At 45.1% G+C, this 142,855-nt stretch overlaps 4 protein-coding genes, 1 long non-coding RNA gene and 1 pseudogene across 7 annotated transcripts in view; 3 read left to right on the top strand and 3 right to left on the bottom strand.

Annotated features, from left to right (window-relative positions):
• TMEM230 (transmembrane protein 230) overlaps window positions 1–3,870 on the bottom strand; it is a 10,649-nt gene extending 6,779 nt beyond the window's left edge. Inside the window, exons 1-3 of one of the 2 annotated variants that reach the window (XM_030310032.1) lie at window positions 3,753–3,870; window positions 1,481–1,601; window positions 22–144 (exon numbers count right to left, since the gene is read on the bottom strand). In XM_030310032.1, coding sequence (XP_030165892.1) covers window positions 22–144; window positions 1,481–1,579 — 222 coding nt within the window. In that variant the 5' untranslated portion in view covers window positions 1,580–1,601; window positions 3,753–3,870. Of the gene's footprint in view, window positions 1–21; window positions 145–1,029; window positions 1,109–1,480; window positions 1,602–3,752 lie in introns of those variants that run through there. The other variant, XM_030310033.1, reaches the window with a different exon arrangement.
• Window positions 3,871–4,411: 541 nt separating this feature from the next.
• Window positions 4,412–11,020, bottom strand: PCNA (proliferating cell nuclear antigen). Its single transcript, XM_030310035.1, has 6 exons — window positions 10,604–11,020; window positions 9,671–9,768; window positions 9,452–9,519; window positions 8,229–8,423; window positions 5,785–5,908; window positions 4,412–5,686 (listed from the first exon to the last, which is right to left on the bottom strand). Exons 1-6 carry the CDS (start codon window positions 10,822–10,824, stop codon window positions 5,607–5,609), a joined length of 786 nt encoding a protein of 261 aa, XP_030165895.1. The 5' UTR covers window positions 10,825–11,020; the 3' UTR covers window positions 4,412–5,606.
• A 9,779-nt stretch (window positions 11,021–20,799) lies between these two features.
• Window positions 20,800–77,652, top strand: CDS2 (CDP-diacylglycerol synthase 2). Its single transcript, XM_030310034.2, has 13 exons — window positions 20,800–20,947; window positions 60,505–60,641; window positions 62,516–62,612; window positions 63,840–63,937; window positions 64,948–65,087; window positions 67,118–67,176; window positions 67,830–67,912; window positions 70,388–70,475; window positions 70,996–71,064; window positions 71,996–72,148; window positions 73,882–74,001; window positions 74,724–74,827; window positions 75,088–77,652. The coding sequence occupies exons 1-13, from the start codon at window positions 20,891–20,893 to the stop codon at window positions 75,218–75,220; spliced, it is 1,338 nt and encodes a 445-aa protein (XP_030165894.1). The 5' UTR covers window positions 20,800–20,890; the 3' UTR covers window positions 75,221–77,652.
• On the top strand, window positions 33,782–37,712 carry LOC115510314 (annotated as a pseudogene).
• A 20,142-nt stretch (window positions 77,653–97,794) lies between the features above and the next one.
• Window positions 97,795–109,517, top strand: LOC115510315. 2 transcript variants are annotated; one of them, XR_003967668.1, is made up of 4 exons: window positions 97,795–98,885; window positions 100,969–101,157; window positions 102,106–102,294; window positions 108,684–109,517. It is a non-coding gene; the product is annotated as an uncharacterized LOC115510315 (long non-coding RNA). The 2 variants fall into 2 exon arrangements; XR_003967667.1 differs by having other exon boundaries at window positions 109,236–109,517.
• A 23,474-nt stretch (window positions 109,518–132,991) lies between these two features.
• The window catches only part of PROKR2 (prokineticin receptor 2), a 10,596-nt gene continuing 732 nt past the window's right edge, over window positions 132,992–142,855 (bottom strand). Inside the window, exon 2 of the mRNA XM_032592741.1 lies at window positions 132,992–135,972. Coding sequence (XP_032448632.1) covers window positions 135,276–135,972 — 697 coding nt within the window. The 3' untranslated portion in view covers window positions 132,992–135,275. The remainder of the gene's footprint in view (window positions 135,973–142,855) is intronic.

Raw genomic sequence — 142,855 nt, forward strand, 5'->3', positions numbered from 1 at the left:
CCCACAAATGCTTCTGCTTACCCCTTTGCTGATATAGCCTGCCAACAGGAGGGAGCCTATGATAATGAGAAAAGCGCCAATCAAAAACAGCACCGTAGCAAGTGCAATGGCCTTATATGGGATCTTAGGAGGGCTCTTCTTAAACTGGAAGAGAAACAAAAAAAGGCAGAGCGTTATGAAAACACCAGGACTCAGACACTTTAAAACAGGGATGATAATAAGAACCAATCTGGATGCTTTGTGTGCCTTGAAGGAAGTCCTACTACTCAGTACAGCTCTGGGACAGAAAGGAAAGGGACAAGCAGGAGGTGAAGCTCTTCTTATTGCTCTAACAGTCACTCAAAGGAATCCCGGCAAAACGTTACTCTTTCTACTTCTAATCTCATTCCACATACCATTCACTGTACCATAAGAAAATATTTTCTTACAAAAACAAAAGACACTTCATGGTCATTCACTGATTAGACATAGGTTTATTAGATGCCTGGCACATGGAAGGCTGTACTAATCTACAGGGATTCGAGAGTGAACATCATGCTCTGGAGAAGTAAAAAAAAAAAAAAAAAAAAAAGTAATGTCTGGCATTCAAAGTTAAGTCAGCATATAGTCAAAAGGTTTTAAAAATAGCTTTTTCTCAAGCATTACTTGCCTGCCCCATGAAGTAACCTGACTTGTATTTAGTAAGTTTGATTCAAAGTTAAGATCAGAGACAAGCTTTCTAAGGTGTGCCTCATCTGACCTAACTGGCTGGAAGCTTCCCAGATGTATACTTTAAAACAAAACAAAACAAAACAAAATCTCTCTCCTTCAAGTGTGGGTCCAAAGAATGCCAAGAATAATTGATTTTTTTATATTTAAAGGGATGGGTTCCTGCTACTTCCTCCTTGGCCCTGGTCCCACCTAAGGTATTCTGAGGGGAAGTGGACAAAAGAAGATGTTACACCATTAAGTATTTTATAAACAACGATCAGGGTAGGATACAAACTTAATAAATATTCTGTTTTACTTACTGTTTGCCACAAAAAATACCTTTAATAAATTGGATCTCATGACATCAGGAAAGAAGGAAGATTCCCACAATCTGCTGGCTTTAGCAGTGAGTTTCTCCCTTAAAAGATGAACTGGCTTTGACTAAAGTGTAAATGAACCAATGACACAGTCCTTAGAAAAATTCTACTTAACAAAACATAATCTGAGTATTTTCCAGATACACCAGATAAAATTTGCAACTACTGGGCTCTGGTGTCATGTGTCACAACTAAAAATTCTTAGAAATGAACAATATTTATATTGGTTTGAAACTGCTCTACCAAGGTCCTTCCTTCTGCAAACTATAGCTGAAAGGATCTCAGGGCTTAGTTTCTTTCTTGCTGCTCCTTCTAATCCCCAGGGGCTTAGCAAAACCTCCACCTGCAAGGCCTTCCTGCTAACTCAACAGAAACAGAGCCAGCTGGTCTGATCAACTCCCTTCTGCATTTACCTGAAGGTCAATGTAGCCATCGTCTGTGCTGGAGAGCCTTGAGTATTTCACTTTACTACTGGGGATTCCAGTAGCCAGGTTGGTACGAGTCGGCATCATAACACACTGACACAGCTACAGTCTGAAAACAAAGAAAACTGTTATTGTCTGCAAATGACAACACTGTGTTACGTATACTGGATATACTGGCGTTTGGGGCTGTGATGTCACACAAAGCAACTGGCAATTTCTGCTCCACTGCACTTAAAATCTGATATTCCTTTGACAAAGTGAAAACATTCTCATTATGCATCTACTTTGGTTTGTCCTGGTGGAATGAGAGCCAAGACATTTACCAAGAAGCAGACTTCATGTTTACCTTGTCACCAATGTCCCCCTGACTCCTAATTTTTCCAAATTCACAGAGAGTAGGTGGAAGAGTGGTGACTTAAATCTAAATCTGACACCAAAGTCCACATTTTCAGTCATTCTGCTATTGTACTGCCTGGCCCTGTCCCTGCTTCAGGAAAAAGCAAGAGGAGCATATATTCTAGGGATACTCCTATTTGCCAGGAAGGGAGAGAGGGTGGAATGTGGAATATGGAATACACTCATTAGCATTTTGCTGATTCCCCCTGATGGGTATCATTCTTTTTTTTTTTTTTTAAGTTTATTTATTTTGAGAAGGGGGAGACAGTACATGTACAAGTGAGGGAGGGGCAGAGAGAGAGAGGGAGAGAGAGAGAGACTCCCAAGCAGGCTCCGCATTGTCCGCACAGAGCCGACTTTGGGGCTGAACTTACAAACCATGAGATCATGACCTGAGCTGAAGTTCACGTTTAACCCAATGGGCCACCCAGGAGCCCCAGATATTATTCTTTTAATGCAAAGATCTGTAGAGCTTCTTGTAAATGTGGCTATCAGCACTATGGGTTCTGGTTATCAGCACTGTACCAGTGCCTTCTGATTTGCCTGTCTTTCTGCCCCACCCCTAGCACTAAAAGTAGTGATTTCATTTTCCAAATTACTTCTCTAGCTCCCTTAAACAAACAAAAACTTGTTTTTTCCAAAATATTCAAAACCAACTTCAGTAATGAAATGACTATTTTGTCACTAGTTTAAGAGATAGCAGATAAGATTAAAAACAATGACACTTTAATTGGAAAACGTCTGTAATTTGTGCACTTTTCCTCCATAAAATCAAATTTATATGAATAAAACAAGTAAATCTATTTTGACTGTGAAGCTATTTCTAAAGGGGAAATGTATCTGTAAAAAGAGAAAGCGAAGTATTTCACAATAAGGGCAACAACAACAAAAAACCCCCAGAAACCATAAAGACTTTGCATTCCTCTGGTATGACACTTTGCAAATAACCATCATCATTATAATAATATCAATTAATAATTACCCAGTGTTGGTTAGGTGCCAAGTACTATTCTAAGTGCTTTCTATATACTTAATCCCAAATATTGATGATCTGTTTTAAGAGGTCCACAGTCAACCTAAAACAACCAGCATTATGATGGAATTGGTGGCGCTAACTGCAAATGTCACTTTTTAACAATTACATACCAGTGCAGAAATCAAGTACTGAATCAAGTATGCTAATTTATATGCTTTTCTAAAATGAGCTCACAAAGTTTCAAGTGTTGCGATCGCGATTACACGATAACCTAAACTTAATTCTATGAAATTTAAAGTCCAAACTACGGGTTTGGGGGTGGGGGTTGAGGGCATTTAATCACCTCTGATTTGTATTGTCTTCTTGAAAAAAGTTTATGTACTCTGCCAATACCTATTCATACACCTGCATCGAAACATAAATGAGAGCAGGAAGCGAGGAAGAGGGACACGAATGCTCACTGATGCAAAGGGTAACAGGAAGGAAAGACGTAACCCGAGGCTTTCAAAGTACCAGTCCAAGTTCCCAACAGGCTCTTTTTAACGGGCTGCACCGAGACCCCCAACCTCCGTCAGCATCCGAAGGCTGCGAGACTTGAAAAGCACCAGCAAAGCCCTTTGCGCAGTGCCTGGCACTGCGCACATCCACACACGCTACCTTCCTGCCCGTCTCCAGACCTAGGCGGGAGGAGAACTAAAAGCCGACGCGAATTTAGACGGTGAACACACAAAACCGGTTTCTAGAAAGAGGCCGGCCGTGGCCGCGGCGGGCGAACGCTGCACACCCAGGGCGCGAAGCTAGGTTTCGGCGGGGAGCGCAGTCTCGGCCCCACCGAGCGCCTGAGGGGGGGGCGCTTTCTGCTCCCGTCCCGCCGCACGCACGCCTTACCGGAGCGTCGCGCCAGGCCGCCCGCGCGCCGACAGCTCGCTCACGGTTGGCAGCGGAGGCGCCCGAGGCCTCATGGCACGCCTCACCCAACGGCCACCCGCCCCTCCCGTCCAGCTCGGCGGCGGAAGTGGCGCGACGAGAGGCGGCGCGCCGGAAGTGGCGTCACCGAGAGCGACGCCTTCTCATCCCAAGCTCGGGAACGTCCCGCGTTAGCTCTACGCTAGTGGGGGTGTGCCGCAGGCGGAACTCTCCGGCGGCAAGTACCTCTCTGTGGGTTAGCGGCAGTCGCTGCGGCCTGGGCTTGCTGCTGGCCACCTCCACAGGGTTGTGCGGGTGCCTAGGGTGACCGGCCGCCTGGGTCAGTCAGACCCGGGTAAGCAGGCTACGTGTTTCTTTCCGTGATCCCTCGGGCGGTGGTGGTGGCGCCCCCGGCAGACGAAAGCCGAGCCGGTGAGGCACCGGATAACCGGAACTGTTTGGTCTCCTATCCACTGCCCAGGGCTGCGGGTCTTCCTTCAGGGCGCGTAGCGGTCTTGCTAGTCAGTGCCCCAACACTACTCGAGTGCCCCCACATTCTTGTGCTTCAATTTCCCTCTCCTCGCCTATCAGGTCTTGCCCAGGTAAGAAGCCCGCCGACAAGGGACATTTTGCAGCACATGAAGCTTTTCAAAGGTCAGATTTATTAAAGTATAATTTACATACAATAAAGTACAATTGGAGGAGTTTGACAAGTGCATAGGCTTGGAATCATCACCACATTCTAGATAAGTTAGTTACATCACTCCCAACTCCCATCAGGCCCCTTTTCCGTCTTCTGCCCCACCCCCCAGGCACACAGAATGTAATGAACAGTAACCTACTGGATTGTGAGTTCTTCCAGGTATTACACCAAAGAAATCAGTCATTTAAACCACCAAGCCCAAAATACGCCGGGAAAAAGGACTTTAGTGAAACAATTCTCAATATGTAGAATGCCAGTTTGTGGCCTTGTGGCACCATTAGTAGGTACATTTCAACAGTCTGTTTCGCAAGTGCTGGGATTAAGTCCCCAAAAAGACTACTTATATTAGAAAAATTATTTTTGCACAAACACACTCCTTGGGGCTTAACTCATATCTACTAAATCTTTCAAGATTCTTTCAAAAGGCTCCATAGGCTAATGAAACACTGCCCTATAGCACTGCTAGTCTTCTAAAGCACACACGGCTTTGGGTTCATAAAGCTTCTGAAAGTGTTAGTTTTGCTAACAAAATTGGCAAAATAACTAAATATATAGGATTTGGTCTATACTTCTGTTCATTTCTTGAGTTAAAGGTAGAAGAATACCAAAGTAATTTTGACAAATAAATCCTCTCCCCCCAAATATCTTGTCAGCTACTGTACTTGGAATACTTTTATTGCTGTATCAATGTATTATTTATCAGGCTCCCCTGGACTGAAAAAATAAACACATTTCTAGAAAACAGTAGCTTGAAGTGAATTCCCTAGGATACCTGCAACAGTCATGGTCCAAATGAAGGCACTGTCTTGTGATGTTTGAAATTCAAATAACGTTTATTTAAATTGAAAAAATTAAAACTGCATTTATAGTCAAAACCCTTTTGTTATGAAAATCATGGGTATTTCTAGGTTAAGGCAGAGATATTTCTAGGTTAACAAGACCAGATTTGACTTTGGACTTTATTCTTTAAACAAATTGTAAAGAATGGAGGAAAAAATAGGTTATTTACATAAAATATCTACATATGTACTGAGAGGTACAGATTTGGTGACAGAAGAGACTTAAGTACATGTTGGCATCTCAGAAGCAGTTCTCGAAGAGCTTAATTTTATTTTCTTGGATTTTAAGAATGCCTAAGATCCTTCTTCATCCTCGATCTTGGGAGCCAAATAGTACTTTAAATGTCCCATATCTGCAATTTTATACTCTACAACTGAAAGAAGACAGGAACATAGTTAATTATTGGGAAGGACTACATATACTACCTACAAAACAAGGTACCTTGTTTAACCTACAAAAAACTTATCTTACCAAGGGGTACATCTGCAGACATACTGAGTGTTACTGTAGGAGACAGTGGAGTGGCTTTTGTAAAGAAGTTCAGGTATCTCAGTGCAAAAGTTAGCTGAACAGGCTCATTCATCTCTATGGTAACCTAAGAGAAAACAAAAGATTAATCCTATTGAAAAACATCAAGAAAAATTGCACACATGTTTAGAATATACATTTAAAAACAAACCAAAACCAAAACTTTAAAAAAAAAAATTTTTTTAACGTTTATTTATTTTTGAGACAGAGAGAGAGAAAGCATGAACAGGGGAGGGTCAGAAAAAGAGGGAGACACAGAATCTGAAACAGGCTCCAGGCTCTGAGCTGTCAGCACAGAGCCCGATGCAGGGCTCGAACCCGCGGACAGTGAGATCATGACCTGAGCCAAAGTCCGGTGCCCAACCAACTGAGCCACCCAGGCACCCCCAAAACTTTTTTTTTTAATGTTTATTTATTTTTGAGAGAGAGAGTGAGAATGAGCAGGGGAGGGGCAGAGAGAGAGGGAGACAGAATCAGAAGCAGGCTCCAGGCTCTAAGCTGTCAGCACAGAGCCCGACTCGGGGCTTGAACTCACAACCCAAGAGATCATGACCTGAGCCAAAGTCGGATGCTCAACCGACTGAGCCACCCAGGTGCCCCCAAAACCAAAACTTTTATTGGTTACTTTGGAGAGTGGTATGAAACTAATTTTGAAGACTGATAAATAAAGCAAAAGAATCAAGTATTTAGTCTGCCTTTCTCATATTAACTGTACCTCAGGTAATCCAATTATGTGTTAAGAGAAAGCTGCTCTTCATGGGAATATTTCTAATAAATGAAGAATGGAATGTGTTAATACATTACAACCCTAATGACAAGGATTCTAAACAATTATTATGGTTGCTAAAACAATGTATCTAGACACCTCATGCCTACTAGAGGGAGGCACACCACCATCTATAAAGTATTCTTACTCCCAAACACTGAATATCAAGCCTCTAGAGCTGGAACTACCAGTTTATAGGAAATACAGGTTAGAGAAGCATATTAATTGACATAAGGGATACAATGGGCAAAATCCAGAGTTTGGGGAAACTCAATGACAAAGGACTTGCTTCAACAAATTGTAACGGGGGGGGGGGTGGGGTGGGGTGGGGGGTGCGCAGAGACTGAATGGAGAACCGATAGATTAAAATAAATTTGAGGGCCTATCAACCAAACTATAATGTGTACAGCCTATTAAAATCTTGATTCAAACAAACTTCAAGTGGTCGACTCTTGATTTCAGCTTGATCTCACAGTTCAAGAGATAGAGCTGATGTACTGAACATGGATGGATCCTGCTTGGGATTCCCCCCCCCCGCCCTTCCCCCACACCACACACTCTCTGGCATGCTTGCACTCTCAAAACAAATATAAACACACACACACACAAACCCTGAAATAATCAAGGAAATAGGAAACACTGAAAAATTCCTTAATATCAAAGAATGTCATAAAGTGTTTATGCTTTAGATATAAAAAATATTTATAGAAGAACTAATGTTTGAGATTAAAACAAAAAAAATCCAGATTGGCAGGGGAGTTATTAATTCAGAATTAGCCCCTGGACTTTTGTTAGTAATAGTTTTAAGTCTTCATTTAAACTTGAGTTTTACCTTCATTTAAACTGAAGGTTGACTACTCATGCAAGGGACTAGAAAATAGTATCTAATATTTACTATAAACTTACATTGTCAGACACTGTGTTAACCACTTTGAATACGTTACCATATTTAATCCTAATAATCCTACGGAGATTTCTAGAACCTTCGATGGTCCTTTCATTTACAGAGTTAACTGATGCTTTGGTTCAAAGGCTAGCAAGTTTTTTTTAGTAAATTACAAAATATTAGTTTATAAATACTCTAAGGATCTTAAAAAAGCACCCAATTTATAGGAAAACCTTAATTTAAGGATATTTAGTAATTAGAGTGTTATTGCTAAATGGGGGGAGTTCTCTAGGCCCCCTATTGGGCCTTCCATGCAAAAAGTTAATATAAAGATCACATAAAGAGCTCCTAAAAGGTAGATTTTTACCTCCAAGTAGATACTTCTGTTGATTTACAATTACCTTGTTATAGACTGAATGTTTGTGTGCCCCCCCCCTCATTCATGTTAAAACCAAATCACCAATGTGTTGGAACTTGGAGGTGGGGCCTTTGGGAGGTGCTTTGTGCTAGTACCCTTATATAAAAGAGGCCAGCTCCTCTGACCCTTCCGTGAACCAAGAAGCAGGTCCTCACCAGACACTGAATCTGCCAGTTTCCCAGCCTCCAGAACTGTGAGAAATCAATTTCAGTTGTTTATAAGCCACTGTCAATGTATTTGCTATAGCAGCCCAAACCGACTAATGTTAAGCAGGGTTATAATTCTCTTCAAAGTATTTTGTTTACTTAAAAACTTACAGCTTCCTCCTCTTTATCGACATTACTTGTTTGTGACAACTTAATATTTCCATTTCCTAGTTCTCCACTTGCAGAAAACTTCACTCCATCTTTTGCACAGGAAATTACAACAGCATCTCCAATATGACTGAGATCTCGGCATATACGTGCAAATTCACCAGAAGGCATCTTTACTACACAGCTATACTCTTGTTCCTATTAAAAAAAAAAAAACAAAAAACAAACTTAAAGGTCAGTTGCTGGAAATTAAAGATTTGGCATCCTCACTTTCTGAAGACTCAGCATGTAGACAAGAATTCAGAATTTAAGATTTCCTGATTACTTTGAAATATCACTCATTGTGTGATTTCTTAACACACTCTAACACTCAAAAAAATAAATGCAGATATAAAACAAGTATATAGTAAGAATAATCATAAGAAAACTAAAATTAGAGTTTAGACCTGTAATAATAAATGCGCTATCCAGGGAAAAGAGCCTCCCCTAATCACCCTCCAAGGCTAAATCAAGAGGGCATTAGCCCATGACATATAAACAATGATGGATGTTGTAAGCAGGCCCAACTACTTTCCAAAACAAGACAAAAAATATTAAGCATTTTAAACATCCCAACATCTCTTCTCTCTTTTGATTTTGATAAACCTAACCTTAATGAATTTGTTAGTATAGCCTTAAAGTATACTCTTTAAAATAGGGGGGTGGTGCAGGGGCACCTGGATCACCCAGTTGGTAACCGTCTGTCTTCAGCTCAGGTCATAATCTTGTGGTTCCTGAGCTTGAGCCCCACATCAAGCTCACTGCAGTCAGCCAGTCAGCGCAGAACCCACTTCGGTTCCTCTACCCAACCCCGCCCCTCCCCTGCTTTCTCTCTCAAAAAATAAATATTTAAAAAAAAGTCTTTAAAAAAAGGGGGACGGGTGCCTGGGTGGCTCAGTTGGTTAGGTGTCCAACTTTGGCTCATGGGGTTCTTTCTCTTTCTCAAATTAAATAAACTTAAAAAAAAAAAGCATGGAGGTTAATGCAAATATTCATTTAGCGGGAATGAAATGATCCATTTTAGAGTACTGTAGTTTAATGAAATTACAAATGACTAAATACTAAAAACCCCACTTTGGAACATTTATCAGCAGACATATAGTTGTTGGGAACTGGGCTTTAAATTGTATTAACATATATAACTATCATGACTTGTGTACAGTACACTCAGAAAATTTCATACTCACTGGAATTCCAAGTTGTTCAACATCTAAATCCATTAACTTCATTTCATAGTCTGAAACCTTTTCTTGGTCTACCAAAAGAAAGCAGATTGAAGAAAAGCATGTAAGTTTATAGCAGTGATGTAAAGTTTTACAAACATTACCTTAAATTTCTCACAACTTTGAGAAATACTTAACACTGCATTTAAATTTCCTCTAACTTTGTAGAAGAGTATGACTTACTTGGAGCTTCGAATACAAGTGCCAGGGTGTCTGCATTATCTTCCGCCCTTAGTGTAATGATATCTTCATTGCCAGCACATTTTAGTATTTTGGACATGCTAGAGCACAGAAGACACAGGATTTAAAACTGACACCACGTTCTCAAGATCGTTAATTTCTGACGCAATTAAAACAAAGAGTTGCCATTTATACCCATTAGGCCGTCCAGCCATTTTGGAGTGCAATTTGGCAGTATTTATACTTTAACAAGCACACACCCTACCAGTAGCAATTTCAATTCTGGATATAAACAAAAGAGCAGTATTTTATGAACTGCAAATCCTTTTGGTAGGTGAAGCAAATCATTGGGTCGTTACGATCATTAAAAATCTAAGATACCCATTAAAACACACTGCATGTAGTCCGGGTATTTCTCATAAGCCTTAAGATTTAAACATGGTTATGTACTAGACAGGTAGCGACCAAAAAGTTGCAAGCCACTGCCCTGGAGAAATTTTAAGTCCAGAAACTTAGGGTGCTCACTGAAACTTTGTAAGAATAAAAGACCGGAACCAACCGACTGTCCCTAGGTAGAGTGACAGAACTAGGGCACGCTCTAAGTCAATCAAGCCATAGATTTCTCATCCAAGGCCGCCAGGACCAAATGGCCAAAGAACTGTGCAAGTCTCTTCCTGCCACCGCGGAGAAGCCGTCATTTTCCCGCCACCACCCGCTTTGTGACTTTGGCGCGGAAAGAGCCGGTTCGCGCTGCTGCCAGCGCGGGCTTTCCGAACCGCGCGCTCTGCTAGATCCCGCCCCTCGGTGTCGCAGGCCAATGAGATGGCGCAGATGGTCCATGTGGGCCAATGAAGGTCCGACTCACGCAGGCGCTCCCGCCAAGAGCAGGAGATGGGGGTGCACCAGAGCCCGGCTCTCGGCAACCCCAGGGCTCACCTGGTGAGGTTCACACCCATGGCCAAGTTGCGATCGCAGCGGTATGTGTCGAAGCCCTCGGAACGCAGGGTGAGCTGCACCAGGGAGACATGGGAGGAGTCCATGCTCTGCAGGTTTACGCCGCTCGAGCTTATGTCCCAGCAGGCCTCGTTGATGAGATCCTTAAGTGCCTCCAGCACCTTCTTCAGGATGGAGCCCTGGACCAGGCGCGCCTCGAACATGGTGGCAGAGTCGCAACGACGCGGCTACAGGCGAAAATAAGGAGGAAGTTGTAGCCTGCTTGGGCGTCACAGGGTAAGAGCGAGCCTGCAAACGCACAAGCGAAAGCCCGAGACCCAGGAAGATAACAACCAGCCTGCTGCGCCAGCAACCGTTTAATACAGCCGCGTCTGCGAGCGCGCGCTCTCCGCCTCGGCGCCCGTATGGACACGTCACCACGCTGCTCCGCCCACTGCCCGGGCGGAGAGACTCCAGGGCCAATAGTGCCCCAAGTCTGCAGGTAGCCCGCCCTCCCCGAACACCCATTGGAGGATTGGGTGCGGGGTCGGGGCAGGAGCGCGGCTCCTCCACCTCCTCTAGAACCACTTGCGTTTTTTGCTCTGTTCTGGAAACCCGGAGGCTTGGCTAGTGTAGGCCTCTGTGAAGGCCAGGCCCCATTCGGGGGTGGGGGGTGGGCTTTGAGTTAGTTTTATGTTGCCTCCTCAACCTCCCGCTTCAGGAGTAGAAAGAATTTAGCCGCGAAAGTGAAAGCAAGACGCAAATCCAGCCTACCAGGAGTAAAGGGCGCCTTGCAGCCTGAGGAATTACAGTTGTTTTAAATGTGCATTTTATTTTTGCTATTATCGAGGTGATGTGCTCCTAAAAGTCAGTAAAGAGGTATACAGTTATGACTACAAAATCATCTCGCTCCCCCCGCCCCGTACACACACGCACACCAAGCTCGTGTCATTTACTGTATACAACTTTTATAAGCTTTTTTTTCTCTACAAATACACATTTTTAAAAAACAAAAGTGGATTCATACAGGAAACTTCTGCAATGTACTTGGTAAGATATATTTAATTTTATGCCACGAACATCTTTATATCAGCATTTCTTAAAAAGATGGCATAATATCCTATGCATGTAACCTAATTTACCAATTTCTTGTAATTACAAACACCTTTGAGCATTTAGCTGATTTTTATGAGATCGACTCCTTGAAGTAGCATACACATTAAAGTTTTGATAAATGTTACTAAATTGACCACTGAAAGACTGCAGTTTACCTTCCAACCAAGACTGTGAGCATCCTCATTTCTCCATATTTTCCTAACAGTGGGTATTAGCAATCTTGTTTTAAAGTCTGTGCTCATTTTTGTGAAAATTCCAATTTCCAAATTAAAAATTTGCTATAGATTGGACATCTTTCATATATATTTCTTGACCATTGTTTCTATTAAACTCTTTTTCCTGGGGCACCTGGGTGGCTCAGTGGGTTAAGCGTCTGACTTTAGCTCAGGTCCTAATGTCAGAGTTTGTGGGTTTGAGCCCTACCTGGGCTCGCGTGCTGAGCGCTCAGAGCCTGGGCCTGGAGCTGTTGCAGATTCTGCCTCTCCCTCTCTCTCCCTCCCCTCCCCTGCTTGTTTTCTCTCTCTCTTTCAAAAATAAATAAATATTTTAAAAAAAAAGTTCTTTTTCCTATTGATTACAGGGACCACTTTATATATTAATCATTTCCCCATTTCATATATTCTCCCCCATTTTGTCATGTTTCTTTTGCTTTGCTTATAGCATTTCTCTTTAGTTGTGTTTGCTATCTTATCTTGGTCTGTAGAATGTTTTTCTACTACATATCTTGATGTGGATTTAGTTTTATTTATGCTGTCCAGGGAGTTTTGTGTCCTGAATCAGAAGATTTATGTATTGCATCATATCTAGAATATTCTCAACTCTTAGGGCTTCACATATTGCCTTTCCCTACACTATTCTCTCCCTCTGGCAATTCTATTGGATGAATCTATTTCGTGGAAAGTAAGATACCTCGAAGTATAATGCACCATTATTTTGTGTAGCACAAGAAAAAAATATAAAATGTTAAATGGTCACACAATACTTTATCATTTAGAATTTCTATTTTGCAATTGTTGAAAGAAATTTTAGTTTCTTTAAAATATTTGTGTTGTATATTACTCCGTGCATACATAAAAATACAAAATAAAGACATTCTTAGTATTTCTCCACATTTAGTTTCTCACAGTTGCTAATACTGCTGTTTTTCCAGATGCTAGCATACTCTGTTATCACAGGTGGTGATGATGCAGCATTCTCAAGAGTGCTACTCTCTGGTCTCTGGAATCTCTTCCAAGTCTCTGCCACCTGTTTGTAAATTAAAGAAAAAATGTTTTAAAGTTTTTAATATATATATATATTTAAAAATTTTTTTAATGTTTATTTTTGAGAGAGACAGAGACAGAATGCAAGTGGGTTAGGGGCAGAGAGAGGAAGACACAGAATCTGAAGCAGGCCTCAGGCTCCGAGCTGTCAGCACAGAGCCGGACGTGGGGCTGGAACTCACCAGCTGTGAGATCATGACCTGAGCCAAAGTCAGTGCTCAACCGACTGAGCCACCCAGGTGCCTCAATGTATATATATTTTAATGTTTCTTTATTTTTGAGAGAGCACGCACGTAGGTGAGCATGCGTGGGAAAGGGGCAGAGAGAGAGAGGGTGACAGAGGATTCCAGGCAGGCTCTGTGCTGATAGCAGAGAGCTTGATGTGGGGCTCAAACTCAAGAACCACAAGATCATGACCTGAGCCAAAGTCAGATGCTTAACCAACTGAGCCACTCAGGCACCCCATAAAAATGTTTAAGTCAATTTATTTAAAGTAAAACAAATAAGGAAACAGTTCACCCATTTCTCCCACCCCCACCCTCGACCTCTAGCAACCACCAATCTGTTCTCTATTTGTGAGCTTGGTTTTGTTTTTGTTTTAGGTTCCATGCAGAGATCATATGGTATTTGTCTTTCTCTGTCTGACTTATTCACTTAGCATAAAAGCCCTCAAGATCCAACCATACTGTTGCAAACGGCAAGATTCCATTCTTTTCTATGGGTGAATAATATTCCATTGTGTAAATACACATATATATGTATCATAATTTCTATATAAATTCATCAATGAATACTTAGGTTGTCTCCATCTTTTCAAGTTAATATTTTCATTTTCTTTGGATTAATATCCAGAAGTGGACTTGCTAGATTATATGGTAGTTCTATTTATATTTTTTATTATTTTTTAATATTTATATTTTGAGAGAGAGACACAGAGAGACAGAGACATAGTGCGAGCAGGGGAGGGGCAGGAAGAGAGGGAGACAGGATCTGAACCAGGCTCCAGGCTCTGAGCTGTCAATGGAGCTTGAACCTACGAGCCATGAGATCATGACCTGTGCCAAAGTCAGACACTTAACCGACTAAGCCACCCAGGTACCCCTGGCAATTCTATTTTTAATATTTTGAGGAACGTCCATACTGTTTTCCATTGTGGCTGCACCAATTTACATTCTCTCCAACAATGTGCAAGGGTTCCTTTTATTCATATCCTTGCCAATACTTGTTATTTTTTCTCTTTTTGATAATAGGTGTGAGATGATATCTCACTGTAGTTTTGATTTGCATTTCCCTGATGGTTAATGATGTTGAGCATCTTTTCATATGCCTGTTGGCCATCTGTATGTCTTCTTTGGGAAAATGTCTATTCAGATTTTCTGCCCAATTTTTAAATTGGATTGTTTTTGCTATTGAGTTGTGTAAGATAGTCCCTTATCTGTTACATGATTTGCAAGTATTTTCTCCCATTCAGTAGGTTGCCTTTTCATTTTTTTGATGGTTTCGCATTTGTAAATTTTGATACTGGCACCTTCTTGCTTTATGTATGATCAACTATTCTTTTGCATATATTTTAATATCAAAACGTAATAGTTTCATTCATTTGTATTTTCCTTTCTTATTCTGTTTGCAAAATGGGGAATTCTTTGCAAAATGGGGAATGTGTTCCCTCCAGGAACTCGGCTACTCTGTTTCTTTGCCTTTTGCTTACATAATAACATTTTGGTTTAATGCCAGATCTAAGTGTAATGGATTTGAAGGCATTTTAAATGGCAATTAAATTCCACCCATGTCTCACCCACAGTGCAGGTGATCAGTTGAAATGAAGACCTATGAATGACTATGATCTGTGGTCAGAGAAGGCCCTCCAAGGTAGTAGAATTTTACACAAAATCTAGCTGTTTGGAGAGTGGAAGAAAGAGTATATTCGGCTGGGGCGCCTGGGTGGCTAAGCGACTTCAGCTCAGGTCATAATCTTGGGGTTTGTGGGTTTGAGGCCCCCGTTGGGCTCTGTGCTGACAGCTCAGAACCTGGAGCTTGCTTCAGATTCTGTGTCTCCCTCTCTCTCTGCCCTTCCCCCACTCACACACACACACACTCTCTCTCTCTCTAAAAATAAACAAACATAAAAAAAAAAAAAAAGCATTCTAGGCTGAAAGAATAGTATGTTGAAAAAGGACAGCATACTTAGAAGATGTTCACATAATAGTTTGTTTTAGAATTCAAAGATTTTTTTTTTATGGGCAATTTCCCCCAGTTTTATTGAGATATAATTGACATATAATAGAACTCAAAGATTGATATGTCTAGAACACATTGAGAAAAGGGGAGTGTGGTACAAGATGAAGCTGCAAAGGGAAGCAGAAATGGGAGCTTGGAGACTTTGCAAGTGCAAGGGAAAATTATCAGAAGGTCATTGACAAGATCTAATTTGTTTTTAGAGGATCACTTCAACATCTGGTAAAGATGTTATTCCAATCAGCAAGAGAAACAATGTATTGATTATCAAACTCATTAAATGTCTAGGAAATAATAAAGCTATAGACTCTTCCTAATAACTCTTCACCAAAATAGATTCCAAAATAAATAAAGAATTAAAATTCAAATGAATGGAGGTGCCTGTCTGGTGAGTTGGTACAGCATGTGACTTCTGACCTCAGGGTTGTAAAGTTTGAGCCCCACATTGGGTGTAGAGATTACTTAAAAATAAAATAAAAAAAAAAAAAAAAAAAAAAAAAAAAAAATTCAAATAAATGTAAACCCAAAAAGATGTGTAGAAGTCTTCCGGTGATTATTTATGAGATCCTGCTATGGGTTTCTAAATATAAAAGGAAAAACCTCATAAAACATAAGAAATGGCTACATAAATTTAAAAACAATTTTTTTTAATGTTTATTTATTTTTGAGACACAGAGAGACAGAGCATGAGTGGGAGTGGGGCAGAGAGAGAGAGGGAGACACAAAATCTGAAGCAGGCCCCAGGCTCCGAGCTGTCAGCACAGAGCCCGATGCGGGACTCGAACTCATGGATCATGAGATCATGACCTGAGCCGAAGTCAGATGCTTAACCAACTGAGCCCCCCATGTGCCCCCCTTTTTAAAAAAAAATTTTAATGTTTTTAATGTTTTTTTAAAATGTTTTAAAATGTTTTTTTAAAACATAAGTTTTAAAACTTCAGTATGTGTGAGAGCACTGTGTTGGTTAGTACATTTTAAGTTTCCACGCAGAGAACCTAATTCAAACTTTCCACTTTTCAAGAGAAAAGGTGACTTTATCAATCTAAACAAAAGCCGAAGTAGGTAGTATCCAGTGTCCAAGGCTCAGTCTTAGTAAGTGTATGGAAAAAATGGTTACCCACATTAATAAACAAAGAAAAGTAAATTAAAGGGAGACAGAATTATAACCTACCAATTAATGAAAATTGTGTTAATATTTGTTGATAGGAAGAAATCAAGGAAGTGGGCACTTTCATGCGTTGAAAATAGGAGTATAAATGGTTTACTTTTTCTCGTAGGAATTAGGTAATGTGTACAGAAAGCCTTCAAATTTTATTTATTCTTTGACACACAAATTCAAACTCCAGGATTTTTTCCTGAAGAAGTAATGGGGGTACTTACCAAGATGAAGCATGTTTATTTCTTGTAGAATTATTAAAAATTCCTTTGAGGGGCGCCTGGGTGGCTCAGTAGGTTGAACATCAGACGTGGGCTCAGGTCATGATATCACATTGATGAGTTTGAGCCCCACATCTGGCTTTGCGCTATGGGGAGCCTGCTTCCAATTCTGTCTCCCTCTCTCTCTGCCCGTCCCCTGCTCACTCTCGCTCAAAAATAAACAAACATTAAAAACAAATTATAAAAAAAAAAAATTCCTCTGAAAGTGGAAATAACCTTGAGGTCTAACAAAATACGGTTAAGTAACAAAATGCTGTTATGGTAAATCTGTAAGAATACTAAACGGTCTTTGAAATACCATTCTCAAAGGGCATATAATGATAAAGAGAAAAGTCAGATTATGAAATGGTATAAATAGTAGTATTCCAATTTTCTAAAATTGTTATATCGAGGTATAAGTGCACAGAAAATAGAATGAAAATGCAATAATGTAAATGATAACAATAATTATGTGTGGCTGGTGATACCATAAATGATTGTAATGTTTTCCATTATATTTTTCTGCATTTTCCATTTTATTTTTCTGCATTCTTCATCAGATATGTATTGTTGATCAGAAAATGTTAATTAATGTTGGGAGAGAAAAATGCTGTAAACTATTTTATATAATTTCTGGCAAATTTCTTTACAAGGTGGTATCATGTATGAGTGATTCTCGATTCTAGCTGCCCATTAGAGACACCTGGGGAGCTTAACAACAACAAAAAAGCCTATTTCCTCTAGGCTCCATCTCAGAGATTCTTATTTAGTTGGTCCAGGGTGGGCCCTCCATTAGTATCTTTTAGAAGCTCTCCAGGTAATTCTAATAAATAATGAGGCCTGAGTAGTACTGTCTCTCACCATGTGTGATCAATAGATGAATATTTGCTTACAGCTTAAAGCACCTCCATGCAGACTATTGGTTTGAAAAAAATCAGACCTACAATTTGCCGAGAGGAAACTGACATTATAAGTTTAAACGGACTGTCTAATGATTGACTAAGTTTGTGGGAGGGCAGGATTTGCATTTTTGAAGCTTTAAGAAGTTTGATAATTCTGCAGAGTGCACTCGTAATTCCATTTTGCATGTTGCCTCATTAAACTGAGTAAGGTTTCCCTGAAAACACTTGTCAGGCTAAGAACTAGAAAGGCGATATGGAGGGCAAGATAAAAAGCAGATAAAGCTGTATTTGTTTATTGACAATTTTTAAAAGAAGTTATGTTTAAAGAATTATTAATTCTTCCGATGTAATAGAAGAAAATTCTTCAGGTAACTGAAGAATTATCTTGCTGTACCAATGTAGTTTTCAAATATCAGAAAGGGGGGAGGTGTTTTTATTGTAGAATAATAATTATAGCAATAGCTGTCCACTTACACTGAGTTCACAGTCAGTCTGAATATTCCGGGGGGTTTAAGACTCTCTTGTTAGTTACCTCAACTGATCTAAGTAACATCTAAAAATAATGGAACTAATGCAGGAATGCAATGAAAAAAAATCACTGTAAACAAGATATGCTACAAGCCCAGAAGAAATGACCCTAGGGAAAGAGCTATTATGAGGATTAGAAAAGAAAAATCAGGAATAGAGGAGGAGGTGTAAGGTAATGTAAAGGAACAAAATCTTTCTTCAGGCTGGAGATAAGGGGAGATTTTAAAAAATTTCTTTCTACAGTTGAGAGAGAACTAGACCCTAAAGCTTGCCTAAAGGCCTATTAGTATGGCTTTCAGAGGTCTGAGTACCTGTTCCCTGTTCTCTACAGCACTGATTTCAGTAATGTACTTGGTCTAAGCTCAGTTAGCCTGGCAGGGCTTAGAGGAATGGCTGAGAAGTTTGTTCAGGCCAAATTGTAGGGGCTTATCTACCCTAGTAATCATACTGTCCATTCTGAAACTCTGATTTGTATGCACAGCTCTCCAGCCTCCTTTATATTAGTCTGGGTTTGAAAGGCAACAGCTGAGCTGGAAGGACTGCTGTGATGCTTACTTCTCAGTTGTGACCTTTCACAATTATGTAAGTACCCTAACAGTAATGATCTGGATACAAACACCTTCTGTCTCAGAGGATGACCTTGTTGGCTCTCTGTGTTGACATCCTTCTACATCCTTTAGATAATAAACCTTGGTTAGTTTACTCAATACGTGTCTGGTCTTTAGATGAAGAAGTAACCGCTGACATTGGTCAAAATGGTGGTCACACAGTCCTCAACAGATTAAAAGAGCTTTAAAATTACCATTAGTATGTTATTTACTTTTATAATAAAATACAAAATACAAAGGCAAAGGTTTTTTTTTTTTAATGTTTTTATTTATTTATTTTGAGACAGAGAGAGACAGAGTATGAGCAGGGGAGGGGCAGAGAGAGAGGGAGACACAGAATCCGAAACAGGCTCCAGGCTCTGAGCTGTCAGCACAGAGCCCAACGCGGGGTTCGAATCCACGGACCGTGAGATCATGATCTGAGCTGAAGTCGGACAATCATGACCTGAGCTGAAGTCAGATGCTTAACCGACTGAGCCACCCAGGCGCCCCAAGCAAAGCTTTCTATAAATAAAGTATGGCTTAAAAGGAGTGATCTGTTTCTCCCCCCCCCCCCAAAAAAAAAAAACCCACCAAGTATTTGTGCAACATTGTTGGTAGAAAACAAAGCACACCTAGGAGCGCCTGGGTGGCTCAGTGGGTTAAGCGACCAACTTCAGTTCAGGTCATGATCTCGTGGTTGGTGAGCTCGAGCCCCGAGTTGGGTCCTGTGCTGACAGCTCAGAGCCTAGAGCCTGCTTCGGATTCTGTGTCTCTCTCTGCCTCTCCCCTGCTCACGCTGTCTCTCAAAAATAAATATTTAAAAAAAAAAAAAAAAAAAGCACACCCGGATTCAGTATTCCTCCATGCCTATTTTACTGTCACTCTCAAGCACTGTTAACAGGAGCTTGGGAATATACTTATACAAATCAAGGAAACAAGCCTTTCTCAGAATTCTGACTACTTCATCCAAAACTAAGGTCAAAATTGCTAATACGAAATTGCAACTCCTACGTGTGCAAGTTTCTCTCGCTAAATTACAGTATATTTATGGGAAGGCATCCCATTTCATACTTGTTTTACATCACTTACAAAGCAGAGAATAGGAACCGCTGAAAGAAATGTTTGAACCACACAGGTATGAATGAATTTAGGAAGGCAGGCAGTATGTACAATGGTTATCGTGGACTTTGGTAACAAATAGATCTATGTTCTAATTCCTAGTGGGCACTTTCTAGCTGTTGAGACCTTGGTTAAATCATTTTTCTTTAGGATAACTTTTAAATCCATTCAAGTACCAAGGATGTGTCAGGTACTTCGGGGATCCACTGTGAACGAAGAAGGCAGCATTCCCGTCCAAGAAAAGGTCTTTCAACAGTCCAGAAGACAGAAATTTGAAAAGCCGTGTAAGAACTCTGTAAAACGAAAATCATATCCACTTCCAAGCAGATTAAGTGAGATAGATAAGGCGATTACTTAGTTCAGTGCCTAGCATAATTAACACTCAATAAGTACTAGAGACAGCTTGGAGAGGCAAAGCCGACTTAAGTTTGGGTTTCACTTCCTTATCACGTGAGTCTCTCCTACACAGGTGGGCTCCGCAGGCCTTTCCACTCAGGGCCTAACAAGTATCTGCTTATACGTGTGAGGGACGCGCCCCGGTTACAGAGGACGCGAAGCTAAGATCTGCAAAACACCACCCAGACAAGAACCTCAAGGCTCCCACCTCTACCCCCGGCTACCAGTTTTACCTTTAGGATCCTGGGCGCCAGCGCCAGCCGACCAAGGTCAGGCCCGAGCTGCCATTGGCTAGTCTCCTTCGGAAACATACGCCTTTTCCCGCCTCCTCACGTTGATAGTCCAATGCACGCCTCTCCGCTCCTCTCCGGTCCTCTCGGCCCCGCCCCTACCGCCCCGCCTCCCTGGCGGATTCGCGCCATTGGTGGGTCTCTGGGGCCGTGATGGCGGCTGTGCGCGTGCGCGCTCGCTCCAGGGCCGCCCTCTCGAGAGGAGCTAGCAGGCGGGTGGTGGAGCAAGCTGACCGTGCTTCGCCTGGGTGAAAGGGCGGCGGCAGCACTGGGCGGGGCAGAGTTCCACCGCGGGCGGCAGGGCTGCGGTGGGTCCTGCAAGCGGCTCAGGCGGGGCGGGGCCGGCCCAGCGGAGTCCGCGCGCGCCCGCACTGAGCTGCCCGCTCCGGCGGCTGCGCTGCTCGCCTGCTGCGGCGTCGCGCCGGGGTCTCCAAGCATGACCGAGTTGAGGCAGAGAGCGGTCCGCGAACCGGACGCACCGCCAGAGGACAAGGTAGCGGCGGCGTCGGAGTGGGCGCGGATGGGCAGCGGCGTCCCCCGCAGGTTCGCGGGGCGGGGGGGCGCGCTGGGGGTCGTCTGGTTCTCCGACCCTTTGTCGTGGCCCACTGCGGTCCCGGGCCTGGGTAGCGCCCAGGGTCTTTGGGGGGGGGGGGGCCCGGCGGAGCGCGCATCAGGGGGCGGAAGGTCCGGGCCCCGGGATCTGGTTGGGGGGTGGCATCTCCCGGGCGCAGGAGGGAGCGCGCGGGAGGTTGCGCGCGGCCACCTGCCTCGCAGGGTTGGTTGGGGTCCCCTTCCAGTCTCTCACCTCCCCGAGGCCTTCCTGGTGTGGAGACGTCAAGACCCCGTAAAGCCTTCTTTGGCAGGAGACTCCCCTGAGTTCGTCTGAGGCTCTCTGCTCTCCTTTAAAATGTTATTTGGGCAGGGAGGCGGCTATCAAGACAAGGCCATGGGCTTTGCTTCTTAGGAGATTTAAATCCTTTCTTGAAAGTTGAATCCCGTGGCTTTCAATTAAGCAGAGAAGTCTCTTGACTCACGTCGTCAGCAGGTGATGGAAGGTATACTCCCCGTATATCTTCCTTCCTTCGAGAGTGGGCATTGATGGGTTAGAGCAGGAAGGTAAAAAAAGAGGCCATCTTGGTGGGGATGCAGCTGGTTGGGGGGTGAGGGATGAGGGGAGTCGACACCTCCTACTGAAGTGCAAGATTTGTGTAGGGGAGCTGAGGAAGGTGGAGAGTGGTTTGTTCTGTGGAGGTGGAATGACAGCCTAAGGATTGGGACTTCGCGGTAGTATTTCAAGCTTCAGGAGCAGTGTATTTGATAAATTCATCTGCCAGTGATGTGTAGAATGGACCGAGGGAGCCTGGGCCGGAATCGAAGACACTGGTTAACTTGGAGGTTGTCAGTGTGTGACCTGCACATGTTTGCTTTGGTTGACGTGCTATTTTAAAAACCAGAAGGTTTCTCCCAACTGTCTGAACTTTGGGCCTGTGTGGGGAGTTGGAGGGTCTGCCGTCATATTCCCACCTGATTAACGTGGGGCTGGAGCTGAGGAACAGCAGTTCCCACCAATCCCTGTTGCCCTACACCAGGCCTACAGCACCCACTTATGTATGTTGCTTGCATGGTAACTGGAGGAAAGGGGCATTAGGGAGACGCCAGGAAGGAGGAAGAAAACTCAAGATTTGGTGATAGTGTCAACAGAGCAGTTACACTAGGAGCAGTGTTTTGGGTGAAAGATAATAGGGTGTTAAACAAGTTTTTTGTTCTTGACAGTGGATCGTCCAAGGGCAAATTTTGGAGAAAATTTAGGGCTTCAGCGGAAGTTTAGGAGTCACTTGCAGGGAAACGGTACTTTGAAGTCTCTTTATCTTCCTATTAAATGTTCTGGTTGGGCCTAAAAGAACTCTGTGCTACCCTGCATGTACTAGTTGGTGAATATTCAAATGTTTGTAGGTGTGTAGCCCAGTTTAAGGGTGAGAGATCAGACCTCATGTTAATGGGACTTTGTGGCCTAAAAGGTGGGAAGAGAGGGAGATAAAAAGAAGGCATGATAGCCAGTGGGCTATAATTTTTGAAAAGCTATTTGTAATAGACGTACTTACTGGTGAAAACAAAACCGCCTGCCCACGACCCTTGGGATTATGAGGTGAAAGTTTTTAGCCTCCCCACCCAACTCCTTGGGTCCACCTCCCAGAGAAAAAGTGCTGGTTGAGTCTTAATTACTTTCTCCTTCCTTGTTTTTAGGTAGGGAGGACAGGAGGAGCTGTCCAGCTAAAGATACCTTAAATTTTCACAGCTGCACTTAAGCCACTTATACAATGACAATGCCTGGGGTGGTGAGCTCCACTAAGTGCTTGTTCCTAAATCACAGAGGCTACTGCATTCAGTTAAAAGCTGATTGATGTAGTCCATTAGCCCAGAACAGGGCACTCAGCTCCTCACCCAGTCGCTCAGTATTTCTGAGCTATCACGTATGGTATTTTTAATAATAAAGGTACAGTTTAACAACCGTGAAATGTTTTCTTTGCCTTTGATGAATGCATATAGTAGAGTCTTTAATAATATTTACTCTATTTCAAAGTTTGAAACACCTATTTCCGTGACTCTGGCTTTGTTGATAGTCTTGTGTTAAAACAAAATTAGAAGTAATAAAACAAGTATATCTCTTTAAAAAAAAATGAATTGTGAAATGAGGACTTTCTTATTTCATGGTAGAAGAATCCAGAAAATAATACCGGGTCAATTCATTAAAAGAACTGGAACAAATTTAAAAGGCTCTTTAAAATGTTCCAGTTGCTTAACGGTTGTGTCAAAATTGTTTTGTAAATAAGCAATCATTAGTTTCAAAATAATCTGGAGAATGTGTTTATTAGAAGTCAGAAGGTATTTTGTTATATTTAGCATCCTAGAATGGAATTTTCAAAGCCAATTGCTAATAAAGGAAATGTTTTCCTCTGGGAGCCGTGCTTATAATTTTAAAGTCCCAAAAGCACAGTATTGTTGCCAAATTTAAGAAACTTGGAATTTAAGCTTTGGGAATGATCCTCTTTCCGCCCAACCACGTTTTTCCAATGGAGGTTAGAAAAGAAAAGGATGAAACGTGGGCCAAAAGATTGGCATCTTAAAATTTATGTTTGGGTTGACATTTCAGGAGACTTTGTTTTGAAGGTTAGAGTGAAGGCTGCTGTATTTAGGTGCTAGAGTGCTACTTAAATTAGAGCTTTACTTGTTTCAAAGCTTCCTTTGATGGATGAAACCAGAATGGGGAGGAAATAGTGACATCATTTGGAAAGGGGCTGTGCCACTTTGAGCACAGCAGGGTAACTCTGAGCAAGGCACTTGTATAAACACCTCAGTTTGTCCATTCCTAAAATGGGGGTGATAAAATTAGTATGTGCTTCATAGGCTATTCCTGTGGATTAAATGAATATGCATGTTACATAGGGTAGGGCAGGAATTGTCACATTGTGATAATGGGTTAGCTAATGTTGTCTTTGGCTAAAATACAGTTTTATAGAAAAAATAATCTTCACCTTCCACTCTTGTAAGATAATTAAATCATTAAGTTATGAGTTTTTGGAGTAGTCTTTCCCTATTCATCACTTTTTAAGGAAAGTGTTACAGATAGGGCTTGGCCTTCCTTGACCTATCTTTTGACTTCATTTTCTTGCTGAATTTTTCAGTGCTCAGAAACACAGGCTGTAGAAGCAGCATCGCTATATGCAATTATCTTCCCTTTACTGCACTAACTATAATATGTTTTAGGACAGTGGTTAGTAATTAAAAATGTTTTTCTGATTTTTAAAAAAAATGTTTATTTATTTTGAGAGAGAGAGCACGCAAGCGCCCTTGAGTGGGGGTGGGGGTGAAGGAAGGAGGGTCAGAGAGAGGGAGAGAGAGAGAATCCCAAGCAGACTCTGCGTTGTCAGCACAGTTCCTGATACTGGGCTCGATCCTACAAACCGTGAGATCATGACCTGAACAAAATCAAGAGTCAGATGCTTAGCTGGCATGCAGGCTCCCCTGTTTTTCTGATTTTTAAGAGTGAACTACTGAAATAACATCTTATTTTAAGAGCTATAAAACTACAGATGTAGGAGAAATGCTGTATTTCAACTTTTTTTTTTTAACATGGAGAAATACTTTGGTATTGAAAAATCAGTAAACTTTAACTATGGTTCTTCTTTTTTTGTTTTTTTTACGTTCATTTCTGAGAGAGACAGAGAGCACAAGTGGGGGAGGGGCAGAGAGGGAAGGAGACACAGAACCTAAGCAGGTTCCAGGCTCTGAGCTGTCAGCACAGAGCCCAATGCGGGGCTCGAACTCACAAGCCGTGAGATCACGACCTGAGCCGAAGTCAGACACTTAACTGACTAAGCCACCAAGGTGCCCCTCGACTATGGCTCTTAAACAGGGAGAGAAGGTGCAAGATTTGTCATATAACCTGCCATTTTAAGTTTCTTATTTATGTTGATCAAACTGTAATTTTAAAAGCTCAATTACCTCCCATTTTGTGACTACTCAATATTAATTTTTTTAAAAAGCTAATTTTGAGGCACTTAGCTGGCTCAGTAGGTAGAGCATGTGACTCTTGATCTCAGAGTTGTTAAGTTTGAGCCCTACTCTTGGTGTAGAAATTTACTTAAAATCTTTTTTTGTTCAAAAAGCTAATTTGGGGGCGCCTGGGTGGCTCAGTCGGTTAAGCGTCTGACTTCGGCTCAGGTCATGATCTCACCATTGGTGGGTTCGAGCCCCAAGTCGGGCTCTGTGCTGACAGCTCAGATCCTGGACCCTGCTTTGGATTCTCTCACTGCTCCTCCCCCACTCACACTCTGTCTCTCTCTCTGCTCTTCCCCCACTCACGCTCTGTCTCTCTCTCTCAAAAATAAACATTTAAGAAAAACAGCTAATTTTGTTTGAAAAGTTTTGTGTTTGCACACATTTGTGATATTTCATTAGAAGAATTTATATCTTTTAAAAAGTTTAAATTCTCATTGGGTGTTAGAACTAGAAGGATTTTAGGGGTCATTATTTTATACAAGAGGATACCACATCCCAGGGGGGTTACTTGCTGAAGAGCACACTGCTCATTAGAGGCAGAATGGGTCCTAGTATGAAGGTTTTCTAATTTCTGTTTTTTTCTCATGTTGCATATGCTGCCTTCACAGGTATAGACTTAATTTACAGACTTTAAAAGCTCCAATACAGATTGGCTTTGATATAAAACATGCCCAGATATCACCTGTTTTTCTTATGTGGCTATAAAAATCAGAAAAATGGCAACATTTTTCAATGTGTGTGTGCATATGTATATATATGTATGAAAATTCTCAAATGTGGAGATTCTGAGGGCAAAAAATTGGCAGAAAAAGTTGATTAGGCCTAGTTTTCCCCGTTACTGGATGACTGGTGATTTCTAGATTTTGAAGCCCATCCTTTGGGAGAGCCATTTGGGTATCCTTGGAAGGAGCTCCCGGCGTGGTGCGGGCTTCTCCCTCTGAGCTGTCTATGAGCCTGCTTTCCGGATGATGACTCATAGTATCGGAACTGTCTGTTCCAGCAGTAATCAGTCACTCAGTATTCAACATACCTTCTCCTTAGAACATCCCCTGAATCCAGGGTCTGCTGTGTTCAGTCTTTGTTGTCTCTGAGGGAGGAGGGCTGGTGTCTGTGTTCGTGAAGAAAATGTTCAGGGTTTTATACCGGTTTGGGCTCCAAATATTTGGAGATATCTAACTTTGCCCCTAAATGAATCTTGTAACTAATTTCACAGTTGCAAAAGGTTGCAAATGATCCTCCTTTAAACTGTTTGAAAGAATGTGAGCATCAATACAGTAGCCCCCCACCCCCCATCTGCAGGGGACGTGTTTCAGGACCCTAGTGGATGCCCACAACTACAGATCTCACCGAACCCTGTATATACTGTGTTTTTTACTATACGTACATACCTATGCTAAAGCTTAATTTGTATATTAGGTGCAGTAAGAGATTAACAACAGTGTTAAAATAGAATAATTATAGCCATGTACTATAATAAAAGTTACGTGTGTTCTTTCTCTCAAAATACTGTTCTGTACTTGCCCTTCTTGTGACAATGTGAGATGATAAAACGTCAACGTGATGAGGCGCAGTGAGGTGAATGATGTAGGCACTGTGACTTGGCAGTTGGCTACTGTTGACCTTTTGACAATACCTCAGGAGGATCGCCTGCTTCCAGACCCTGGTTGACTGGGGGTAACTGGGACCTCGGAAGGCAAAACTGCAGACTAGGGGCTACTGTGTTTCTGATTTGTGCGCCCTTCCATCCGTTCTCGGATCCACCCAGGTGGTGTATGTTGAACTTGTTTGCAGACTTGCAGAGTAACTCTCCTGCACACACCTTCTTGTTCCCTGTGCTCTGACAGCCTCCCTGACTTTCCTGACTGGTGGAGGCTGCTGAGTGTGAGAAAGCATGGCCTTTCATGTGCTGTACTGCCTCTGGTTTGTGAAAGAGACATAGAGACCCTGACTGTTGACTGGTATTTTTGCCAGGGTCTTTTTGGAAAAATACGAATTTGTTCCCGACATCGGGCAGAGTTCTTGCCTTCCAAGCCTTGTCTCGTGGTGGTGCAGTGCCAGTGATGGTAGGCTGGTTCCACTAGGCAGCTCGCCCTGCTGGTCCCTGATCTTTGTTCTTCTGCTGTTTGCCCCAGCAGTGGGGATGGCATAGGGCCCATTCAGTTGAGTGACCTTTTCAAGACCTTATTGTGTCATTTTGACTGGACAGTGCATGGTTCAGAATTCAAAAGGTGCAAAGGGTACACTGTGACTTGCAGCTTCGCTCCTACCCAGTTCTCCGCAGAGGCAGCCTCTCGAGCCAGGTTGTGGGGCTCCTGAATGCCTGCTGTTGGTGCCGGACCTGAGAGGTCTTTCCAAAGTCGGATGTCCTTTGTATTAGGGTCACCACAGGGCCAGCCTGGGGCTTCTCTGGAGACTCTGCTGTGTTTTTGAAAGAGCCCTTGAGACTAGGATTTCCTGACAATGCTCTCTGCTCCTGGGTCTCTGATGTTGAGAGGATCTCTGTCATTGACCCCAGATTCCTCAGTGGGTGATTCTCAGAGCCTCCTCCCCACAATCTGTGTCCTGCTAGTCCTGGTTGTTCCAGTGGCTTGGAGGACATTCCCCAGTGCATATCCCTTAATCAGTGACTATCTCAAATCTGACTTGTCTTGTTCTAGACATTGAGCCTCTTTCTGTCTCCTGTGCAAGTAGAATCCTATCTCTGAGTTGCTCCAGCTTAAAATCCGTTGGTCCCAGTGTCTCTGCTCCCTCACCGCATCTAGGTCACAGGTTCTACCCAGGTGTTACCCAGATTCCTTACCTGTTGCTCTTGTGTATTTCACATACTTCAGCAGTATTGTGAACCCTTCTAATTGAGCTCCGTTCTTTCAGAATTTGCATGGTCGGTTCTAGTCCATCTGTCCTTTCTGTCCTCTGACAGCTCTGAAACCATCCTGTAAATTACAGGGGAAAAAAGAATTCTGGCCCCTTTTTCAGATCTCTTAAACTTGGTCCTTCATAGCCTTCTCTCTTAACTGGTCCCTCCTCTTGCTTGGTGACCCTGTGGTATCAGTCTTGGCTCTTGCTGTCTCCAACCCCTGAATTGTGCTCTTTCTCTACACTCTACCTATTTAAATCTTATTTTCTCAAAATCCATTTTGGATCTTCTCCATCTCAATACTTTACCAGGCATATATTTATTGTAGAAATCACAGAAATGTATACATAGGAGAACAAAATCCATCTGTAATCCTGTAATGCAGAGAAACAACCATTGTTCAAATGCATGTTGCTACACATGCCTGTAATTGTAGTTACCATGTATGCTCTGATAGCTTCCTTTTTTATGCTGTCAGAAGCATTTTCCCACATCGTTAAGGTTCATTAAGTTCTTTGTAAACAATATATCAAACTTTTTCTCATTATGAAAGAAACAGATGGAAATAAAAGATATTCATTGTAGAAGCACCAAAAAGAAAAGAAATCACCTTCAGCCTGCCATTCAGAGATAACCAACCACTGTTGGTGTTTTGGTGTATAGCCTTTCTTTTTATACACATTGCACCTTCCTGTATTATATATACTACTGTTTTATAACTCCGTTTTACTTAAGAATATGCCGTAAACATTGTTCAAGTCTTTAAACAATGAACCAGTGTCCTTTCTTTGGCCATGTGTCATTTCATTGTGTGGCTGTACCTTAACTTATCGGACCAATCAGGCTCTTAAGTTGTTTTAAGTGTTTTTGCTATTGTAAGCATGCTGCAGGAAGTACCCTTGTTAAAACAAAACAACACAAAAAACCCTTTCTGCACTTGCATAAAACCCTTTCTGCACTTAGATAAGTTCTATGTTTAGAACTGCTGATTCAAAAAGGGATGTACGTTGTCTAAGCTTTTGACACAATTAATATGTTTCCTTCCTGCAGTAAATTTGTAGCACCCTAACTTCATGAGAGTGTCTATCTCTGTGGTCTCTCCTCTCCCACAGAGACATACGGAGTATTTATTTGTTTCCTGATCTTAGAAGAGGCATTATAGCCTAGTGATTATAAGCACTGACTCCTAATTGGACTGCTTGGTTTATAACTTGGCTCCCCCAATAATTTGCCTCAGTTTTCTCATCTGGATAATGGGGCTTAGAATGGGGTTTGAGGCATTATCATGCTTTTCCCATAGGAACTGTACCTTAGAGTAACCAAATAGTTGATTAGAAGTTTCTCTTTACAGCCCCCCCCCCCCCCCCCCCCACGGGTGGCTCAGTTAAGCCTCCGACTTGGCTCAGGTCATGATCTCATTGCTTTGTGAGTTGAAGCCCTGTGTGAGGCTCTGTTCTGACAGCTCAGAGCCTGGAGCCTGCTTCAGATTCTGTCTTCCTCTCTCTGTGCCCCTTCCCTGTTGGCGCGTGCTCTCTCTCAAAAATAAATAAGCATTAAAAAAAAAGTTTCGGGGCGCCTGGGTGGCGCAGTCGGTTAAGCGTCCGACTTCAGCCAGGTCACGATCTCGCGGTCCGTGAGTTCGAGCCCCGCGTCGGGCTCTGGGCTGATGGCTCAGAGCCTGGAGCCTGTTTCCGATTCTGTGTCTCCCTCTCTCTCTGCCCCTCCCCTGTTCATGCTCTGTCTCTCTCTGTCCCAAAAATAAATAAACGTTGAAAAAAAAATTAAAAAAAAAAGTTTCTTTTTATAGGGTAAATAAATGGAAAAGGAGTTATAGAATATTAATATATTCAACTCCCCATTGAATTGATAGAATGAGACCATAACCATCAATGCTGCTACCATGACAGAGACAGCCAGACACTGTGGATCTCCTGATGGAAGTACACAGTACTACTGATGGAGGAATCTTGTCCAAAAATCATACCTGAGCCTGATCAAGACTTTAGTTCTAAGTGCTAGTTGACAGGAAATTCAAAGGACAGGAGAACACGTTGAAAAACACCACTGGACAAATGACCTGGTTACTTTAAAAAATACATGGCAAGAGACATCTTGACCCACTTAAAAAAAGGGTGTGTGTGTGTGTGTGTGTGTGTGTGAGCAATAGATATGATAAAACCTACAGATTAAAAGACTTAAGGCATGTTAATGATTTCTGGACCTCATTTGGATCCTGATTTAATGAAACTGCTATGAAAAGAAAAGAATTGAAAATTTTGTGTAAATTTGAATATTGGAGATTTAATATAAAGGAATTATGAATTTTTATAGGTATGATAATGGTATAGTGATATTTAAAAGTCCCTAATGAAAACACTAACTATAAAAGAAACAATCTATAAATAGAGCTACCTTAAAATTAAGAACTTCTGTTTATTAAACTAAATGAAAAGGAAGTCTACAGATGAGAAGATATTTATAAAAAAAAATACTTGACACAAGACTCATATCCAGAATCTACATAAATAATTTCAACAAAATGAACATGTAAAAAAGACAACTCAGTTTTAAAAAGGCTCTTTAGACGGTCAATAAATATATGAAAATGTGCCCAACATCATTAGCCACAATGAGATTTCCACTGCACACCCACCAGCATGGCTGGGATTAAGAAGACTGAAAATACTAAGGGACGGCACGTACGTGGAGTTCATATACTGTTTGGGATAGTATAAACTGGTACAATTGCTCTGGGAAACTGTTTGGCAGATACTTACTAATGCCTATTTTATACACAAATCTTACGACCTAGGATAGATCCTAGGTGATTACCTGATAGAAATCTGTATATAATGTTCACTGAAAGATAAGTTCTAGAATATTGAAAGCAGTGTTCTTGGTAGTAGCCCCAGTCTGCAAACCACCCAAACTGGGAATAATGCTGCCATAAACATGGGTGTACAAGTATCTGTTGGGATCTCTGCTTTCAGTTATTTTGGGCAGAGACCCCAAAGTGGAATTGCCGGATCATACTGTAATTCTGTGTTTAATATTTTTAGGAACCGCCACATTGGTGTATTCTTGTATTTTAGGGATTTCTGTTTTAATTTCCAATAATGGCAAATATTGATGCATATAACCTACATAGAGAACTATTGAGGTCCTCAGTAATTAAGAGTGTAAAGAGGTCTTGAGAATTAAAAAAAAGCAAAAAAAATCAAGAACTGCAGCTTTAATGAACTGCATTATTACTCACCAAGGAAGAGAAGGATTGAAGCAGTCTTTGCTAATGGATGTAGATGAGGTGGGTGACATTCTCCTTTGCCCTCCAGTGTCCCAGTTTGGAGGATACGTTATATGGTCACCCTAATGACAGGATCCATTATTAGGTGGATGGTCAAACTGGGCAACCCACTCACCTTTGCCTGGTGTTGTAGCAGAGCTTCCTAAACTGGCCAGCTTTCATCTTCTTGTGGACCGTCACATTACGTTCCTGGTTGTTACATTAAAAATTTCTTTGTATGATGCTGTAAGACATCATGTCATTTTTTTTTTCTAAAGGAAAACCTCTTATATATTCACAAAGCATATGTTGCCAGTGCGACTCTCAAAATTCCAGTAATTCTGGAGACTGTACATTCCTTTTGAATTTTGACTAATGACTTGAAATTTATCTAATGATTCTGACCTCCTCCCAGTGTTATTTGGAATGTAACTTGAAAATTTCCCCATGCATTGTTTTGTTAAAAATGCAAAATCGGGGCACCTGGGTGGCTCAGTCAGTTAAGCTTCCTACTTCAGCTCAGGTCATGATCTTGCAGTTCGTGGGTTTGAGCCCCACGTTCGGCTCTGTGCTGACAGCTCAGAGCCTGGAGCCTCCTTTGGATTCTGTGTCTCCCTCTCTCTCTCTGCCCCTCTCCTGCTTGTGCGCGCGCGCTCTCTCTCTCTCAAGAATAAATAAACATTAAAAATATTTTTTTAAATGCCAAGTGGATTTTTGAGACATAAATATACATTTGTTTCTTACATAAACATTGACTGAAAACCTCATGTTGAAGATCATGTGCATTGTTTGAAGTTTGCATATTCAACGTTTTTTATTTATTTTTGGGACAGAGAGAGACAGAGCATGAACAGGGGAGGGGCAGAGAGAGAGGGAGACACAGAATCGGAAACAGGCTCCAGGCTCTGAGCCATCAGCCCAGAGCCCGACGCGGGGCTCGAACTCACGGACCGCGAGATCGTGACCTGGCTGAAGTCAGACGCTTAACCAACTGCGCCACCCAGGCGCCCCTGAAGTTTGCATATTAACAATCTGTGCCTATGTTCCCAGGCAAACACGAACTGGGGAGGGTTCGCAGGGTGTGCTTACTTAATACAGTCTCTTCTTCCGGCCTGCAGAACACCTCACTTCCTCCCAAGGCAGGCGGCACCAAGCCCATCCAGTTGCTAGTCCTTCTATGCAGCCCAGAGTTCTGTGTCACCATTTGATGTCCAGTGGTCTCACTGGGTCTGGTGACTACGAACTAAAAGTTATCTTCCATCCCTCTCTTCTTCAAGGGACAGTTGGGACAGGAGGAAGGAGGCAGGATAATCCAAATAAGTTTTCCCATTTGGACAAGGAGAGGATGAGGAAGACACATAGCAATGTCTTGCCTCACCTCTCTCCAGACTTTGTCTAAGACTCTGTTGTGCTTAGATGGGGCCTGTTGCACGATAGACTTCATTTTAGGTTGAGCGGTTAGGGAGTGGGACCTCCTAAATGCCATCCACCATCCCATATGTCAGATCTCAATCCAGAACCCTCCAGGGTGGTGGAGGGCAGAGGGGTTCTACTTTCTCTTCAGCCTTCCGAAGTGTATACTCTTGTCTACACTTTGTTTCATTTCCTCCATCTTAGTTCTTCAGTCTACTTTGTTATCCAGAAATTTGTTAAAATCTCACATCCATGGATGGTCCCAGTCCCCTACTATTTCTGCCTAAAAGGCCATGGTTTTATTCCTTACTGTGCTTAATGACATTCATTTCAGTGGGATATTGAGGTCAAAAGGCATGCGCTCTGTCTGCTTTTACCAACAGGAAGTTTTCAGTTTTGAGAGACTGAGTTGATCTTACATTAGAAGCAGGCTGTTGCAACCCTTTGTTGTTCTGTGTTGGGGGCGAAGGATAAAAATGGTTGCTCTTGACTGATGACACCTGTGAATTCCGGGCTTCTGCTCTTGACATTAAGAAGGGCAAGAGCTGACGAGCGACCCTAGGAAGGGCCTGTGTTTGACTGGAGTTGGCTGGTGGAGGAGATGAGACTGGGCAGGGGACCAAGGAAGAGTCAGGAGAGAGGTGTGCTACCAGATCCTGAAAGAACAAGTTTTTGAGAAAAAAGAAACACAGCTTTTCAAGTAGATCAAGTAGAATGAGTAGTAGACAAGGTTTTACCTTGCCACCATTGTTTCCCACAATGGTGCAAAAATCCTTTCATGGAAGATGGGATCTCAGAAGGTGATGGGGCCTAAATTTTTCTGAACTGCAAACTTGTATACATGTATACAAATATAAAAGCTTTATATGTGGCCCATTTAATGGATTTTGTTAAACTCTTATAATATTTGTTAGCTTCTATTATCTTATGAAATAACCAGTACTGTGTGTGTTTATAACCTATTTCTTTAAGCATTACCAGAAAGTCTCTGGCTTCTGTACCAAAAAGTAGTTGCTGCCCTGTTAAGCTACATGTGACTGAAAACCAAAAATGATAGTGGCTTAAACAAGACAGAAGTATGGATACACTTCTTCCTCACACAAAAGAAGTCTGGAGGTGGGCATTCCAGCAGCTTCACAGTGTCAAGGATTCAGGTTTCTTCTCATCTTGCTGTTTACCATCATGAGTCGGGTGACTTCCACCCCCTGGTACAGGATGGCTGCTGGAATTGCAGCCATCACTTTCATATTCCAAGAGGAAGAAGGGAAGGAGAGAGTCCTTTCCTGTATGGACTCTTTCTAGGAAATGCACTATTTCTGCATCTATCCCATTGGCCAGAACTCTCACATGTCCTTGTCTGGCTGCAAGGGAAGCTGGGAAATGCTCCCTCTTGGTGGTTGTGTGCTTGACTAAACCTTGGGGTTCCTATTACGATGGAAGAAAAGGAGAATGGATGTTGGGACAAACGGAGAACTGTGAGCACTTCCATGGGCCTGAAGATGCCTATGAAAAATTGGCAGGCATTCTACATAGCAGTGAAGAAGCAAAGCTGTGGGAAGATGAAGGTAGAGAGTAGAAAAGTCCAGTTTTGGTGGCTCAGAGTCTCCTCTGGTGGTGGTAGACAGCCGACTCACTGACAGCCAGGCAAGGAGAAAAGAGGGGCTGTTTCACAGGTGTGGGAATGGGAAAGAAGGGCCAGGGGATCAAGCACAAGGAGCTGCCTGCTGCTTAGTGGGAGAACCGTCCAGGCACAGGCCTTGGGGATCTATTGGTGAGTGGTCCATAAATGTCTGGCAAACAAGAGTAATATCCAGAAAACTCCTTGCATCCCAGTAGTTCCCAACTATGTCCAGCAACATTTTTCTAAAGGTAGAGAAAAAAAAACAGGCTCTCAGTTTCATACCCCTCCTCTAATTTATATCTTGTGATCTCTCTATCGGGCAGAGCAGTAAATGTTACCTAAAATGACAATCTTCTTGTTCTTTTTTTAAGTTATCTCTATCCTCAACGTGAGGCTTGACCTCACGACCCCAGATCAAGAGTTGCATGCTCTACCGACTGAGCCAGCCAGGTGCCCCTAAAATGATGATCTTAATTCTTAAGAAATTGTACCTGTTCAAGATAGCCAGTGGTGGTGCTGCTTTAACAAGATGGTTTCAGATAAAAATGATTATCGCACATGTAGCCTCTTTCCACCAATGCAGCGGAAATGTATGTTCCTTAGATGTTGGAACAGTCAATTGCTGGAAATCCTGGCAGGGCTGTCTTGCTACCTGAAGGGCCTAACAAGCATGCCATGGTTAGGGTCTTAGTGCGACATGGCAGTTTTCTTTGGAGAAATGAATCAGTTACTAATAAGTTCAGTCTTCAAAATAATAATAGTCTTCTAAATAAGAGGTCATTGGTGGAAAAATAATCAGTTGAGAAGGGGTCCCATTATGTCGCATGTGTAAGCAGGCTCAGGGGGACTGACGAGCCAGCCTGCATTCTGATTGTCTGTAGCCAGTTTTTTCCAGGGGCTTACCTCCGAAGGCATAAATCATGAATCTTTTCTGTTCCCTTCCACTGTAGGTGTATAGTGTCCCATCCTACTTTGAGTATGAGGGTAGTTGTAGAAGCCCAAGGACCTTCTTCCCTGGCTAGTTTAAATAGAATCTCCCACTACAATCTGCTCTGTGCCGTGTTGAGACTGATGTCTGTCATCTCCTATAGTGTTGGGCGAACAAGAGCCACATGGGCTTTGTTTTCTTACAGGGATGTCAGCCAGACTCTCAGTTTTCCAGAACAGTTGCCATTTCTATCTTCTGTCTGTTCCATAGAGTTCTCTGTACAGAGAATTTTCAGTTTTCACATAGTGGTCTGCTGAAAACACGCCATGGCAGAGTAGCTATTTTGAGCACTTCTGACAAAGGGCCATTTCTTCCAGAGATATTCGCCTTTCCTAGAGGCTTTTTATCAGACAGGTGGCATCTCATCGTTCTGCTTGAGGGTCCTACTTGAGTCCTAGGAGAAATGGTTAGACATCCTGTTTCCTGGATCTCAGGAAGAATTATCTGGAATGTTGGGTTTGGCATTCTAACACGACTCTTACATTTCTCATTGGTCTTAAAGTATCTAAAATAGGAGCTCTCTGTCTTGTCTGCACTGGGCACAGCTCTCCTGCCACAGCCCCTCGTCCCCTGAAAATGTACACCTGGGCAGAGTTTGTCTCCACTCCTTCTTTGTCAGGAGCACTTCTCAGCTGTTGAGCAGCGGTGTTAAAACCACTGAAAGTTGAGAGCCTTAGCAGCTTTGGCAGTCCCATGCCTTACTTATTCCCAGCCACAGCTTCCAAACCAGTGCCATTTCAAGGGACGTCCACACAGCAGCCAAGTTCATTGGGGCTGGGGCTGCCGCGGGAGGGGTGGCTGGCTCTGAGGCTGGAATTGGGACAGTGTTTGGTACTTCCATCGTTGGTTATGTCAGGAACCCTTCTCTGAAGCAACAGCTCTTCTTCTGTGTCGTCCTGGGCTTTGCCTTCTTGGAGGCCATGGGGCTCTTTTTCCTGACGGTGGGCTTTCTCACCTCCTTTGCCATGTGAAGTAGCTGTCTCCACCTCCCATAGATCTTTTTCCTGAGTCTCATCTGCCCTGTATGTTCCTTTTCCTATACCTCCCCAGGCAGCCTGTGGAAAGTGGTTGGCTCAGGGTTTGACAGAAGAAAGACAAATAAATACTGTATTAATAAGATTTTAAAAAATGTCCAAAGTACGAGAATGAGCCACTATTTGAAGTTGAAAACAAAGACTTTTAGTGTCCAGGGGACCAAAAAGGGGATGGGAAACCAGGATGGTTTGAGATTTTTCAGGGCTCCCCTTTTTTCCAGGGAAATTTGGCCTGGGATGTCCATCTTCATTCGTCACAGATCTCTCTTAGCTTTGATGAGTTCAGTATAGGTGATGTGGTGGTGGAAGCTGACCTCGGGGGCTGGTTGTTTTGGTTACTTTTGAAGACTCTCATGTTGCCTCCTGTGGTCATCCGTGTGGGATTCTAGGGCTTGCTCATCATTCTGAAGTGTTCAGCACTGCCTGGGCGGGGGCGGAGGAAAGTCTTGTGGGGTGGTGACATTTGAGCTGGAGGAGCAGGAATGTGTCTGGAAAGATGGACCAAGAATGAGTCAGGGGTCCCAATGGGAAGGCCTTGAGGGCCAGACCAGAGAGTTTAGGGGGAAGCCAGTAGAGATGTCAGCACAGAGGAATTGAGAGGCTTAGATGTATCCATTTAGTACTTTTTTTAAATTATGGAAGCAATACTTGTTTGGTGGAAAATGTGGAGGTGATGAGAAAATATTAAAAAATTTAAATTACCTCTAATTTTACTACCCAGAATGTAGCTGCTGCTAACATTTTTATCACGTCCTTCTAATCTTTTTTCTCTGGCTGCTTGGTGTTTTTCCCTATTTTCGTTAAGTAGATCATATAAATTGTTTCTTCTTATAATGGTGTGATGCACATCCTCGTGTAAATGATACATTTCTCCAGATACTCATTTTGGATATAGTTCTCATCAAGGAATGGCTAGATCAGAGGAGATGTGAATCATTTAAAGGCTCTTAATACATCTTTCCAAATTGCCTTTCAGAAAGGTGGTACTAATTTATATTTGTGTGAGCCCTATGTGAGTGTACTGGTTTTCTCCAAGCCTCGCTCACAGTGAATATTCTCTTTATCTATTTATTCACCCTGATGTGAGAAGATGGCTTCTATGGCCATTTTCTTTTTTATGTCATCGATTATTAGTGAGGTTAAATAAGTATACAGGTTATTTGTATTCGGCAAATTGTCTCTCCTGATTTTTTTCTGTTGGCATGGCCGTATTATAAGAGTTTTTTTTTTAATAGTTAAGGGAGCTGAAAGAGCTAAAGTGATATTGTTCCTAAAAAATCCTAAAGGATTTTTTTTTTACAATGATGATTTGTTTTTCATAGACATGGTGCAGTGATCACCTGGCAGGTATTTGAGGGCCAGGGGGCGCTGTTCAGTAGGGCTGTGATGTTATTATACGGCCTGACTGATCATGCAGCGACCAGCTGGCCACTTGTATATATATCTAAAGGCAGGCTTCCTGGATTATAAGTATTGGTTGCAGGATGCCTGGGTGGCTCAGTTGGTTAAGTGTCTGATTCTTGATTTCGGCTCAGGTCATGATCTCACAGTTCGTGGAATCAAGCCCTGCATCCGGCTCTGTACTGACAGAGTGGAGCCTGCTTGGGACTCTCTCTCTCCCACTCTCTCTGCCCCTCCCCTGCTCACACACACGCACTCTCTCTCCCTCTCTCAAAATAAATAAATAAACTTAAAAAAAAAAAAGTATCGGCTCCGATTTTACAAGGATGAGCTAAAAGGCCCGAAATTCAAGTGAGAATTTGAACCCAGGGAGGCTGAATCTGAGTTCCATGCACTTTGTTTTGCCATTCTGCCTTCCTGGCCTCCTGGTCTCCCCAGTCATTTTCTTCCATGGTTTGGCCAAATTGGCCCTAACACAGGAAGACCTGTGAGTGTCTCAGCATTGGCCAACAGGGCCCCATGGGGGTGGGAGAGTACTTGCCTCACTCTGCAACAGTCTTGGAGAGAGGAAGTGGGGGCAGTGGCCCCAGAGTTCCTTGGGGCCTGCATGCTGGAAGCAGGGGCATCTCAGCACAGGCCCTGCAGGCTGCAAGGAGGCTCGAGGCTACAGCAATGTGAAGCACGTGTGGCATAGAGCCCTCATCCCCTGATGCCCACCTCAGCCCCAGCTCCTCTGTGGCACCCTCTCTATTCCTGCACCCCATTTCTTCATCTTCCTTCCTTCTCCAGTCTCCTATGGAGATTGTTCAAATTCTGGGTAGGTGCTGTCTCATCAGCAAAGAAAGTCTCTGGAGTTGGACTCCTTGTCTTAGATTTGTGCAGGTCCCATGAGATTCAGTAAAGGCATGTTGATCTGTCATGATGTTCCCGGCAGGGAGGCAAAACTGACTGTCCCTGGGAGAAGAAAGCTTGAGAGCACAGCTCTCCTGCCGACTTGGTCATAAGCTCCTTGGTTGTTGTGAGACTTAGCTGTCCCTAGCACATATGGTTGTCAGAAGGTGGAGTGGTGTTAAGTCAGCTGTGAAGATTAGCAGCTGGCCAGGCAGTGAGAACCAGGGCTCTGGTTGCAGGAAGAATTTGTTGAGCGTAGTGACTAGAGTTGTTGTAGAGCAAAAAGAAAATATTGGCATGTCAGGATTTATTTCTAATACTGAAGTGCCACATTATGTTAACATGACGTGTACCCCTTTCAGGAGTAGCTTGACTTCTGGCGCCATATTTGATTTTATTTTTTGCTAGTTGTGATCCACTGAACTGATTTTAAGACCCAGTAAGTTTCAATCCACAGTCTGAAAAACACCTACCTTATTTTATCTCCCCAATACCCCTGAGACAAGAATTGTTTCTTTCTTATAGGTGAAAAAGCTGAGGCCCAGAAGGTGACGTTATTTCTTCTAAGATCACACAGCGTATACTGGTTCCCCCTTTCCCCATGCCTCTGAGATCTCTTCTTGAGATAGACTTGTTTCTTTGGAAAGTCGGTTGCAGCCTTTTTGTTTTTGTCTAGTTTATCACTCCCTCTTACTTGTGTTTACAGGATTGATATTCATTATTAATGTAGCCTTAGTGAATTCCAGTATTCTTAAGTACCGCAAATGTTTTTGTGAATATGAATGGTATACATTTGCTCACTGTTTTGGAGGTTGTGTGGTTTGGAGGCTGTCAGGGCATTCATCCTCTGCCTCCCCCTAATAGAATGAAACTCTGCTGGTGTATAGATAGCATGCAGGTATGACAGATGAATTGGACTGGGTGTAAACAGCTCCTCCCTGTCACCTGCCACAAAGCACTGTGCTGACCTGCATTTCCTTCTCTCTGTGTAGAAGCCTACAGATAGATAATTCTTCTCACCCTATGTCTCCCTCAGGCTGCAGGAAACCTACCTGCAGGGCCTAAGTGTCATGTGGTCCTGTCATTCTCAAGCCTTTCTGATTGAGAGATTATTGCTCCCAGCCACGACCTCTTGGAGTAAATGCTCTGAGAGCAGCAGGGGCTGGTGTCTAACAGTGCATGCCTAGAAGTCCTTGATTGGGCACTGAGCCTGAGGACCCTCTTGAGCTGTGAATTACTCATGCCCTGTGTCCATCCTCCGGTCAGGCCTAGTTCTAAGAACCTGGGCCATCTGAGTTCTCCATCCTTGATAGAGTTCTCTGGGAGAGAGGCAGCTTGGAAAAACACTCTCAAGACAGGTCTGCAGCTAGCCAGTGGCCTGATAATGAGGGAGGATACTCTGGGATTCAAACTTAAGCACGAAGCACAGGGTCTGTACTATTGGGGCAGGCAGCATCTTTATTCACTAGCCCCTGAGTCCTGCCCAGCCAGAAGAACAGTAGAGATTTCAGGTGTTGAAAACAACATAGCTGGCCCCAAAATGGAGTCACTTTCGCTAAGCATTACATCACCAAACTGAAACTTAGTTTTGGCTCTCGTAGAAATGGAATCTTAAACCAGTCAGAAGTCATCTGATAGCACCGGTTAGGTAATCTGCCTTATAGACCCCTGTTGTCCCCTAAAGGAAAACGATCTCACAGTAACCAATCTGCTTGGGCCTAGCGTGACTTCCTTATTTCTACTCCCTTCTGCCTATAAAAGTCTTTCATTTTGTACAGCTTGTCAGAGCTCCTTTCTGTCTTCTAGAGGGATGCTGCCCTATTCAAGAATCATTCAAAAAAGCCAATGAGAGCTTTAAAATTTACTCAGCTGAATTTTTTTTTTTTTTTCTAACAAAGGAAACCTAGAATGATGCCCTGTTAAATAAGTGTCCTCGTTGCAGAAGTGCATAATAATCTTTGGGTAGAAGATTTACAATCCTGAACATTAAAAGCCATTTTTTGTTGATGAAGTAGGTACATTTTGGTTATTGAGAAGTTTCACTGTGGATTCGCAGATTTCTCCTTAATGCCAGATTACTGAGGTGTTAGAGTTTATTCATCAAACCTCAACTGTCAGCTGAGACAGAATTGGGTGGGCACAAGAGCCAGCCTGTCCACAGTGCAGAGACTGGAGTGGCCGCCACAGCTGCACCTGTTGCAAAGATGGTGAGTGATTTTCTTGGTTGTTGCATCTGTCTGGGGCAACAACCAGTTGGACAGGGGCTTAGCTTCTAGAAGCCCAAGCTGCAGGAAGCAGGTATTTCCCTTTTGCAAGATTGCTGGACAGGAAAGCTGTCAGTAGCTGCTGGAGATTAGTTTCTCATTCTCCTACCACCTTTATTCTCTTGGATGTTTGATGCCTCATCCTTAGGACATTCTTAAAAATTTCCCATTCCTTCTACTTAGGGAATGTGCAAATCTGGGGGAAAACAGTGAGACGGGACCATTTCGTGCAGAGCGGCTGGTTATGTGAGAAGTTATGCTTGCTGTTTTAACCTACAGAGTCAGAAACGGAGAACTGTTTAATTGTTCCTTAACTTGTCATCTTCCCACTCTTCCTCCCTTTCTGAAGAAACCTGTACTGGGGACCTCAGATATATCAGACAGTGTTGGAGGCCATGGGGATGTAGCAGTGAATAACCAACGTCCCTTCTTTTTTTTTTTTTTTTTTTTAAATGTTTATTTTAACTTTTGTTTTTTGGGGGGGAGAGTGAACGGGGGAAGGGCAGAGAGAGAGGGAGACAGGATTTGAAGCAGGCTCTGTGCTGAGAGCAGAGAGCCCTATGAGAGGCTCGAACCCATGAACCATGAGATCGTGACCTGAGCTGAAGTCGGAGGCTTAACCGATTGAGCCCCCCAGGCGCCCCCCAAAGTCCCTTCTACATGGAGTTTGTGCTCCAGCGGAGGCAGACAAATGTGTAATAATTTCAGGTGGTAGTAGTGTTATGAAGAACAAAGTGGGTGTTTTTTTAATATGAGGGTAGCATTTTGAAGTGTTAGTGTTGGAAGGGCCCTTCCACTAATTAGTCCGATCAGCTCAAAGGACAAATGTGTTCTTACTCTTCCTGGAGCATTTCCCATTGTTCAAGGGAAATGTGCACAGACCTACCTTTTGTAGGGCAGGTCTGAACCATTCAGGGCTCTAAAAGGTTTTACTCTGCCCACTTATTCATTATTCCTGGCAACATTATGACTGTCTGGAAATATAGCTCATTGCCACCCTGGGTTTTATGGGCGCCCCCTGGGGCCTTCCAGTCATTTTAACCTTTGGGAAGGATGAAAATGCAACCCTTTTAGTCACCAGTTGGATTTGTAGCGCTGTAGCTCTAGGGTGGTCTTCCCCAAAGAAATGCTGGCCTCCCATGATTCTAGGCTTTGTAGATAAAGGTTGATGAATTTGATTAAAATTCAGTGAGTTTTTAAAAAAACACTTATGTAGCTTTTACCAAATTCAAGGCAAGGAGCACTCAAGATAAAGATGAATAGTGCAGTCCTGATTTTTGAGGAGTTCGAAATCAAATCAGATTATGGAAAGTTCCGTCGTGACATAAATACACTTGGGCAACAAATGGTGTGAGAGAGGTGTAAGTAACATCCTGTGGGAACTTTATTTGTAGGAGATAAAGCTGGTGGGCTGTTTATTTCCTGGGGCTCTTCTAACAAATTACCACGAACTGGGTGATCTGAAACAACAGAAGTTTATTCTCTCACTTCTGGAGGCCAGCAGGCTGAAATGAAAGTGTTGGCCGGCCTGTACCCCTTTCAGATCTAGCGGGGATCCTGTGCCTTGCCTCTGCCCTGCTTCTGGTGACTATTGGCATTCCTTGGCTTTTGGCCACATTGCCCCTCCTCTCTCAGATTTTTCTCTGCCCCCCTCTTATAAGGGTACAAATGACTGCATTTAGGGGCCAGAATACACCTCCTTTCAAGATCCTTAATTCAGTCACGCCGTTTGCCATATGAGGGAATATTTACTCTTCTGCAATATAAGGTAATATCCACAGGTTCCTAGGAAGTCAATTTATATTGAGGGAGGGAGCATTTTTTAATTCCTACTACAGATGAGAATCAGGGAAGACCTTCCTGGAGTCTCGGTGGCTTCTAAGATGGGATTTAAGGGATGAGCAGGGAGGAGAAAAGGCAAGGAGCAAGGGAGAGAAGGAAGAGTGGGATGTAATCAGGGCCAAAGTGTAGTTAGTTGTGTTTGGTGGGAGCATGTGGTGTGTGCAGAGTGTGGAGGCCCCGGAAAGGGAGGCAGTTGGTCTTTAATTCACTAGGCAAAGATGAGTGGAGGCGGGGTGTGATCAGAACTGTGCTTCATGAAGATTAATCTGGGAGTGTGTGCAGAATAAATTAGAGAAAGGAGGAATTGGTGGAGAAAGCAATTGAGAGACCAGCATAGTAGAGAGAGGTTGACGTGCAGACTTCAGCAAGGGTACTAGCAGTGGGAATGGGAATAAGGGAAGACCCTGTAAGTGAGAAGGTCACACGGTTTGAGAACTGATGAGGTGAAGGGTGGGTGGGGGGTGTTACACAACAACAGTTCAACTAAGTGAATTTTAAAGACTGAATTGGCTTTTCTTAAATGATTCATGAATCAGGCAGCATCCCATCTAGCAAATAGAGGGGAGCTCTGAGGAGTTGTATAGAATGGAAGGTTTTTTTTGGGAGGGGGTGCGGGGGAGAAAGTTACTAGCTAAAGAAAAGGATTGTTCCAGGCAAGTGGGGAGAAGCTGAAGGTCTTCTCATGCAGATTACTTTTCTTCATTTGGGGGATGAAGAGGGCCATGTGGCATACTTACTGCCATTGACCAGAACTTCCTGACTGCACAGTTAAGACTACATTTCTGGGGGAGGTTGAAACTGCAATTAGATTAGGTATTAAGCTCCGGTATGGGAACTTGGTGTAAGTGACACCATTTGGGGTCTGTAGTTTTCAACAGGGGGTTGGAGACAGTGATGAGGATGTGCTTCCCATGGAGTACATCTCAGGTTGATTAGGGTATTGAAGGAAGACAGAAGAGCTTGTGTGGGTTGGAAAGGAGGTGATAAGTTTGGACCTATTGAGTTTGGGATGCTGGTCAGACATGAAGGCTGAAGTGTAGTGCTGTAGCTTGGGGGAGGGGACACAACTAGTGTTATGGAGGATGAGTCCATAGAAGAGAGGCTGATGGAAATGGAGTGATCATTAAAGATATGGTGTAGAAATGCAACCCGCATTTAGGAAGTGTGGGGAGGAAGAACAGAAAAGGTGTGATTGGAGAGGAAGAAAACTAAGATGGTTTTAGTTATAAATGCAGGAAGCTGCTCAAATTTGATTAAAATGGAAAAAGGAATCCATTGGCTCATGTAAACTTAAAGACCAAGGGAATTCTAGCTTCAGGTCTAATTTAATCTGGGGTCTCAGATGTCACCAAGCCTTGGTTGCTGTCTTTCACATTACTTTTGTTTTGAGGCTTCACATGATTGCAAGATTTCCCAGCAGGTGGAAGTCCCATGGACAAAGTCATGCCTTCTTCCTTGGGGCTCCAGAAGAAGTACAGGAAATCACTGTGATTAGTTTGTGTGTCCAGTGAAAAACATACAAACCATGACCCAAACACATTTATCAATATTATCAAAACATACTGGCTCTTGAATGAGATCATTTTGTCAGTGGGCTAATGGTTTAAGGCATGTACAGTGGTAAGTAGTAGGAATTTGAGAATTGCTGGTAGGGATGGATGACTATTTTGTCCAAACCAGGGTTCTCTTTGTATTGAGCCAACAATTATTAGATTTCCAATATTGTTTTTCCCTCTCTGGGTATCTCTGGTCACTTTTCCCAAATTATCGTTTGGGAGAACATCCTTTTGGAACATGACAGGTTAGGCCATTAGTTTCCTTGAGAACAGTGTTTTTGGTGGAAATACCAGCAAGGTGTTTAATTTGGCCTTCAGGGAGTGAATCTGGAATGCACAGTAATCTTAACAGTAGTCAGAGCAACCAGCAGAAGTATGGCATCTGATAAATTTTGGACATAGGAACCATACTTGATTTTGTCCCCATTGCAGGATCGGACACCTGGTTATTTCCGTAACATTCCAAAATCACGAGTTACCCCAAAGGCATAGCAACTATCAATATAAACATTTACTGTTTTACCTTGGGCTAAGGTATAAGCTCAAGTAAGGGTTTGTGACTCTGCCCTTTGGGCTAAAGTAGCTAAAGGTGAAGGTGCTGCTTCAGTGGCTTCAGAAGGAGTCGCACTAGCATTCCCAGCACAGGATTTACCATTTTCACCCTATAAATAAGAACTATCAGCGAGCCATGAAAAATTTGCATTGGTTAGAGGAGTTTCCTGTAAATTTCACGGAAATCAAAAGGTAATCTGTCAGTGTTAAGCTGTCATGAGGAGTTTCATCTGAATGCAAAATGTAGTTTTGGAATGGAACCGGAGTTTGAGCAAACCGAAAAAAAAAAAAAAGAGAGTCTTTATGTCTCTTTAAGGCCAAAGTGTTTTGTTTTGGTTGTTTTTTTTTTTTTTTTTGTATTTTTTAAAAGATATTATTATTTTTAAGTAATTGCTACACCTAGTGTGGTGCTTGGACACAACCCCGAGATCAAGAGCCACATGCTCCACCGACTGAGCCAGCCAGGTGCCCCTAAGGCCAAAAGTTTGAACAGGTGAATGCTGTCTCCTGTGAAGAGGTTTGAGAAAGGGAGCAGAGAAGCAAATCATCTCCATGTTGTAACCAACCAGAGCCTGCAGAAGATTTTATATCTTCCAAATCAGCTTTTAAGGTTTGTAAAAAGTTAAGAAGGATTATCTGTATAACCCTGGAGCATTACTGTCCAGGTATAGTACTGTTCTTCCCAAATGAAAACAAGAAGATACTGGCTGTCCTTATCAACTGGAGACTAAAAATGCACTGTATAGAACAGTTATAGTAAAGAATTTGCTTTCAGTGTAAACAGATGTCAGTGTGTGGGGGTTAGGAACAACAGGGCACCGAGGGATAATGTTGTTATTTATTGCTCTGAGGTCCTGGACTAACCTCCATTCTTGGCTACTGGGTCTTCTCACAGATAAAATTGGGGTATCACAGGGACTAGCGCAGGGGATAATAAGGCCCTGAGTCCATGGTGCCGTATTATGGGCTTGATGCCTTAAAGGGTTTCTTTCTTTTATTTATTTATTTATTTATATATATATTTTTTTATTTTTTTTTTAACGTTTATTTATTTTTGAGACAGAGAGAGACAGAGCATGAACGGGGGAGGGGCAGAGAGAGAGGGAGACACAGAATCTGTAACAGGCTCCAGGCTCTGAGCTGTCAGCACAGAGCCTGACGCGGGGCTCGAACTCACGGACCGTGAGATCATGACCTGAGCTGAAGTCAGACACTTAACCGACCAAGCCACCCAGGCGCCCCAAAGGGTTTCTTTTTTTAATATACTTTTGGGGAGAGGTGTTGAGGGATCTGTTTGAATATTGATGGGAGGTGCACTGTGAATTCTGCCAGTATCAGTTGAGGAATCTGCCCATAAAGGAATCTATCCCTACTGGTCCAATAGGGATAAGTGCTCAGCGTCCCCAGACTCCTTTATAGTGACATTAGAGATGGAGCAAATAAAAGATGTTGAAGGGTCATTTAATTCACCTGGTTAGCAATTTGTTTTTAAGTTTATTTATTTTTAAAGAGAGAGAGGGTGAGAAGGTGAGAGACGGGGAGGGAGGGAGAGAGAGAGAGAGAGACCGACCGAAGCAGGCTCCATGCTATCAGTGCAGACCCCAGTGTGGGGCTCAGTCCCACAAACCATGAGATCATGAGTTGAAATCAAGAGTCAGTTCCTTAACCTACTGAGCCACATAGGTGCCCCGTGGTGATTTTGATTCTAGAATTATTTTTCTTTTGGGAGACATTCTGGCATGATACTTTCCTAAGAAATCTTGGCCTAGTAAATGAATGGGGTAGAGAAATTAAGGAAAAAAGGATGGGAATCTCAAAGGGCCTAAACGGGAACAGGTGCAGAGACAGGGACCTGTTGAGGTTTATGAGAGACCCCCACTATTTGAATTGTTTTCATGCTGTGAGACAGGACCTACTTTATAGCAGTGCTGTTGAGCCCCGAGAATGCAGCTCTGGGGTCACTAAGACAAAGAGATTCATTCTTAGTCTGGAGAGTGGTTTTTCCAAGCTGATTAAGAGGGAGAACTGGGGGAAAAAAAAAAAGAGGGAGGACTGGGAGGAGCCCCTGTAGGTCCTCAGAGCCCCGTCACTGGGAATTAAGAAGACATTGGAAAAGCTGGCTAGAGGGCTGAAGGCTTCTGAAATGCTTACGTTTGTAATGATCTTTTTTCCAGTGCCCTGGCCCTTTGCAGTGATAGCAGAAAGCCAGGGGGTTTTGGTCTGTTAGGGCCCTTCATTTGCCAGAGTAGAAAATTGAGACGGGGCGCCTGGGTGGCTCAGTCGGTTAAACATCCAACTTCAGCTCAGGTCATGATCTCACACTTCGTGAGTTTGAGCCCCGTGTCGGGCTCTGTGCTGACAGCTCAGAGCCTGGAGCCTGCTTCAGATTCTCTGTCTCCCTCTCTCTCTCTGCCGCTCCCCTGCTCATGCTCTGTCTCTCTCTGTCTCAAAAATAAATAAAAACATTAAAAAAAAACATTAAAAAAAAAGAAAATTGAGAAAATTAGTGGTTATTCTTTTTTTTTTTTAATTTTTTTAACGTTTATTTATTTTTGAGACAGAGAAAGACAGAGCACGAATGGGGGAGGGGCAGAGAGAGAGGGAGACACAGAATTGGAAGCAGGCTCCAGGCTCTGAGCCATCAGTCCAGAGCCTGACGCGGGGCTCGAACTCATGGACCGCGAGATCGTGACCTGAGCTGAAGTCAGACACTTAACCGACTGTGCCACCCAGGCGCCCCTAGTGGTTATTCTTTGAGGTGACTCCTTTAGCATGTGAGAGCGCTGGTTTGCCAAGCTAGCTAATTCTGGAGTGGACACAATTTCCCATTTCATGCTGGTCCTTTAAAAGATCTCAGTAAACAGAGTTAAACTACCCAGGTGGATTCAGCCTCTAAAGGAAGACCAGAATCTTCTTTATAGACAAGCTGATTATAATGGTCATGAATAGGTTCATCAGGCTTTTGTGTGCAAGCCTGAGTTTTGTTCCTCAATCAGCAGGCTTGGAAAAAGCTACTGTAATTGCCCAGTGAAGATTTCCAGTGACTGTTCTAGAATCTTGCCAAAAGTTTGGGGTTTATTTCTCTAAATCCTTTAGGATGTTCTCATGGGGTTAGTTTCATCCCACATTAGGCCTGGTTCTCACCAACAAGCACATGGCCTGACTGATACAAATCTGAGAAAGCAGGGTGGTAAGTTGGAGTAACTATATTAAATTCTCTAGCAAACGTGGGTCCTGAGTCACTTTAGGAAACTCTAACTCTGGCTTGCAGTTTGGCCTTGGTCCAGGCAGCATAAGAAATCTGGGGTTTATTCAGATCTTCAGAAGACTTAACTTTAAATTTTAATCTTTTTTAATGTTTGTTTATTTTTGAGAGACAGAGTGTGAGTGAGAGAGGGGCAGAGAGAGGGGAAGACACAGAATTTGAAGGAGGCTCCAGGCTCTGAGCTGTTAGCACAGAGCCCCATGTGGGGCTTGAACTCACCAAGGGTAAGATCATGACCTGAGCTAAAGTAAGGCACTCAACCAACTGAGCCACCCAGGTGCCCTGTTTTTTAAATTTTAATTTTTTTAATGTTTATTTATTTTTGAGAGAGAGAGAGAGAGACAGAGACAGAGACAGTATGAGCATGGGAAGGGCAGCGAGGGGAAAACACAAAATCCAAAGCAAGAAGACCTAACTTCAAAGAAGCAGGTTTTATTAGGTTCAGGAAAGAGAGTGGGGAGAAGTTCAGAGGAAAAGGGAAGTTCAGTAAAAGGGTTAGTATGGGAGGGGGATGATATAGAGAAGGTAGGGACTGAACACAAGACACATCCTGAGACACAAAAGACAGGAAGGGAAAAAGGAAGCCACAGAAGCCCTTCCCCTCCACCCCCTTTGCTTTCTTCCACTAGTCTAGAAATTGTATTTTGCAGAGCAGCAATTTGGGATTCCTGGTAATGTTTGGAAGCTTCAAAATCCCAAAAGCCTATTCAGTTTTGACAATTTTAGAGCCATGGCTATCCAATTCAGTTTTGAGAAAGTAAGTTTAGGGAGATTGAAAGTTCTCTGTGATGGCCATTGAAGTTCTAAATTACTTTTAAGTTGGTCCATTTAGTTAGAAAAAGAAGCCACAGAAATCATTTTGACTTCTTTAGATGATTTGGTTGCCTCAGTTAATTTAGAAATAGTGTTTTTGCAGAAAGGCAAACTTAGAATCTTGAAAATGTTTGGGGGTCTCAATCTTGAAAATGTTTGGGGGATGCCAATTAAAATAGGCATCCCAGGGTGCCTGGGTAGCTCAGTCGGTTAAGCATCCCACTCTTGATCTCAGCTCCAGTCTTGACCTCAGAGTCATGAGTTCAAGCCCCATGTTAGGCTCTGTGCTGGGTATGAAGCCTACTTAAAAATAAAAAAAATAAAATAAAATAAAATATGCATCCCATTGAGTTCTGTCTCTAAGGAGCCACAGTTTTCTTTTTTTTTTTTTTTTAATATCTAAATATCTTTTTTTTTAAAAGATTTTTAAATTTTATTTTATTTTTTTAATTTACATCCAAGTTAGCATATAGTGCAACAGTGATTTCAGGAGTAGATTCCTTCATGCCCCTTACCATTTAGCCCACCCCCCATCCCACAACCTCTCCAGTAACTCTCTGTTCTCCATATTTAAGAGTCTCTTCTGTTTTGTCCCCCTCCCTGTTTTTATATTACTTTTGCTTCCCTTCCCTTATGTTCATCTGTTTTGTATCTTAAAGTCCTCATATGAGTGAAGTCATATGATATTTGTCTTTCTCTGACTAATTTTGCTTAGCATAATACCCTCTAGTTCCATCCACGTAGTTGCAAATGGCAAGATTTCATTCTTTTTGATTGCCGAGTAATACTCCATTGTGTGTGTGTGTGTGTGTGTGTGTGTGTGTATGTATGTACACATCTTTATCCATTCATCCATCGATGGACATTTGGGCTCTTTCCATACTTTGGTTATTGTTGATAGTGCTGCTGTAAACATTGGGGTTCATGTGCCCCTTCGTAACAGCACACTTGTATCTCTTGGCTGGGTCATAGGGTAGTTATATTTTCAATTTTTTGAGGAACCTCCATACTGTTTTCCAGAGTGGTTGTATCAGTTTGCATTCCCACCAGCAGTGCAAAAGAGATCCTCTTTCTCCACATCCTTGCCAACATCTGTTGTTGCCTGAGTTGTTAATGTTAGCATTTTGACAGGTGTGAGTTGGTATGTCGTTGTTTTGATTTTTATTTCCCTGATGATGAGTGATGTTGAGCATTTTTTCACGTTTCGGTTGGCCATCTGGATGTCTTCCTTGGAGAAGTGTCTATTCATGTCTTTTGCCCATTTCTTCACTGGATTATTTGTTTTTTGCGTGTTGAGTCTGATAAGTTCTTTATAGATTTTGGATACTAACCCTTTATCTGATAGGTCGTTTGCAAAGATCTTTTCCCATTGTGTCGGTGGCCTTTTAGTTTTGCTGATTGTTTCCTTTGCTGGGCAGAAGTTTTTTATCTTGATGAGTTCACTTTTGCTTTTGTTTCCCTTGTCTCCAGAGACGTGTTGAGTAAGAAGTTGCTGTGGCCAAGGTCAAAGAGGTTTTTGCCTGCTTTCTCCTCGAGGATTTTGATAGCTTCCTGTCTTACATTTAGGCCTTTCATCCATTTGGGGTTTATTTTTGTGTATAAGAAAGTGGTCCAGGTTAATTTTTCTGCATGTTGCTGTCCAGTTTTCCCAGCACCACTTGCTGAAGAGACTGTCTTTATTCCATTGGATATTCTTTCCTGCTTTGTCAAAGATTAGTTGGCCATATGTTTGTGGGTCCATTTCTGGGTTCTCTATTCTGTTCCATTGATCTGAGTGTCTGTTTTTGTGCCAGGGAGCCACAGTTTTCTAATTTAATTCAAGAAAACAAGTTTGGGGAGATTGGAAGTTCCTCATAGCGGCCATTCGTGCCCTAAATTACTTCTCATTAAGTCCATTTGGTTATAAATGTGCATATGTAGGGACCATAGTTTTTAAATATGAAACTGACTGGGGTCCCAGAAAGGGGACACGCTCAAAGCATTTTAATGACTGGAATCCCATTTCTTAGAGGTTTTTCTCTAGAGCACAGAAAAAAATTCCTAAAAACACAGTTTCAACAGGAACAGCTTTGTTCCAGAAGGAATCAGACCAGAGGCCAGCACAGTTCCAACAAGAAGTCTGACTCTGAAAAGGAGTCAGACTGAAGGCCAAAAGAGTATTCTTATAAGAAACAGGCCTTAAAACTGATCTCAAATAAAGCCTGGAGAGCTTGGACACAAAGTGGAGCTTGAAATCTAGGAGAAAACTTACCTTCACACTCCAGAGTCAGCAAGAGAGCAGTGAGCCCCTTTGGCTCTGTGGGTACCGGCATCTTCTACCCACCAGCCTTGGAGTTTTGGGGGATCTTTTCTGGATCCCACTTCTTACCACCAAGTAATGTTAACATTAAAAATAAAAGTCATTTTACCAGTAGAAATGGGTTTACTTGGGAATAACACAGACATGCAGTCAGACATAAGCAAGCTACTAGCAAAACCACAGACAAGTCCACAGAACAAACCAGAGGAATGGTCTCTTATAGAGGAGATGGAGGGAAGGTGGGAAGGCTGTTACAAACAAAAAGGCCATTGGAGTAAACGGGGAATTCAAAATATGGTGGCTTTTCATTGATTGAGTTGGGACTTTTTCTCATTGGCTGGGCTGTTGCCGGGGAGGAAGAGAACCTTTCTTCCTCCTGCTGAGGTAGTAAAGTAGTAGTGATTTGACTTGCTGACTTGCAAAGTAGTCTCTTCGTATTGGGTCTGCCCTTGACCAGGAGTGGTAGGGCATGAGAGCTTCTCCTGCTGGCCTCCTGACTTCCTTGTGAACAAGGTTTCCTTTCATTAGTTTTCGCAAACTGATAGGCATCTTAGAAAGATCCCTGGCTCTGAGTGACTGCTGAGATATGAAGGATAGATTTGAGATCTGTTTTGGCTGTGGAGTCAGCAGGATTTGGGTTCATTGTCTTTCAGTTGCAAATAATCATGAAATTCATTAGCTTAAATCATTCTCTGTCCTCGCTTCTCTGTGCCTTTCAGGTGTATGGTCATCCCAAGGCTCTCACGGAGATGCAAGCCAGTGCTGGTAGCACCTGATTTCCTTTTTCCTCAGGCTAGGGAGGGAAAGAAAGCTCAAGTGGCTCTCCATGGTCTTCTTACCAGATTCTGGAGCTATAATTCGACTGTACCATCTGAGGCCAAGTGCCCACTCTAATAAAATAGCCATGGCTTAGGCTGGGGGTAAAAATGCCTCTTCAGGAACCTGTCACTGTGAAAAGGGGGGTGCAATTAAAATAATTAGCTTGTACAGGCTACTGTGTGCCATCGAGGAGGAGTGGAATGGATTTTCAGAGGGAGCCAACTGCTGTGTCCAGTACTGGGGGAGGCTGAGAAGAGAGAAATTAGGCATGACTCCCAAGTTTCTGGCTTATGCAGGATACAGATTGTGGTGTCATCAACTTGTCAGCAAGGTGAGGCCTCAGGATCAACAGTTTTGAGGACAACATCTGTAGTTCTGTTCAGGTAGTTACGTTTGAGATGCTTATGAGAACTTTTTGGTGGAAATGCCGTGAAGTATTTGGAAACAATAGTTGGGTCTGGCAGTGGGGGAGGGGTTGAGGTTGGCAATATAAATGTCAGAATCTTTGGCATGGAATTAGTAATTAAAGCTAAGGGGTTGGATGGTAATATTTAGGGAGAGAATGTAATGGGTCTAGAATTGGACCAGAATTGGTCCAACATGTAGAGGTCATGTGGAGGGAAAATAGCACAGAGACTGAGAAAGAGCAGCCAGTCAGATGGAATGAGAACCCAGAAGGTAATGATCGTGGAAGCTAAGAGAGAAATGTTTCAAGGAGGAAATGGTCAACTAGATCTAATATTTAAAATTGCCAAGAGGTACAGCAAGATGAATACTGGAAAGTCCATCCAATTTGGCAGCATAGAGGCTATTTACTTCATGTGTTAGAAATTGAGGCCGTGTTGCTTTTCTCTCCTGAGGTACTGGATATCTCAAAGTCACTTGCAGTTCAGCGGTGACTTTTTTTTTTTTAATTTAATTTAATTAAAAAAACTTGAGGGAGACACAGAATCTGAAGCAGGCTCCAGGCTCCGAGCTGTCAGCACAGAGCCTGATGAGGAGCTCGAACCCACCAGTGCAAGATCATGACCTGAGCTGAAGTGGGACGTTTGACCGACTGAGCCACGCAGGCGCCCCTAGCCTGTCTGCATTCTAGCCAGCATGATGGAAGAATAGTAGAAGTGCACACAACTGCTAATGACTCATTGGCCAGAATTGGAAAATGTAGTCCTGGTTCTAAGCCCAGTTAAAAATCAGGGTCTCTGTTACAATGTCTTAGGAAAGAAGAGAAGATGGACAGCGGGGCTACAACCCGGTGATACTTCATGTAGTGCTTGTTAAGAGCACAGGAAATGAGTTGCTGAGTCACCCAGCTATTTGCCAATTCAGTAAACCCCAGATCCTCTCTGACACCTTATGCAGATGTGGTAAGACCTGCTTACTGTCTTCTCTGTTGTGGGCCCCATGCCAGATGTTGGGGTACTGTGTTGAGGAAGTCAACAGGAGACCACGCTGTATGGTGTGCTCTTGAGAAATGACAGGGGGCCACTGGGGCACATAGGCAGTTAGGGAAGGTTTAGAGAGAAAGGGATCTCTTAGCCGAGATTCAAAGGCTAAGTTATAATTGACCAAAAAGAAGAGAAATAGGTGTCCATAGAAGTGATTTGCAGACTGCTCTGGGTAGGAGCAGAATGAACAAAAGACCTAAAGGTGACAAAGTACAGCTGACTGTACTTCAGAATGGCCGAAAGGAATGAGGCTAGAAGGGTGGATAAGACTTGGATCTCAAAGTGGCTGGTACAACCATCTCAAAAAAGTGTAGATCTGTTCCATAGTTCAGTCTATCCTTTAGATTACTGGAAGTGGAAATTGCTCCATTTACACCGGTGCTCCAGAGGGAGTTCACAATAGGGAGCGACATGATCAGATTTTCTTGGTGCAGCGTAAAGAGTAGAGGGGAGGTAGGAGTGGACTAAAGACTGAGGGTGAGGTGGCCAGTTGAGCTGCTTCAGGTACTCAGCAGAGATGGTACTGGCTTGAATTAAGGGAGTGCCAGAGGCGACAGGAAGTAGTTGCAGCAGAAAACCTTTTTGGAGCTGGCACACAGACTGGGTGATAGATAGTTCTAGGGGCTGAGGGGGGAGCCACGAAGGATGAACGTCGCATTTCTCACTTGAGAATTCAGGAGAAAGGAACTAGTTTGGCTTTGGACACGTGGAGGATTTTAGGTGTGGTGGGGACATCCAAGGGGAGACATCTAGTACATTTGGATGAATGAATGTGAAGCCCAAGGAGAGGCAGTTGGAGGCATCAGAGTGAACGAGGCTACTCATGGAGAGTGGGTAGTACAAGAACGAGAGCCTCAGAAGAAACCTGGCAGAACCCCCAAATTAAGAGCCAGGAAGAGGAAGCTGCCAAGGAGAAGACTGCCTAAAGGAGGCCTGGCTAGAGAGGCAGCTGGGAAACAGGAAGGATGTGCTGCTTGGAAGCAAAGAAGGGGTGTGTCTCTTGCATTGGCTGATGGAAGGGAGGGACTGGGCAGAGGACAGAGAGTGCAGGGTTTAGTGATTAGGTCATTGGTGAGGGGAGAGCACTTCAGCAGAGTGGCTGGGCAGGCAAGGCAGGTGGCTTGCCATGGTTGAAGAATCATGCGGTCAGAGAGGGGGATGGGGTGTCCGCAGCTCTTGCCAAAGGTTTGTTTGTGAACTAGGAAAGAGAGTGCATTGGGTGGATGAGCTGTCAAAAGCTTTTTATTGTTGAGCCTGCTCACCTGGTTGTAAGTAAGGGCCTGTGATGAGGGGGAGGAGAGGACTCCAGAGGGAGGGAGAGAGGTCAGTGTTGTGAGGTCTCAGAGGAGGCCGTAGCAAAAGGGATGTTGCGTACTTGGGCGTGTGTGCACCTGTCCTGGGAACGACTGTCCTTCAAGGGATGTGTTCTCAGCAAAGGTCCCTGGAGCTCCTTGTAAGAAGTGTTGTCTGGAGGTGAAATGGTTCATATCCAGAGTCAGGTTTTAAAAAGCTGAGTCTCCCACGTACACGTTGTTCCATGTCCTTTCTCTGAGGTCTTTGGTCTGGGGTGCAGTCACCTGTAGAGGTAGTTTAGGTGAAGCAGTCCATCTGGAGTAGCTGAGTGCATTTTCTGTAGATCATATTATTAATAGGCTTTTGGAGGACAGGGGATAGCCATATTGGGGATGATTGTGAACTTGCAGAGTAGGACTTCTCTTTCTTGATCTTTTGTTCAAACAATTGAACTTGTCAAATAGGATTAACATTAGAAAAAGCTAGAAATATTTGCTCTTCCTAACACCACACACACACACACACACACAGCTACTTGGCTTTCTCAGTGAGAGGGACACTTAGGTCTCTGATATTAAGGATAAACCTGTCTCTGATAGTTTCTTTCCTGGGGATGGGTCTGTAAGTGGGGGAGTGGATTGCCCTGGCAGCTGCCACAGGGTTGAAAACGATGGCAAGCCCAATATTTAGCAGAAAAGTTAGGCTCAGCCTGATGACTTTCTTCTAGGGCAAAGTTTGTGATTTGCATCTAAAGCAGTGCAAAACATAGTTTGTGTGAGTTTGGAGTCACCTAGTAAATGAAACTTATGAATCTGAATGCATTGCCAGTGGAAAGGGCAGGGTTGTTGGAAGCATAACCAGCCAGTGCACTGAACACTACCTTTTAATGAAATTTCTCTGAAAATGAAAGAGAGGAGAAAGGGCCTAGTGGATGGTACCACTTATTTTCTTTCCTTAGTTTTTTGCTCCTCATGGGCAAACGTGAACAGAATATTAATATATTTTCTTTAGCAAGGTACAAAACTGAGTTGGCATCTGGTAAAGAAATGGGGTATGAGGTGGGGTGACTACCCTCTGCCTGGAGCCTGGTCGATACAATGCCAAGGGCTCCTGTTTAGCTTGGCCACAGCCACACTTTTTTTTTTTTTTTTTTTTGGTCAAGCTCTGACCATCACCACTTGTGGGTGTCACTGTGGAGTCTTGAGGAATAGCAACGTCAGAGGGTGAGCCCTGACACTAACTGACCACCAAAAAGGAGCCTCAAAAGGACACTGCCTAGTAAGCTTTTGTAAGCCCAAGGCAGGCCTTCAGGAAATACTGGGAATTAGGAGGGGGTGGGAAGAGGTAGGGTTGTCTACTTAGAGAATAACAATGAGAATGAGTTTTTTGAGTGCTGGTCCCTCCCCAGGCCTGGAAACACCAGGCCTCCGCCCCAAGGAGCTTCACCTCCCACCCCGCAGCTCCCTCCTCACTGCCTTGTCCTTTGTTAAAAGAAGGTTCTGTGCTGTGCTGTTTTGAGCCTTAGGTCAGGGCTGGGGTTGCTTTTGAGCAGTTGTGGGCGCTGGAAGGCTGGTAGGGGAAGCCTTTTGAGCGTCTATTTCTTCAAAAATGTCAACAGGTCTTAGCTGAGCCCTTGGTACCCAGGACATTACCTCTGTCTGTCATTAGACAGACTTTCTGCTTTCCCTTCAGGGTCTAAGTGAATCAGAAGGGCCTGGGGCGCCTGGGTGGCGCAGTCGGTTGGGCGTCCGACTTCAGCCAGGTCACGATCTCGCGGTCTGTGAGTTCGAGCCCCGCGTCAGGCTCTGGGCTGATGGCTCAGAGCCTGGAGCCTGTTTCTGATTCTGTGTCTCCCTCTCTCTCTGCCCCTCCCCCGTTCGTGCTCTGTCTCTCTCTGTCCCAAAAATGAATAAACGTTGAAAAAAAAAAATTAAAAAAAAAAAAAAAAAAAAAAAGAAGGGCCTAAGAGGGAGCTTTTTTCTTTCCTTTTGAAACATTCTTTTGCTTCCTGTTTACATCAGCATCATAGGCCCCTTGGGGAATGGCTAAGGGACTGTGGAGGATGGCTGTTGATTGAGATCAAATTGGAGAGATAGGCTATCCTCCACTTAGCCTTTGTTCTGGGCCCTTGGGTTGAAAAGGAAGGAGAGGCCGCCTGGGAGCTGGGCTGAGACAGTCTGAAGCAACAAAGCCGTCTCCCCCTGCTGCCCTCCTTGCAGGGAGAAGGCCAGAATGGGACTGGGCAAGTCTGGTCCTGCTGTGAGGGCATTGGGAGGCAGGGGGGTTCTTTCACACTCTCGGTGCAGTCCGAATGCCTTGGCCTGTGGTGGGTCAAGTAGACTTCATTAGCTCATTGGGTCAACAAATCTTTGGGTGCCTGCTATGATCCAGGCACTTTTCAGCACAGTGGGAAACGAGCCTGTGGCCGCTGAGACACTTTTGTCTGACAGCGTGTGAGGTTTTAGCCACGTGTGCCAGCTTGCACGGACTTACTGAGTTACATACGTGTGCTGCTGGGTCCATCATAAAGCATGCACAAGAAAGAAAAATACAAAGGAGATAGAAGGAAGTCCTAATATTTCTTCTCACGCTTCAGTGGATTGTGTCGCACACATCCCACCCACTTCAGAGAGCACTAGTATATACGGCTGCCTCCATGTGCCAGGCCACCCCCTTCCACGGTAGCTTTGGGAAGTGGATCATTTTTGAGTTGAGGGGCCACCTATTGGATGAGTGGAGGGTGCGAAAGAGGAAGCAAGGCAGGCTGGTGCTGAGCTCACGTAATTGGTCACACACAGGCCCCAGCACGGCCTGATGGCTCTTGTGCTTTCCACTCTACCCTCCTCGGGCAGGGTACCCAGGTCGCCTGAGTTAGGTGTTTAAGGTTCTTGTGCTCCTGTCCTGTAAGCCATGGTCAGGATACTGTGGGATGGGGTGGGGGTGGTGTTGCTCTTCAGTCCCTTTATAGTTTTCATGACTTTCATCGGTATGACATTTGATCATTCCAAGTTGTTCAGGATAAGGGATCCTCTCTCCACTGGAAGACCAGAGATCTGAGGAGTGTAATGAGCATCGCAGCTAGGTCCTGGGCCCCTTCTCCCTGACTGGCTGCCGCCTCCTCCTGCAGAAAGTCTTCCTCTCCATCTGCCTATCTTGCCATCCCCTGGAGGAGCAAGGCAGTGTACCTCTCAGCACCTCTGACTCTTGGTCCAACATGTGCCACTTTTCTCCTGGGCAAGAACTCGAGCTCCGGGTTCCTGCCTCTTCGGCCTCCCTGTCCACTATGGGAGTCACCACCAGCACTGGGCTTCTTTGATTTAGAGGCATAAGCAGCCAAAGAGGTGGTCTTAGCAGTTCAAGCAAAAGGCTTTTGCCCATGGGGTGGGGAGGAGCCAGACACTGTAACCTCCAAGTTGTCTTAAGCTTCTGTTCCCTTGGCCTGCTCTCTTGTGACATCTATGCCTCAGGGAGTGGGGGGGATGGGGACTAGGGTTCAGGAACCCCCAGAGCCGGCTCTCTTGCTCCCTCTCTGTCCGTGTCTTTCTGGGTTGTGCCCTTGCCCCTTGCACAGGATTTGCCCTTCTTGTCCTGACAGTTAACAGCTATCTCGTGTTCTACTTCCCATCTCAGGGTATCTCTCTGCACCTCACCCCTTCTAGCAAGGAAGGAGGGGAGTCAGGGCTATATTGCAGCACACAGTGCTGGGCTGATGCTCATAAAAGGGCATGGAAGGTCCAGAGAGACTCGGCACCCAAGTCTCTCTACCCTCCCCTGCAGAGGCTCTGCCTAGGCTCCTTCCTGCCCTTCCTTGCCTGGGGAGACCAGCAGCCTTTGTGAGTCTCCTTGACAACAGGATGGATAAGTTAAAAATAGCCTTGTGCTGGGGCACGTGTGTTCGCACATGCGCTTGCGCCTGGATACATGCCCTTTCCCATGCTGGGCTCCAGCTCAGTCCCCGTGGCTTCCGGATGCTCCTGGTGAGCATCTGTGGGAGGCCTTGGTAGAGCCCAGGTGGTCACGTGCTGAAGCTCCTGGGCTTGGGGGTCAGATCTAGATGTTACTTCGTATCATTGATGGTTGCTGCTGGGACGTGGGTGTTAATGTTAACATAAAGAATGGGAAGCTTTTCTGAATGCCTCGGTCTTCAGTCTAACTGGAGAGGGGTAATCCCGGAGGCACTGCCCTGTTTCGGAGCCTCAGATGGTGGAATAGGACATAGCCCTGGGTGGAGTTTGGCTGGATCTCTTTAGGGAACCCTCACAAGGAGGACCTTTCCTGGCCCCCTTTTACAAGGTGAGGACACTGAAGTACAGAGGTACCAGTGTGACTTACTGAGCGCCACCAGGCTCAGCTGTGGCAGAGTAAGGAACAGTGACCCTGTCATCGGAAGCTGTGGCTCTTTCCCTCACATCCTACTGAGGAGACCATCTCTACATCCTTTACCAAAGCCAGCTGTCTTTTTTTTTTTTTTTTTAAGTTAAAAATTTTTTGTCCAGGAAAATCCCCTGAGACGGGTGATTCTTGTCCATCCCAGTTTCCCCCATCCCCAAACCAAGGCTCCTCACCCATAAAGTGTCGGGTGTCAGGAAAAAAATGGATTCCAAGATACTTAAATAAAAGGAAGTCTAGTGGGATGAACACCTAGAAGTCAGAAGACCAGGATTAATAGGGGATTTGGGGCCAGCCATTGGACTTCTCAGAGCTCCTGTTTCTTCATTTGTAAGTAGGGATCTTCCTGTCTCCTTTCCCTTCCTTCCAGAACTCTGAGGTTCGCAGGTATGGGAAACATTCTTACAACTGTTGAGGGCCCTGCAAATACAGAGCAGTGTTGTTAGACTCTGTCTAATTCGAAGTGATTTGATTTCTCTTCCATCTCTCCTCACGGCAATGATTCTAAATTTCTGTAAGAGAGAAATGCTCTGAGTAGCAGTAGGGTCCCTAGGATTCAGAGCAGCCTGCTCCTTGGTACTTCGGATAGAGAGCCTATTGCTGGCATGGCTCTGGTCCCCTCACAGGGGCTGGCGAGCAGGGTGACTGCCTGACTGGGCCGGAGCCTGGAGGGCAACTCTGTGAGCGACATCGCAGGGTCTGCTGATGCCCAGGACCGGGTGACAGGGAAAAGACAGCAACACGCCCGTCCTGGTGAGCAATACTGTGCGGCCTCTACACTCGTTGGGGCTGGCCTCCTCATGGGGTGCTCTTGTGAAGTCTGGAAGTAGCACTGTGGACTTGGGGGAGTCCAGCGGGGAGCAACAGCCTGCGCATCAGCCTTTCTCTGAGAGAGCCTGGTTCTGGGGCCACTCCGGTGGCTCTGAGAGTTCACGGCATGTTGTGGCAGAGCAGGGACTGTTCCCTGCATGATTCAGGTGTTGGGGGAGAGGGGTTTTCAGAGGTGGATATGCTTTCCTGGGTGCCAGCAGCCGAGCCCTTATAGGTAATGAGCCTGGCATTAAGGGCAGGGTCAGGAATGAGGTCCTGATGAAATTCAGGCCTGACTCCCGTTTGCCTTCTGTGGATGCAAAAGAACCCCTTTCTCCCTGTTCTGGACTGTTCCCTCCCCTGCCCCCAGTAAGGCAAGGGAAATTGAGCAGGTTGTGGCTGTCACTCATCCCCCACCCCGTGGTGCAGGCGCATGCCTTACTTCCAGCAGAGCTGGCCACCTCAGCACATGCCGGAACAGTGTTGGGATCGCTGTGAGTCCCATCTGTTCTGTCACCTGACTGTGTTATGTCCCCGAGCCCTGTTGGGGGTCTTTTCCCACAGATCTCCTATGATATGCATGTACTTCTCGGCGTGCTACTAGGCATTTTTTTTCTTTTTTTAACCTTTCATCTGTTTTTCTGCCACGTAGGAATTGGAGTCAGAAGTAAAGGTAGATGGAGAGACTGCATCGGACACTGAGAGCCGAGCGGAAGCTGTTCCTTTATCCACCTCTGCAGACGATACCCCAGAGGTCCTCAACAGGGCCCTTTCCAACTTGTCTTCAAGGTAACCTGGCTTAATGTTGCAGATGCCCATGGGGGCCTCGCATCAGGTCCAAGTGCCATGGAAGACCCGGAGCCCTCAGACAGCCTGCAGTCATATGGCACGAGCCCACTTCTGTTAAAATGTGCAGGGTGGGCCTGTTCACTTGCATTGGCCACAGTCTCCCTGCTTCTGCTCAGGGCTCCACTGAGTGTAATCTAGGGCTTAACAGCAACTACATCTGGCCCTTGAAGGGTGCTGCAGGCTGGGCTGGGAGGTGCAGTAGCCCAAGGAGGAGGAAAGTGTGGACAAAGGGGTGGTGGTGGTGGGAATGCAATCTGGTGCAGCCACTCTGGAAAACAGTATGGAGGGTCCTCAAAAAGCTAAAATAGAACTACCCTACGACCCAGCAATTGCACTGCTAGGCATTTATCCAAGGGATACAGCTGTGCTGTTTCGAAGGGACACATGCACCCCCATGTTTATAGCAGCACTATCGACAGTAGCCAAAGTATGGAAAGAGCCCAGATGTCCCTCGATGGATGAATGGATAAAGAAGATGTGGTATATATATATACAATGGAGTGTTACTTGGCAATCAAAAAGAATGAAGTCTTGCCATTTGCAACTACGTGGATGGAACTGGAGGGTATTAGGCTAAGTAAAATTAGAGAAAGACAAAAATCATATGACTTAACTCATATAAGGACTTTAAGAGACAAAACAGATGAACAAAAGGGAAGGGAAACAAAAATAATATAAAAACAGGGAGGGGGACAAAACAAAAGAGACTCATAAATATGGAGAACAAACTGAGGGTTGCTGGAGGGGTTGTGAGGGGGGGATGGGCTAAATGGGTAAGGGGCACTAAGGAATCTACTCCTGAAATTGTTGCACTACATGCTAACTAATTTGAATGTAAACTGTAAAAAATAAAAAATAAAATAAGATGGAAAAAACCCCAAAAAACAAAGGGGTGGTGGTGGGCAAGATTGCTGACGTAGCATGTGAAGGGCTTTGTGACTGATGGGCAGACTGCTTTCCACAGAGGAGCCCAAGTTTCATGGTCAAAGTTTAGTTTTCCCTCTCCCACACATCCATTGTGGACATTCCTGAGATTCTTCTGGAAGAATTAAGGAATCTCAACTTGAGTGAATCCAGGGTTAAAGTGTTGGTCCCTTGAGACTCTGGTCCTCCAACACCAGCTATGTGTGTAGACTAAAAACACAAACTATAAGACCCCAAGACATTATCTAAAAGTGTTTCTATGTGTGTGTCCCATGCATGTCTCTCTTTGAAAGGTTCTGTTGTGGTCAAGGGCATGGGTTCTAGAGCTACACTCCCAGGATTCAGATATCAGTTTAACCACATCACAACTATATGATTTGTCCAATTCTTCCACTGTCAAGGCTAGTAGTGTTGAGTGTTAAATGAATTAATATATGCAAAATCCTTATAAGTGTGCCAGATGCATATTTGTGATAGCTATTAATCACTGGTTAATATTGTTATCACCATAATGATGCAGGGGCAGAGTGATGTAGGATTGTGCTGCAGGATAAATATGCAGTTTTTTCTTTGGATAGAAGCCATCCGAGTAGATACAGAAGTAGGCACCACATTTCCCTCAGGGTTTTTGCCTGATTCCTTCGTTAAGATAGAAGCTGGGTGTATTTTTCTGTAGGCTGTGGAGCACCTGCTGAGTCTGGTGGGAGTGAGGTAATGGCTCTATTGGCCCTGCTTCTGCCAGCCTGTGGCTAGTACTCTGTCAAGGTGAAGGAGGTGTTCCTAGAAGGGATTGACCTCTCCTGCCAGAAAGAGCCCTCCCCCTTGGGTTTGTGCTTTGCTTCTTTCTGGGCTCCTAACATGTTTTCTCCTTTCTCTCTTCTCTAACTTAGATGGAAGAACTGGTGGGTGAGAGGCATCCTGACTTTGGCCATGATTGCATTTTTCTTCATCATCATTTACTTGGGACCAATGGTTTTAATGATCATTGTAAGTGCCATTTGCATGCTGTTTTAATTTTGTCTAATTTAATCTTGAGTATGGGGTTTGTGGTTGGTTCTGGGAATCAGCAGTGGGCCTGGCTCCTCAGACCACATCTGCCTTCCAGTATCTGTGACTTCTCCCCTGTCAGGAGCCAACCAGAGGGGCACTGGGATAGGCCAGTAGTATGTGGTTAAAGATCTCCCTTCACTTAAAAATTTGATGATATTATTTCAGCCATTTGATGAAACTGTGACCCCAGCTGTGACTCTCTGTGACTCTCGGGTTTGTTTCTGGTTTTCCTAGGGCCTCACTCTGGGGCTTAGGACTTTCATTTAAAAATCCCAGTCCACAGCACTGCTCTTGCAGTCTTCCCACTGTCATGGACAGGGTCAGATGACTAGCAGCTGACTGCTGAGCACAGCAGTTGGGGCTTTTCAGGTATTCCTATTCAAAGTCAAAGGGAAGGGATTGAATCCAGGGAGGTGCAACAATAAAAAGTTAATTGAAGCTTCAGGGGTTTGTTTCTATTGCATCTACTCTGTGTGACATAAAGGACTACATTGCCAAGTCCTGCGGTGTGAGTGAGAGTGAGGAGGAGAGCGGAGTCCCTGTAGGACCCACATTCTTTTAAAAAAAATTTTTTTTTAATGTTTATTTATTTTTTTATTTATTTATTTTTTTATTTAAAAAAAAAATTTTTTTTTCAACGTTTATTTATTTTTGGGACAGAGAGAGACAGAGCATGAACGGGGGAGGGGCAGAGAGAGAGGGAGACACAGAATTGGAAACAGGCTCCAGGCTCTGAGCCATCAGCCCAGAGCCTGACGCGGGGCTCGAACTCCCGGACCGCGAGATCGTGACCTGGCTGAAGTCGGACGCCCAACCGACTGCGCCACCCAGGCGCCCCAATGTTTATTTATTTTTGACAGAGAGACAGAGCATGAGTGGGGGACAGGCAGAGAGGGAGGGAGACACAGAATCCGAAGCAGGCTCCAGGCTCTGAACTGTCAGCACAGAGCCTGACGCAGGGCTTGAACTCACAGACCGTGAGATCATGACCTGAGCCAAAGTCGCACACTTAACTGACTGAGCCACCCAGGCACCCTGTAGGACTGACATTCTTAAATGTGATAGTTTTCCTTGAAGGCCCATGACCTGTGTGTGGGTTTCTGTTTCCAAAGATGGTAAGAACTGGGGAATCAGCAAGTATTTGGATTCTTTTGTGTCTTGCAGGTGATGTGTGTTCAGATTAAGTGTTTCCATGAGATTATCACTATTGGCTACAACGTCTACCACTCCTATGACCTGCCCTGGTTTAGAACCCTCAGCTGGTAAGCCGTCTAGCCCCACAGGGACCCCACAGATTTGGATGAAAAGTGTTTTGTAGTGGGTATTTACAGGCATGGTGGTTGGGTGGGCAGGGAGGGATGGCTACCAGCTCACACAGTACCTTTGAGACCCAGGTATTTTATGTGGTTGGCCTATGAGGAGTGTTTATAATAGTTACCTGGGATCTGGAAACTTCCACACTGGCTGTATCCATGAACATGTTGGCCTTGGTATTTGGATCCGTCAGACTTTGCACAGTGACCCCCACTTTTAGACTAGCATATATATTTTTTAAATCTTTATTTATTCTGAGATAGAGCTTACACACATGTGCACACGAGTGGGGGAGGGGCAGAGAGAGAAGGAGAGAGAATCCCAAGCAGGCTCAGAGCCCAACCAGGGGCCCGAGGAAAGTTCTGAGACAGAGCGTAATTAATTGCTTAGTGAAATGATGAAATACTATATACTATGGAAATAAATGTGGGGGAGACAGATACATGTTAGGTTATATAAAGGTTTTATGAAGAAAATGGTATTTGAGCAACAAGTGAAAAAAATGGGTAAGCAAAGAGGATATTCCAGGCTGGGAAAGACAGGAACAAAGCAGACGGGTGGCAAAGCCAGAGTCAACCATTGTGATAGGTGCACAGGGTTCCTGGAAGAGTGGAAATAGGATGGGGAGGCAGGCTGAGGCACACTCTGGAAGGTCGTGTTATGGTTTGAGTGTTCTTACATTAGGCGTGGAAACTGGACAAAAAGAGCAAAAACTGAGCCCCCAATTTGTGATACATGGAGAGGGAGTGAAAGCTGCCACAAATTCCCAGATAAACTTCTCACCTACAGGGTCACCAGTAAACAGGGAACCCTGGTCTGCTTGTCCCTCTGCAAGCTGCCACCAGGGTTTCGAGGGGCAGGTGGACTGCCGCTCTGATCCCTGGAACTTTTTCATGGCCTCACTGTAAAGGAGCGGACACATGTGCCCCTCACAGCAGTGACCTGTCTTCCTTTACAGGTACTTTCTACTGTGTGTAAATTATTTCTTCTATGGTGAAACCGTGACGGATTACTTCTTCACTCTGGTCCAGAGAGAGGAGCCTTTGCGGATTCTCAGTAAATACCACCGGTTCATTTCCTTTACTCTCTATCTAATAGGTAGGCATTCAGCGGTTTACCAGTTCTTGTGTTTGTCTTGTGTTTGTATGTCCGTGGAGGAAAGGTTGGGGAATTTCTTGGTTCATGCAGTTTCGATGGTGTTAACTCTGTTCAGGGCAGCAGAGCTGAGGGCCCTGTAGCAGCTCTTGCCTAAGAAATGGGACCGAGGGCCTTGTGTAGTTGTGGGGACTTCAGTCTGTGCCATCTGACCTTGTGTCCCAGCCTCCGTCAGAAGACAGCATAACACGGTCCTGTCCTGACTCTCTTGTTGGCAGAGATTCTGTGATGTGATCAAAACAAAAACTGTCCAGGAAGTTGGGTATAAAAACAAGCGGCTATCGCTAGGGGCGTGGCCGCATGGGGGACATTGCAGTGTAGTGGAAATTTTACCGACCTGGGTTTAAAAAGACTCTGTGACTTCACAGGAGCTGGGAGCTTAATCTTTGAATCCCTTTCATAATCTGGAGCTAAAACAGCAGGGGTACTGTGAGGGTTTAGTCAGATACATTCAAACACTGTGTCCATCTAACCTCAGTCTTATCTGAGTGTTAAGTGTTCATGCTCCTGTTTTTTCATAGTTGTCCTCAAAGCCAGTTTGAGGCACATGAGAAATTTGTTCTGACCTAAATTTCCGTCTGATCTATTTTTGATCAGCTTATAGCAATACTTGTCTCTGTGAATGACACCTGGCTGTAAAATAGAAAATCCATTGCCAAGAGGTCTGCTGGGATTGAGCACAGTCAGAGAGCATGCCTCAGACCCTGAGAGTGACCCCTCACAGAGTCAGGTCAGGGGTCTAGAATAGCCACATGCTTTCTTCTGGGCAGGGCTGTGTTTGAGGGGCCCAGCACTCTCGTGGGTAAAAGTCTCTTTCCTTCCTGAAGGAGGTGGGGGAAGGGCGGCTGTAGACTGTTTTGCCACCATTTGGGTCAGTGTGAGAGATGCAGGGGTGGCCTTGACTCCACACCAGGTGGGTCTCCCTTAGCCAGACCTATAACTTTGGACAGGAGGAGTCAGCAAATTTTTTCTCTTTTTTAAAAAAAATTTTTTTTTTTTTTTATTATTTTTTTTTTTTTAATTTTTTTTTTTCAATGTTTTTTTTTTTTTGGGACAGAGAGAGACAGAGCATGAACGGGGGAGGGGCAGAGAGAGAGGGAGACACAGAATCGGAAACAGGCTCCAGGCTCCGAGCCATCAGCCCAGAGCCCGACGCGGGGCTCGAACTCACGGACCGCGAGATCGTGACCTGGCTGAAGTCGGACGCTTAACCGACTGTGCCACCCAGGCGCCCCCCAAAAAATTTTGTTTTAATATTTATTTATTTTTGAGAGAGAGAGAGAGAGAGAGAGAGCGCGCACGCACACGAGCGAGCGTGAGTGGGGGAGGGGCAGAGAGAGAGAGGGAGACACAGAATCTGAAACAGGTTCCAGGCTCCAAGCTGTCAGCACTGAGCCCGACGCGGGGCTCGAACCCACAAGCTGTGAGATCATGACCTGAGCCGAAATCAGACGCTTAACCGACTGAGCCACCCAGGCTCCCTTCAGCAAACCTTTTCTTAAAGGTCCAGATAATATTTTAGGCTTTGGAGGCCAAAGGGTCTTCACTGCACCTCCTCTGTTCTGGCCTTGAGCATGAAAGGAGAAGCCCAGACGACATGTAAACAAATGGGCATGACTGTGTTCCAAAAAAATTTGATTTGTAAAAACAGGCAGCTGGCTTGACCTTTGTTTGTTGACCCTTGCTCTAGGATCAAAACATTCCTATCTGGTGAACAGTGTTCTAAATTGAGTGTAGTCTGCAAGATTTAAAAATATTGCCTTCCTCTGACTGTCTTGAGGGAGTCCATTATCCCTGCTGTCATTGGAATGACTAGGATTATCCCCCTAGGCTTTGGAGTTGTACCCGGGTTAACCGCTGCCAGGGGATTGGCCAAAGGACCACTTCATGCGTCTAAAGGAAATGAGTAGGACAAAGATAATGCAGAGTATGATTCATTTTGCCCCTTCTTCTCTTCCTGCCCCTCAAACTAGGATTCTGCATGTTTGTACTGAGTCTGGTCAAGAAGCATTATCGACTGCAGTTCTACATGGTAAGGAAAATGTATATGTGTGTCAGAATTCTTGGCTTAAGGGAAGTTCTGCAGAAACTCGGCAGGCCTTTTATGCTTTCTGTGACAAATCAACAGTCTGGAATGCAGGCTGTTGTGTTTGCATCTAGAACCTAGAGCACGAAGGAGATTCCCCATTTAAGTTAGGTGGCTCTGCTTCTACCTAGACCCAATCACTGTTGCTTAATACACCCCAAGCAACCTCTCCGCCAGGACCTGAAGGTGGCCTCCAAGTAAGGCTCAGGGTGAAGCTTCAGGCAATGCTCACGAATATCCTACCAGCTACATTGCTCCCTCAACTTGAAAACATCCCCTCACTGAGTGTCCCAAGCACCTAGTAAACACTTATTGAGAAAATGAGACATACCCAGGCTTTTGGAGCGTAGAAAGACTTGCTCACTAAGTGGGCCCTGTGGTTTCTACTTTTGGTGGGGACTGTAGCTGGGGGACAAAGTTACTCCCAAATGCCTGTTCTGTATCTTTTTTCTTCCAATAAGACAGGTACAGAAGCAGACATTTTTTCTACATGTTTTTGTTATTGTTGCTGGCAGTTTTCTATTTGTTACTGGCAGTTATTTGAAGTTCCTTTCAAGGTAAACATACAGGTAAAACGTAATCTATATCTTCTTTTGCAGTTTGGCTGGACGCATGTAACATTACTGATTGTTGTAACCCAGTCACACCTTGTTATCCACAACCTGTTTGAAGGAATGATCTGGTGAGTGATGTCAGCGAGGGAGGTTTTCCCTTTTATTTTGTGGGTTTTCTCATGTACAGGTAGGCTGAGAACCCCCGCTTACAGTCTAAGCCAGGGGTTCTCACCTTGAGCTACATCAAAATCCCCTGCCGGGCTGGGTACAGCACAGATCACTTGGGCCTCACTTCTGAGTTTCTGCTTCAGTAGATTCAGTACTAAGAATTTGATTTCTAATACACTCCCAGGTGATGCTGATACTGTTGGTCAGGATCTATATTTTGAGAACTAATGTTCTATTTAAAAAAAATTTTTTTTAATGTTTATTTACATTTGAGAGAGAGAGAGCAAGTGCAAGCAGGGGAGGGCAGAGAGAGATGGAGACAGAATCTGAAGCAGGCTCTAGGCTCCAAGCTGCCAGCACAGAGCCCAATGCGGGGCTCAAATTCATGAGCTGTGAGATCATGACCTGAGCTGAAGTCAGACGCTCAACCGACGGAGCCACTCAGGTTCCCCAAAAACTAATGTAGACATTAGACATGTGCTTGTTAGCACATGGATATTTTTAATTAATTTTTAAAAGTTTTCTTTTTTTAAAGTTTATTTATTTTGAGACGGAGTGCACGTGAGTAGGGGAGGGGCAGAGAGAGAGAAAGAGAGAGGGAGAGAGAGTGAATCCCAAGCAGGTTCCACACTGTCAGTACAGAGCCCAATGCCAGGCTTGAACCCACAAATCATGAGATCATGACCTGAGCCGAAATCAAGAGTTAGACACTCAACCAACTGAGCCACCCAGGTGCCCCTATACATGGATATTTAAAGAATAAAAGATAATGCAATTGTATAGCAACAGGTTTGAAAACAAAAGGAAACTTTCATGATTTGGCAAAATGGAAGCTACCAAAAGTCATGAAGAAGAAAACCTGAAAAGATCAATAACTATAGAAGAACTTTGGATTGCCTAAGAATCCACACCTGGAAGGAAAAAAAAAAAAAAAACAACAACCAATGATAATCTCAGAGTTTTATCTAACCCTTCATACTAAAGCTAATAAGCATGGGGAGGTAGAAAGAATGTTAAGCTGATTTCTTTAATGATTACAGATAAGCCATTGTAAATAAACTATATTAGCACATAGAATCTGGCAATGTGTCAAAAGAATGATATAGTTGTTACTTAATAGACATTATTCCAGAAATGCAGTGGTTTCAGCAGGAAATCTGTCAGCATTTATAGAAATCTGCAGGCTGGCTAAGGAAACTGGATGATCTTAGTGAAAAGGTAAGGCATATCCTAGTTTATATTAGAGGTGTTGAGGAGTTGTGGTTAAGATCCCAGACTGTGTCTGTTTCCAGATCTCAGAATGAGGGTATAATAGTACCCACCTCCAAGTTAGTAAATATATGTAAAGTGCTTAGACCAGAGACTAGCTCAGATAATTGGCAGCCTTAGGCATTATTACGTTTAAAACAATGATAGCAATGGCCTGGGGAGACACACAATCTTTCCTTTTCAGAGTTTCAGGTAATTTCGAAGAATGGCTCATGATAAGTCCTTATCTTTAGGGCCAAACGTGCCAGCCACTCAGTTCTACAGTGAGTTATATTAAAATCTCTGGTTGTTGGTTTTCACACTCAAACTACAAGATTTAATTGTAGATGTAGAAAATATGTTGAGCAGAGAATATGTGCTAGAAGCCTCGACAAAGTAAATAATATCGCGTGGTGTTGAGAGGATACAGATGCTCCCTTAACAAACAGGAAGTCAGAAAATACTGCCTGTAGTTTAGGGGCCAGGAAGTCAGAGATTTCTGTATGTGAAATTCAGAAATTTAAATAGGGGAAATTTTAAAAAAGTGCTGGCCAGAGAGTAGAGAGTGAGGAGGACAGAAAGATGTTACAAGTGTGGGAACAGCCTCCTGTTTCATGGTGGGCTGGTGGGAGGGGCGGCGGCTGTCGAGAAGGTAGCCAGCTATATGGGGTGTGGTTGTGCACTCAGCCGAGCACTAGGAAATGTAGGCCTCATCAGAGCTAGTCATAAATAGTTAAAAAAAAAAAAATAGGTAAATTATGAAACATACTGCATAGAATTATGGAGATGACCTCTAGAAGAAGAGAAGTCAGAAGTCATTAAAAGCAGTTATTTTGGGGAATGGAGATAGGGATGGGAGGAACAAGGAAAACTTTCTTTTCTTTACAGTTTAAATTTGTAGTATTGTGTGCCTATATTACTTTGTAAGGATAAAAAGAACAAATGGCATTTTAGAGAACACCACCTCTGTTTACTCGGGAGTCGTTCAGTAAACACTTGAATGTCTGCTGTGTGCCAGGTACTAGGTATGGCTTGTCTGCTATTTAATTTCTTTTACTTATTAGTTAGTGGAGAACAAGTACGTAGGGGTTATTTTGGTGCCGGAAGTGATGAATGGCAGTGTTTTATAGACATCTGAGGTATTGTCATCTTAGGAGAGTTGATTTCTACTTTGGTTTATTCCCTAGGTTCATTGTCCCCATCTCTTGCGTCATCTGTAATGACATTATGGCCTACATGTTTGGCTTCTTCTTTGGTCGGACCCCACTCATTAAGGTAAGTGGGTCACCCTAACATGAAACACCACTGTGAGGCAACGGTGAGGATCAGCTTGGCACAGAAGAAATCTCACTAGCGTCTATGTCTTCATGTCATCTTGGAGAAAGTCTTGCAATAGTTTAGTCTTAAGAGAAAAGCCAGACTAAGACATTTGACAACTATTCAGAAAGGAAGAAGAAGTTCCTAGAGAAGATAATTGTATAGACTATACAGGCACACTTTGGGGGCTCTGATCTGAATTTGAGTGTTGTTATTTAATTAGTATACTATTTTATAATATAATTAAATTATTTGAGTGACTAATTGGGACAGAAAGGAAACTGAGGGCTGTCAGGCTGGGAACAAGGAAACCAAGCATGGGGTTATTTTTAGAAAGGGAGGTGGTTAACAGAATGAAGGTTTTTTTGTTTATTTTTTGTTTGTTTGTTTTAACAGTAGGAAGGTTTTAAACAAGTAATCATTGTTCCAAAGCCAGTTATCAAAATGACCTTTGTTAAGATTTGCTCTCTGTCCGTAGCTGTCCCCGAAGAAGACCTGGGAAGGCTTCATTGGGGGCTTCTTTGCTACAGTGGTGTTTGGCCTTCTGGTAGGTGGTGGTTTCCCGCTGGGTGGGAGAGGGCACAGAGACCTCAGCCCACCTTCAAAGCTTGTCCGGGGCTAGAGAGCTTGTCTCCCGAGGCCAAGGACCCTGTCCCACTGAATGGTAACCTTGCCCTGCAAGGGGCATGAGCCTGGCATGCTCCGTAAGTGGCCCGGGCAGAGCCAGCTGTCCTTTATCTGCCAGATTCCAAACAGGGTCTTGGCAGTTGAGCAGGGCCGTGTGAACCTGTACTCCCCCCATGTCGAGGCACAGTGACACTCAGCAGGTAGCGTTCTTGTCCATGCATTTGATATTTCAAGATCAAGTGATTGGCAGCTAAGAGTGGGAGGTGAGGCGAGCCATGCCACTCTGGCCAAGGTTCTCTCCCATTTGTGCCCTGCCTGTGGGTGGTTGATCTTCCCACCCTTTCTGGAGCATTCTCTGCTTCTGACCATCAGGCCAGCCTCTCTCCTTTCTTCAGAGGTGTCCAGCCATCCTCTAGTACTGATTCTCTTACTTCATTATTCTTCTTCCTTTTTCCTCTGGACTGGCTGTCTCTCACTATATCGCTCCCTGCCAACCTGCCTCCCATTTGAATTAAATTAAGAGATGCTGAGAAAAAGGGACCGTAGCTTCCCTGAATGGGGGGAATCTTCTTGTAGTTCTTTGCCCAGATTCCTTCAGGTCTGTCCTGGATTTTGGCCTGGATGTTGGGGTAAGTATGTGTGAAGCCTCAGCAGGCCATGAACCTCTTTTAAAAATTTTTCCCAGATTCTGGCAAAATACTCACGTGGGGAAATATGAACCTCTGATTTAGTGCACAGCTTGCAGCGAGCAGGCTAGGCGCTGTGAGGGACACAGCCAGGCCCCGTGTCTGCCACCCAGGCAGGATGACTGGGACTGGTCTCCTCTGCCCGTCTCTGCTCTTCATCCTCAGCTGTCCTATGTGATGTCCGGGTACAGATGCTTTGTCTGCCCCGTGGAGTACAACAATGACACCAACAGCTTCACTGTGGACTGTGAGCCCTCGGACCTCTTCCGTCTGCAGGAGTACAACATTCCTGAGGTGATCCGGTCGGTCATTGGCTTGGTACGTGCCATTCACATGGGGCAAGCTATCCCTGGTTAGATAGTGACCACTCCCTCAAAACAACAACAACAACAACAGCAACAACAACAACCTAGCTTCCTCCCTCCACAACGCTGCAAGCCCCAGGACAGAGAATTGTTCAGGTCAGTTCAGGCTGAAAGCAGAAGGAGACACTTCATCTCACTTCTATTCATTTAGACCAGTGGTTCTCAAACTGTGCTCTGTGGATCCTTGGGGGACCCTGAGATCCTTTCAGGGGGCCTGTGAAGTCACGATTATTTCCATAACAATATAATGACATTATTTACCTGTTTACGTTGTTGAAATTTGCTGTGAATGGTAGGGTACACAAGCAGTGATGGGTAAACTCGCTTGGTGCGTTAGTATGAGTGGGGGCTCTGGCCCCGAACTGGACTGAGTCGTTGGATTCTTCGTGCCACACACACGCAGTGAGAATAAGAGAGTTCCTCCGAAGAGTGTCTTTGATGAAACAGTAAAACTATTCATTTTATTAAATCCTGACCCTTGAATACATATCTTTCTAATACTCTTGTGTATGAAAAGGATGCATAAAAGATTTCTGGTAAATACTGAAGTACAGCGTTTACCTAAAGGAAACACACGTGCGCCTGTTTGAGATATGAGCTGAACTAGCTGCTGTTTTATAGGGACATCATTTTTACTTGAAAAGTACCGACAAGCTATGGTTTTTCAGACCTGTGTATTTGACGAACATTTTCCTTGAAGATGACGAAAGTGAGTCTGTCACTGGAAGGAAAACACCTAACAGTGATTGTTACCAACGATAAAATTCACCTGCCAAGTGAAAATTAGTATTTTGGAAAGTGTCATAGGGTTTCCACCAGAGCTCTTAATACTTCATAGCTTTGGTGTTGAGAGTTGTGGTGATTCTTTGTAAGATTTTTATAGTGATTTTAACATATGATGACTTTAACATAATGATGTTTTGACATTATATATAGCAAAATGTGTCCACGTTTGGAAGATTTACATAACTTAGTGAACTATTATTTCCTAAATAGTCAGTGCATGGCATTACAGCAGTCACGTGTGGGTAAAAGGTCCGTTCAAAGTTCAAGACAGACCAATGGATTTTAATGCTAAGAGTACCAAAATTTCATTCCTGGATCTCAAATTTGACAAATTTTTAAGAAACTACCATTTGTCAAGTTCTGGTGCAGTATCAGAGCAGAATACCCGTAAGCATCTGAAAGACAGTGCTAAAATACTCTTCCTTTTTTTTTTCTTATTTAAAAAAAAATTTAATGTCTTTATTTTTGAGAGAGAGAGAGAGAGTGTGAGTGGGGGAGGGCAGAGAGAGAGGGAGACAGAATCCGAAGCAGGCTCCAGGCTCTGAGCTGTTGGCACAGAGCCTGACATGGGGTTCAAACTCACAAACTGTGAGATCATGACCTGAGCCAAAGTTGGACGCTCAACCAGCTGAGCCACCCAGGCGCCCCTACTCTTCCTTTTTTTCAACTACCTAATTTGTGTAAGGCTGGACTTTCTCCGCATACGTCAGCCAAAACATATTGCAACAGACTGAATGTATGATACTTAATGTCCTCCATTAAGTCAGATATTCGAGATTTACAAACACAAAATCCACTTTTCTTACTCATTTTGATTTTGGAGGGAAAATATAGTTCATTTGATAAAGAGTTATTTATGTCAACAAGGCATCTTGACTGATTTTCCCTTGTTCTTCTCAGACAACAGTCTGGATGTACCCCTTCCAGATCCACAGCATCGCCCTGTCCACTTTTGCCTCGCTCATCGGCCCCTTTGGAGGATTCTTTGCAAGTGGATTCAAACGAGCCTTTAAAATCAAAGTAGGAAAATCGTCTTCCCTATTCTTCTGTCTCCCAGCCCAGTCTCCTGTCCCACCCCATCAACCACCGCCCCCTTCAAAATACCAGGCTATAAACCCTGACTGTTAATGTGTGCTTTCCTTCACTCGTGCATGAGATTTAGGTAGGTTAAATAAAAATACATTGCTTTCCAAGAAAATTCAGAATAGTTTTGACCCTTGAATAATGCAGGGGTTAGAGGCACGGACATTCCCCCCTACCACATCCTCCCATGTACTAGAAAACTCACATGTAACTTGACCAGAAGAATTATTAGTTGATTCACACCTATTTTGTGTGTTATATGTATTATATACTGTATTCGTACAATAAAGCAAGCCAGAGAAAAGAAAATGTGATTAAGAAAATCATAAGGAAGAGAGAATACATTTATATTCCTGTACTGTATTTACTGAAGAAAATGGCGTTTAAGTGGACCCTTGTAGTTCAGACCCCTGTTGTTCAAGAGTCAACTGTAGTTGGATTTTCAGTTTATTTGTTAATATACCTTGTATCTTTCTTCAAAAGAAACATTTTATAATAAGATTTTGTGGTATTATACCCTCAGCATTTGGGTCCATACTTCTTACTTTTTGTTGCCCTCAGCTACTCAGGATAGTAGCTGGACACTGAGGTGGGACCATAGGGCAGGGTTTGATCTTGGCCTAGCCCAGGCTTACCAGTCCTTCCCCTGCCTCTAACAGGACTTTGCCAATACCATTCCCGGCCATGGCGGCATCATGGATCGCTTTGACTGCCAGTATCTGATGGCCACCTTTGTCAACGTGTACATTGCCAGTTTTATCAGGTACGATGCCTTTCCATCTGAAGCCAGTTGTTGGATTTTTGAGTGTGGTGAACATCTGAGATTTTAGCTACACCTCAGTTGAAGTGAAAAGCATCCCAAATATGAATGCAGTTTTCAGTTGCTGCTCTTAATGGATTCTTTGAGGCCCCCTGCCCTCCATGAGTAGAGAATCCACAGGGAACAGCAGCTATTTGGATAATCAGGCCCTAGAAGCTGCTGAGTCCCCCCACTCAGAGCTGTTTCCTCACGTTCTCCTCCAGGGGCCCGAACCCAAGCAAGCTGATTCAGCAGTTCCTGACCTTGCGTCCAGATCAACAACTGCACATCTTCAACACCCTCAGATCTCACCTGGCTGACAAGGGGATGCTGACAGCCGGCACGGAGGATGAGTAGGGGCCCCAGGGCCGAGAGAGCAAGAGTGAGCAGAGCGAGGGGCAGGGCCCCAAGGCAAGCCCCGCTGGTGTGTCTCAGACTATGACAAGGCTTCAACTCACTGGTGTTTTGTTTTTGGTTTTTTTTGTTTTTTGTTTTTTTTGTAGAGTGTTTTTTATTTGTGGGATTTAAAAACAATCTGTATATATACAGTCTATGTGCTTATGATTTGGGTTGTGGGTAAACCATAGCTTTGAGTTGGAAAGAAGTCACAGGGAGACCATTTGGGTCTTCTATACAAAAGTTTTAACCTGGAAGGCAGTGTTGTGCCCACCTGGGGTGGGTCTGCTGGGTACTTCTAGCTCCCAAGCCAGAGCTTCTGTTTCGGTGCTCCATCAGAGAGTAGAGACGTTCGTCTGTGTCTGACCGGTTCAGAGGACCCCCTGCCTGCCTTGTAGCTGCCCCCCAGCAGGGAAGAGGTGCACAGCTTGGATGCCTTTGCTCCCCAAGAGCTTTCACACGGGCCTCTTGAGAACACCTGCGCTGGAGTGACGGGACGGTTGCCTTCTGTAGGCTGGAGGGACACAAGCTTATTAATCAGAGGAGCAACCTGCCCACAAAGCCCTGGGGAGCCTGAGCTGTGCTTTACGAGAAGGGTTCACCTTACTTCATCACAGACTGAGTGAAAGAAGGCTTCGTTTGATTTTTTTTTTTCCAGAAAGCACGAGAAATTATTTATAATAGTCTGAAAAAATACACTGTAATATCTCAAGTGTACGCAGTAGAATGGACTGTAACCGAGCCCTCCCACAGGCTGTAGGCTCTGGTGGCTCCGACTAACTGTGTCTGTTCAGGGACGATGCTGTTCACGTTTGGGCTGTAGACTTGTTGCTGCTGAATCCTTTCTGGGGGCTTTCCTGTTAGGGAGCAGGGGGCTTCCTGTTCATGCACCCTTAGCCTGACCGACCACCCACGTAGCTGCTGTGTTGTGTATATACTCCTCTTAAGGCAAGTGTGTATCTGTGTGTGTGTGTGGTTTAAAAATCACTTATCCCTTGCAGTGATTTCAGTTGTACCATGACTTCTCCACTGAAACCACAGAATCCTGCTTACAGCTCTGGAAACCTAATCCGATTAGAGGTTTGACTCTTCTGAAGATTCAGTGCACATTTTTTTTTTTTTTTAATATAATGTGACCAGTTTAAATGTAGTGTGTATTTCGTTGAGGGACCTTTTTCCTTTTAAACTGTGATTTATTTTTTTTTCCCCTGCCTGATTATAGGAGTGAGGTTGACTTTGGGAAGACAAGTTCTTTGTCAGGACAGCAAGCAGGGGAGAATGGGAGAGAGAACTTGGTGCCCAAATGTGTTTGCTTATTCTGTGCCACGGCTGTTCTCATTGCCAAATGCAGTGCAGAGACCCGCTTCAGCACCTTGGTCTGCGGCCGGTTCATTCTGTTTCTGTTTAAATCAGCCCTCCTGCTTCCCTGAAAGCTCACAGTCCGCCCAGATGGCTGCCATGTGCAGCACAGGGCAGGCCTCCCTCAACATTGCAGCTCTCAGTCACTACGTGACTTTTTCTTCTGAGCGTGTACTTGTTTTGGCACATGGCTTTTCTTTTTCAGGTCCAAGGCCCCCTTAAAAACAAAATGTGTTTTTGCTTGGGGTTTCTGTTGTGGCTCTGTGACCCTGGGCAGGACATAGCACTCTCCGGGGCCTCGTTTTCAGAGCTCTCTCCTAAGTCCAGTATTCTGTGATTTCTGGCTGAGCAAGTTCTTGTCACCAGAGGCTACTTATGGGTATCGAGTGATGTCCTGGGCACCCAAAAAGCAACAGCTTTCAGGCCATTTCTAAATGCTGGTCCTTGAGATGAGTCAGTATCTCACCCACAAATCTTAGTGGAGGTAATTAGTAACAAGTCTAGTTTTCACATTGAAGAATGAACTTGGTTCCTGAGACCAGAGACAGAAGGGGTTGTCTCTGTTGCCTTATTGTGGGCATATGGCGGGGTGCTTGGTGGCTGGGGCCCAGCAACTCCTGCATAAGGCCATCTTTGGGATCGAGGTGACTGGCACATTCCTTTGTGGAAGTGGTCACCAAGTGGGGAGGGTCCTGGCATCCCAGGAAGCTGAAGCTGGGTGCTCATGAGAGCTCTTAGCAAGAAGCCCAGAGGGTCAGCTCGGGTTTTATCTTCTGATTTCCCCACATGCTTTCAGGTCAAATAAGAGGAGCTTCCTAGCCTAGTAGCTGGGAAAGCGACACCACCTCGTGTCTATTTATCTATATCTATATATATGCACAGTGTTTTTCTTTCTCCCATTTATTGAAGATATTTCACTGTACAGACGAGATTCAAAAGACTATTTTAACATATACCTGTGCATTCTTAATGAATGGTATAACTTGCTTCAGATCCATTTTTTGTGTGAGAAATAAAATGTGGCTGAAACTGTATGCTCTCCCTTGTGACTTCAGTTTCTCACTTCGTGTGTGGATGTGTTTCCCACTTGTTTCGCTTCATAAATATCATGCAGTCCTGGTGTCAAGATTTTCCTTCCCTTCCCTTCCCTTCCCTTCCCTTCCCTTCCTTCTTCCCTTCCTTCTTCCCTTCCTTCTTCCCTTCCTTCTTCCCTTCCTTCTTCCCTTCCTTCTTCCCTTCCTTCTTCCCTTCCCTTTCTTTCTTTCTTTCTTTCTCTTTCTTTCTTTCTTTCTTTCTTTCTTTCTTTCTTTCTTTCTTAATGTTTATTTATTTTTGAGAGAGAGAACGAGAGAGAAACAGAGCATGAGCAGGGGAGGGGCAGAGAGAGAGAGGGAGACAGAATCCAAAGCAGGCTCCAGGCTCCGAGGTGTCAGCACAGAGCCTGATGCAGGGCTCAAACTCACAAACCATGAGATCACAACCTGAGCCGAAGTCAGATGCTCAACCTACTGAACCGCCCAGGTGCCCCAAGATTTTTGTTTTCTGCTCTGCATCTTATAGGTTCTCACAGCAGCCTCCTGAGGGGCCTCAGGCAAGAGTCCTGAGCGCCTTGCCTGTGAGGACGCTGAGGGCAAGAGCACGTGGAGCGCTTCCCCAGGGTCGTGGGGCAGAGGCAGACCTCACTCCAGCTTGCCAGGACAGGAATCAGCCCTAGTTCCACTTGCTTTTGTGAAAGTGGTGTAGGTGTGCCTGAAATTCCAAGAATTCTGGAATATTTGTTCCTCAAGCCGAGGAGGTCAGCCTGTGCACCAAGTTGGAGCTTCCCCAGGGAGCTGACGGACACGCTGTCAAGGAGAGCAGGGCGCATCTGCAGAGGGCCGGGCCTGAGCCGCCTCCCTGTGAGCCCTACTTGTGACCGCTCACGGGACACCTGGGTCTTTCCCCTTTATGAGCGGGCACACCTAACTGCCACCCCTAACTGCCCTCAGCACAGGGAAAGTCCACGGCAGCCTGGGTCCTGTTTATGTTTATTATTATTTGCCTGTTTCATGTTCTGAGCATATTAGTAGCTATTGTGTAATCATATTTAAAACATATTACTCTTAGTGTTTTCCATAGTGTTTTCTGGGTTTCTAATTCTACAGTGTATGTTTGAAATTAGTGTCTCTTTTTCTTGTAGAAGGGGTGAACTGTAACATTTAACTTTGCCCAGGTGGACTTTGAAGTCACTCTTATGGTATTTATTTTTCCCCACTGGGCTTCTTCTCCTGTAACTTGATTCATATTTTTGGAATCTTCCTGTATGATATATTTTAAAGGCGATTAAACAGACCCTGTGATTTGAGTCTAAGCGAGTTGCTGAGTTGGCCAGAGGCTGATCCGAATGGATCCTTGAATTCAGATCTTCAGTGTGTCCATGAGGTCCCAGCAGGCTCAGAAGCACCCTGGATGTTGATGGTGGTGGGCAGGGGAGGATGTGAATGGCTCAGGGCAAAGAGCGGCACTGCTTGGAAAATTAACAATGGCCTTGCTCCATAAGGAGCCTGCCCTAGGTCAGTTTCTAGGCAAGTAGATTTTTGTTTCTCTGCCAGATGTGATTCATCCTTGCTGGAACCTCTTCCTGTGCTCATCATATCTTAGGCACTGTCAGTCTTTCGGAGTAGCAGTCTGTGTGCCCACCTTGCTCGTGCATTGTGATGATGTGCTGGGTAAGGGTGGAGTGGGGAGGGATTTGGTTTCACCTGGTCCCGGGGTTCCTGTTCCTCCAAAGTCAGGGTGGGGAGGAAAGGCTAGAGGAGGATGTCCAGGTGGCTGTCTAGACACATCACAAGAAAATAAGCGTGGACCCACTCACTGTGCTTGTCTGCCGCAGGGGCTGTGACAGCAGCCAGAACAGACCTCCCACTCCCTGCAGAGAGGGGCTGATTCTTGGACAGTCTCGTTATTCTGTCCTTGTCTTGGTGAAAACAAACTTCCCTTTCCCTCGATCGATCTCCAGTTGACCAGTTTCCAGTTTTTGAAGAGATTTGCCACTCCCACTGCCTGACGTGGTTTCCCTTGTTGAGGGAGAGCCTGATGGCCTAATCTACAGAGGGTGCTGCAGTTTGGACCAAGTGGTGGTGAGTGAAAGGTCTCTTCTGGGCCCACCTCCTCTTGGTCCTGGACTCTGCTCACTCACATCCCTGCAGGAGGTGGCCCCTTCTCAGTGAGGAATGGAGTCACGGCTGCTGACTGCTTGTACCATTGGAGAGTGGCCCGTCTTTCTGTTCCTCCTGGCTCCGCCCTGCCACCCTCCCCCTCTCAGGTTGACCAGCAATGACCATATTTACCTGGGCTCCCAGGTGGGTAGAGGCTATTCTTGCCTCTTGATTAAGACTTTCCCCTGTTTGTATGTTCACCATGTTTTCGAGGGCAAAGAGATCACAGCCGTGAGGGCAGTTTGGGGGGGTATACTTTGGATGCTGAAGTATTGGGGTTTGTAGAACATGTGGGTGATTTATGAGAATAGGGGGCAGAAATGTGGCATCCAGGAATTTATGGTCAGTGGATTTCAAACCTATGGGCCATTTGAAAACCCTGACCCATCCCTTGTCCTCTCCACCGAATGCCTGTCTGCTGAGGCTCCATTTTATTCTTGAGCCAACAAGATACCAGTGGTATGTTTATTACTAATAATTGCAAGAACACTGATAGTGCTTAATATGTGCCAGGCATAGTGCTAAGGGTTTACAGACATTATTCCTTTTGATCCAGAAAACAACTATTGATTAGGGATTATTCCCATTTTGTAGATAAAGAGACTGAGAGACCATGACAGGCTGATCTCCGTGGTTAGGAAGATGGCCTTTGGGCTCAAATAGCCCTAGGTTTGGGCAGGTTACCGGGTGTAACTCCAACCTGCCAGGGTCTGATAGTGGTACCACCTTCGCAGGATGGTTGTGAGAATTTTATGAGATAATGCATGTAAGCGTCGAGCACCGTGCCTGGCACATAGTAAGCGCTCAGTAAATGGTAGTTATTTTTGTTGAACTCAAGTGAGTTATTTGAACCCAAGTTGGTGTAATGCGAGAGACTGGGTCCTTCCATACTACACTGTCACTTGCCCTGCACACAGCCCGGGAGTTCACCGTCGAGAAGATTTTGAGAGAAGCAGTCCATCCTTAACACCCACCTACGACCTCTAGGTGCTTCATACTGCATTTAGAAGACCAGCCTGACAAAAGGAAAGAGGACATGAGGATAGTCAGGGATTCTCCCCTCTTAGTTGGAATGGTTTCCTTGAGGTCTTGCCCATTTCCTGCTGCCCCTGGCCTAGACTTTCCATGGAGAAGAAGGCCCTTACCTCTTGCTGATGGCACCTCCACTCCATGAGACGTGAGGGTCTGTAACTCCGGACCCCGTTTTCCTCTGCTCATTTTCCTCTGTGTGCTCTTTGCACACAGCTCAGGGGCCGACAGCTGTTCTCGGTATGGATGGACCTCTCCGGGGCCAAGAAGAGTGGGGAAAAGAGAAACCTGTGATTATGGGACCGATGGAAAGCCTAAAAATGCTGCCCACACCCTCACAACATAGCCAGTTAGGAGGCTCGTGTTTCATGCTTTCTTAAAAGTATTAATGGGCTAGAAGCAGGTGACCTCTTGAGGATAGATGGTGTGGGATGTTTCTGCTGGAGTCTAGGTTAGCTAGAATCTAGGTTGAAGGATCAAATGGGTGTGTGATGAATGAAGGGGAAAGGGGCACTGGATTGTGTGAAAAATACTTCCTCCGCTTAGTTTCCCAAATGGAGATGGGGACTTGGGAAGGGCCCGTGTGAAGAGTTCTTTGCTTTGAAGGAATCTTGTTGTCCAAGGATCCGTGAAATTCTCGAGCCAAGGGAATGATGGTAACAGGACTACCAATTGACCTTTGTCTGTTTCCTGGGTGTTGGTGGGGAATGGAGACCAGACTCAAAGGCCCATTGTATTTAAATAATGGCCTCTCCCCTTCAGTTACCCAAAGAAGGAGTGATTATGACAGGAATCAGGACAACAAGGTTGTGGAAGTGCTGCTGTGACAGGCTGATCCTGGCTTGCCCTCACGCCCTCCCGGACCTGTGTTTGCCAGACCTGGCACTTCCTCCCTCATTGTTGCATTGGATGGACCCAGGCTGCTTTTTTCTGTAGAGAAGTGGGGTCTAAACTGGGGAGAAGGGCCCTCTGGACATTAGGCTGAAGATGCCTCTGTGTCAGTCTCCAGGCATTAGGCAGGGCCTAGCTCCTTACAGCCTCCTGGGGGCTTTACCTATACGTAGCACTCAGACGGCTTAGCTGGGCTTAGTCCCCTGGTGATTCTGTTCCGGGTGAAATTGTGTCTGATATCGTCCGCATCGCTGTCTTTGTCCTTGGCTCCTGGAACACGTCTATTTCTCACCTCCATTAGGTTCACGTACTGGGCTTGCTGCCTTTGTGCCTAGAAACGCCAGAATAGGAAGGGAGTTCTAGCGGGCAGAACGTGCATACCTGTTCTTAAAAGACGCCCTTCGTGTGCCGTTTCATTTAAATCATCCATACACAGAGCACCGTGTTCCTGCCTTAAGTCACACTAGCTGGGTGCCTGGGGACTGGTTAGAAAGGGGAAGAGCTGAACAGACATCAGAGCCAATAAAACCAGAGGACTTGGAGCCAAGAGAACAGGTGAGGGACAGGACGCAGAGAGCTGCTGTTGTCCAGCCAGAGGACAGCCGAGAGACCACAGGAGCCAAGGAGAGGCCAGGAGTCCTGCAGCTGAGGGCAGACTGACAGAGGCCGGCTGTGTGTTTTGTGGGTGCAGGGGTCAGGAACAGGGCTCAGAAGCCCATCCGGGGAGAGGCAAAGCTCATGGATTGTGGACTACCTTCTGGAGCTGATGCTGATACCAAATTTTAATTTTTATTGGTGTTTATACTTTCCAGGAGAGGAGGGGAAGATCAAAGTGGTAGAGGAAAGAGTCCCCTCTGTTGAAGCCCTGGGAGCCCTGTGCCGTTGGGTGAGTTGGGCACAGCTATGGGCCTCCTCCTCAATTCTGTCTATTCTGAGGATCTGTTTAAGGGTAAAGTTCCCCCAAACAGAAGTGGCCTCCCTTGGGGAGTGCCAGGCAGTCACATGTTGCCTATCACTGCCTGTGTCTGAGCCACGCAGAGGTTAGCCCATATGTACCCTGCCCCCTCAGGGTCACTTTCTCTGCTCCTCTTGTGTGGGTGAGGTTTGGTATTCTTGCATGGATATACAGGGTATTGACATTCGGTTTTCTTGACCTCAAACACGGGTGACCTTGGAGCAGCTCTTGGGCGTGTGTGGAGCCCACCTGGCAGTCCTAGGGCCTCCCCCAATAGGTGTGAGCCCATGTGCTGCCGCCGTGCCCTTTACCCAACTTAGTGGTTCACAGTCCATGTGTGTTAGCCACCGTTTACCTTTCTCCGCACGCTGTCTGATCCCTGTTGAACAATACGTGTAGATTCTTTTCCAGCACGGTTCCACAACATGATGTATTGTCCATTGGGAAGTATTTACCTTATTTATATACCTGAGTGTTCCTGTTACACAAATAAACATCTATTAAATTCTGTGTCACTTGTGGTTTCTGTTGGGGGAGGAGTGCCTGTTGAAGACCAGGGGTGCAGCAGGGGCGGACGCACTTGGCTCGAGCTGGGGGGCGGCTGGTTGTGTGGAACCAGCGTCCCTTCCCAGGATGCTGCCAACAACTGCCTGCTTCTAGAGACACTCTGCCCTTGGCCTTCACAACCTGCTCTCCTGGCTTTCCTCGGGCTTCCTCAGCTTCTCCTCCACGCCACCTTTTTTTTTTTTTTTTTTTTTTAGTGTTTGTTTATTTCGAGAGAGAAACAGTGAACAGGGGAGAGGCAAAAAGAGAAGGAGAGAGAGAATCCCAAACGGGCTTGTCGGCGCAGAGCCCAACGCGGGGCCTGATCCCATGAACTGTGGGGGTTATGACTGAGCCGAAACCAAGTCAGTCGCCTAACCAACCCAGCCACCCAGGCGCCCCTCCTCAGCCACTTTTCTGAGTACCTTCTTCCACCTGTCCCTCAGATGGTGGCATTCTACCCCAGGCCCTCTTCCCCTCCAACTGAACTCTGTCCTGGGTATTCTCCCCCACTCCCACGGCTCCCATTACCACACTCATCTCCACGATTCCCAAGTCCACATCGCTAGCCCACACAGGCTGTGAGGCCCCTTCATGTGGACTTTGCACGACCAAACCCAGACCCTGGCCCCTTTCCCACACCTGCCCCAGTCCAGTGTTCTGTTCCCCAGCCGGTAACTAGTGTTCTGTTTTCAGTAACCACAGCTGCCCATCCTGCCTTCACCCTGCCTGCCAGCCAGCTTCCTGCGGTCTGGCCACCTCCACCAGTCAGGCTCTACCAGCCCACTCTGGCAGGGACAAGCTTTCTCAGGTGGGTGCTTTCCTGCGGCCTTAGGTCCAAGTGAGGCTTGTTGGTGTGTTCCCAAGGCCATGCCCTCTGACCCCACACCTGGGCCCTGCTCTCTCCTAACCGTGCTCCGTGCACGTCCCCACTTTGTCCCAGGCACTCACCTCCTTGCCTCCGTGCTGTATCCTCTGCCAGATTTCTCTTCCTCCTCCCCCGGCTCCCCCTGCCTGCCTAACCCCTACTTCCCGTCCCACCCTAAGATTCTGCTGTCTCAGCAAGACTGTGGGCCTGGTGGGAGGGTGGAGGACACCCCGAGTCTGCAGCCCTGGGAGCATGTGGGCCAGCGCCCCCCACCCCCAGGCTAGCACCTCGGCCCCGCGGGAGGGACCATCAGTGTTTGCATTTTGCAAGGGGCCTCTGCTTTGCTTGCCCACAGGGACCCTCAGTGGGGATCTTCTGGTAGGAATTGCTGCCCAATAGTCAAGGTGCAAAATAGCCCGTATTTACTTACTTTTCTTAATCCAACAAAATCTCACTGCAAGCTGTGGGTTTCCAAGGTTCATGAGAAGCCCAGCGTTGGTTGTTTTCCCTGGCTGCCTGCCCCCCTGTTGTAGTGGGAGCCAAGGCTCATGTGGTGCTGGAGAAATGGTGGGGCCCCTGGTCCCCAGTCCATGTGCTGAAGGCTCTTGTCGTCCAGGCCCACGAGGTCCTTCTGCTTGCTCTGAGGAGGTCCCCAGTCAGTGGTATCAGGGCCCATCCCCCGTGACACCCCCTGCAGTTGTCTGCACCTGGTGTCCTTCGACCTCAGAGCCCCTGTGCTCTGGTCTTGATGATCTCCACGCATTCAGCACACGCTCATGGGATCTCTGCTCTGTGGTTGGCCCGTCCGGACACTGGGGATGCAGCCACAGAGCCAACAAAGTCCCTGTCCTTGTGGAGTTCATTTTAGGAGTGGGTGGCAGACACCTGGAAAAGGTAGTATGTTAGTTGGAGAAAACATAGCCAGGAGAGGGGAGGGCTGGTGGGGAGAGATTACAGCTTTAAATAGGGCCCTCGGGAAGACCTTGCTACCAAAGGGATGTTTGGGCAACTGGACGCACTGAAGGGTGTGGGGGGCGTGTTTGGGCAGGTGCACAGCAACACATCCTCGAGGAGCTGCAGTGGGGGTGGAGCAGGGTGAATGGGGAGGGGGCGGTGGTGGGAAATGAGGTCCCAGAGATAGGGGGTAATTATGGAGGCCAAGGCCACGGGCTTTTACTCTGTGAGAGATGAGAAGTTGTTGGAGGGCTTGGAGCCAAGGAGTAACTTGATCGGATGTTTTCAAAGTCATTCAGCTGCTGTGCTGAGAACAGATTTCAGAGGGGTTGGAAGGAGGACGACCAGAGAGGGGGACCCAGTGGCAGTCCAGGCAGGAGACGGTGGCTCAGTGTGGGTGGTGTGGTGGGACTGAAGGATTCTATGTGGCATGGGAGAGAAGAGAGGAGTGAAGGGTGGCTATGACGCTGTTGGCCTGGGCAACCAGAAGGATGGTGTTGCCATTTTGGGGGGCTGAAGAAGGCTGAGGGAGAACAGATTTGGGGTGGGGGGTGGAGCAGAGAGGGAAGATCAGGCGTTTGGTTTTGGACACAATAGGACTGATGTGCCTGTGAAATACCCATGTGGGGTTGTCCAGTCCAGGGGGGTGGCCAAGATGTAGATAATATTCTGCGCCAGGAGCCAGGATGAGACCATTGATGGGGAAGAGTTGAAGTCCAAAACTAAGCCCTCTGTTCGTTATTCTGGACTTGGGGATCCGCTTTTCACCTGGGGCCTCTCCCCTCATCCCTTCAATGAGACAGTGTTTCCTTTCTCAGGGAGCCTCAGACCATCCAGCTGTTGGCACGGGACAAAGGCCTGGATGGAGTTTGTCTTCAGGTGGCCCCATTCCCACCCGACAGCCACAGCAGCCGTAGCTGCTAACTTCCTTCTGGAGAAGGGGGCCAGAATTTTGTAGGCTTGGGTGCCCCTTCCTTGAGAAGGAAGGGTGCCATTACCTTTTTGGTCTCCCGGGGGAAGGTGGCAGAGGGAAACAAAGCCAGAGTGACTTCTGTATTTGGATGTTCAGAGGACTGGCAGTTGGAGTAGAAAGCCCCAGAGAATGGACTGATGGCCTCACGGTGACATAACCACAAGCCATTACTTCCCCATATTTGCCAGAAGACAGTACCAGTTCCAAAATCAACCCAAACCCAGGTTGCTCCCAAATGCAATAAAACCATGCCGCCCTTCCCTTAATGTCTCTTCTCAACTTTAACAAGACACCTAAGCGCATTTTCAGGCTCAGATGCACATCCATCAGAGACTAGGTTCAGGGTTCATTCTGATTTCTCTTTGAGGTGATTGAAGCTGTTATTCCTACAGCAAAGATGGGCCCTCTGATCTTGTTCATGTGGTCCTGATTTCTCTGAGATTCAAAGAGCCTTGGAAGGTAGTGCCTTCTAAGCCAGTGATTCTCAAGCTTGCCTGCACATTAGAATCACCTGCAGAACTTAAAAAACAAAAAACAAAAACTCAATGCCCAGGCAGCACCTTGGACCAATTACATCAGAATCTCTGGGGGTGGGACTCAGGCATGGGTGGTTTAAAGAAATTCCCGGGTGATTCCAATGTATGGCCAAGGTTGAAAAGCAGTGGTTGGAACTCCCTGCAGTGAGTCCATCCCCTCTCAGACGCCCCCTCCCCCTGTAGGTGGTCAGCACCCTCTTGGGGGAGCGTCCCCAGTGGGCACCCCAGGGTGCCCTGAGGTGAGCTTTCTGGATTAATCATTGGATGGCATTCTGCACCATGGCCCCGGTGTAGAGTGACCTGTGCCTCCCGGCACCTCCACTCAGTGCTCATAGTGTCTTCTCACATCTCACAGACTGAGTCTGCTTCTATTTTGCTGGACAGAGATCCATAGTGTTCCCTATGTGCCCCCAGGTAGCTCCTTTCCTTGTCACCCAGCTCTATTCTTCCCAAGCGCCCCATCTTATGCCCTTCATTCTACCTCACGAGAAATGACTTCTGGCCCTTCACTATGCTGACCGGTATCTGGACACACACAGGCTTATCCTTTTTGAGGGTCTCCCCTCGTTGCCTACAGTGACAAATTCCCGTGTGCCTTAGTAGGGCTGCACATGGGGTCCTGTGGGAAGTGAAGACCCCTAGTAGCTACTGCCCAAGAGGTAGCTTCTTCCTCCTCTCAAGGGTCCCTGTACTCCGGACCTACCATGGTGGTTGGGCTTATTGTCATGAAGAAGGGCCGAGGAGGGAGCCCCATGGCTCAGAAATTTGTAGTCTCCTACAGACTCCATCAGTAGCTAGAGACTACTCTCAGGGGAGCTGTGGTGGGTGGCTTCCTGAAAGTACAGTTTATTTGAAATAATTTCAGACGAACAGAAGAGTAAAAATAGTAAAGAATTCCCTACATACTTTCCCCAAATTCCCCAAATGCTAACATTTTCCCAAGTATTCTCTCTCTCTCTCCGCACACACACTTTTCCAAATTGCTTGAAAGTTATAGACGTGATGTCCCTTTTATGTAACCTTATTCAAACGTCACCAATTATCCTAATACTGTTCTTCATAGCAAAATAATAGTTTCTACTGATGTGATTTGAGGAGCGTTGCCCGTGGCTTTGAGAATGAGAAATATCATCCCTGTCCCCCCCCACCCCCCCCCCCCCACCCCCCAACGTCCTCCTCAGGTGGGATCACTCTGGACACCGTGTTCTGGAAGCGTAGGTAACACGTGGTTACAGCACATCAGGGAGGTGCTCTCATGAGCCCAGCAGAGGGCAGCAGTGGGGCACGAGTGAGGCACAGGGCTGTGGTGTGAGAGATAGATCTGAGCGGAAATCTGGTCCAGAGGTCGCTAGCTTCATGGCTAGAACAAAACACTCAACCACTCAGCTTCCTCCTCTACAAAATAGCGATTCTCGAGGAAATGTGCAAAGCACCTCCTAATCCCCCATCAGAAACTTATTTGTGCTATTCCCACCTTGGTCTGAGAAGTGAATTTCTGGGGGATGCTGGGGAAGGAAGGAGCTAGCACCATGCTCCAGGGAAGGCGGGAGCAGGGCCGGACACTGAGGCTGGTGCGCAGACTAGGAGGGACACTGCTGGGGAGGGAGGCAGGGGGAACTGAGGTTAGCGGCTGGATCACTGACCTTGGGCATCCCAAGGTCAGTTAGGTCGAAAACTCTCACTGGATGCTGACTGCGCAGATTCCCACGTGCGCTGCAACCCCCCACCCTCCCTCCACAGAATCCTTAACGATCCACAAAGGAGGAGTGCTGGTCTTCTTTTCCATTTTGGTTGGGAGAGTGCCCCTGACTTTGTCTCCTGGCTCCATCATTTTCTGGCATGACCTGATATGACCTGGTAGCTTCCGCCTAGTTATTTAACCTTTCCGTGCTTCCGTTTCCTCATCTGTGAAATGGGCGTAACGACAGTGCCCACCCCGCGGTGTCGTTATGAGGGTTAAATGAGTTAGGACTTGGAGAGACCTTAGACCAGCTTCTGGCACACAGTAAGTTTTCATAAATATTAGCTATTGTTATTTTAGTGTTTCCCTCCCGCCCCCACCCTTGCTTCCTAATCTGTATGCTTGGCCTTTTCATATCACCCTGGAGACGACCCTATGGGAGTGGAGGAGTTAGTGTTGGGTCTGGGCCACCCTCTCTCGAACATACCTGTTGTACGTAAATGGCTGCTCACACTGAACTCCCCATAGCCCCCAGTCAGGCTTGTGAGATTTTAAGCTGCCCAAGGGCTCCCTACCTGCCCATTACCTATTGCTGCAAATGTATTAGAGAGCAAGGAAGCTATAAAAAACAATAGGGCCACGTCCAAATGACTCAACAAGAAGAGGCTCCCAAAGATAGGACATTCTGAACATCGGTTGGGATTAATAACTGCAATTGACTGAAATGTATCAATTAGGTTTAAATACATGAATTCTGGATGATACTTAAAGTCAATGGATCACCACTGAAGGATGCTGGTAAATTAAAACTATTTCTAAAACTTATAAACAGTGGTGCCTGGGTGGCTCAGTCGGTTAAGCGTCTGACTTCGGCACAGATTATGATCTCACGATTTATGAGTTCGAGCCCCGCATTGGGCTCTGTGCTGACAGCTCAGAGCCTGCAGCCTGCTTTGGGTTCTGCATCTCCCTCTCTGTCTGCTTCTCCCCTGCTTGTGCTCTGTCTCCCTCTCTCTCAAAAATAAATAAAAACATTTAAAAACATTTTTTTAATGTTTATTTATTTTTGAGAGAGACAGAGTGTGAGTGGGAGAGGGGCAGAGAGAGAGGGAGACACAGAATCTGAAGCAGGCTCCAGGCTCTGAGCCATCAACACAGAGCCTGATGCGGGACTTGAACTCATGAACCTTTGAGATCATGATCTGAGGCCAAGTTGGCCACTTAACTGACTGAGCCACCCAGGTGCCCCATAAATAAACACATTTTTTTAAAAATTAAAAATAAATGAAACTTATAAACAAAGGGGCAAAATCAAGCATTCATCCTGCCTTTTCTAAATTTTTTTTTTTCAACGTTTATTTATTTTTGGGACAGAGAGAGACAGAGCATGAACGGGGGAGGGGCAGAGAGAGAGGGAGACACAGAATCCGAAACAGGCTCCAGGCTCTGAGCCGTCAGCCCAGAGCCTGACGCGGGGCTCGAACTCACGGACCGCGAGATCGTGACCTGGCTGAAGTCGGACGCTTAACCGACTGCGCCACCCAGGCGCCCCATCCTGCCTTTTCTAAATAAACTGTAGCAAATTTTTTGTACCTGAATAAATACTTGCTGCATGAAGACGAACCAACTAGCAGCCTAGGTAGAAACTGGTGGATAAAGGGAAAGAATTAAGAGCAGGGAAACAGACCTGCACATATATGACCACTTGGTTTACGACCAAGGTTAGTGCAGCAGGGAAAGGATGGGCTTCTCCGTAATTGTGGACAGGGTCCCACTGTTTCCTGGTAAGAGTCTCACTACTTAGTGTAGGACAGAGGTGGTTACGGAGATGGGGAGAGATCCGAGGGAGTGGGAACATAACTGGGTAACGGTTGTGAAGGATGTTTCCGAGGAGAAACACCTGAAACACTTTCCAAATCGGGACTTCTCATGGTGAAGTCGCGTTCACCTGGGAGTCGATGGCGCTAGCCAGGGCTGACTGCTTTGGTGCGTTCGTATCTGTTATCTTTGTTTTGACAGCCTCTCTCTTTCTGGCATTTTGCGGGCGTCAGCATATTTAGGTTTGCAGAAATAACAGCGGTTCTTATTCTGCCCACTGAGCGGGATTGATTTGACTGTCATTGCGTACGTTCAATTCCTCTGTGAAAATTACTCCCCGTCTACACTGGACTCTGAAAGAATTAGAAGAGCTGAAGGAAGAATCAATGTACTTAGTCCTTTAAGCAGCTGCTTGCAACTGGGCTTCTCCAGGAGCAGACCCCGAGGCAAGGAGGTTGTTTGGAAGTACGTTCAGGACAAGCCTGCAGGGTGGTGTGGAAAACAGACCGAGAGGTGTGTATTAATGAGAAGCTCCTGCCAGGGGCATCTGGGGCTCAGTCCCCCTGCAGGAACTTGTGACACTATGAAAAGCACATTCTTCAGAGTTGTCACCCCCAAGAGGTGAGGAAAGGCCTCAAACCTGCTTTGTCACCAGTTGAGGAGAGCTTCGGGGGACATCAAATCCTCCAGCAGACCATACCCGTGGTGCAGTGGACCAAGAACATTTCTGCAGCCAGAGGGACCTCTCAGGCGATGAGTCCCCAGCACTTGCTATAGGGAGCCATTGCACGCTTGGGGACGGTGAGGGCCAAGGGGACATGGGTGGGCACTGATGTCCTCGGCTGCTGCAGCTTTCAGGGAAAAGCTGGCTGTTGGATCTCAAGCTCTGGCCGGGAGGGCAGGCAGACAGTCTTCCCAAGCATAACACAAAGGATGCCATGGGCGTCTGTGGCACTTCCATAGTTGGAGAACCTCACAACAAATTATAAGCAACAGCAAAATAATTTCCATGATAGTTCCATCCCAAAATATTCCACCCATGTTTGATACTTCCTCCAACGATTTTGTTCTTTAAAATAGCCAGCTTGCATGGAGCCCATGCAACTGGCCGAAAGTATGGGCTGGTCATGGCAGACCTTTTCCAGGAATTCATGCATACAATACCTAGGTAATTAGCTGGCTTCGACGTTTGGAGGCCTCGCTCACGTGGGCTCAGTCTGGATACTATAGGGCGGACCCCTGCTGCACAAGGGTGCTGGGTGAGGGGGGCCAAAATGCACAACAGCTACACTCACCTAGTCTCCAATATCCAGTAAGGAGTTGTATCCAGTCCGGATACATCTGGACACAAGGAATCTGCAACCTGTCTGGAGGATGTATCTTGTTCTAATTTGTACAAATTTGCCATATGAGTCAATGTTAATGGAAGTACTATCCGGGAAAAGTGAGTTTAGAAAAGAATGATTTATATCCAGGATGTGTCATTAAGTCAACTGTTGGGCATGATGAAGGCACAGTATTGATGTTCCGTGTGGACGTGAAGACGAGTCATAATTAGTTCGGGGAGCTGCCACATTTCTTCCTACGTCAGTCCAAACGCACACCGACCCTTCTGAGGACATTTAACTTGAAAAGGGTTAAGTGGAAAGTCACATCAGCTGTCTTTAAGAACAGCTTTTACTTCCAAACAGTAGCAAGGGAAGGCTGGGTAGCTCAGTTGGTTAAGCGTCCAACTCTTGATTTTGGCTCAGGTCATGATCTCACGGTGGTGAGATGGAGCCCTGCATGGGTGTGCAGCCTGCTTGGGATTCTCTCTCTCCCCACCCCTCCCCGGCTTCGTGCTCGCTCTCTAAACAAGCAAACGTTAACACATACCAAATAACCACTCACCCCCACTTTCCAAAAAAGGGCAGAAGGAAACACAGGAGCCTACCAGTTTGGGCCTCACAAAGTCCACAATATTAACCAGCTTCAGGAGGTGTGTGGCAGTAACAAGACCATGCTGACTTCAGAGTCCCCTGCAATTCAATATCTGGTGACAAGAGTGAGTTAGTTGCCTTAAATAATGAAATAGGAAAGTTGCAGCCCGAACTCCTGCTTTGGGCCCCTTATGGGACAGACCTTCCATGGGGAAAGTAGGGAAAGTTCAAAGAGGGTCTTTGCCATAAGGAAAGGAACAAGGAGGAAGGAGGGGGGTGCTGGCCAAGTCACTGGATGCCACCCTTCGCCTCTCTAAGCCCACACCGCACACAGGCAGTGTCCATGTCTGGCCTTCTTCTTGGCCTCTTAGGTTTGTATGGTATGGATATCTGGGACATCACTTCTGGCACAAATGTGTATTTTACTTATACTTTCCCTTAAAAATGATGCACTTCGCATCCAATCACTTCTTGCCCCTTGCTATCACCTTGGAGTGAGTCACTGTCATGTCATACCTAGATTAGCCACCCTCCTAACTGGTACTGGTCTCTCTTTCTCTGTCCCTTCCTTCACTCTAGTATCAACACAGCTTCCAGAGTGATCCAGCCCACTCAGATCCTCTCCCTCCTCTGCCCAGAAGTTTACAGGAACTTTCTTCTCACTCAGTAAAAGCCAGAGCCCTTATGATCTGTACCAACCACACTGGCCCCTTGGGAAAGCACAGCCCACCTCAGGGCCTTTGCACTTGCTGTTCCCTCTGTTTTGTTTTGTTTTTAAAAATTTTTTAATGTTTATTTATTTTTGAGAGACAGAGAGTGAGTGGCGGAGGAACAGAGAGAGAAGGAGACATAGAATCCAAAGCAGGCTCCAGGCCTAGCTATCAGCACAGAGCCTGATGTGGGGCTCAAACTCACGAACCGTGAGATCATGACCTGAGCCAAAGTCAGTCACTTAACCAACTGAGCCACCCAGGCACCCCTGCTGTTCCCTCTGTTTTGGATTGCCCTTACCCCAGATGTCCACATAGCCCCTTCAGATCTTTACACGAATGTCTCCTCCTTAGTGGGTTTTCATCAGGCCACTCATCTAACAGCACACACACCTACACCCCAGATAACCCCCTTCCCCATTCATGACTTTTTTTCCCCATATGCTTGTCACCAACATACTACATATTTTACTTATTTGTTTATTGTCTATCTCTCCCTCTCAAGGGTGAGATTCCTGAAGGCCAAAATTTTGCCCCTTTGTTCCCTGTTGTGTTCTAATCTTCTAGAACAGTGCTGGGCCATGGTAAGTTCCCTGCAATACAGATTAGATGTGAACATTGGGAACCTAGCAGTGTTTGTTCTATGAATTTATCAGCAACCATCTCACCTGGCCACTGGGATCACTTCCTTCCTGGATTCCCAGGGGTGTGAAAGGTTAAATGTTTTGGCCTTCCCCTGCTAATCCCCTGCTTCTATCTGGCTGTATAGACAAAGATGCCCTGAAATCCTCTGGGCTCTGGCTGCCTGTAAAATAATGGGTTTGAACTGGATGACCCTGGGGCTCCCGAATATTAGATTTTTGATTTTATTTATTTATGTCATTTCTACCTTCATGTGGCCAGCCTTCAACCAAACTGTAGTAGCAGGGTAATTCATGAGTCCTTCCGGTGAGTCTCAGTCTTGGGTGCCGACAGCAGACCTCACCAGTGACCGGCCAGCTCTTGGCACTCACCGTTTGAGGACATGTAGACCGCATTCCACTGCGAGCCCCTGTACCTTCCTGCCCGAGGCTTCCCTCTTCGCACTGAGGAGGCTGGAATTCTGGGGAGTAAGCGTCCCGGGGAGGGGCCTATCAGCGGGTGATGTGGAGGAGTTGGTAGATAAACAATCCAGCCCCTTTGCCTCAGTGGTGGGCTAACTCAGGTGTGTTCTGTGCTGTCTCCCAGAGCTGCCCGGCAAGACTGAGCCCCACCTGCCCAGAGTGATGTCCTGCTTGTTGCCACTTCCTGCCGTCCCTTTATCTCTCACCCTGCTCCCCTTACCAGCATTTCGGGGATCACCTCCCTAATTGTCTGCTTGCACTCAAATCCTGTCTCAGGTCAGCTTCTGGGGAACCACCTAAGATGCTGCTCCCTGACTTCTGCTCAGTGACCCAATGCACCTGCTGCCTCCATGGGTCCCCCTTTCTCTGGGATTGATGGCAGTACTGGCCTCATCCTCCCACTAGGGTCCCTCCCTCCCACCATATTGCTAGGACCCCTTTGGTCTCACTTTCCCTTCTACGATTTCACCCCTTTTCTCCAGGCCCCAGCAGACACATCCCAAATTATTATGCAGAGCGATTTAACTGTTCTTTATCCTTATCTCTCTCACCCAAGCTATGCCCAAGGGATCTTTACTTCCTCTAGTAACCCTACCTATCGAGAGTCTTGGCTAAACAAAGGAGGAGGTCTCGCCCTGCACATTTTGCTTACTTCTGAGTGTTGGCTGTTGCTCACACTGCAAGCAGTTTAAAACAATATATTTTCCTCGTTACATCTGGCACTATGAGAAAAAGTGAGGTCCAGGTACACCAAGGAGGCTTAAAGCCACAGATGGGAAGTCCTGTTTGTTCACAGAGCGTTCAGGGTTAAGACATAGTCTCTGTTGGTCACATGAATAACGAGCAGAGATACAGACAAATTGTACAAGAAAATAATGTTCCTTCTTCCTGGAATCTCTCTAAAGAGGAACGATGAGGACTCTGGGTATTATTATTTTTAAAATTGGCATACAGCCTCAAATTGCCAACCAGCCTCGAGCATACACTTGAGCCGATAATTTCTCTTGAATAGCTAGCATACAAATGTTAACCTCCAAGTCCTTAACTAGACTAACAGCATGGACACACTGGAAATACTGAATGGGCTGCCTCCTAGAGGCAAGGTGCATTTGAAAATAAATAATGCCTTCCACAATCCCACGCAGCATCATGCTTCACGGAGCCCTGAGAGATGTAATGTGCTTCTATCACTTGTGCTTCCCCCAGGCATTTCTAATGAACTCAAGGACTGTGGGCCCCTGTGTGGGGTTCTGGGAGAAGGAGGCGTGGAGAGAGGCTTTTGCCTATTTTCTCATCCTCATCTCCATTTGGTCACCCCAGACCTCTTTGCCTCAATGATAAGGGGCCCCAAATCCCAAAACTCAACTGGTTATAAGTCTGTCCCTCTAGATATCCAACCCCGGGGTCCAGCTAGATAGATGATCAAGGTGTGATGACATGTCATAGCCCTTATAGTCATGTTCTAAAGAATATTGACATACAGGGGTAAGTGCTCACAACAGATTACAAACTACAAGGCAGAATGTATAGGAACTCCTCATTTTGATACATTGCACGGGCAAATAAAAATTATAGGTACATTTGTAAATTACCCCCATACACAAGACACATGCTTATATTATACATGTAAGTTACTTACACACATAAATCACATATACAGACCCACAGGGAGAGTAGACAAGACTGTATTCATAATGGGTACATTGGAAGGAGGGGTGGTTTGGAATTTGGGGAAAGATACTATTGGCATGTTTTCACAGTGTTTTATGTTGACCATATTCTTTTTGCAAAGAGAAAAATATATCAAGAAAAAGAATATTGTCTTTGATCCTGTTGATGCAGATAGTTTGAGCAAAACTACACCTCGTGGTTGCCTTCCAGCCTCAGGTGTGGCTCTAACATTCATATTAACAGGGTTTACCTGGGCTGGCGTGCTGGTCAAACATCAGTAGACCTGAGGGGCGCCTGGGTGGCTCAGTCGGTTAAGCGTCTAACTCTTGACTTCAGCTCAGGTCATGATCTCGTGGTTCATGGATTTGAACCCCGCCTGCATCAGGCTCTGTGCTGACACTGCAGAGCCTGCTTGGGATTCTCTCTCTCCCTCTTTGTTTCTACCTCTCCCCCATGCGTATGCACTCTCTCTCTCTCTCAAAATAAATAAATAAACTTTAAAAAAAAACAAAAAAGTTCAATAGACCTGAGTGAGCACAGGCTCCTCACCCATGGGGCCTCTGTCACCATGAAGAAACAGCGACATCCCGTAGAAGTCTCATCAGACCACATTGTTGACTGTGGTTATAAGCTCTTCATTGTCCTGTGTATCAGCTTAGATGGTGGGGAAATTGATTTTAGCACAGAGATGACCCCAGCTAACTATAGTATTGCCCTGTTTTACTACAGAGGTGAGGTTACCTGCTGCTTCAGCAAGGGCTCAGGCTGTTTTTATAACGACCCTGTTACATGGAGATACAACTTGGCAGCAGAAAAATCTGGATTTAAGTCCTAGGTTAGAGTTTCAACCCTATGTGCTGTGTGACTTTGGGCAAATTACTTAACTTCTCTGAACTTCACTTTGCCCATCTGTAAAATAGGATCCATGAAAGAGTTATTGTGAGGATTAAGAAAGTCCATCGCCTGACATCTGGTGGTCAGTCAACACATGATGGTCATTATTATGGTCTACTTCTGTCACTTACTAGCTTTTGACCTAGGCTAGAACTCTGTCTTGCAGGGACTCAAGGTTTGCACGTATAGAGTAAAAACAGCGACAAGGAAAACTGAACCTGCCTGGCCAACCCGCGTGGGATTGGGGTGAGGATTCACTAAAGTGAAAATGAGAAATGGTCATTAGCCAAAGCCAAAGGGAAGAATTCAGTATCTGGCCATGGAGAGGAACCAGAAAGAAAGATTAAGGAGTCACTCTCATTGCAAAACTGATTGCAAAATAGCTCCAGATCTTCTTCTCCTTGTATCTACACCCCTAGGCGATGTGACTTGTTGGTTTCTTCCATCAAGAGGTGGAGTTTATTTTTCACTCCTGGAAATTGGTGCAGGGCCATGTGACTTGCTCTGTGTTGCAAACAGAGGCTTGGAATATGCTAGCACAGTGGAGCTTGCCCTTTCATGGTGCTCTTGGGAACCCTACTACTACTGCTCTGTGAATGAGCCCACTGCAGGATGATAAACAGACTGTTATTGTCCCTGCCAACAGGCAGACACCCGGCAGATGTGCGAGTGAGGTCATCGGCCATGAGTTGACTGTAGTGCATGAGGGAGCCCTGCCAACACCACGCTGAGCAGCCATCCCACTGGCCCAGCCCATCTATCACACGCCACATTCCTCCATATCTTCAAGTAAAATCACCGTCTGAATGATTGCCCTTATTAGCTGCCAATCTACAGTTTAAATCTTTATCATTCCTGTTCCATGTGTGTTTGAAAGCAAATGGTACAGTTCCAGGCTGAGACAAGGCTCATGGTGAATGTTTATAGGCTGAATGATAGATGCATAGATGGGTGACGTAGGTCAAGGCAGGATGAAAGGCTGGAGCGGGGGGGGGGGGTGGGTTCTGATGAAAAATAGTTAGAACAGGGTTTCTCAAACTTAGCGTTATTGACATTTTGGTCCAGATAATTGTTTTTTTAGGTACGTGTTGGACGATGGGGGGAGGGGGGATGTCCTGTGCATTATAGGATATTTAACAGCACCCCTGCCCTCTATACACTAGATACTAATAGCAACCCCCCGATCCCCACAGTGTGACAACCAGTAATGCCTACACACATTGTCACATGTCTCCTGGGGAGCAAAATCACCACCCCCCATCCCCACCGAGTTACAGGAGAAGATTCTAAGTGACTCTGGAGGTTACATCTGGGTAGTAGGGGGCAGCTGCCTCAGACAGCTTCGTCCAAGGACCCATGAACCGCACCAAGAGGTCAGGAAGGCTGGCTGGTGCTTCTGGGGCCGAACGCCAGAGTCATTGAGCCACTGGCCCTAACAGAGCTCTAAAGCTCAGCTCTAGGGTAGAGTGAGAATTGAAGGATCTCGTTCGTGATATGCATCTCTCTTTCCTGCCTCCTTGAGTCTGCCACTTCACCTCTTCATCGGTATTTCCACCAGTCAACGGACAGAGGAAAGAAAGACCGAAGAAACTCCGGGGAGCCAACATTGTTATTTGCTTTAAGGGTGTGGGGAAGGGAGAGGGAAGGAACCAAAATTGCTTTTGTGGGAATTTCAGTTTCCTTAGCCATTGTCCTCTTATGGAAAAGGTCATTAGGAAGTAGCTTTATTTCCAAATAGTGACATATACCCAGGCCGGCAGCAATCCTTACCAAAAAGTTTCAGGAGAAGATGGTGAAATCAGAGCACTAAATGTTTTCTCCCAGACAACACAGCAGAGATTGATGGCTATTTGAGTAACTTCTCCATCATAATTCAGCCACCCATAAGCCTTTGGGTAAGATGGTGTTGTTATAAAGCCTTTGTCTATCAATGACGTTTTAATATCCCCTGACACCATTACAGAGTGAAGATGTTATGGGAACAGAAGACAGAGAGCACGCCTGGTCTAATAGCTTTTCTCTCCCACTGTTATTCAAACCACCCTAATGCGGGAACTCTCACATTTATAATTTTTTAGCAAAACAAAGCCTGCTTGCTGGGTGTAGAAACCACGGGTATGGGTGTGGGAAAATACACGGAGGAGATGCCTGAATGTAACTATGTTTCCACAGAGGTAGAGCCGTTAGATGAATTTGTCTTTATTGGTGGCCTCGGGGCACTGGGGATAATGAAACACTATGGCAGGGGTTTCTAGCAGGATTGGGAGAGGAGATTTCCAAGCGAATCCAACATCCTGGCCTTTGGAGCTGGCGAAGATAAATGAGTGACTGTTTTTGCCATATAAGACTATTCGTTTGCCATCGCAAAGTACCACAGACTGGGTGGCTTAACTGACAGAAATTTATGTTTTCACAGTTCTGGAGGCCAGAAGTCCAAGGTCAAAGCGTCACCAGAGTATAATTATCCTGAGGCCTCTGTCCTTGGCTTGCAGACTCTCCCTGTGTCTTCACATTGCCTTCCATCCGTGAGTGTCTAGGTCCTAATCTCCTCTTACAACGACACCAGTCGTATTGGATTAAGGCCCACCTAAAGACCTCATTTAACCTGACTTTTTTCAAATACCCTATCTCCAAATACAATTCCATTCTGAGGTACTGGAACCTAGGACCTCAACGTATGAATTTGGTGGTGGTGGTGGTAACACAGTTCACCCCACAATAGTGGCTGTAGCCCATATACACATCACCGAGTGTACAGAAATGCCAGACAGCCTTTACCAGCCGGTGTACCCATCTCTCGTTTGCTGCGACTGTTGGCAGATCACAGTCGCCCCCTTCTGCACAGAATTTTTTATTTTAAAATTTTTTTTTTTTTTTTCAACGTTTATTTATTTTTGGGACAGAGAGAGACAGAGCATGAACGGGGGAGGGGCAGAGAGAGAGGGAGACACAGAATCGGAAACAGGCTCCAGGCTCCGAGCCATCAGCCCAGAGCCCGACGCGGGGCTCGAACTCACGGACCGCGAGATCGTGACCTGGCTGAAGTCGGACGCCCAACCGACTGCGCCACCCAGGCGCCCCCACAGAATTTTCCTTGTCTGGGAACTTCCTTGGGAGAAGTTACGCATCCCCTCTGGCAGCCCACTGCAAATGACAACTGATAAGGGGCACAAAAGGCCAGTCCCCTTGCCTTAAGGTGGGACTGATCACGTGGTGCATTCACACTCTAGAGCTCTCTGTGGACCAGGCTGACGCTAGACTCCAGCTGAGACCACATCCCTGCTCAGCTCCTTCCCCTGCCCCCCTCCTGCTTCTCTTACTCCTCTTCTCCATTCACCCTCAATAAATCATGTGCACCTGAATCCTGTCTTAGCCTCTGTTATTTTATTTTATTTTATTTTATATTTTATTTTATTTTATTTTATTTTTTGAAAGAGAGAGTGCCTGCATGCGTGAGAGCAGGGGAGGGGCAGGGGAGAGGAGAGAGAGAGAGAGAGAGAGAGAGAGAGAGAGAATCCTAAGCAGACTTCACGCAGGGCTCGATGTGAGGGTGAGATCACACTTGAACCAAAACCAAGAGGCACACTCTTAACCAACTGAGCCATCCAGGTGCTCCTCAACCTCTGCTTTTAAAGGACTTATCTTGAGACTGAATTTCAAAGAAAGCACTCAAATGCATTTAACAGGAACATTCTTCAGAAGACAATTTAGTTGTTCTTTGATGATTCAGAAGATACTCCCTAACCATGCAGGGTCACTTGACTCTTATTAGGAACATCGATCACTTCTACAGGTGGGAGGAAATATCCCTGAATAGAGCACTCTTATGACTAGCACGGGCAATTACACATTTTGATTCAACAGCAGCCAGAACCCAATCTGGCTAGATCCAAATAAAGCCAGATCTGATGGCAGAGGCAGAGATCAGAATGATATCTCTGGTTGGCATCATCCACACCAACCATCACAAAGCGTAGTCATCACTCTCCCAAGTGGCGCTTCTTGCTTGGACAGCACTTCCCATCGTTCATCTCATTTTTTTTGGTTTATTTATTTTGAGAGAGAGGGAGAGAGCATGTGTGCACGTGAGTGGGGGAGGGGCAGAGAGAAAGAGGGGGAGAGAGAGAGAGAATCCCAAGCAGGCTCCACACTGTCATCATGGAGCCCGATGTGGGGCTCAAACTCATGAACCATGAGATCGTGACCAGAGCTGAAGTTGGATGCTTAACTGACTGAGCCGCCCAGGTGCCCCTTGTTCATCTCATTTTTAGATACATAGGCTGTTAGTGCTGGGAGGGTCTGTAGTCATTCCTCTAAGCTCTGTGGTGGGTTGGATTGTGCCCCCCCTGCCCCGAAATATGTTGAAGTCATAACCCCTGAGACCTCAGAAGATGGCCTTACTTGGAAATAGGGTCGTTGTAGATGTAATTAGGATGAAGTAACACTGGAGTAGGGTAGGCCCTAATCCAAAGCTCTCCACTTTTTCATTGCTTTGTTTTTGAAATCATGGGCAACGGGATTCAGAACTCGACAAAATATTGTGAAACTTCCCGACAAGTGGAAAGCCACTTTTAATATTTTCTATCACTTTTAATATTTCCCATCTAGGAGTGTAAAGATGGCAGGCTCCATGCCCTTGTGTAAAATGTCTCATCCTCCTGGAATAAAAACGATTGAAAGAATAAACAAAAACAAGACGGTAACAAAGTTACGGTGCGGTCCTTGGTCAGAAAATCAATGGAGGACACCTAGAAAATGCGTCTGGAGATTTGGAGAATGTGAAAACAAAGGACTCAGGTGGGAAGTTGGCAGTGCAGTTTGGTACAAGTACAGAGAGCTCTTCCTAACGTGTCCCAGGGTATATAGTGCTTGTTAGGTTCTGGCGGCAATAAAATGCAAGAGATGTTTTTAATGAGCCATGAAAGAAAAGATGAACTAGACAGAGAGTCTCAGCAGTAATGAGTTTTTGAATAAAACCAGTGTTTGATGAAAAGGAAAGCCCAAAAAACCTGTAGCCAGCAAGGATCGTCTGCTTTGTTTTAAGAAGGGATCAGAAAGGATTTTGGTGTGAGGGTCTTGAACATCCCATAAAAAACACATCCACCATTGTTTCAGAGGCTAGGTATTGCAGCAAAGAGGTGGAAATCAGAAGTGCTCCACTGACATAGCTTGCTGAATAAGGAAGTTTCTAAGAGGATGAGCATAAAAATCATTAGACCACACGAGAATTCATGGGTTACCTGGTGGCAACGTTTGTTAAAGGGCATCTAATTTAAAAGTAAGTTACACAGTTTTCCTCTAAAACAAGGCGAGTGTTTCAAATTTGGGAGCCTATTCTGGGAAGACAAATAACTATCAATAGAATTGACAAGTGATGGTGGAGGGTCAGACTGGCAGAAGGACAAGAGTAAATCAGCAAGACTCGCTTATCTCGTGGATGGGGAAGGAAGTTGGTGTCGTCAGAATTCACTGCAAAGAGATTAGAAACATTAACTGAGCCATACAGAGAAGTAAAATTGTGCACGAAATCTTCTCCCAGAGATACACATTGTCAGATGACAGAATCTGATCAAGTAAGGATTCCAACAGACCTTCTGGAAGCCTCTTTGGCTCCAGACTTCCATAATTTTGCACTGGAGCCAGAGGCACTTCATCACTCTTGGAGTTTATGATATGAAATATTATTATAGGTCCCAATACCCTCCGCCATGAACACAGCCTTCTGTGTCCCCTTTGCTTCTCCAGACTAATAGCCTTGTCCAGACACATTCCTGAACCTAGTGCTGTCCAGCTGTCTTTGGATTCAGAGGGACTTGAGAGACCTACTAACCAAATGCAATGTGTGGTCCTTGTGTGGATCTTGGCTCAGATGGACCAGCTGCAAAAGACGTTATGGCAACAATTGGAGAGATCTGAATACGGATCGGGTACCAGGTAACATGAAAGAATTATTGTTCGTTTTGTTAGGTAGAGTGGTATAGGGTTATGGAAGAAAAGTCCTTATTTTTAGAAAATAGAAATATGAAAGTGTTATGAAGTAAAATGTCATGTCTGTAATTTATTATAAATGCTTTGGCAAAAAATAGGAAGCAAATCTGGCAAAATGTTAAGAATGGTTAAGTTTAGGTAATGCATATATGGGAGGTCATTACACTATTTTTTTCTATTTTTCCATATGTTTGAAAATGTTCGTAATAAAAATTTTATAATAAACAAAATTAGTAAAAAAACAAAACAAAACAAAACAAAACAAAACATCTACCACCAAGGTGAAAATGATGGTTCAGCATTGAGAAAGAAAGCAAATATTTTTCTGGAATAAAATATATGGAGAGAACATTTTGAAAGTTTATATTTTACTGATCAAAGAAAAACAAGTGGGTCGTCTACCTCCTGCCTTACTTTTTAAAATTGGGGGAAAAACAATTGACCAACCAACCCAAAAAGGAAATTGAGAAAATAATTTCATTTACAATAGCAATAAAAAGAAGAAAATACTTAGGAATAAACTTAACCAAGGAGGTGAAAGCCTCCTATCCTAAAGACTACAACACATTATTATTTTTTATTTTTTACAATTTATTTATTTTTTAGTCAGAGAGAGAGCAGGGGAGGGGTAGAGACAAAGGGAGAGAGAGAATCCCAGGCAGACTCTGCACTGGAGTACAGAGTCCAACACGGGGCTCGAGCTCACAAACCATGAGATCATGACCTGAGCTGAAACCAAGAGTTGGACACTTAACTGAGCCACCCAGGTGCCCCATAAAACTTATTGAAAGAAATTAAAGAAGATGAATAAGTGGAAAGAGATCTTGTATTCATGGACAGAAGACTTGACATTGTTAAGATATCAATTCTACCCAAAGCAACCTACAAATTCAGTGCACTCCCTATCAAAATCCCAATGACATTTCTCATAGAAATAGAAAAATACATTCTAAATTCATATAGAATCTCAAGAAACTCAGCATAGCCGAAACAATTTTGAAAAGGAACAAAGTTGGAGGACTCACACTTCTTGATTTCAAAACACATTACAAAGCTACAATAATCAAAACGGTGTAGTATCGGCATTAACACAAATAGAAGAATGGAATAGAATAGAAAGCCAAGAAATAAGCCTTTGTGTATATGGTCAAATGATGTTCAACAAAGATGCCAAGAGCACTCAATGGGGGAAAGACAGTCTTTGCAACAAATGGTGTCGGGAAAACTGGATATCCACATGTAAAAGTATAAAGTTGGACTTTAGCTTACACCATAGACAAAAATTAACTCAAAATTGATTAAAGATCTAAATTTAAGACCTAAAACTGTAAAACTCCTGGAAGAAAACATAGATGAAAAGCTCATGAGATTGGCAATTATTTCTTGGTTATGACACCAAAAACACAGACAACAGAAGCAAAAATAGACAAATGTGACTACATCAACCTTAAAAACTTTTGTGCATCAAAGGACACAGCCTATGGAATGGGAGGAAATATATGCAAAACATATACTTGATAAGGGGCTAATATTCAGAATATATAAAGAACGCTTCCAACTCAACAACAAAAATTCAAATCACCCAACTGAGAATAAATATTTCTCTAAAGATAATATAGATGGTCAACAGGCATATTAAAAGATGCCAATATCACAAATCATCAGAGAAACGTGAATCAAAACCACAATGAAGTATCACCTCACACCCATTCAGATGTCCACTATGAAAAACAACACTAGAAAATAGTAAGTGTTGGTGAGGATGTGGAAAAATTAGAACCCTAGTGCACAGAGGGTGCGATTGTAAGCTAGTCCCACTGCTATGGAGAACAGTCTGGAGATTCCTCAGAAAATTAAACACAGAACTATCATACGAGGTAGCAACCCCATTTCTGAGTGTATATCTAGAATAATTGAAATCAGAATCTTGAAGAGATATTTGCACACTCATGTTCACAGCAGCACTGTTCACAATAGTAAGAGACAGAAGCAACCCAAACATCCAATGACAATTGAATGGATAAACAAAATGTGAGATACACACACACACACACACACACACACACACACACACACATTATTCAGTCTTAGGAAGGAAAGAAATCCTGGGACATCTGGATGGCTCAGCTGGTTAAGCGTCTGACTTTGGCTTAGGTCATGATCTCATGGTTTGTGAGTTCGAGACTCACATCGGGCTCTGTTCTGACAGCTCAGAGCCTGGAGCCTGCTTTGGATCCTGTGTCTCCCTCTCACTCTGTCCCTCCCCGTTCACATTCTGTCTCTCTGTCTCTCTCTCAAAAATAAACATTAACAAAATTTTTTTTTAAAAAGGAAAGAAATCCTATCACATGCTACAACAAGGATATACCTTGAGGACTTTATGCAAGTCATGAAAGACAAATATGGCATGATTTTACTTATATGGGGTATCTAGAGTAGTCAAATTCAGAGACAGAAAGTAGGTCATTCCCAGGAGTAGGGGAGAGGGGAAAAGAAGAGTTAATGAGTATAGAGTTTCATATCTACAAGATAAAAAATTCTGGAGATCCATTCACAACAATGTGAATAAACTTAATACTCCTGAATAATACACTTAAAAATGGTTAACATGGTAAATTTTATGTTATGTGTTTTTTACCACAATAAAAAATGGGGGGGCAAAACTTGGGAACAGAATTGTTGGGCTGTTTAAAAGCTTCCAAATGAAGTATTTCAGTAGGTTTTGAAATGAAATACTTTGTTAATATATATGAGAATATGGCACCCTCTGATTAGTCTGCAAAAACATCAGGGAACATAGTGATTTACTGTCTACATGTCACCATAATTGTTGGTGGAAGAGAGAAAAAGAAGTATCACAATTTAGGAGAGCATACCCAATGATGTCCTTACTACATTTACTTCTTATGAGGAATATTTTTCGATTACAAGAGATATCAAAAGGAAGTGTTAAAAGAAACAGACCTATGGGGCGTCTGGATGGCTCAGTCAGTTAAGTGTCTGACTTCGGCTCAGGTCATGATCTAAAGGTTCATGGGTTCGGGCCCTGCATCAGACGGTGTACTGACAGCTCAGAGCCTGGAACCTGCTTGGGAATCTCTCTCTTCCCCTCTCTCTCTCTGCCCCTACCCAGCTCTCGCTCACTCTCTCAAAATAAATAAGTAAACTTAAAAAAAAATTAAAAAATAAAAGAAACAGACCTACCTTCAAATTATGTTACACAAAATGTTGAGTCAACATTTAAAAAAATTAAAGTGAATTGAGTTATGTATAATTCAAAGTACTACTAATACAAATATTTTAATCAGAACTATTCATTATAATAAACAATTGGCCTATGAATACACTTCTTTTTTTTTCATGTTTTTTATTTATTTTTGAGAGAGACCACCTGCAGGGGAGGGGCCGAGAGAGAGGGAGACAGGATTTGAAGCAGGCTCTGTGCTGACAGCAGAGAGCCCGATGCTGGGCTTGAACCCACGAACCATGAGATCATGACCTGAGCTGAAGTCTGACGCTCAACCAACGGAGCCACCCAGGCTCCTGACCTATTACTAAATTTCTAAAATATTTATTAAGTATTTATTTCCTGTTTAGTTCATTCTTTAAAATTTTTTTTGTTACAGTTCCCGTATTTTTACTGATGTATAACAACTTTGGGGTCATTGCTGGAAAGTTCAGGAATTTATTAATATTCACAAATCCTGGAGACTTGTGTCCAGTCTCTTCCAGGAATTCTGAACCAGATGTAAGAATAGGCTATGGTAGAAGAGGAGGGAGAGAGAAAAGAGGAGAGGAGTCTGGGAGGAAAGAGAATGAGTTTGGTTTTAATCTGATTTTCAAGCTCTTCCAATTATTAAGAACAACACTATAGAGCTTTCCATAATGAAGGAATGTTCTAGATCTCTGCTGTCTGATACAGTAGCCACTAGCCATATGTAGCTACTGAGCACTTGAAATGTAGTTATTGTGACTGAGGAATGGAATTGTTTAAATTAATTTATTTTGAGAAAGAGAGAGAAAGTGTGTGCATGCATGTGCAAGTGGGGGAGGGGCAGAGAGAGAGAGAGAGAGAGAGAGAGAGAGAGAGGAGGGAGAATCCCAAACAGGCTCTACCTTCAGCTCAGGGCCTGATGCAGGGCTCCATCTCACAGCAAGAGTTAGATGCTTAACAAACTGAGCTATCCGGGCGCCCCCCGAGGAACTGGATTTAAAATTTTGTTTAATTGAGGGGTGCCTGGGTGACTCAGTTCATTAAGTATGTGACCCTTGATTCAGGCCGATTCAGATCGGTTCAGGTCACGATCTCATGGTTTGTGAGATCGAGCCCCACGTTGGGCTCCACGCTGATGGCACGGAACCTGCTTGGGATTCTCTTTGCCTTTCCCCCATTCATTCTCTCTCTCTCTCTCTCTCTCTCTCTCTCTCTCTCTCAAAATAAAGAAAAAATAAACATTAAAAAATTCTATTTAATTAAAATTTAAATGGTCACATATGGCTAATGGCTACTGTATTGGACATTGCAGTGCTAGAAAGAACCCACGGCCAAACATGCCTTAAATATTTAGTGACTGAAGGGAAATACGAAATGTGGGAGCCTGGCAATGGAGAGCTGCACACGTGTCAACATGAAGACATAAGCTGGTGCCGGGATGTAGAGGTGGCATAATCTGAATGATGTAGGCGGCTGAGTCATGCCAAAGGGCTCTTCCGTTTTCTTTTTTACCTTGAGGAAAGGTTTACAATTTCTGTGTTGTTGCAGAATGGAAATATAACTTATGTGTCACAACTTACCTGCCTACAAAATGTGTGTGTGATACACTTTTTGTCGCTTTAATCATATCTCATAGTTTCAAATTATTTTTTTAATGTTTTATTTATTTTTGAGAGAGAGAGAGAGAGAGAGAGAGAGAGAGCAGGGAAGGGGCAGAGACAGAAGGAGGTATAGAAACTGATCCAAGCTCGGAGCTGTCAACACAGAGCCCGATGCGGGGCTTGAATTTGTGAACTTCGAGATCATGACCTGAGCTGAAGTCGAATGCTTAACCAGTGAGCCACCCAGGCGCCCCTCAAATTATTTTTCCTTTGCCAAGTTGCAAGTGGGGGGACATGTGCCTCTTCTCCTTTACCCCATACTCTGGGTTTATAATTTCGTCAGTGCAAATGGAGGAACTTCAGTCTTCCTCTCTTCAGGGCTGTAGATGGCCACTAGATTTCAAGTTCTCTCTGCCCCTTTGTTAAACTTCCTCCTCCGAAAGATATCTCCTTAGATGCTGATATAAAGTTCCTTTAACAGCAAGCAAAATCTTTTGTTCCCCAATTAGAGATAAAGGTGTATGATAGAAATACTACCTGCCATCATACAAGAAACACACATGCTAAGAAAAAAATTCAATCAGTGAATTGAGGAGGCCCTCAGCTCCTTCCCTACGAAGGAGAGGTGGACTGAAAAGGGAAACCATTAGTTCCGTTTAAAAAAGGGTTCAGGGACGCCTGGGTGGCTTAGTCGGTGGAGCGTCAGGCTCTTGATTTTGGCTCAGGTCATGATCCCAGGGTTGTGGGATCGAGCCCCTTGTCAGGCTCTGCACTGAGCCTGGAGCCTGTTTGAGATTGTCTCTCTTTCTCTCCCCCTTTGCCCCTCTCCCCTTCTCTTTCTCTCTAAAATAAGAAAAAGGGGTGCAAATGGCAATAGTGTTTTTTTAATGTATATGGTGGGGATAAAGAAGAACCATATTTTCAGCATCATCATCACTTTGCCTTGAGCTAAATGGGAAGAACAAACTGGAAGCAGCTCTGGGCTGTGAGTTTAGAACAACTCAGGGGTGAGTTGTCTCTCGGGACATTGTAAATTCTTGGGGGACAGGGACCAAGTACGATATATTTCCCGCCTGCGTCCCAGTAGTTTCCAGCATGGTGCCAAGTACATGGAGTATAAGAGTCTGTTGGAAAAGTGAGAGGATATAACTTTTGAAAACCTATTTAAGTCCTGGAGCACTGCCTACGCAGTGAGCATTTTCTTTTCCCCTTGAACAAAGTGGATGAGAAAATTAACTGATTAAAAACTTCCTGGGCACGATGTTACCTCCCCATCTTTGCTCCTCACTGATGAGAACTTAGGCTGAAGAGCTCTTCTAGAGAGTTCTTTAGCAGCAGCCAATTTACTAATGAAAATCAGTGCTAACTATGCGAGCATTTTGGAAATTAAGATAAGGAGGATTTCCGTGTAGACTCAGATTTTTTCATTTGTCAAGGCAAGATTTATCATGGGAAAAATGATGACATTTTACTGAAAGACGTTAAGGAATATCTAAATAATTGCATATGTTTATGACTAGGAAGATGCAATGCCACACATGTGTCCCTTTCCCCAGAACGGAGCTATGGATACCATGTAATTCCATGCATTATTCCAATAAAGTCATCCTGGAACCCCAAAAGCTGATTTGAAAATTTGCGTGGAAGAGTCAAGAACCAAGCATAGTCAAGACACTCTCGACACAGGAAGGGCAAGGTGGTGGGGAGGTCCTGCTCTACTGCCTGTCAAGACTTATTAAAGAGTCGGAGCCATTAAGGCACTGTGATATTGTCACAGGAGAGACGACTAGACATGAGGCGCAACGGAAGGGCCGGAAACAGGAACACAAGTCTGTGGAAACCGGAGACGTGCCATGAGGGGCCATCGCAGGAGGAGGAAGGGATAGATCGGTTGACACATGGCTCCATGACCCCACGAAAGACTTGGTGCTCTATGCTTTCACTGCCACACCTGCAACAGCACTGCACCCAGTCTCGAGGGTTAACCGGCGTCACGTTTATGCTCTCCTCGATTGCTAACCCAAGTCCCTTGATCTGTAGCAGAACTAACTTACTCACTTTGCGATTTGCAGCCACTGGCCTTGAGGAGCGAAGGACCAAATGTTCCCAGAAGATAAGGCCTGACTACATTCGAAAACAGCTGCCACGGATGCCAGCAAGTCTGTTCAGGGTCATGTCCACATATGACTAACGACCTGGGCACTTGCTTCTTCTGCACATAGCTCCCTGCCCTTTCCCTGTGCCTTCCCCTTTGAAACCTTCCAGCTTCCCTTGGATGAGGAAGGTGGTCTTTGAGACATCAGTCCAGCATCTCCCCAGGTTTCCGGCCTCCTGAATAAAGCAACCCTGCTCTTTCCACCATCGCTTGTCTCGCAAGTGTTGATTTTCAATCTGCAAGCAGGCTAATCTTAGTTTGGAACCGGTTCTCTGGAAACACACTCGTCCATCACTCGGATGATCGCTGCTTTGTTCTCTTACTGTCTCTTCCACAAACTTGTCAATGCTGAGAGAGTGTCTAATTTTCCCTCTTTGCATCACCTAACACAATGTCCAGCACATAGAAGGGTCTCCCCAAGATTGAGTTCCATCTTCTATGAAAATTTGCCCTTTACTCCATGGGGTCACTCTGAGAATTAAGAGATGATTTAAGTAAATCTACAAGAGCCGTGCTTTGCATAGAGGAAGTGGCCTTAAATGGTCATCATAATAGTTAACATTTATTGAGTCTTACTATGTGCCATGCACTGCACTAAATTCATAAGAATTGTCCCAACTTACTGCCAGCGGCAATCCTATGAGACACGGGGAAATGGAGACACTGAGAAGTTAGGTACTTTGTCCAAGGCAATATACTGGAAGGTGGGAATTGAGGCTTTCAACCTAAGCAGACTGGCTTCCTTTTGGCATTCCAGTGTAATCTTAACCATTACATTATACTATGCTCCACACTAGGACCTTAGTTTTGTATAAAAGAAATATTTGTGGCATGGATGAGCACACAAAACGATCCTGAGTCTTCCATAAAATGTTAAGAAGCAGGGGAGTGTGTAACGTGTCTTTGGGATTTCCATTTTATTTAATCTTGAAGGAGCTCTTATTGGCTGGAATTAAGTCTAGTGTGGCCCACCTCATCACCACGTGTGCAGGAGAAAGAAGGTGTTGAAAGGTGACAGCACTCCCCTCCCCGTCCCCAGTCCCCGGGAGAGTCAGGACAGGCACCTGCAATTCCTGGCCACCGTGATGTATAGAGCTCCGTGTGTCTCTGGCCTGAGTGGGAGACCCTGTGAATGCGGGGCAGAGTGGGGAGGCCGGCTGGGTTGATGGAGATTCGTGAGTCAACAACAGCCTGGGATCCCTATTCCCAAATTATGCCTAAACCACAATGAGATTTCACTATACACCTATCAGAATACTTAAAATAATTTGTGATGGCACAAAATACTGCTGAGAATTCAGGAAAATTAGATCGTTCCTCCACTGCTGCCGGGAATGTAAAATGGTATGGCCGTCCTGGAAAACAGTGTGGTAGTTTCTTAAACTACAAGAACTATGCGATTACTGTAGCATCCAGCTATCGCACTCCTGGGCGTTTATCTCGGAGAAATGAAAACGTGTTCACACAGGAAGCTGCTCGTGAATGTTCCTGGCAGCTGTTTTTGTAATACTCTGAAAATGGAATAGCCCAGATGCCCTTCACTGGTTGACTAAACCACGGTGCATCCGTGTTGTGGAATGCTACTGAGCATTCCATACTGAGGGTCGAGGGGCAGCGGAGGCAACAATCTGGAGGAATCTCCAGACAATGCCGCAACCCTAAAGTAAACCCTGCTTCCTATACTGTATAATTCCATTTATGTAGCATTCTTGAAAGGACAAAATTATGGAAATGGAGAGGTTGCCAGGGGCCGAGGAAGGGATTAAGGATGGGAGGGGAGCAGGTGTGACTCTAAAAGGGTAACATCCGGGGCGCCTGGGTGGCTCCGTCGGTTGAGCGTCCGACTTCGGCTCAGGTCGTGACCTCACAGTCTGTGGGTTCGAGCCCCGCATCGGGCTCCGTGCTGACAGCTCACAGCCTGGAGCCTGCTTCGGATTCTTTGACTCCCTCTCTCTCTGCCCCTCCCCCGCTCATGCTCTGTCTCTCTCTGTCTCAAAAATAAATTAAAAAAAAAATTAAAAAATAAAATAAAATAAAATAAAAGGGTAACATCCTGTGGTGATGGGAACGTTCTGTATCTTGACTGTATCAATGTCAATGTCTTGGTTGTGATACATTTAAAAAAAATATTTATTGTTGAGAGAGAGAGACAGAGTGTGAGTCGGGGAGGGGCAGGGAGAGAGGGAGACACAGAATCTGAAGCAGGCTCCAGGCTCTGAGCTGTCAGCACAGAGCCTGACACGGGGCTCAAACCCACAAACCGTGAGATCATGACCTGAGCTGAAGTCAGACACTTACGCGACTGACCCACCCAGGTTCCCCTGCTTGTGACATTTTACTATACTTTTGCCAAATGTTATCATTGGGGTAAACAGGATAAAAGGGTATATTGAACTTTTTGTAACTGCATGTGAATCCACAATGATCTCAAATAAAAAAAATTTTAATTAAAAAGTAAAGCAGTCTCTCTGGGGCATGTGGGTGGTTCAGTTGATTGAGCTTCCAACTCTTGATTTTGGCTCAGGTCATGATCCCTGGGTCAGGGATCCCTGGGTCACGCCTGCCACTCATGCTCATTTGCTCTCTCTATTTCTCTCTCTAAAATGAAAAAAAAAAAAAGCAGTCTCATGTCTTTTTACCTTTGTATTTAATTTCTTTTTTTTTTTTAATTTTTTTTTCAACGTTTATTTATTTTTGGACAGAGAGAGACAGAGCATGAATGGGGGAGGGGCAGAGAGAGAGGGAGACACAGAACCGGAAACAGGCTCCAGGCTCTGAGCCATCAGCCCAGAGCCCGACGCGGGGCTCGAACTCACGGACCGCGAGATCGTGACCTGGCTGAAGTCGGACGCTTAACCGACTGCGCCACCCAGGCGCCCCAAACGTTTATTTTGAGACACAGAGAAACAGCATGAGCAGGGGAGGGGCAGAGAGAGAGAGAAGGAGACACAGAATCTGAAGCAGGCTCCAGGCTCCGAGCTGTCAACACAGAGCCCGACGGGGGCTCGAACTCACAGACCGCGAGATCATGACCTGAGCTGAAGTCGGACGCTCAACCGACGGAGCCACCCAGGCGCCCCTATATTTAATTTCTTTAAACATATACATAGTTTTACATAAATGTACAGAGTTTATGTCAAACGCAGTCTTTTTTCCTTTTTTTTACTTGCCCCTTCCCTTCTTCTTTCTCAGATCTTTATCCACATCCTTCTTCTCCCCCGCCTTAATTGCTGTTAACAGACTAATATGGAAAGGAGGAACCACAGAAAATGTTAGTGGAGAAATGATAGATTGGGAAAAATGTCGATAATGATATTTAATATTAATATTCATTAAAATTCAAAGAGGTCTTACAATTCACGAGGAAAAGATCAAGCACTCACCAGAAAAGAATGGACAACGATTTAAAGAGATGATTCACAGAGCATCAAATTTAGATGGTCAATTTGCATGTGACAAGATGCTCAAACTCACCAGCAGCCACGGAAATACAAATTAAGGTAAAAAGTATCACTTTGTATCCATCAGACTGGGGAAAAAAAACCCATTACTGGCAGGGATGTGAGGGCAAAAGGCACTTTCACTCATTGCTGTGGACATGTGCATTATAAACAGCCATCTGGCAACATCTATTACAATTAAAAAGTATTTATCCTTTAAAAATTCATTGAGTCATGCCCTGAAGAGTTATGCACTTCACTGAAATACATCTGCTTTCACCCAGTAACACTCTCCTAGAAGTCTGTTCCATGAACTAAAACCACCAGTCCATACAAAACAGAGGTGTTTATCACAATGTTGTTGGTTATTGCCAGAAGAAACTGGGGATACAGAAAATGCTCACAAATGGAGGCATGCTTGAATATGGCAGAGTCGCACTGATGAATATTGTGCTGTCATTAAAAGGAGCCGATCATGGGAATGCAAGCTGGTGCAGCCACTTTGGAAAACAGCACGGAGGTTCCTCGAAAAACTAAAAATAGAACTACCCTACCACCCAGCGATTGCACTAGTAGGCATTTATCCACGGGATACAGGTGTGCTGTTTCTAAGGGACACATGCACCCCCAAGTTTATAGCAGCACTATCAACAATAGCCAAAGTATGGAAAGAGCCCAAATGTCCATCGATGGATGAATGGATAAAGAAGATGTGGTATATACATATACAAAGGAGTATTACTCGGCAATCAAAAAGAATGAAATCTTGCCATTTGCAACGACATGGATGGAACTGGAGGGTATTATGCTAAGCGAAATTAGTCAGTCAGAGAAAGACAAAAATCAAATGACTTCACTCATATGAGGACTTTAAGTGACAAAACAGATGAACATAAGGGAAGGGAGACAAAAATAATATAAAAACAGGGAGGGGGACAAAACAGAAGAAGATACTCATAAATATGGAGAACAAACTGAGGGTTACTGGAGGGGTTGTGGGAGGGGGGATAGGCTAAATGGGTAAGGGGCATTAAGGCGTCTACTCCTGAAATCATTGTTTCACTATATGCTAACTAATTTGGATATAACATTTAAAAAATAAAAAATAAAATCAAAAAAAAAAAAAGGAGCCGATCAGAGTTACACGCATGGCCTGGAGGTATCTTCCCAAGGTACTGTTGAATGAAAAAATCCAGATGGAGAAAAGTATGCATAAGGTGATCCCATTTTAATGAAGTCATTGCCAAGGAGCCCCGTATGTATGTATACGTGTCTGTTGGTGTACTCACATGTGCACATCCTTGTATATGTTCTTTTTTTTCATGTTTATTTATTTTTGAGAGAGAGAGAGAGACAGACAGAGTGCCAGCAGGGGAGGGACAGAGAGAGAGGGAGACACAGAATCCAAAGCAGGCTCCAGGCTCCGAGCTATCAGCACAGAGCCCAACACGGGGCTCGAAACCACGAACTGTGAGATCATGACCTGAGCCGAAGTCGGACACTTAACCGACTGAGCCACCCAGTGCTCCCTTGTATATGTTCCTGACATATACATATTCCTGACATATACATATACATATATATATATGTGTGTGTATATATATATACATATATATGTCCATATATAAGGACATATGTATATGTCCTTTCCCACACTTATTATTTCTAAAATTGAGAGGGTTATCAAGGTGAAAACTTATCCAAACTTGCTCCCATTTCTGATACTGTACATATTCACACCCAACTGCAGTTGGGGGAGCTGGTGGATTAGCCCCACCAGCCTGTCAGTGAACTCTCTGGGCTTTTAGGATCACAAATCAGGAAAACGTCCTTGGCAGCACACGAATGTCTGTGTTACCACTGCACACTTCCTATGCAATTTTGATGACTCTATGTCACCCATAAGCAGAGGACTCTGGAATGGAATCATGTTGCTAAATTGTCTACCCAATGGGGTGCTGGATGGCTCAGTCAGTTAAGCATCCGACTTCGGCTCAGGTCACGATCTCGCGGTCTGTGGGTTCAAGCCCTGCGTCGGGCTCTGTGCTGACAGCTCGGAGCCTGGAGCCTGCTTCGGGTTCTGTGTCTCCCTCTCTCTCTGCCCCTCTCCCGCTTGCACTCTGTCTCTCTCTCTCAAAAATAAATAAACAGTTTTTTAAAAAAATAAATAAATAAATTGTCTACCCAGCACTTTCTCCCCATGGCATCGGTTTCACTGTCTCCTTATGGAGCCACTTAAAATACACTAAATTTCTATTTAAAGCTGTTATCAACTGTTTTGGAATGTTCTGGGATAAGAATATAATCGGGATACTTCACATCTGTTGAGTCTGATGTATGGCAACTGTTCTATAAATGTTAGCCTCTGAGTGGCAGTCGGAGGAGGGAAGACAGAAGAGAGGAAGAGGAGGAATGAGGCCAGAAGGTGGAACCAGCTGTTCTTCAAGGAGGCTACCCTTCCTGGGTAGGATGTTTCCCATCCTCCCTCAGGCTTAATGTGCCTTTCTTACATTTCATTCTGATGCAGAGGCTCAAGCACAGAGGCCAACTCTCTCCTCCCTTTATGGAGGAGACATTTAATGTCAGGAAACATTTTTAAAAATCTTAAGTTACAGGGGCGCCTGGGTGGCTAAGTCACTGAAGCTTCTGACTTCAGCTCAGTCGTGATATCTCTGTTCGTGAGTTCGAGCCCACGTCAAGCTTTCTGCCGTCAGCACAGAGCCCGCTTCAGATCTCTGTCTCCCCTCTCTCTGCCTTTCCCCACTGTCTCTCTCTCTCTCTCTCTCTCTCTCTCTCAAAAAAAAAAACAAACACCTTTTTAAATCTTAAATGACATTAATGATTACACTTAAAATTATCATGAAATTAATTGAGATACAACTTCACAACTATTAGAATGGCCCAAGTCCAAAACACCGACAACAGGACGTGCTGGCAAAGGGGTGCAGCGACAGGAACTCTCATTTCTTTGCTGGCGGGCATGTAAAATGGTGTGTGTGGCCTCTTTGGAAGACAGCGTGGTGGTCTCCTCCGAAACTGAGCACACTCTAACCACACGGTCCAGCCACCGTGCTCCTTCCTTGGCGTTAAGGAGTTGAAAACTTAAGTCCATACAAAAATCGGCATGTGGACGTTCACAGCAGCTCTACTCATCTATTCATTGCCCAAACGTGGAAGCAACCAAGGGGTCCTGTAGCAGGTAAGTGGCTCAGCTGTGGTCCACCCACACAACGGAATATTATTGAAACGGGTTATCAAGCCACGAAAAGACGTAGGGGGACACTAAATGCGTATTACCGAGGGAAAGGAGCCAATCTGAAAAGACTACGTTTTGTAGGATTCCAACTACGTGATGTCCTGGAAAAGGCGAAATTATGGAGATGGCAAGAGGATCGGTAGTTGCCAGGGGTTGGAGGGAACGGGGGGACGAATAAAAAGAACACAGAGGATTTTCAGGGCAGTGAAACCATGCTGTCGTGGTGGTTTATACGTTTATCTAAAGACAGAGTATATACAACAGCAGGAGCCAACCCTCATGCAGACCATGCACTTTGGGCGGCACTGACGTGTCCAGACGGGTTCATCAACTGTAACAAATGTACCACTCTGGAGATCTATGGGACTCTGCATTGTCTGTTGATTTTTCATGGGGCCCCGAAACCGTATTTCAAGGCCACAGAACTCCGAAGGGCAACATCGACATTTCCTTTGTTTCCTAAAAATGAACTCCGTCGTCTCGAGCCTCTGTAGCAGACGCTGTCGATGGCCCCCACGTCCGCCTCAGGGTTCCCTGTTCCCGCGCAGGCTAACCCCACGGCTTCCTGCTGCACCTTTCCCCTGGGGGTGTTCTCTGGGTGCTCCTGCGGCACAGCGCGGGCTGGAAGAACCAAGGGGCCGGCCCGAGTGCGGACTTCACCAGCTTCCTCGTTCCCATCGACGGCGGGCGAGAACTCCAAGAGAAGCTGTACGCGGGCCCCCGGATGTCTTTCGGGCTGAGCCCCAGTTGCCCACAGCAGTAATCTGCTCAGCCACACATTCTTTGTGGGCCTCCTTCCCTTCGCTGTCTCGCTTCCCCTCTCCCCTACCAGTATTTTTCTGAGACCACCCCTACCTAAGCCACTGACACTTAGATCTTGGCCCCCGGGTCTGCGTCTGGAGAAGGCCAAAGCAAGACTGCGGCACTGTCCATCTGAATACGTAAAACTTCATCCAGTCACTTTCAGGCAAATGTATAGTTATTTGAAGATTTTTGGTCGTTTCAGGTTTCACCTCCGTCAATTCAGGATGCGCTCTCCTCACCCCTACCACCCACCCCATGTTTCTCCCAATGAGTGCATCTGGGTTCCTGGGGGGCTGGCAGGGGTGGGGATGAGGCAGTGCTTAGGTGGCATCACAGCCCCGTCCGGGGCAGTGAGGGTGGGAGGTACAGCCGTCTGGGCCAGGCACAGGCCACAGGTACAATGGATGGAAAGGTGGGGGGAATTATTGTCCCCTGCCTTTCAGTATCTAAAGGCCAAGCCAGGGTGGGGCCCTGTTAACGTCATCAAAGACTCGGTACAAATAAACACCCTAAGAGTGGAATTCTGGATTAGACCCCCGATTTGTGTTTGGGAACAGAGCTGAACGTTCCGCCTGTCATGTACAGTCTCCAGGTACTCATTTAAGAAGCTAAGCCTGGGGCGCCTGGGTGGCGCAGTCGGTTAAGCGTCCGACTTCAGCCAGGTCACGATCTCGCGATCCGTGAGTTCGAGCCCCGTGTCAGGCTCTGGGCTGATGGCTCAGAGCCTGGAGCCTGTTTCCGATTCTGTGTCTCCCTCTCTCTCTGCCCCTCCCCCGTTCATGCTCTGTCTCTCTCTGTCCCAAAAATAAATAAACGTTGGAAAAAAAAAAAAAAAAAAAGCTAAGCCTAAGAGCTTCCCTCTCTAAACTCTTCCCTTTTGTGGCCGAATGGGCTGAAGCCCTGGAAGTCGGTGGTGAGAGATTTCCCAAAGCCACCTCAGATGGCAACATGAAGTGCGGAGTCAGACTTGAAAAGTTACACTTCTGGGGCACCGGGGTGGCTCCGTCGGTTGAGCGTCCGACTTCGGCTCAGGTCATGATCTCGCCGGTTTGCGGGTTCAAGCCCTGTGTCGGGCTCTGTGCTGACAGCTCAGAGCCTGGAGCCTGCTTCGGATGTCGTGTCTCCCTGTCTCTCTGCCCCTCTCCTGCTTGCTTGCTCGCTCTTTCTGTCTCTCTCCCTCAAAAATAAATGAAACATTAAAAAAAATTAAGAAGAAAAGAACAGTTACATTTCTTCCAGGCAGAGGAATTCACCGGGAGTCTTGCAGATGGTGAAATATGTGTCCCTCTGTGACTTACTTGTTTCGGTCACTATTGATTTTGAGATCTGCCCAGTGACATGTGTAGCTGAGCTCCAATCATTTTCCTGCTGTAGATTCCAAAATATAAATATAACAACAAAATGAAAACCTTTGCCATATTGTATTCCACTTTATGAATATAACCACAATTTATTGATCCATTCTCCTGCCAATGGACGTTTAGGTTGTATCTGGCCTCCTCCCCTTTTTAAATTAGAAACAATTTTGCTTTGAATATTCTATTTATGCCTCCCAGTGCACACGTGTAGGAGGAATGGAATTGCCATAGACATTATATATTATGTTGCTATAGATGTATATAGAGAATATTATATATTTAATTTCTATTGCATACATAAAAGAATATATTTTAATATATTGTGTATAATATTATACATAACATATAATATAATATATGTATATTCTTTAAAAAAATTTTTTTTAACGTTTTATTTATTTTTGAGACAGAGAGAGACAGAGCATGAATGGGGGGGGGGCAGAGAGAGAGGGAGACACAGAATCGGAAGCAGGCTCCAGGCTCTGAGCCATCAGCCCAGAGCCCGACGCAGGGCTTGAACTCATGGACCGCGAGATCGTGACCTGAGCTGAAGTCGGAACCTTAACCGACTGAGCCACCCAGGTGCCCCTAATATATATATATATTCTAATTGTTGTTTTTGTCCCTCTCCATGGCTTTCCTCAGATGTTTGGCTGTCTTCTCACCTTGAAGTGCATGTCGTTGAGAGTGATGAGAAGTCTGTGCTCGTGGGTGATGCTTGTCGATCTTTGGGTCTCACCGTAGAGTGATCTGACTGGGCCATTTTGTTAGGGAAACGTCACGTCAGTATCTTTAGGTCTTTCCTCTTTGGGCTAGGCCGATTTCCAGAGAAGAAAACTTCTCTGCCCAGTTCTCGCGATGTGACCCTGGTTGTCAGAATTCAGGGGATAAGTGGAGAAAGAGGGTTGGGGTGTAAAGTTAGAATGTAAACATATGTTTGCCAGTGTTTTTGTTTTCAGTATGGTACTTGCTGCCCTCTGTTGTGCCTGGTGTTTCCATTTTGTTCTCCCTGGGGAAAAAAATCCTTTAGTCTTTGGGTGGTACCAAGGAGAATCTGGGTGTCTATTTGCTTTGTGACTAGATGCTCAACCTCATTCTGTGTTCAGCATTGCCCTTAACCCTGCCCCTGATAATGCCTGAAGCTTTTGCGGGTTCTGCTGAGCAAAGCGGGTTACGTCTTGGATTTTCCCACTATTGACTGTGGATTCTACTTTCTCAAGTCTACTAACTCAGTTACCACACATCCTACTGCTGCCCAGCTTCCAAACGTGGTATGTCATTTCCTCTCCCGCTGTCTTTATTTGTGTGGTTTATGCCTTTTAAGAAGCATTCTTGTTACTTTTCAGGTAGGATTTGGGGAGGGTTAGGAGATAATTGGTGTATTCAGTCCTTTATTATTTTAATTTAATTTTTTAAAAGAAATCTAACAGTTTTAAAAAAGTTTATTTATTTATTGGGGGGGAGCATAGAGGCAGAGAGAGAGGGAGAGAGAGAATCCCAAGCAGGTTGGGCAGGTGCTGTCAGCACAGAGCCCGACATGGGGTTTGATCCCACAAACCGTGAGATAATGACCTGAGCTGAAATCAAAAGTTGTGTGCTTAACCACCTGAGCCACCCAGGCGCCCCAAATTTCTTCTTTTTAAAAAATTTTTTTTTAACGTTTTATTTATTTTTTTTTTTGAGACAGAGAGAGACAGAGCATGAATGGGGCAGGGGCAGAGAGAGAGGGAGACACAGAATCGGAAGCAGGCTCCAGGCTCTGAGCCATCAGCCCAGAGCCCGACGCGGGGCTCGAACTCACGGACCACGAGATCGTGACCTGAGCTGAAGTCAGACGCTTAACCGACTGAGCCACACAGGCCCCCCCCCCCAAATTTCTTCTTAAAGTAAGCTTCATGCCAAACACAAGGCTTGAACTCACAACCACGAAATCAAGAGTTGCAAGCTCTATCAACTGAACCAGCCAGGCACACCAGTCCCTCATTTTAAGTTAGAACACTCCGACTTATTTATTGAATATTTCCTAAAACTGTCCAAGCTGGGCGTTGGCAGTGGCCATAGTGTGGCTCCCCACCCCGCAGAGCACTAGTTCTCAGTCCTCAGCTGGCCCTTCCGAATCACCTGTGGAGCTGGTCGAAACAGACACCTCTAGAGGTTTTGGTTTCAAGCTTGGAGCGGGGTCCAGGAACCCGTATCTTAACATGTTCTACAAATGCTGTCTGAAGACCACTGCAGGAGAGAAACTCCCTGACAGATGGTCCATCAGATCTTGGTTTATACCTTCACTGGCAGACTGGGCAAATAATTAGGTGATTCTGAATATTGGCAAGCGGTTTAATATACACAACTCAAATCTGTATTCCAGGAGAACTTCTGTCATTGTTTGTAGTTCTACTCTTTGAGCTTACTCCCCTCATGCCCGGTTACTACTCAAATATTGAAGGCAGCTACTGTTTTCACTTCTCCCTTCGGCTTCCCTTTTTTGGGGGTGAGCTCACCTACCCCCTCTTCCTAGAGTACAGTCGTCAGACCTTCACCATCCCGTGCAGCTACTTCTGGCAGCCAAGTCTAGTGTGTCAACATCCTTCATGGAAACGTGGTGTTCCAAATGGAACCCAATACTCAGTGTGTGAGTTCAGAGGGAAGGCTGGTTGGTATGTCCCCCGAATCAGACTTCACGTATATTAATGTGGCCACTGATTATACTGTGTTGTTTCATTTTTGCTTTTGAAGCCCACGATTACTGATGGTCTGGTGTGGTCTTGGAACCAGATGCCCTCTCCCATTGAGATCTTCCTTCTAGGTTCCTATGTCAAGTCTCCCTCTGCCACACTCAATACTGGACTCTAACAATGTGTTGAATTAATAAACAGGTGGATGAGTGAATGAATAAATGAATGAATGAATGAATGAATGCGTGAATGAATAAAAGGACTTTTCCTGAAGTCATGGAATTTTGGTGAATCCCTGAAGGTGAGGATAGTAGATGAAAGTTACCCTCACTTCCCAAAGAGAGGTACTAGAATGAACGATGCAAGATGTATTTACCTACATTACAAAGACACTAGACATACCTATGCTAGACTTACTAGAAAATATTAGAATAAATTCAGTGGCCATCAACCCCTTCCTACCTCTAGTGTTTATGAAAACTTTCTATTTGAAATTATTATGGGGGATTCACGGGGAAAGGAGAGCCCAGTCTAGTGGGAGCTGCTGTGGTGTCTTCTCTCTACTTTCCATGGTTCTTTCACCCTCTCCCACCTGGCCTCTTCCTTGCTGGTGGTCTGCTGGGATACAGAATCCTGTATCCACCTTGGTGTAGCTATGGGAAAGGAAAGAGGTGAGAGTTCGTGGGCAAACCTGGAACTAGGGGATTTATGTGAAACATTTTGGTGTCCGTGACTTACCAGGTCATGCTAAAGGTGGAATGTTCATTGGCATTGATGGATGACAGAGCTAGGAGTGAAGGCATCAGTAGGCAGATAGCACACTTCATTTAGAGAAGCAAGGATGGGTGATAGACTGTCACCAGGTGTAAGCAAACTTGATGGGATCTTGCCCAAGAGGTGAAGGGATTCCAGCAGGAAGAAATTTGGGGATGAACTGGTTGGGCAAGAATCAGAAAGGAGGAGGCATGCAGGTTATGCAGAGAGTACATTGTCATTGCCCACATCAGCGAATGATACAGCATGGAGGCTTGTGTAAAGATATTTGCAAAGGATTCCCCAGGGTACCCCACCAGGAGCAAGGCTGAGAGCCTTCCACATACAGAAGACCCTTACAGTCAAGGCACAACCACAAACAGCACTAGCAAAGTCCGTTTTCTCTAATCCCCCCTTCTCCTGCTTTGTTTCATTGGAGGAAGGAAGTGGAGGAAGGGAAGGACAGCTGACAGCGCCCTTCCTCATTACAGGGTCTTGAGCCACAGTTTGTGAGCTCCAAGGAGAATTGATGCTTGGAATTGTACACAAGACTGGAGTTTTGACTTGGAATGGACTGGACTTGGCTTTCAATAGCTAAGCAATGAGTCAGTATCAAAATGAGGCTGTTCTTATTGTTGAAAGTGGTCAAGTAGCCTGGGACGTTTTCTAGGGGTAGGGACTGAGCAATTTTGAAGGAAAATGGATAAATGAAGCTATTTCCTGCTTACACCTCAACAAGCTCAGGATATTTAATATTGAATAGATGAATGGATTCAGAATTGGTGATAATGGATTCCTATCATTGTGCACTCCAAATCCTGCTAGTTTCTTGGACTCTTGAGGTCCTTGTGGTCAGATCTGCCATTCGTTCATTCATCCATTCATTCAACTTTTAATTGGCTTCATACTTTGTGCCTACCATTGAGATAGGCCATGCGGGTCTTGGATGAGTGAGCCAGACCCCTGATATCCAGGAGCTGCTTGCTCTTAGAGGAGTAGGGGAGCCCACTGAGCCCTGAAAGATAGATAGCTCAAGCCTGGGTTGGGAGAGAAGAAGGGGTGTCAATTCAAGATTAGAGTGTTGTCTCTCAGATGTCGGCCTTCCTGACACCCTTCTCTGGCCCTTGTTTGCTCATTCATTCATTCACTCACTCATTCAAGAAATATATGAGGTTGGGGTGCCTGGATGACTTAGTCAGTTAAGCGCCTGACTGTGGCTCAGGTCATAATCTTGCAGTTCATGAGTTCGAGTCCCATGTCAGGTTCTGTGCTGACAGATCAGAGCCTGGAGCCTGCTTCAGATTCTGTGTCTCCCTCTCTCTCTGCCCCTCCCCTGCTCGTGCTCTTTCTCTCTCTCTCTCTTAAAAATAAATAAACATTTAAAAATACGTTTAAAGGAAAAGAAGTATGTGAAGAGCCTCTGCTTAATTTCAGGGTCATCTGTTCAGCATCTTTCTTAGAGTGACATCCCTTAGAGCGGCATGACACGTCTATTTCTCACTCTCAGAGGAATTCAGAAAATCAAACAGGTAGTTTGGGGTAAGTGTTTTGGAATCTGTATTTTCTTTTTTTAAAAAATTTATTTTGGGGGCAGGAGCAGAGAAAGGGGGACAGATGATCCGAAGCAGGCTCCACTCTGACAACAGGGAGCCTGATGCAGGGCTTGAACTTGGCAAACTGTGAGATCATGACCTGAGCTGAAGTCAGACGCTTAACCAACTGAGCCACCCAGGCACCCCTGGAATCTGTATTTTCTAACTTTTCTAGTTGCCTCCTAGTCTCTGTTGACCTCAGACCAGAACTGAACCTAGAAAATGGGACCGATTGAATTTGCTGTAGTCAGAGCCCTGGGGGCCTGAGCCGCCCACCCTCCACCCTCCAACCCCAGGAAACAAGGAAGGCTCGGTGGCAGTTATGGTGTTCCTGCCCCCCACCCCATCTGAACCTTGGGAGTAGACAGAGTTGCAATATTTGAACATACTTTGTCCAAAACACGATTCATTCTTATCTCAAATTCAAATTTACCTGGATGTCCTGTATTTTAATTTGTGCATCTGGCAGTCCTACCTGGGAAGGGCTCTCTCTGCCACAAGAAAGACCATAAGACTCATTTCTCACTTTTCAAGAGCCTCTTCCCCTACAAATATTGTCACCTTGAAGTAAGCCACGGCAGGCTGGGCCCAGCTGGACTCTGCTCTTGACTCTCCACAGCTAGCCCCCATGGAGGGAAAGGAGTAGGGTTGGCCCAGTGTGAACATCTTGCACTGGGGGCCAGGAGACCTGGGTTCTAGATCATGGTCTGTCCCCAACAGGTTCTGTGACTTTGCATAGGACAGGGTGCCTTTCTGGACCCGATTTCCCTATTTAGAAAACAAGAGGGCTGAGGGTTCTATGGACCACTCATGCATCACACATGGATTTGGCTTCCGAGTACAACCAGGACAGGAGCATTTGGTCATTTGTCCACTCTGCACCCAGCCAGAGCTGTGTGTGTGTGTGCGCGTGTGCGTGTGTGCTGAGGGATGAATTAGAGATCCCAGACTGCCCTAGGTAATGCAGGAGATGGCTTGTTAAGTGCTAACAGCCATGCTTTTTCAATTCTGTAGTGTGGAAGCAACTCCAATACTGGCAGATACGGTGGGGGGGGGGGGTGAGGAGCAGTGAGAGGTCCTGCCCCATTTCTGTCTCAATTTACTCTGTCTGAATGACCTCACCTTCATCTCTCCTCACTCCCTGGAGAAAGCGAAAGTTCCTTTCTCTGTTCCGGGAATAAAAGGGAACAAAGACACAATGGCAGACTGTTGAGTTGAGCTTGAAAAGGTCCAACGACAGGAGTCCAGTTCCCACCACAGCTACCTACGGCTCGTGTAGCCCCATTTGGGAGGCCGCTTTTGACAGCCCTCGCTATTCATCCATTCAGTCTGGTTCTGAAACGTAAGGTAAAGACGAGGGGCGGATGTATACAGAATCTGTGGGTAAGCCAGAGAAACGAAAGCAGTAAATGGAGAGAAAAGTGCCTCCCTTCCAAAGGCTGCTCTTTTCCCTCACCTTTGCACCGTGGACATTCAGCAAGATAGAGAATTAACTGAGTGGGGTTGGACAAAGCTCATGCTAGGGCTGGAAATCCAACCAGCACATTCTCAGAACCACCTGGAAGACGGAGCTATGGCATCAGGAGGGCGGAGCTGGCTGTCGCTCTGGAGTAGAACAGTACTGGCTCTTGGTTTTAGGAGGGGAGCTGGTGTGTGTCATCGACCCTGTCGTTGTACCACCCAGGTCCCCGAGGTCCTTCTGCCCAGCTCTCCCTGTGTAGCTCCAGTTGCCATGGCTGTGAATGCTGGTACCTGTGCCATTCGGAAAATCATCTTGGGCGGGGACAAGAGCTAGAGGGGCCTGGGAGTTCCATGTCCCTCCCCCCAACTCCTCCCTTCATAACCAAGGACAAGTGTGGAAGTACAGAGCTCAGCTCCTCAAGGTAGACAACGCCCAAGGTGTACTGTATGCTCCAGATCTCCCTTTGGGATCTGGCTTAGCCTGGGGCCCCACCAGAAACGCTCCCCTCCTTGGTTTCTTCTCCTTTCATATACTGCTTCCCTCATTTTCTTACTGGGTTCTCCTTAATTAATTAATCATCTGATTCATTAGGGAACTTATTTTGTAATGGACCACTTACACCTGAACTCCAGTCTCAGGGTCAGATTCTGATCTGATTACAGGGTGCTGGACAACCAGTGTTTGAACCCCAGGAGGACATTCTAGTTAACTCTCCAGGTTCTCAGGAAGAAGGAGAACCCGGGGAGCATCAGCTTTAACCAGCCATGGACCAGAAGCAGAATTCTCATTTAGGGCAGGAGGAAGTTGCTAGGAGCAGGGGCTCCTGGGTGGGGGGGAGTCTGTATCACAACCTCTCATGTTTGTGTCATCACTTCAAGGTCTTTGAAGTGATTTATAGAGAAGACTTAGTTTACTGGTTAAGAACATGTGTCTTAGAGCTGAACAGATCGGGGCTCCTGTCCTGCTTCTGACCCTCACTAGCAGCATGACCTGGGACAAGTTGCTCAGCCTCTCCGAGCCTTAGTTTCCTCATCTATAAAATGGGACTAATATTGGTTTGTACCTAACAGGGTAGTTGAAGAGTCAAATGAGCTAGTGTATGTGCCTGCCAGCCAGTGGCGAGAGTGTTGGTTCTCCTCCCTGAGTCTCAATGTTAACATAAAACAGAAGCCCACACCCTCTGTTTTACCAGGATGTCGTCCGAGGTGGGACATACCAACTGCTAAATAATGCAGCCAGCCCGTGAATTTGCAAGTGTTGTTATGGCAACCAGATTTTTTTTTAAGTCACTAAAAGCTGGCAAAGAACATGGAACTGGGACTAGGTGACAACACAAAGTGATGGGATGACATAAATAAACCTAGAAAGAAAGGAGAGGAAGGAGCTGGGAATACGAGATGCAGGAAAATGCACACTAAGTTAGAAAAGGACAACTGTGTGTGAGTGGGGGCTGGGAATCTGTGCCTGGTCTGGACAGAGCAGAGGGTGTGAACTCGGAAAGGGCATTGCTACATGGTCCATAGCCCTTCCTGTCAGGCTGCCTGAGCTACTCCGCTGCTTGTTGGGCAGCCCCTGGCAGGAGAGAAGGGACTGTCACCCTCAAATGTCCCAAGGGATCGGACCAAAGGATCCTGGCTTGAGCTTTGAAGTCCTGTGTTCTTCCTCGCTTTTGCTTCTGTCCCGCCTGCCTGCTTTTCCCCTGGGAGCTCTCTGGTGGGAGCCATGCCCTCCCTGTCATCTGTCTGTAAATTTGCAGTAGCTCCTGGCATCGGAGAGGTACCAGAGATCCGTGGTGCCACTCCTGGGAAGTCAAAGAGATGGCCTCACTCATAGCTGAGTAGTTGCAGTAGCACCGTGGGAGCCGTAACGCCTTGGCAAATACCAGGTGGACACCTCATGAAGGAGTTCAGAGAAACTCCCCTCTCTAGAGATCAGAAGAGCCCACATGATAGAGCTGAAACTCTCATGGTCACAGGGGAAGTGAAGGACCTACCATGACAGGAAGGATGCTTGTGCTGTTTGTCCACCCTAGATTCATTTTCTGCTCTGCTCTGCTTTATGCTTGGAGACTGACCCTAGGGGTGGCAGTTTTTGGGGTTCACATGCCAGCTGGATTCTTTTTTATAAGTAGCCCCTCCATTAAAATCTTCTTCTCCTTTGAACCATCTGACTGGCCCCTTGGAGAAAGAGTAAAGGCACCAAGTGTCCCAATTTGTGCGGGATTGATTTTCCGAGGCAGCAGTGATGCAGGTTAGAGGGGAGGAGGTGGAATAAACTTGGGACATGTGAGACAGGACCCAGGAATTGAACAAAGTGGGTCACATGGTTCTTAATTATAGGTTATTGTTCCTGGCCTGTGCTGGTGCTGAAACTGAGGAGACATTCTCTTGTGGGGGAAAAGAGGCAGGGATCTTGGGCAGTGGAGATTGGGGACTTAGTTCACTCTGGGAAATCCTTCTGCGTCCAATAAGGCTCAGTCCCAATGGGATGGGAAGCCCAGAGCTGGGCATAAGCCCAGAACCAGGCAACAGGCTGAGAACCATGAGCCCGTTCCGCCAGAGAAACTGGCGTAGGTAGTAAGGATGAAAATGGGGAGGTTAAGGGTTACTCTCATGGTCTTAGAGGAGTCTGAGTAGGGATGAGACAGGCAGGAAAGGACAGGTAGGAAAGGACACATAAAACAGAAGCCCACACTTTCTGTTTTACATGGTGATAAATGTCTGGTGGCAGAATCATAGCTCATGATTATGTAGCTTTGGCTTTCCCTTTAGTGATGTTAGCGGGGGAAGGAAAGCATTATTATAAAAGTGGGCAACTCTCTCCGGTGCCAGGAAGGGAGATCACAGTCTGTGTAGGAAGTGAGTTGCTGGTGTGTTATGTATGGTAGAGGAATTCTGTTGGTAATATATGATACTGACTAGACTTGGGTAGAGTCATCCATGGACAAGCCTCCCAGCCTCCTGGCCTCGTGTAGGGGAGTTGCTCTTCAGTCCTTCATGAGGAATCTACCTGGAAGTAAGCTGGGCATCATGGCTTCATTCCCACCTCTTCTCACTTTGCTGCAGGTGACCCAGGAAGGCCTGGACACCATTCTCCCTGAAAGGGGGTGCAGAATACATTTCCCTTTTCTGTTCTGTGCCTTTATCTCCTTCAGCACCTCCACAACTGAGTATAGGAGTAGACTGGAGGTGTAAAGTTTCAGTAAAAAAAAGTCAAGTGTGTAAAATCTCACTTTATGTCTCTGTAACAGATTAAATTAGTTCTTGAGTCTTGATTTGCACATTTTGGAGACAATTTGATGTTTTGCAAACTTCCGGATATACATGCATCTGTATCTGGGGCTTTATCTTCTATTTCTTTGGGCTGTTTATCTGTCATGCCCCTGAACACCTCAATGTTGTTTTTTTTTTTTTTAAATTTTTAACGTTTATTTATTTTTGAGACAGAGAGAGACAGAGCATGAACAGGGGAGGGTCAGAGAGTGAGGGAGACACAGAATCTGAAACAGGCTCCAGGCTCTGAGCTGTCAGCACAGAGCCCGACGCGGGGCTCGAACTCACGGACCGCGAGATCATGACCTGAGCTGAAGTCGGACGCTCAACCGACTGAGCCACCTAGGCGCCCCAACACCTCAATGTTTTAACGACTATAGCTTTGTACTAAATACTGGTCTCTGGTAAAATAAGTCCCTTCAAAAAGGTGATTTGGCTTGAATTTTGGAATAAACTTATCAAGTTTAGTATTGATTTTTGTTTCTGAATCTTGTAACCAACTACCTTGTGCACTTTTATTCTATGTGTTTTTATTAGATTTTTTTGGTTTTTCCGTGTAGACAGTATATTACCTGCAAACAAGGGCAATGGCCTTTTGTAATGCATACGTATTTTTTCTTGTCTTATTGTGCTGACTTCTACTACAGGTTGAATGGAAGGGATGGAAGCAGATTTTTTTTTTTTTAATTTTAGGGGTATATTTTTTATTACTACTATTTCTATTGGGTAGTAGTCAAATTACATCTTCCATTTATTCTTTTACTTCACATTTACATTTTTTCAAGGCATTATTTTACAATTTGTTACATTCAAAATTTAATGACATGTAATTTTATAGTATTATTATTTAAAAACTCTTGTCCAAAATTACTGTAATATTTCATTTTAATTTTATTTGCTTCTTGTATTTATATTTTGCTTACTTTAATAGGCTTTAAAAATAAGTTCTGCAATGGGTCCCCTGGGTGGCTCAGTCAGTTGAGTGTCCGACTTCAGCTCAGGTCATAATCTCACGGTCAGTGAGTTCGAGCCCCGCATCAGGGCCTGTGCTGACCGCTCAGAGCCTGAAGCCTGCTTCGGATTCTCTGTCTCCTTCTCTCTCTGCTCCTCCCCTGCTCATGCTCTGTTTTCTTTCTCTCATAAATGAATAAACATTTTAAAAAATTAAAAAAAATAAGTTCCGCAATAATCAGTGGAAAACAGACATTTTTCATCTTGTTCTTACTTTAAAAGGGAGCACCAACTCCTCTCTTATTCTCATCTTGGGACTCCCACTCACTTTTTTAGAAATTCCATTGTCTACCCAAAGGATTTGCCTCACCCAGGGTCTGTCCCTCTCTCCTTGGCAGTACTTTCTCTGGTGTTTCTCTCCATGAGAATGCCCTTGGGGCTCCAGAAGGCAGTTCAAGGCTTTTGACATTCCAGGTCCCACAGAACAGCCAAGGATGAGCTCTTCCTTCCAAATCTTCTCCCCATCTGCATATTTGGTAAGCACCTCTTCATCCCTCACATTTTCTAGTGCATGGCTAGAAATGGCTGGAAAGGCATTTCTTTCTTTCTTTCCAGAAAGGCAGCTAGAATCAGGTTGGAAAGGCATGGGACTATGCGTTCTCTCTTCTGGTTTTTCCCTCCCTCCCTCTCCCTTCCTCTCTCTTCTCTTTCTCCAAGGAGAAAGAACTTATTTTTTGAACTACTCCTGGGTGAGGTCAGGTGCCTTGTTTTCCCAACAGCTATTCACAAGGGAGCCCCAGTAACAACTCACATTTCACTTTGCCCACTGATCTCACTCCTACATCAAGGACTTCCAGATGGGGCAAGGGTGGGGGGATTTAGCCATCTTTAAATGGTGAAGTGAGATGACATAGACGTTTAAGCACGCTTCCACATGTCAAGATTGTGTCACAGAACCTGGGAACCAAGATGGTGGCCCCTTCCACTGCTGGTCCACAATCTCCCTGGGTGACATGCATGACTCCTCTTAGAGGAGCTTGAGGAAGAGTGAACTTGGGGAAGCATTTCATTGGTGTGTCCCTACTTCTTGATCTTAGGCATTCCCATAACTTAGATGCTTCTAGTGCATCCCTACCGCCACCACCTAGATTTAGCCCATAAAGGAAAAAGCAAGGACAAATACCTCTGTGTTCAATTAACTCTTTTTTCTTTCTTTCCCAACATCATAGGGACTGGAAGGAGTGGTCCTTGTTTTTTTCTTCCTCTATGGGAAGGGCTTCCCCTACATTATAGTCTCCTTCCTGAGAGTCATTAAACTTCCTGGCTCAGGCTTAATGGTGGAAAGGGCATTCTCAACATTATGGAAAAGCTCCTGTGATTTGAGCTGGCCTGGTATGGGTGGGAGTCCAAGATAACTACAGACTTGAAATCACAGAAAATAAAAATACTCCGATTTGATAATCCCCAAACATTATATCCATTATACATGACACAATGTTTTGGATTCCTCTAGAAGAAATTCTGTTTCTATAATTAGTCATTATAAACATAACAGATAATATTTTTTGACTGCTTATGATGTACTAGGCATTTTTCTAAGATATATAGTTATACCACGTATAATCCTATGATGTATGTACTATCACTACTCCCATTTAATACACGAGGAACTAAGGCCCAGCTAAGGGGTCAGGTATCTTCCCAATGTACATGGTGAAGCAGGAATTACTGTCTGAACCTAATTCTGTATGATTGTGCCCCCCAGGCTCTTTCAGTCCATCCTGGCCACTCCCTGGCCACTTTCTTCATCCTGCTCTCTAGCCTGCTGCCTGAGTCTGTTCTCCCTTTAGACAACCTGTGTGCTTTGTGCAAATCAAACAATTCATCATTCCATGTGTATTCCGTCTCATTTCCCCTCTTCTACATCTTTGGTCATTCTGTCCCCTTTGCCTGGGATGCCTTCTCCCCACCATCGTCCAGGGCTCTGCCTGACTACCCCACCACCCCGAACCTTCTCTGATCCCATGGCTGGAAGGAAACTGTCTTCTGAATTCCTTCCACTTTTGTTTACAGTGTCTCCATTTTGTATATCATCTCAAGAGTCACCTTGGGACCCAGGCTTGCACCTCCATCAGCTCTGTTCCTCCGCAGCATCATAGAGACTGGATGAGTGGGTGGAAGGCCCTTTTTTTACACACAGTGGACCATCCCTGAAGCCAGGTTCAGTCAAAAGATTGTGTTGGAGCCAGAGCTGGGATTCCCATTAAACAACATTAAACAACACTTAACCAAGCTTCCAGGAATTACCTCTTTCATTTCAGCCTGTGACACTCATCTGCGGAAATTCACTATAAGAGTCAGCAAAAGGATGCAAGGACCTTGTGCCTACACGGCCTTCTGTTCCAAGGGCTGACCTTCCTGCTTCTGGGAGGCAAACCTCCTTCCTGCTTGTTTCCCTGTCCAGCGATTACTTCTCCATTCTAAGTTCCAATAAATCCCTTGCCTCCCACGAGTTGGTTATATCTGAAGAAAGTGCCAGACACATTTTTTTTCTCACACAGCTTTAATCTCTTGGAAAAACTGTCCCTTATTTAGAGCTCTCTGAACACAGGAGTAAGCTGGTCAAGAAACCCCAGGGGACAATGTGCGCCTGGTTGGTATGCCTCAGGAGGGAGGCTGACCTGGTGACCAGAAGGCATTTGGTTCTTGGGAAGCATGAAGAATGACCACTGCTTGGGGTCAGCTGATAGTGACTTGGTTGAGGATTGCATACTGTGTCTTGGGTGGCCCCAGACTCGCTTTGTCTTTGAATATGAACAAACCCCCTTTCCTACTACCTGCTGTCCTTTGGGTCAATGTCACCTCTCCTCACAATCTGCTTTCCCATATGCTCTAGTATCACTTCCAAATAGCTCCATGTACATTCAGGTCAATGTGTTCAGACCTCCCCCAGTGAGGGCATGTTTCTCATGGGGGAAAGAAACATAGGAGCACTAGAGGGGCCCTGGCATGATGCTCTTTGGTTTCTCTGGAATCTTGGAGTCTGGATTATGAAGTCACATGGATGGGATGCACTCTTTGCTTGTCAGAGGGAGGGAAGGTATCTTTTGTGCAACTTAAGATTCTCCCAGTAGGTCAGAAACCAGTTTAAATGGCCCTTGAAGCATTCCTAGAGGAGGTTATCTTCTTTGGAAGATTCTTCTCCAGAATACAGTGGCTCAGGGCAGTTCACTGGATCAGAGTTAGACCTTGGGGCAATGTTTTGGCTCCAACAAGTGTTAGCTGCGCATCCTTAAGCAAATCATTTTTTCATCTGGAGTTCAGATCTCCTCACCTACGAAAGGAGTAAGTTGAATCATATGCTCTTAAAAGGCCATTTCTTGCTCTAGTGCCCTATAGATGTGTGTGTGTGTGTGTGGTGTGTGTGTGTGTGTGTGTGTGTGTGTGTGTTTCTGAGCCTAAGGGAGAGAGAATGGTTAAATTGAGGAGATATGTTTCAAACCCATCATTTCCCCCTAGAAACAGAACTCTTAAAGTTTTCTAATCACCTCCCACATGTCACATTCTCCCTCATAAGTCTGGAATTGGTTTTTATGCCTGAGCGCTTGAAGCCATCTTTTGATTTCTTCAATTTGAGAATCAACTTATTTAGATATTGGATGCTGAAAGAAAAATCTGTAATAATAGCTTCATCACAAAGCCATATTTTCTCTTGTTCTGGCCAAGGAAATGGATCTGTTTTGTCAAATGAGATTAAAATTTCAATACACAATAGTATATATAGACATTTACTTATCTAAGTGCATTAAAAGTATCTTAAGCTTATCATTAATTAGTCTGTTTTTATTTTAGAGAGACAGAGCATGAGTGGTGGAGAGGGGCAGAGGGAGAGAGAGAATCTTTAAGCAGGCTCGGGGCTTGATCTGACGACCCTGAGCTCTTAACCTGAGCTGAAATCAAGAGTCGGATGCTTAACCGACTGAGCCACCCAGGCGCCCCTCATTAGTCTTGAGAAGAAAAGGGTGAACACAAGTGCAATTAATTTTTTATTACCTTAACACCAGTTAGATGAATGGACAGTCTCCATGCAAACAGTGGTTTTCATTACACAAACAAGATGACTTTTAAACAAAGGGGTAACACGGGTACAAAATCGTTTCTGCATGCATGAAAACACTCCTGGGCTTTAAGCTTGAGGGATGTAACCTACATGAGGCTGGATGCTGGTTTGAGCTGCCACTGTTCTAACTATGCCTTGAACAAATTTCTTCTCAGTTTCATGATTGAACTGTTTAGGTGGCTATTACTTTGTATCTAAATATACTTATATATATATATATGGGGAAACACTTGAACATTGTGGTTAAGATTCCATATATTAATTATTTAATTGGATAACATAACACTCATTCCCTGGAAAAAATCACAAACACACTGATATTTACAAAGTTATTTCGGTTAAATTTCAATGACAAGAGGATGGTCCATTTCAGGTAAAAAGGAAAAAAGGGCTGAATTCTTTTGACACACACAACTGGTGCACAGTCTACTCTTAAAGAATCTTCTAATTAGGAGAAGGGTCTGGATGGGGGTAATAAATAAAAGCATAGTTATTATTCTATTTGTAAAAATGCAGATAAACCCAAATAGCTGCTTGCTTTAAATCGCATTGTGTATATTTTGTAAACTTAGAACTTACAAACCATTTGGCTTAAGCTAATGTTAAAGTGAGTCTGCATTTTCTGAGGGTACAGTGATTGGGCTGAAGGTGAGTCTGCTGGGTGGTGATGGAAGAAAACGTTGGTTGAAACTTCACTGTTGGGCAAACCAACACTTACTTAAAAGACAAACAAGCAGACAACTCATTAACCCTTTCTCTACAGAAAAGTCGGAGTTGTCCAAATGTGGATGGGTCAGTCCCAAACCGGGTACCATTTGTAGTCTCTGCTTCAAAATGAACAAGGAAGAATTGAGGACATATATACACAATCATCACCAATGTATACTAATGCAAACATTATGCAGCCCTGGGGCAAGCTCCTTGACAACATGCAGGGAAGACCGTCAACGCTTCTGAAGAGATGGGGGGCGGCGGGCAGTCATTGAAGTTCTGAAGTTAAATCTTCCTCATTATAACCCAGGACAGGCGTTCCTTTTTTTTTTTTTTTTTTTACTCCAGTAGATGGGCTGCACTGTGAAGAGTTCAGGGGTCCCTGGTCCAAAGAACAGGAATGAAAAAGCGGGAGTGTTTCTTCACATTAAGTCACAGTGAATGGGGATTCTCTTATCCAAACTGTTCAATATCGCTTAGCCATTCTTGTCACTAGTATAGTACAAAGCACTTTCACAAACTATGGTGTCAGCGGGCTCCCCCAATACTCCTCTAAGGTAGACAGTACAGGTATTTTCATCACCCTTATTTCATTGAAGCAAAACCAAGAAACAGAGAGAGTAAGCATCCAGGTCACATGAATCTTAAAGACGTGAACCCAGGCCTTTCCGTTCCAAGTAGAGATCACTTTGTTCTCAAAAGACGATTTGTCCTAGAAAAGTGATCCACACCTTAGTAAAAGAGCAACATAGATTATGCTCATTGCCAGTGGCAAGCTCCACCCCTTTCTCTGTCCCCTTCCTCCCTGACATTACAGCCTCTGAATCCTTTACACTAATGTATCAAGGACAGGATGTGGTCCTCGTTTCAGGACTGTATGTCTTCACCCAAAAGAATGATGAGCTTTCAAGCATCAGTGGAAAAGAGATTTTTTTTTGGTCCTTTACTTTGAAATCACACCACTGTAGCTAACCAATGGCCTGGTTATGAGAAAAATTCTTCTCTCACAGTCAGAATCCTGAAGAATATCCTTAGGGAGGTAGTGGGAGCTGAGTGGGAAAGTTCAACGTGATGGCATGAACCTTCTTCCCAAGAGGCTGTAAACCCCACACTCTGACGAACTTATCCTTACATTTCCATCACATCTAAGTGGCTTATTCTATAGCCTTTTGACTTTCCTGCAAACTGATGAGATAGAGAATGAGGGTAGGTAGATGGAGAGTGAGTGCCAATAACCATGTGAGGCTTCTGACTGGCCATCGCTTGGTGACTCCGATAGCTTCTGCCATTTTTTCTTATTTAATTTTTGCACACAGTAACTGGTAAATGCCAGCTCCTGTCGCCTTGTCCAATCTCATTGGTGTGGCCGGCACACAGGAGCTGTCCAGTCCACATCAGCCGCGTTGAGTCTCACCGCCCACCATGACTGAGAAGTATCCGCTCCTTGAAGGCAGCGAGGTGGGAACACAGTTGCTCTTTTCCCAGGCAGCCTGTGTGAACTTGGTTACTGGTGGACTGTGCTCGGAGTGCTGGCTTTCGGGTTTTCCACCTCGGAGCACCAGGCGGTCACTTGAGCCTGATACAGTCCACCTCTTCGGTGGCCGGCATGCCGCTGGTTTTGAGCTCCAGGTCGGCGCTGGACTTGCTCCCGTGATGGGAGGGCCGCCAGTGGAGCAGCAGCATCTTCTTGAAGTACTTCACGGTGTTGTTCTTGACCGTCACGAAGCACACGGTGTTTATCATGCTGTTGCTCATGGCGATGCACTCGACCACGTAGAAGGCAGTGAGGTAGTGCTTCTCCTTGACGAACACGGCGGGGAAGAAGTCGCGCACGATGCTGAAGCCGTAGAAGGGCGCCCAGCACAGCACGTAGGCCGTGAGGACGCACATGAGCACCAGCACCGTCTTCCTGCGGCAGCGCAGCCGCTTCCGGATCTGCTCTGTCTGGAAGCCCGGGACGGCCTTGAACCACAGCTCACGGGACACCCTGGCGTAGCACAGGGTCATGGTGAGCACGGGGCCCACGAACTCCACGCCGAAGATGAACAGGAAGTAGGACTTGTAGTAGAGCTGCTGGTCCACCGGCCAGATCTGGCCGCAGAAGATCTTCTCCTGGCTTTTGACGATGAACAGGACCGTCTCTGTTGTGAAGTAGGCCGATGGGATGGCAATGAGAATGGACACCACCCAGACCAAAGCAATCAGGAAGGAGGCCGTTTGATAATTCATCCGTGGTTTCAAGGGGTGGACGATGGCGAGATATCTGGTGGGGGAGGAAAGCCATCAGTAATAATGATATGTGCTTGGAAACATTAGTCTCGATCTAAGCCCAAACAGGCGCAAAAACAGGATGGCACAGTGAGTTCCCATGTAATTATCCAGCTTCACCAGACTTCCTCTTATTTTAGCAACATCATTTGGAGTAGTGCAGTGGTTTAGTGGAAACAGCACAGGCTTTGGGCAAACAGGTGGAATAAATCCCAGCTCTTCCCCCTTAGTGGCTTTGGGGTCTGGAGGGAATCACTCAGCCCTTCTGAGATTTGTTTCCTCAAATGCAACATGGGATAAAATGACAACCTACCTTGTGGGGCTGCTGTAAATATTAAACATGATAATGTTTGTCAAATGCTTTGCATTGTAGTAGGTGTTCAATAAATATATGTGGCGTTCTTATTATTATTAGTCCTATTGACACCACCTTGGCTTTCAGTCTTGCCATTCTGCCCAAGAACTTAATACTTTCAAAACTCTTTATTCCAAATATCTCATGGTTTCGAGGTGAAAAAAGGGCTCTGGAGCTCAGAGGGAGGTAGGGGCCTTTTCAGGGCACTGCACTAGGGCTTTCCTCTCCCCTCCCCCCCAGGGACCATCCTGCGTTACAGAGCAGGAGCGGAGGGGTGGGTTTAGGGTGGAATTTAAGGAGTCTAATGTGAGAAGTAAATGACTTGCCCAACCTCACTCGGTGCAGGGACCAGGATCCCGGCTTCTGATACAGAGCTTTTACACCCACCTCCTGGGTTGTCTCAAGCTCAGATGAGGTGTGTGAAGTTGCCTCGACATCACAAAGCGGCACACAACGTTAGAGCTTTATCCTGCTCGTTCCAGTGAGCGACCCTGCCTGGGAGAGGTTGGAGCCCTTCGTGGGGTCACTACAGGCTGCGCTATTGAGCAAGGTTTCACTGGTGCTCGTTCTTGCCGAGGAACTCTTGGAGCAGGTGTAGTTCCTCCAGGAGTGGGAGGGAGCAGGGGTATTTATACACCAACTCTCCTAAGTCGTTGTTGGGGGAGCCAGAGGAGGCCTTCGGACAAAGAAACGCGGGTGTTGACAGGTGGGAGTGGACAGGGGTGCAGACGTGACAGGAGCAAAGGGGTCTGAGAGGAGCATATCAGTAGCATCTGCTACAACCTGGTAAATCCACAGCAGGTTGCTGGTCCGGCTGTGGGCCCGACCTGTGTAAATGGAGACAGAGTAGAAGACACAGTCCTTGACCTCCAGGAGCTTTTCTTCCACACAAAAACTAGAATAACCAAGTGACAGGTCAAGAGCAACTTGAAGGAAGACATGGTCATTATGTTAGCGATGTAGTCTGGGAACACTTCATGGAGCTTGTGAGATTCTGACCACCTTCTATTCACCTGCTGATGAAGGCAAGATTCCCCTGCCCTATGGAGAACGAGGTGAGTGAACACACAACACCCGACAGTGGACAGATGAGCCCTAGAGCAGTTAACTAGTCACCTACACTCACCACCCAGAGAGAGGGACACTGCCAACATTGTGGGGCCACATAGGAGTGGCACACAGGAACAGAATGAGCCAGCAGGGGTGGTGGGCAGCAGGCTTTGTAGCGACAAGAGGATTAAGTGACCCTGGGCTCCCATGAGAGGATGTGATCGGCTTGTTTGAATAATTTTGCCACCTGATAGGGAGGTGACACGCATCAGGTTGAGGACTGAGGGTGCAGCTGGTCCAGCCGAGACAAGACTAGCAGGTCAAGAGCCTTTCCTGCTGGGTAGAGGGCTATACCTGGCGAGAACAGAGGGCCTCATGGCTAGGGACCCTGGGGGCCCTGTGGGCCTCGAAGATGTCAAAGCAGCACAGGGAGTTTCAGGCTTTCCAATATAACAGCCTAATAAACAGCACTCAGGTTCAAAATCACTCCAACCTCTCCCAGGCAAAACGATAAGAAAGATGGACGGCCAAACTCTCACTCCCAAAGTGATGACACTGATACTGGACAGTAGGGCTTTTCTCTGCGAGCACAGGGGCCACTTCATAGTCAATGAGGGAAACCTACAAACCCTGACATAGGCCACTGAGAGAGACACAGGCTTCCCTGTGCACTTTACTCCTTGGTAACATGCCTGTTGTATGTGGAAATATCAGAAGGGCTATCTACTGCCATTTCTGAATGCCACTTCCAGAAGAAGGGTGAGATTTATGTGCAGAGGACCTGGGAGAGATGTTATTTCGGCTCATAGAGACCCTAGGAGGGTGCTGATCTCAGGAAACACGCATCCACGCAGACAGATGGTAACAAAGACCTTGTGGCTGTCCCTCTTGCCAATGGACGAGTCACGGGGAAAGATCAGTTTTAACAAAATACTATAGCTTCCCACATGCTTTATGTAGGTTTACCTTCTCAGAACCTGACAAAAAGCTGGAGAGGTTGTCAGTCAAGTTATTATTATTTCTGTTTCACAGATGAAGGAACTAAGTCCCAGGAGCATAATGGATTTATCCAGCTTGGGACCCAGATGTTCTGAGTCACCCCTACGCCAGTGTTTTTGCCTTTCTTTCTTTCTTTCTCTCTTTCTTTCTTTCTTTCTTTCTTTCTTTCTTTCTTTCTTCTCTTTCTTTCTCTTTCTTTCTTTTTTTAATTCTTCTTTTTTTTAATGTTTATTTAATTTTGAGGGAGAGAGAGAGAGAGTATGAGCAGGGGAGGGGCAGAGAGAGGAGACGCAGAATCGGAAGCAGGCTCTAGGCTCCGGGCTGCCAGCACAGAGCCTGATGTGGGGCTTGAACTCACGGACCGCGAGATCATGACCTGAGCCAAAGTCAGAGCTTAACCGACTGTGCCACCCAGGCGCCCCTCCTTTCTGATTTATTTGATGACAACTCTGAATTTTGGAATCTCTTTTGTAACGAGGAAGTTGTTACTGGATTCGAAAATATTCGAATTTAAGAGTCCACGACAGAAGAAGCAGGAATGTAGAAATTCTCTCTGGCATTGGTTATCAAGGTCCTTTTCATGCTGGAACTATATTGGAGGGGGGTTGAGAGGGAAGGAGAGAGAGAGAGAAAGAGAGAGAGAGATGAAATCCTGGGTTAGTTCTGTTTCCGGAGTCCTCTTGGCTACTGGACCACCATTTCCCTAGCAGCCCTCACCTTGGCATTTCAGGCTCTGCTTCCTGCATTCCAGTGGAAGACAGCATGGGAAAGAAAGAAACTGGACGACTTTCTTGTATCACACACAAAAGTGAATTCAAAATGGATTAAAGACCTACATGTGAGACCTGAAATTATAAAAATCCTAGAAGAGAGCACAGGCAGTAATTTCTCTGACATCCGCTGTAGCAACTTTTTTTCTAGATATGTCTCCTGAGGCAAGGGAAACAAAAGCAAAAAATAAACTATTGAGACTGCGTCAAAATAAAAAGCTTCTGCACGGTCAAGGAAACAATCAACCAAATTAAAAGGCAGGGTGCCTGTGTCGCTCAGTCAGTTGAGCGGTTGAGTGTCTGACTCTTGATTTCAGCTCAGGTCATGATCCCAGGGTCATGGGACTGAGCCCTGAGTCGGGTTCCTCGCTGAGCATGGAGCCTGCTTAAGATTCTCTCTCTCTCTCTCTCTCTCTCTCTCTCTCTCTCACTCTCTGTTCCTCTGCCCCTCTCCCCTGCTCATACTCCCTCTCTAAAAATAAGAACAACAACAACAAAACTAAAAGGCAGCCTACACAACGGGAAAAGATATTTGCAAATGACATATGCAATAAAGGGCTAGTATCCAAAAGATAAGATAAAAGATAAAAGATAAAAAAGATAAAAGATAAGATAAAAGATAAAAGATAAGATAAAAGAACTTCTACAACTCAACACTCCCAAAGCAAATAATCCAACGTAAAAATCGGCAGAAGACATGACCAGGTACTTCTCCAAAGAAGAAATCCAGATGGTCAACAGACACATAAACAGATGCTCAACATCACTCATCATCAGGGAAATACAAATCAAAACCACAATGAGATAGCACCTCACGCCTGTCAGAATGGCTAAAATAAAAAATACAAGAAACGACAGGCATTGGCGAAGATGTGGAGAAAAAAAGGAAACCTCCTGCGCTATTGGTGGGAATGCAAACTGGTGCAGCCACTGTGGAAAACAGTATGGAGGCTCCTCAGAAAGTTAAAAATAGAACTACCCTATGATCCAGCAAATCCAAAGCATACAAAAACATTAACTCAAAGGGATATATGTACCCACCCCTATGTTTATTACAGCATTATTTATAATAAATAACCAAATTATGGAAACAGCCCAAGTGCCCATTTATTGATGAATGGATAAAGATGTGATATATATATATATATATATGTGATTATATTATATATATACATATATATGTGATTATATTATATATATACATATGTGATTTTATATATATATATATGTATATATATATATAATGGAACATTACTTAACTATCAAAAAGAATGCAATCTTGGGTGCCTGGTGGCTTAGTGGGTTAAGTGTCAGATTCTTGATTTCGGCTGAGGTCATGATGTCACAGTTTGTGAGATGGGGCCCCGCATGGGGCTCTACACTGACAGCGCAGAGCCTGCTTGGCAGTGTCTCTCTCTCCCTCGCTCTCCACCCCTCCCCCGCTCCCTCTCTCTTTCTCTCTCTCAAAATAAGTAAACATTAAAAAAAAATGAAATCTTGCCATTTGCGATGGCGTGGATGGAGCTAGAGAGCGTAACGCTAAGCAAAATAAGTCAGGAGGACAAATACCACATGATTTCACCCATATGTGGCATTTAAGAAACAAAACAAATGAGCAAAGTGGGAAAAGAGAGAGAGAAACAGAGAAATACACTCTTAACAATGGAGAACAAACTGGGGAAGTGGGGGGGGATGGGTGGAAGAGGTGATGGGGATTAAGGGGGTGCATTTGTCACGATGAGCACTGGCGCTGTGAGGAAGTGTTGAGTCACTATACTGTAGACCTGAAACTAATATTACGCTGTATGTTAACTAACTGGAATTCAAATAAAAACCTAAAAAAAAAAAAAAAAAAAGAATGATGGTAACATTTCCTGCCTGGGTGATGGGCGGAATGGCAGAGCTGTGGATGGAGCTGGGAAGCTGACGGCAGAGCTGGTTCAGGGTGAAAAAGGAACCACTCTTTGTATTACGACTGGATGGCTGCTTCCTAAGAGACTCCTACGTCGCCCAAACCCCCAACGTTAAAAAGACAAAGGTTTCCACAGGTCAAAGGGGATGAGGACAGGGATAACTCTCACCGGAGTGAGCATCAGAATCACTCAGGGAATTGGATAAAAATGCAGATTCCTGGGACCTAGCCCAAGGGATTCTCATTTAGTAGGGCTGGGGGGTGGGGGCTAGGAATCTGACTTTGTATCATTTGCCCTCGGGGATTTTGTGCCGTTGCTGGACAGTTACATCTTACAAACACTGGTTTTAGGGTTGGAGAGCTGTAATAACAGAGTTGTTTACCCTGCAGGAATTATGTTTTAAAAAGAAGATGCCTCTTAGACCTCTATGTGTATTTCATTATGAAAAATAATGAACTGCCTCATTAAAAGGGACGACAAACCTAAATAGCACTGAGAGCAAGGAAAAAACTGAAGAGTTCAAAGGAGACAGAAGGGAAAAAAAAGATGTTTAAAAAACACATCCTCAAAATGAATTTAGGGGCCTCTGGGTGGCTCAGTCAGTTAAGCGTCTGACTTCAGCTCAGGTCATGATCTCACGGTTTGTGGGTTCCAGGCCGTGTCCGGCTCTGTGCTGACAGCTCAGAGCCTGGAACCTGCTTCGGATTCTGTATCTCCCTCTCTTTCTGCCCCTCCCTTGCTCGCACCCTCTGTCTCTCTCTCTGTCAAAAAAAAAAAATGAATAAACATTAAAAAATTTTTTTTTTTTTTTAATTTTTAAAAAAATTTTTTTTTTCAACGTTTATTTATTTTTGGGACAGAGAGAGACAGAGCATGAATGGGGGAGGGGCAGAGAGAGGGAGACACAGAATCAGAAACAGGCTCCAGGCTCTGAGCCATCAGCCCAGAGCCTGACGCGGGGCTCGAACTCACGGACCGCGAGATCGTGACCTGGCTGAAGTCGGACGCTTAACCAACTGCGCCACCCAGGCGCCCCTAAAAAAAATTTTTAATAACATTTAAGAAAATAATCAAAAAATTTAAAAATGAGTTTCAGCACACCGTGGACCAAGAGGATGTTTTACCAGCTGCCCCCCTCAAACAGAGTCACCGGTGACCTGATACTGGCTTATGGCTCTATAGCTGTTTGCGTAAATAAAACACGTGTAAGATTTGTCACAAGCTGCTACTAGAAATTTTGTAGATTTTATAAATTTATAAGAGAGCAAGGACTTCCAGAACATCTCATGCAAATGTATGCAAATGAGCCCATGGATGTACGCAAGGAAACAAAGGCAAGGATGTCCTTCCCTCTTTTCTACAAATAGGCTGTTATCTTATTTTAAAATCAGCTCTACAACAAAGGCACCAGAAACAAGGGTACATTACCGTATGATTCTGTTTTTATGAAGTTAAAGAACAGACAAAATTAAACGATGATGAGTGAGATCAGAGCCGTGGTTGTGTGGGGTGCGAACTGACTGGTAAGGGGGACAAGGGAGTTTTCTAGGTGATGCAAATAAATGTTCCACGTCTTGACTTGGGTACTGGCTACAGGACAAACTTGGTACGCGTGACCCTGACCGGAAGGTGCCCTGGTGAAGTCTCACGTGGCCTAAACTTTCTGCTTTTGCGTTCGGTCGTGTTTGTGGCTGCTCGCGCTCACGTGACATGCCTGCACCCACTCTGTGGCAGACGTGGTATCTGCAGGCAAGGCCCAGAGCTGGGGGGGGCTCAGGAGCCTCCCTCTCG

The sequence above is a fragment of the Lynx canadensis genome, chromosome A3, assembly GCF_007474595.2.
Source record: "Lynx canadensis isolate LIC74 chromosome A3, mLynCan4.pri.v2, whole genome shotgun sequence".
Classification (NCBI taxonomy): Eukaryota; Metazoa; Chordata; class Mammalia; order Carnivora; family Felidae; genus Lynx; species Lynx canadensis.

Coding starts and splice junctions, on each gene's coding strand:
- CDS2 (XM_030310034.2), top strand. CDS start 20,891: ATGACCGAGTTGAGGCAGAGAGCGGTCCGCGAACCGGACGCACCGCCA. Junction 20,948..60,504: donor ACGCACCGCCAGAGGACAAG/GTAGCGGCGGCG, acceptor TCTGCCACGTAG/GAATTGGAGTCAGAAGTAAA. Junction 67,913..70,387: donor CTGTTTGAAGGAATGATCTG/GTGAGTGATGTC, acceptor TTTATTCCCTAG/GTTCATTGTCCCCATCTCTT.
- PCNA (XM_030310035.1), bottom strand. CDS start 10,824: ATGTTCGAGGCGCGCCTGGTCCAGGGCTCCATCCTGAAGAAGGTGCTG. Junction 5,909..8,228: donor TCGATAAAGAGGAGGAAGCT/GTAAGTTTTTAA, acceptor GTTTTCTCTTAG/GTTACCATAGAGATGAATGA. Junction 5,687..5,784: donor GTCTGCAGATGTACCCCTTG/GTAAGATAAGTT, acceptor GTCTTCTTTCAG/TTGTAGAGTATAAAATTGCA.